Source organism: Oryctolagus cuniculus, chromosome 12, assembly GCF_051225735.1.
Source record: "Oryctolagus cuniculus isolate XC-2025 breed Fujian yellow rabbit chromosome 12, ASM5122573v1, whole genome shotgun sequence".
Lineage (NCBI taxonomy): Eukaryota > Metazoa > Chordata > Mammalia > Lagomorpha > Leporidae > Oryctolagus > Oryctolagus cuniculus.
The window spans coordinates 89,648,915-89,789,246 of record NC_142878.1 but is presented as its reverse complement, the minus strand read 5'-3'; the positions used below and the strand labels follow the sequence as shown (position 1 = coordinate 89,789,246).

Genomic DNA, 140,332 nt, shown 5'->3' with positions numbered 1-140,332 from the left:
CTGCCTCAGCTGGTCTCTCAGGCACTCTTCCGTGACGCCGAGGGCCGGCATGCCTCGCGCCCTGCACGCCGACTGCAGTTCCTTGATGTTCAGGCTCTCCACTCCTTCCTCGGCAATCAGCTTGTCATCAGCCTTTATGGACCTCAGCCTCATGGACAGCTGGAAGCGCAGGAAGCTGTTGGTCCCCATGGCCTGGAGTTCCAGCAGCTTACACAGCGCCACGAGCTGCGGCCGCGTGAGGTTATCCAGAGTCAGCTCGTCTTCAAACAACTTGGAGAAACGCATGATGTCCTCGTTGCTGGGTCCTTCCCCAGTCTCCCGGATCTTCTGCAGAAACGCAGCTAAGTCTCTGACGGCGCTGCCCTGGGCGGCCTTGTTCTTAAAGGCCATCTCCTCCACCGTGTCCTGGAGGAACTTGGCCACCTCCAGCTTGGCCCGCAGCTGCTTCTTCAGCCTCTCCTCCTGGCTCGACCGGGTCTCAAACGTAGACGGCAACATGTTGGGAAAGAGCTTCAGGGCGACAGGCAGCAGGAACTCCATGAAGGGCACCACCACGAAGACGAGGAGCGGCACGAGGCGGAAGAGGTCGGCGCACACCCGGACGAAATGCCTGCGCTCGCGGCGGCTCAGGCCGTGGCCGTTGAGAACCCTCCAGAGCGTGCGCGCGGCGATCCTGGTGTCCACGGCGAGCAGGCGGAAGCCGTGGTAGAAGCGCTTCAGCTCGGACAGGACCCTCTGCCCCAGCGGCCGCTTCGCCGCCGCCTTGGCGGGGCCGCTGCACGCGGCGCCGCCTTCCTCCAGCTTCCTGTCCTTGTCCTCCACGGGCTTGGGGGTCTTCACCACCGAGTCGTGGCCGAGGGGGGACGACGCGAGCCAGCGGCGCAGCTGCAGGCCCTGAGGTCCCGTGGCAACCGCGCACCGAGCTGTGGCCGCCAAGCGCAAGCGCCCGGGCCTGGGACGCCAGCCGCCGAGGGAAAGGTGCAGCGGGCCGCAGCGGGCACAGCAGGCCAGGGGCGCGTCCGCGCGGCTCGGGGGCCCCACACCGGGCCAGGCACTGCCCCGCAGAGCGCCCGCTGGGGCGGCCGCACAGGGCCGTGGGAGCTGGGCGGGCGCCGGGCCGCAGCGCCTCCGTAAGATGGACGCCATGTGCTTCCTGCGGCGGCTTCCTCGGAGGCGGTCGCTGCTCCTGTTTGACTGACAGTTGGTTGACAGTTGGCGCCTGATGGCGGTTGGCGGTTGGTGGTTGGCGGTTCAGTGACTGGCGGTTGGTGATTGGCCGTCTGAGCATAGCCTTCTGGCCAAGGGGGCGGGGCGAGGAGAAGGGCGGGACCGCACTGCCACTCCCATTGGGCCCTCGGGGGCGCCGGTTGTCAGTTTTCTTTAGATTTTTCTCGGCTGACTTGATCATTTCCTCATGTGCAGGTGTCTTGTATATATTTTGCTAGATTTATACCTAAGTAATCCTTTTATGTGTGTGTGTGACTGGTATTCTATTTAATTTTCAAATTCTAGTTGTTCATTGCTGATTTTTAAGGAGGCAATTGAATTAAAAAAATTTTTTAATTTTATTTTACCTATTTGAAAGGCAGAGAGATGGAGAGGCAGAGGTCTCCTGTTCTCTATACATTCCTCAAATGCTTTCAACAGTCAAGGCCCGGCCAAGTCGAGCCGAACTCAATCTGGATCTTCCACGTGCGTGGCAGAAAGCCAACTACTCCAGCCATCACCTTAGGTCTCCCAGGGTAAGTCTGAGCGGGAAGCTGGATCAGGAGCAGGGCCAGGACTTGAACCCAGGGACTCCAAGGTGGGACGGGGATGTCCCAGGCAGGACCCTAACCACTGTGCCAATGCCTGTCCCGACCGCTGACGTCTGATTGCCTTGCTGTAATCACTTACCTGTTCCAGGAGGTTTGGGTTTGGGTTTGGTTTGGTTCCGGGTTTGGTTTGGTTCCTTAAGGTTCTTTGAGATCTTCTTCATGTCATCTGCGACCGAGCATGACTTAGTTTCTTCCTTCCCAGTCTGCCTACCTTTTCTTTCTTTCTCTTATTGCCTTAGCTGGGACTTCCAGTAAGACACTGAATAGGAGTGTCTTTTTTTTTTTTTTTTAATGTAAAGATTTTATCTATTTGAGAGGCAGAGTTATAGACAGAGGGAAAGACAGAGAAAGGTCCTCCTTTCTGGTTCACTCCCCAAATGCCCAGAGCTGGGCCAATCTGAAGCCAGGAGCCAGGAGCTTCTTCCAGGTCTCCCACGTGGGTGCAGGGGCCCAAGGACTTGGGCCATCTTCTGCTGCTTTCCCAGGCCAGAGCAGAGAGCTGGATCGGAAGAGGAGCAGCCAGGACTTGAACCAGCACCCACATGGGATGCTACAGCCACAGGTGAAGGCTTAGCCCACTACCCCAGAGCACCAGCCCCCGAGAAGGGACACCCTTGCCTTCTTTCTTCCTTCCTTTTCTGGAAAGTATAGCTAGTGTCTCGCTGTAGGTCTGATGTCAGATGCGTTAGGTGAGAAGTTAGAAATCAGCCTTTGTGTGTAAGAGGAATGCAGCAGCCTCTGCAGGAGCTCACCTTGGAAGCAGCCCGGCAGGTTACACTGCGAAGTCCTGCCCAGACCCCGACAACCTCACAGGCGGCCTCAGCCTTCCCCCAGCGAGAGCTCCCCAGGAGAACCCTCTGCTCAGCACCAGTGGTCACCCAGCCTCATCACTGGGCAGCACAGCCGTCCTGGCCCACCCACGGAAGGCACCCTGGGGGGAGCTCCTGGGCCCGGTGCCAGGTGGGCTCCCCAGTCTGACAGCACTGAGTAGTGACACCTAGGGAGGAGTTTCACCTGTTCACACTCAGCAAACCTCTGTCCTGGAGGGGGAGGAGGAGGAGGAGGAGGCAAGGAAGGAGAAACAGCAGGAGAACCTGACCCCCTTCCCTTAGAAGCCCCGGCCTGGGCCGGCGCCGCGGCTCACTAGGCTAATTCTCCGCCTAGCGGCGCCGGCACACCGGGTTCTAGTCCCGGTCGGGGCGCCGGAGTCTGTCCCGGTTGCCCCTCTTCCAGGCCAGCTCTCTGCTGTGGCCAGGGAGTGCAGTGGAGGATGGCCCAGGTGCTTGGGCCCTGCACCCCATGGGAGACCAGGAAAAGCACCTGGCTCCTGGCTCCTGCCATCGGATCAGCGCGGTGCGCCGGCAGCAGCGCGCTGGCCGCGGCGGCCATTGGAGGGTGAACCAACGGCAAAGGAAGACCTTTCTCTCTGTCTCTCTCTCTCACTGTCCACTCTGCCTGTCAAAAAAAAAAAAAAAAAAAAAAGTAGGTCTACTTCTTAAGTAGACCTATTTAAAAAAAAAAAAAAAAGAAAAAAAAGAAAAGAAGCCCCGGCCTGAATACAGACTGTGTGCTCAGCTCTCAGCTCTCTGCTGAGCCGCCCGCCTGGCCTGCCAGGTGCATTCTCTCCATTACACCACGCAGCCTTGCTCTCCCCAGTCTGACGGGGCGCTCTCTCCCAGACGCTGTCTAGAGAACGCCCATCCATTCTGATGGGTGCCCCGCTCCATCAAACCTTCCTACCTTGCTTTCCACTCCTGTCTCACGTCTGAATCCTTTCTTGGGTGAAGACAACAACCTACTCCACTCACCTCTGCTAACAAAGTTTTGCGGATATATTTTGTCAAGGAAAATGAGAGAATTCTCTGTCCCACTTTGTTAAGTTTTTATCATGGATGAGTGTAAGCTTTTGCCCCTATACTTATAATATGGTCTTGCATATGATCTACTTTTTCTGTTAGAGCCCTTAAAATATTAACCAAGTAGTGATTTTAAATCCCACACCTGACTATTGCCAAAATCTTTGGGATTTCTCAATCTGGGCCTGATGCTTGGTTTATCCTTCAGATTGTCTTTTTTTTTTAAGATTTATTTATTTATTTGAAAGTCAGAGTTACACAGAGAGAGGAGAGGCAGAGAGAGAGAGAGAGAGAGAGAGAGGTCTTCCATCCACTGGTTCACTCCCCAATTGGTAGAAACGGCTGGAGCTGCACTGATCTGCTGTCAGGAGCCAGGAACTTCTTCCAAGTCTCCCATGTGGGTGCAGGGGCCCAAGGACTTGGGCCATCTTCCACTGCTTTCCCAGGCCACAGCAGAGAGCTGGATCGGAAGTGGAGCAGCTGGCTCTTGAACCAGTGCCCATATGGGATGCCGGCACTGCAGGCAGCAGCTTCATAGGCCATGCCATGGTGCCAGCCCCAGATTCTGTTTTTTCTTGACTTTTAGTATGCTTTAAAATGTTTGTTGAAAGCCAGGCATAATATATTGGGTTATAGGAACTGAAGTAATTGGGCTCCAAGTATGAGATTTTAGGTTGATCTTGCCCTCAGCTGTATAATATTGAAAGGTCTGTGGTCGCTGTAGTGTCAGCGGCTTTAGATTCCTGGAGCTTCTTTGTTGTTTTGTTGTCATTGTTTTCTCCATGATTACCTTTGGGTTTCCCTAAGAGCTCCTTCTTAAAAAGTGTGCCTTATACCTCTCAGCTCTTTTTTTTTTTTTTTTTTTTTGACAGACAGTGAGAGAGAGAGAGAGAGAGAGAGAGAGAGAGAGAGAGAGAAAGGTCTTTCTTTGCCATTGGTTCACCCTCCAGTGGCCGCTGCGGCTGGCGCACCGCGCTGATCCGATGGCAGGAGCCAGGTGCTTCTCCTGGTCTCCCACGGGGTGCAGGGCCCAAGCACCTGGGCCATCCTCCACTGCACTCCCTGGCCACAGCAGAGAGCTGGCCTGGAAGAGGGGCAACCGGGACAGAATCCGGCGCCCTCTCAGCTCTTTAGACCCCACCTGACTATTGAGGGGCTTCTACAGTTCTGCCCCCAGAAGTTGTTAACTTCTGAGCAAGTCCACACTCACCTTCCGGAAGTTTACCAACATGACCACACAGGCGTTCCTAACTGTTGCCGGCTCCGGAAGCTTGAGCTGCAGGTGAGCCTCTCTAGGCCGTGCCTCTCTGAATTCCGCCATCTCTCCAGCTCTCAGAGTGGCCATCTGTCCCGTGAGCTCAACTCTCTGCTCCGGGGGCTCTGGGGAAAGTCGTTGACATTCTTCTTGTTATGGTCCCCCCGGAAGGACGAGGTTGGGCTGCAGTGCGAGGACCACAGGGGACAGGGGCTCAGGTCCTGCTGGCCAGGCACCAGCTCCACCTCCTCACCAACTGTGGGGCCTCAGACTGGACACTGCACCTCCAGGGCCTCAGCCCTCGTCTGTAACCGTAGAGAATGGCAGTGCTCTCCTCGGACAACCACGTGAAGGAAGGAGCTGCCTGGCGCTGGTCTTGTTTCCCTACGGGGGCCCTCCTGCAGGCACCCCCTCCAGCCCAGCAGCCCCGCCTCGACACCGCCTCCCAGCCTTCCCACACGTCACCATGTCACCATCGCCTTGTCCGTGCCTCCATCCCTGCCCCAGCCCAGGGCCCCCAGAGCAGGCAAGAAGGCAGGCTGGGAGCAAGTGGCTAGTGGGAATGCAGTTAGGGGCCACGCACTGCCCGTTAAGCATCTTGCATGGGTGGATTTAATCGGCACAAAACATGTCTGATGAGGACCTACTGTGACTGTGTTACAGGAAAGGGACATTGAGGCACAGAAGTTCAACAGGAAGGATCACAGTAAGTGGCAGAGGCTGCATCAGAGGCCGGCACCCCCACGCTACGAAGTGGCCTAAAGTTGGGGGGGAACCCTCAACCCAGGAAAAGGGGGAGCATCCCACCCACTGTGCCTGTTTGGCTAGCACCATCGCATTCCCGAGCCCCAGGCGAGGGGGCTGAGCCTGGTACAGGTGCTGGAGCTGGTTCTCCTGCAGCAGGGACACCCCCCTGAACTTGAACCTGAATGTACACACGCGTCCCTAGGGAACCTTCCAAAGGGGCGGATTTCCATTCAGTGGGCTCAAGCAGGACTCAGGATTCTGCTTTTCCGACAGGTTCCCCAGTATTATTGATCCTGTGGGTTCGAGGACCACGTTTGGAGAGACAAGACTCGATTGGACCCTGTATCTCTCTGGCCTCACTTCCTTCCCGTCTCTTCCTGCTCCTCTCACTCCGCCAGCCCGATTCCCCCCGCCCTTCCCCGGTTCTGGAGTGAGAGGCCCCCACCCCACCCCCGCCCTGTCCCTCGCCACCTGTCAGTGGTGGGACAGCTCAGGGCACTGTAGAAGCTTCCCCACAGACTGGCTGGCCAGCACGGGGCCAGACCTGTGAGTGGGGCCAGCCTCTCCCACCACCTCCTAGGCCCCCGGATGCTGGGAGCAGCACTCGGTCTCCCGTGAAATGGAGAAATGATCACAAGACCTGACCTCACAGGCTTGACTTGAGGAGAAGATGAGTTTGTGCAGGTGAGGCCGTTGGCTCGCTGCCTGGCACATAGTAAACACTCGTACTGAAGCCTCTGCCCTGTGTTCCTGGGGGCAGCGGCCCTCAAACCTGCGCATACCCCTCATTCCCCTGGAGCATCTGTGTGAACGCAGATGGCTGCCCCCACTTAGGGCTTCCGATTTAGTGGGTCTGTACAGGGGGCGGGGGTGGGGCGGGGGAAGGTTGGCTGGGTTTCTGAAAAGGTGCCAGGCGCTGCTGCTGAGGAGCTGGGAGGCCGGCTCGCACCGCGCGGGTCTGGGGCTTCACCGCGGCCGCCGCAGAGTGGCTGCACTGAGGCCCCGGGCCTCTCCTGCTTGCCGGCTGCCTCCTGCCTGGCCCGGCGCCCCGGCCTTCCGAAGGCCCCCTCCACCCTGCTTTGTTTGCATTCCTGGAGCCTGTGTCAGCCTGGGCAGCAGGCGTGTCTACGCGGGCCGGCCTGGCGTGGCCCCGATGGCCGGCCCTTCGCTCCAGGCCTCCTGGGCCGGGGCCGCAGTGGCCACGCAGGGCTCACTTAGCGGGCCAGTGACTCACTTCCTCCCGGATTCCGGGAAATGCCTCCCCGCTGCTGCTGCTTTCTTGTTTAATGAGAAGTTCTCTGCAAGACTTCCATGGCAACCTTGGGATGGGGAGGCAGGAGGGGGAGGAGGCCAAATCCATTCCCCAGAGGGGCCCCAAGAATTCCTGTCACACACACACACACACACACACACACACGCGCACACACACACACTCACACTCCCAGCCCCTTGCCAGCCCCAGCCTGAGACCCCAAGCCACCATGATGGAGCTTTGGTCCAGGAGGGCCAGTCCCAGAAATGCTTGCTTTTATTAAAAAGGAATGGCCTCACAAAGGCACGACTGTAGGAAAGGTTGTAATTTGCCCAAATAAAACTTAATTTGATCCATGAAATAGCTGTGGTTTATTGTGTAATAGATGTGCTATGTGTTTCAATTTAATAGGAGCCAATATAATAGGGGGCCAGCGGGGGCCTCCCAGGGCCCAGCTCTCCCCTCACGCACAGTAGGGCCACACAGCCCACCGTAACGGCGGGGACCCTGCCCTGGGTCGGGGGGCTCAGAGGGCTGGCCGGAGACCTCTGGCCCAGCCCAAGGAGGCTGCGGGACAGACGGCCCTGGACGGAACAAGTAACAGTGCTTTGAAGGAAAAAGAAAAAAGGAAAGAAATGAAAACCACCCTTTTTCCAAAGCAGGGCTGTGGGGGCGTGAGTCTGAGGAGGGGGCTGTGGCGGCTGAGTCACTCTCCCGCCAACTGCTGCAGTGGGAGTGCCCTGCCAGGGGCTGTGGCAGAAGGGAGGCCCAGGCTGGTGGGGGTGGGCAGGGGGGCGGGGTGTCCCTTTGGAGACGCCTCAGGGACAGTCCCCCGGGGCTGCCACGGCCCCAGAGCTTTTGCTGAGAGTGACGTCCATGTAAAGGGGCAGTCAGAGCGCGCTTGAGTGTGGCAAGGCCCCTGGGAACAGCCCAGGCGGGCATCCCCTGCCCCCTGCCCTCCCTGGCCACCCAGATTGGGGCCCAGGGAGGGTGAGTGCCTTGCACGAAGGTCAGATAGCCGGGAGTGGCTCAACTGGCTCCCTGCAGAACCCCCCCCCGCCATGCTGTGCTGGGACAGCCATGGCTGGCGGGGGGTGGGGGGGTGGCAGGAGCAGGGGGTGGGGGAGGTGATCCCAGGCCGGCTACAGACATTGCTGACAGTGACAGCACGTGCGGCACACACATTATCTCACTGAATCCTCAGGACAACGCTGAACAGCAGGTCTTTGGTGGCCCCATTTTTCGGACGAGAAAACTGAGGCTGGCTAATACTCACCCAAAATCACATCCTTCATCCCTCTGTTGCCTCCACTGAGTGGAGACACTGTCAACCCAGCAGCCCCACCCAGGCCTCCGGGTTCTGGGGCTCTGATCCCTGGCTTGAGGATGTGCCTTACTCTTTCCACTAAGTGCGTTCCTTAAAAAGACTTTTTTTTTTGTTTGTTTTTGGCTCAGTGTGAACCCTGAGCCTCGGTTTTCTCATCGGTAAAATGAGCCTAATCACACACACTTCACAAGGCTGTTCTGAAGATTAAATAAGATCCCACACAAAAACCACATAAACCAGGCCTTGGCGTCTGGAAGGAACTCATTAAATCCAGCCATTTCTTACACTGTCCACCCCAAACACCATGTGCATGGTCAAGCCTGGACATTAGTTCTGGATTTGAATTCCAGCTCTACCATTTGTTCTCTGAGGACCGGGATGGGTACTTTTCTGAGTCTCACTTTCATCACCTGTAAAATGGGTATAACACCACCCATACGGGGATGATGGACAATTAAATGAGATAATAGGTGGCATGTGACAGGTGCTCAGTGAACAATAGCTGTTATTTGTTCTTAGTCTCTGGTTTCCAGCGTGCATGACCAACGTGTCTAGTGTGATGCTAGCCCCATAATCTTGCTTTCCCCCTAATTCTTACTCGGTCTGTGCCGTGGGGTTTCTGCCCTGTGACTCAGAGAACACTCTGCACCCAGCTACCCCAGCCACCGGCACCCACCGACTGAGCCGCTGGACAGAGCTGTCTTGGAAGCACTGATACCACATGGGCTCTTGTATTTCCAAGGACATGCCGTCTCCGTGCAGACCCCACTGTGGGCGAGGGCAGTGAGAGGGGCAGGAGCGCCCTGGTCCCGACGGGGTCTTCCAGGCACAGGCAGCGGGAGGCCTCACACCGAGGGCCGGCGAGGAGGAGGGACCACTCGTCCCCTGCTGCTCTGCTGCCCCCACTCGTGAGCCTATCGGACCATGGGGAGGCCAGGAGGCTCAGTCAGAAACATGTGCTGGGAGGGCAGGCCTTCGCTTGGGGCAGTGGCTAAGGCGCTGCTTGGGATGCCTGCGTCCCGTTTTGGAGTGCTGGGTTCGTGTTCCAGCTCCACTTCCAAGTGGAGTCTATGCTGTGATCTGATCCCCAGGTCTGCCACTCACCCAAGACCTCAGTGGGTTTGTGTGCCGAGTGTGCACGTGTTAGGGTGTGTGCGTGCATGTGTGTGCGTGTGTGTGCGCGCACGTGTGTGTGTGTGTGCGTTTCCCTGCTGTGTCTTGTTGATTTCCTGTCGAGACCTCTCGGGGTGCCATGAGGATGAAGGGACGGGGGGAAGTGTGGCGGGAACATTGCTAAACCATACGGATGTGAGGATTCACTTGTTATCATTTAGCACAGACAGGCACTGCTGCCCCGCGGGTTATGCTGCAGTGCTGGCGTCCCATATGAGCTCCGGTTTGCGTCCTGGCTGCTCCACTTCTATTTCAGTTTCCAGGCAATGCGCCTAGGAAAGCAGCAGCAGAAGGCCCCAGTGATCGGGCCCCTGCACCCGTGTGGGAGACCCAGATGGAGTCCCTGGCTCCTGGCTTCGCCTGGCCCAGCCCCAGCCATTGCAGCCATCTGGGGGGTGAACCAGCGGATGGAAGACCTCTTTCTAACTCTCTGCCTTTCAAATAAGTGAAATAAACCTTTAAAAACATACAGTCAGATTTCAATTAAGCAGTTTAACGTTGAGCATCAAATCCTTTTTGTTCAACATTTATTATGGAGAATATGTTTTTATAATTGCAATTTATAAAGAAGTTTAATGGATTAAAAATATATGGTCAATGAAGAAAATTTGAAAAATAGGAGAAAGTGGAAAAGGAAAAAGTAAAAACAAATCATTTCTAACCCCAGAATGCAGATCAGTTCACTGACTGTAGTTTTCATTCATACATGCAGGCATTAGCATCATGACATCAGGACTTATGCATCCACTCGGCACTTCATCTGTGCCAGGGACCAGCTTCCAGGCTTATGGCAGCCTCTATGTATATCCCGATATACAAAGGATCACATTACGTAGACGTGAATTTATCACCTGCTTTTTCCCCATTCAGCGCTATGGAATAATTTCTCTATGTAATTAAAAACAGTCTAAAACATGATAGCTTTCTTTATAAAAATAACACACGCTCACGGTAAATAGTCCAGAGAAATACAAAGTAGAAAGGTAAAACCCTCAGTCTCCCCTAGCATTTCCGAGGCCCAACTGCCATCAACAATTAAACATGATTTTTTAAAGTTTTATTTATTTATTTAAAAGGCAGAGTGACAGAGAGAGAGAGAGAGAAGGAGAAAGAGATCTTCCATCTACTGATTGGCTCTCCAATGGCTGCAACAGCCAGGCCTGGGTCAGGCCAAAGCCAGGAGCCTGAAGCTCCAACTGGGTTTGCCACATGGTAGCAGGGACACAAGCACTTGGGCCATCATCATTAGCAAGAAGCTGGATCAGCAATGGAGCCAGGGGGCTGGCACTGTTGGCACAGCGGGCAAAGCCAGCACCCATGACACCGGCACCCCATATGGGCGTCGGTTCGAGTCCTGGCTGCTCTACTTCCCATCCAGCTCCCTGCTAATGTGCCTGGGAAAACAATGGAAGATGGCCCGAGTGCTTGGACCCCTGCACCCGTGTGGGAGGTCGGAAGAAGCCCCTGGCTCCCAGCTTCGGATGTGCCCAGCTCCAGCTGTTGTGGCAATTTGGGGAGTGAACAGCAGATGGAAGATCTTGCCCTCTCTGTCTCTGTCTCTTTCTGTAACTCTTCTTTTCAAATAAATAAATGAGTCTTAAAAAAAAAAAAGTGGAGCCAAGACTCAATCCTAGGTACTCTGAATATGGGATGCACTGTACTGCGATGCCCGCCCCATTAAACCTTATTTTTATTTGTTTATTTTTAAGGATTGATTGATTTATTTAAAAGGCAGAGTTACAGAGGGAGGGAGAGCGATGAAGATCAATCTTCCATTCATTGGTTCCCTCCTCAAATGGCCTCAAAGGGCCGGTCCAGATTGAAGCCAGGAGCCTGGAACTCCATCCAGGGCTCCTATGTGGGTGGCAGGGGACCAAGCACTTGGGCCATATTCTGCTGCTTTCTCAGACACATTAGCAGGGAGCTGAAACCCATGTGGAGCAGCCAGGACTCAGACCGGCTGTCACATGGGATGTTGGCAATGCAGGCAATGGCTTAACCTGCTGTACCACAACACCAAACCCCACGTGTTATTTTTAAAAAAGATTTATTAACTTATTATTTGAAATGCAGAGTGACCCAGGAAAGACAGGTAGGGGGATTTTCTATCTACTGGTTCACTCAACCAAATGGCTGCAGGCCAAAGCCAGGAGCCAGGGACCCAAGGACTTCAGCTGCTGCCTTCCAGACGCGTTAGCAGAGAGCTAGATAGAAAGCAGAGTAGTAAGGATTCGAATCAGACACTCTTATACAGGATGTGGACATCCCCAGAGGCAGCTTAGCTCACTGCACCACAATGCCTGCCCCATCAAATAAGATTTTTAAAGACTACATAACGGGCCGGCGCCATGGCTCACTAGGCTAATCCTTCACCTGCGGCACCAGCACCCCAGGTTCTAGTCCCAGTTGGGGCGCTGGATTCTTCCCTGGTTGCTCCTCTTCCAGTGCAGTTCTCTGCTGTGGTCCGGGAAGGCAGTGGAGGATGGCCCAAGTGCTTGGGCCCTGCACCCACATGGGAGACCAGGAGAAAGCGCCTGGCTCCTGGCTTCAGATGGGTGCAGCGCACCGGCCGTAGAGGCCATTTGAGGGGTGAACCAATGAAAGGAAGACCTTTCTCTCTCTCTCTAACTCTGCCTGTCAATAAATAAATAAATAAATAAATAAATAAAAATACTACATAATGCATTGTCACACAGATTATTTTTTAAAAAGATTTAGTTATTTATTTTGAAAGTCAAAGTTACACAGAGAGAAGGAGAGGCAAAGAGAGAGGTCTTCCATCCACCGGTTCACTCCCCAGATGGCTGCAACAGCCGGAGCTGCGCCAATCCAAAGCCAGGAGCCAGGAGATTCTTTCGGATCTCCCATGTGGGTGCAGGGGCCCAAGGACTTGGACCATCTTCTGCTGCTTTCCCAGGCCATAGCAGAGAGCTGGATTGAAAGTGGAGCAGCCAGGACTCGAACTGGTGTCCATATGGGATGCTGGCACTGCAGGCGGTGGCTTTATCTACTACACCACGGCACCAGCCTCTGCACAGATTCTTTATTTAATTCTCTACTGTTGGACATTTAGACTGTTACAGATTTTTTTATACTAAAAAAAAGCCTATCTCTCAGGAAAGATCCTTAGAGGCAGAATTGCTGTAACAAAAGGTATCAACATCTTTAAGGTTTTAAAAAAATGTTTTCATTTGAGTGGCAGAGGCAGAGAGAGAGAGAGTGAGAGAGCACCTGCCTAAGGGTGCACCCCCCCCCCCCCAAGCGTGAGCAAGAGCAGAGACAGGGCGGGGCTAAAGCCAGGAGCCCAGAACTCCATCCAGGACTCCCACGTGGATGGCAGGAACTCAGGGACTGCAGCCATCACCACTGCCTCCCTGGGTCTGCCTTAGCAGGGAGCTGGCGTCAGGAGCCAGAGCCCATAGAGAACCCAGGCACTCCAGTACTGCGTGTCGGTGTCTCAGCCACTCGGCTAAATGCCCACCCCACGTAGCTAAACCTTTGAATCTGTGTGGAGACGCTGACTTCTGGAAATTTGTTCCAGTTCACAGTCCCGCCACTGTGGCAGGACAGCGGGCATTCTGCTCATTCCACTTCATCTTGGCTCTGTTGGCTTTATTTTTTTATTTATTTATTTTTTTTTTTTGACAGGCAGAGTGGACAGTGAGAGAGAGAGACAGAGAGAGAAAGGTCTTCCTTTGCCGTTGGTTCACCCTCCAATGGCCGCCGCTGCAGCCGGCGCACCGTGCTGATCCGATGGCAGGAGCCAGGATCCAGGTGCTTTTCCTGGTCTCCCATGGGGTGCAGGGCCCAAGCACCTGGGCCATCCTCCACTGCACTCCCTGGCCATAGCAGAGAGCTGGCCTGGAAGAGGGGCAACCGGGACAGAATCCGGCGCCCCGACCGGGACTAGAACCCGGTGTGCCGGCGCCGCAAGGTGGAGGATTAGCCTATTGAGCCACGGCACCGGCCCTCTGTTGGCTTTAAAAAAAAAAAAAAAAAAAAAAAAAAAACAGTTTGGCCAAAGAGATAATTGAAAAACAACATCTCCCTGTTTTCCTTGAGTCCTTATAAAAAAAAGTCTTTATTAATTGAATCCTTTTTTTCTTATAAGAGCAAACATTTGTCCACAAATGTTTGACTTTATGTCCACTGCCCACTTCTTTCTATCGAAGTTTTTAGATGTTTTTCTTGATTTGCAAGTGCTCTTTGCATATTTGTTTTTATTTCATGATGGCGTAGTTGGAGGTAGGGAAGTTTCTGGTTGTATGTGTGTACATTTATGCATCTCTTCCAGTACTGCTGTGCTCTGAGAGGCCCTTCCCAGCCGAGGATCAACATCCCCACGATTGTATGCCTGTCGCTTTACAATCTTGCCCATCTAGATTTTACTCTGCTGTCCCGTGTTGGGGGAGACACAGCAGTCCTCGCCCGCCCTGCCCTCCACCAGCTCCTGTCTCCCCAGCACCATTTTTTTTCCATTTCATTTAAAAGCCAGAGAGACAAAGATCTCCCACTCAATGCTTCACTCCCCAAATGCCCCCAACAGCCAGGCCTGGCCTGGCCAAAGCCAGGAGTCAGGAACTCAATCCAGGTCTCCCACGTGGGTGGCAGGGGCACAGGTATTTAGCTAAACATCGCCTGCTGCCTCCCAGAGCATGCATTCGCAGGAAGCTGGAGTCGGAAGGAGAGCCTAGGATGTGGGGTTTGGGATCTGGGATGACAGCCTGCCGAGTATCCCCACCCAGCCACGCTTACTAAGGAAATCTTCCTTCCCAGGGGACTTCTGTGACCTGCAGCAGCCTCAGACGCCGAGCCGGCACGTCTGCAGACACCTCGATCCTCCAGCCACACCTTTAACCTGTATGCACTGAGCCCTCACCCTGTCCCAGGCCCGTGAGCTCCTTGCGGGCACACGGAAAGCAGTGCAACACGATGAGCCTGTAGATGGCTCCCGGGCTTGGGAGCAACCAGGCCTGAGAATGGACAATCAGATCATAGCACGATGTGCCGAAAGCCTGCGCAGGAGGGCTGTGTGGGTACCGTGTGGGCGCTCAGGGGAGCACCTGTCGCTCCCTGTCTTCGTGGAGGAACGACACAGGACCCTGCGCTGTTCTTTCGTCTGCTCGGCCCTCCCCGGGTTTGCTGCTGGTTCTTCCCGGGTTGGCTACCGACCCTTCCACCTCCGTGGAAGGGCGGTTCCCCCTGCCACTTTCCCCACTTCCGCGGGGGAGTGGCACACCGCCGGCCGGCTCTCTCAGGGGCTGCACAGGTGTTCCTTCAGATAGATGTTCCTCTTAGATGTTCCTGGTGCATGTTGTCTCTCTCCTCCTTTATAGTCCTCTTCCACCAATCCCAACTCTGCTACCCACACGCCGAGTACGCTGCTCTCCTCCAATCAGGAGCAGGTCCTACAGTTTATTGGTTGAACTGGAGGCAGCTGTGTAGAAGCTGTTTCTCCCTTCTCAGCGCCATATTGTGGGAGAGCAGATGCATAGAATAAGTCTTAATTCCAGTAACTTAGTCTAGTCCGAGTTGCTCCCCACAAGCACGCAGCCGGTTTACCTGTGCCAGGTGTGGGGAAAGCCCGAGTCCCAGCAAAAGATACAGGTGAAGGGGGCAGGGCACAGAGAAGCCAACCTATGGAAAGAAGCAGGCACACAGCAAACAGGTGAGCCCCAGGGCTGAGGGTGGCAGGGCCCCAGATGGGGCAGCTTGGTCTCCCTCCATGCCCTTCTGTCCCTGTGCCTGGATGGCCTGCTGACTGCCTTAACTATTCACGGGAGGCATGGCTCTCAGTGAGCAGAGAGGCTGAAGCCATGGAGAGCGTGAAGGGCACTGCAGGAAGAGGGGACGCGTGAGCTGGGGGCGGCAGCCCCAGACTGGGGAGGGACTGAGCTGGCCCAGCTACTGAGAGAGAGAGAGAGAGAGAGAGAGAGAGAGAGAGAGAGAATATGATCTTCTATCCGCTGGTTCACTCCCCAAATGGCCACAACGAATGGAGCTGGGCTGATCCAAAGCCAGGAGCCAGGAACTTCTTCCGGGTCTCCCACGTGTGTGCAGGGGCCCAAGCACTTGAGCCATCCTCCACTGCTTTCCTAGGCCATAGCAGGGAGCTGGACCAGAGGTGGAGCAGCTGGGACTCAAACAAGCACTCATATGGGATGCCGGCACTGCAGCGCCACACCACTGGCCCCATAAAAAGTCTTTTTAAGCTGGCAAGAAATATAATATTTTAAAAATTCAGGGGCAGGCATTTGGCATAACAGTTAAGGCTCTGCTTAGGGTGTCCATGCCCCATATCGGCCTGCCCGGGTTCGAGTCCCATATTGGCTCTGGCTCCTGACTTCATCTTCCTGCTAATGAGAATCCCGAGAAGCAGCAGACAATGACGAAAAAACCTGGGTCCCTGACATCCACACGGGACATCCAGATGGAGCTCCTGGCTCCTGGCGTCAGCCTGGCTGAGCCCTGACTGTTGTAGGCATTTGGGAGAGGCAGCAGATGAGACATCTCTCTCTTTACTCACTTTACAAATAATGAAAAACCTGCCGGCGCCGCGGCTCACTAGGCTAATCCTCCACCTTGCGGCGCCGGCACACCAGGTTCTAGTCCCAGTCGGGGCACCGGATTCTGTCCCGGTTGCCCCTCTTCCAGGCCAGCCCTCTGCTGTGGCCAGGGAGTGCAGTGGAGGATGGCCCAAGTGCTTGGGCCCTGCACCCCATGGGAGACCAGGATAAGTACCTGGCTCCTGCCATTGGATCAGCGTGGTGCGCCGGCCGCAGCGTGCCGGCCACGGCGGCCATTGGAGGGTGAACCAAGGGCAAAGGAAGACCTTCTCTCTGTCTCTCTCTCTCACTGTCCACTCTGCCTGTCAAAAAAAAAAAAGAAAAACCTTAAAAGAATCCAATAAAAGTATCACTTAGTGCAAACAGGCTCTGTTCTAATTGCTTCCCAAATGTGAACTCATTCAAATTCGGATCTCTAATTATCTAAATAGTTGATTAACTATTAACTAAGCTATTAACTTTTTTAAAGATTTATTTGCTTATTTGAAAAGAAGAGTTACAGAGAGAGAGGGAGAGATAGAGAGAAAGAAGTCTTCCACCCACTGGTTCACCTCCCAAATGACTGCAATGGCCGGAGCTGGGCCAGGCTGAAGCCAGGAGCCTGAAACTCCATCTGGCTTTCCTACGGAGACCCAGACACTCGGGCCACCTTCCATTGTCTTCCCAGGTGCATCAGTTGGCAGCTGGATCAAAGTGGAGCAGCCAGGACTTGAACTTGGCTGGCGTTGCACCACGAAGACGGCCCCAGAAGTCAGTATTATTCTTGGGCTCACTTTAACAGATGAGAAAACAAGCTCAGGGACCTCAGGAACTTGCTTAAGGTCACTTAGCCCGAGGCAGGCAGAGCTGGGCCTGGCGCGCCAAGAGTTAGCTCCAAAGCCTGGGATTTTGGCAGCTATGCAAAGTCAAGTTCAGAAGTGCTGCCACGAGCAAGGCGGTAGGGGTAGGAACGGCAGCTCAGGAACCAGACAGACCTGGGTGTGAAGCCCAGCTCCGACACTTCCTAGCTGTGTGACCTCGGACAGCTTGCTTAACTTCTCTGACATTCATCTCCTAATTGGGGATAAGGATTAAATGCGGTGAAATAAAGGGCCTAGGACCTCCCCAGGCCCCTTCCTAAAAGCTAACTGCTGATACCATTACTAAACAAAGAGAGTTTTGCGGCTAGCCATCCCAGGTCCCCTCAGTGGGCTCAACACGGACGCCCACCCTAGCTGCTTCCCTTGGCGCACCCATATGTTTTCCAGGGGTGAGGCAGGGATTCCACAACGGTCTGGGCCTGTGTGCTAAAGATCTGACGCAAAGTTTTATGTGAATGGTAGTAAGAGGGCCAAAGCTTAATCTTTTTTTTAACATTTATTTTATTTATTTGAAAGACAAAATTAGAGAGAGAGAGAGGTCTTCCATCCGCTGGTTTACTCCCCAAATGGCCACAACAACATGGCTGGAGTTGCACTGATCCAAAGCCAGGAGCCAGGAGCTTCTTCTGGGTCTCCCATGCAGGTGCAGGGGCCCAAGGACTTGGGTCATCTTCTGCTGCTTTCCCAGGAACATCAGCAGGGAGCTGGATCAGAAGTGCAGCAGCCAGGTGCCCACACGGGATGCCAGCACCGCAGGTTGTGGCTTTAACCCGCTGTGCCACAGCACTGGCCCCTGAAACTTAGTCTGATGACGCTGTTTGCAGGAGGGGCCCGAGGGAGCTGACTGGATTAGAGCAGGTGGTAGACGGTGGGCCCGTGGTGGATCCTGGTGACTTTATAATCGTAGACACAAATGCTCATATGTGTGCTCCCTGTCTCTTCCCGTGTGACGCCCTGTGCTGCCTCGGGGTTTGGCCAACAAGAGCGCCCGCCTCAGAGGCTGACCCAGTGGCTGTCCGATCCTGATCGCCGACTGTGAACCTCCAAACCTGTGATCCCAAATAAACCACTTTGCTGCAAATAAGCCACTTTCCCACGTATGGAGCGTATTTCATTACAGCCAGGCAAAGGCGACTTCTGCCTCCCCCAGAAGGCACCATCAAACCATCTGGCTTATTTTTAAAAAAATTTTTTTAAAGACTAACTTTACAATAATTGTTTTCTTTTTATCTGAAAGGCAGAGAGAGACAGAGAGAGATCTATTTGGGGGTTCACTCCCCCAGGTACCCACACCAGCCTGGCACTCAGTCCAGGTCTCCCTCATGGGTAGCAGGGGCAGAAGCACTTGAGCCATTGTCTGCTGCCCCCCAGGGTGGATGCTTCTGATAGATCAGGAGCGGAGGAGCTGGGACTCGAACCAAGCGCTCTGATAGGGGCGCCAGTGTCCCGAGCCGTGTCTTAACTCCTGCCCCAAATTCTGGCTTAGCTCGTTCACTTGAAGGAGAAACTGAGCCCTGGAGAGAGAGAAGTCTCCCAACAGCACTCAGCCATGTTTCAAAATTCACGTGGTGCTGAGGGAGTCCAAGCAGGTCGACATGGACACCATCCCTCTCCTCTGTTTGGTCCGTGGGCCCAGTCCGCGGCCCTCATCACTGGCTGGAAGATGGCCCGAGAGGCTGCAAGGCCATCCCGGCCATGTCCTGGTGATGGTCACCCCAGACTGGATGCCCTTCCCCATCAGCCTCCTCTGCCTTCTCAGGGCTGCCGGGAGTCTGCAGCGGCCCAGAACCCATGGGTGAAGGATGAAAAGGGGGCCAGCGCTGTGGTGTAGTGGTTAAGCCGCTGCTTGCGATGCCAGCATTGCATGTGGGCATCAGTTCAAGTCCTGGCTGCTCTGCTTTCCATCTAGCTTCCTGCTGATGCACCTGGGAAGGCAATAGAAGATGGCCCAAGTGTCTGGGCCCCTGCACTCACACAGGAGACCTGGTGGGGTTCTTGGCTGCTGCCTCCAGCCTGGCCCAGCCCTGGCTGTTGCTGCCATTTGGGGAGTGAACCAGTGGATAGAGGATCTCCCTCTCTCTCTGTAATTCTGCCTTTCAAATAAATAAAATAAATATTTTTTAAAAAATGAAAATGCGTTTCCTTTGATTGCCTTTCATTATGTAGCACAGGGGACACAAACAGAAGAATGTGTTTAGTGGATTGAAAAATGGTTAGAAGGGTAACTTTTCTTTCTTTCTTTTTTTAAAGATGTATTTATTTATTTGAAAGGCAGAGTTAGAGAGAGACAGAGGCAGAGAGAGAAAGAGAGAGAGAGAGAGAGAGAGAGGTCTTCCATCTGCTGGTTCACTCCTCAAATGGCTGCAACAGTCAGAGCTGAACTGATCCGAAGCCAGGAGCCTGGAGCTTCTTCTGGGTCTCCCATGCAGGTGCAGGGGCCCAAGGACTTGGCCCATCTTCTGCTTTTCCGTGCCATGGCAGAGAGCTGGATCAGAAGAGTAGCAGCCGGGACTCAAACTGGCCCTGCAACTTTTCTTACGTATATTTTATCACAATCAAATTTTATGTTGTACATATTTTACCACAATTAAACCAAAACACAACACAGGATCTGCACCCCTGCCTTTCTTCCCTCTCACCTGCCTGGCTCAGGCTGACACTGGCATCCCAGAAGCCTTTGCAGCATAACCAAACCAAGTACACGTCTGGCCTCCCTTGGCCACTGCCCTGCTGGATGGCCCTGGTTGGTGCCCTACCCTCTCTGGGTCTCAGCTCCGAGACAGCGAAGGGGCCCTGAGGTTTGCCCCGCTCGGCCATTCCCTGCGTCTCTGCTCTAAGCCATTCAGCGGACCTACTCCCTGGTTCCCTGCTGCAAACCAGGGATTCTGGATCCCACACCACTGGGAGAGTAGGAGAGGCTGCAGGAACTGAGCCCGCACAACCCGAGGGGGCCTGAGGATGGGGAAGGGTGTGTTCTTAGAAGCCTGGAGGGAGCCACCAGCTGGGGGTTGTCATGGAGACACAGGATACTAATAAACACACCCCCTTGGGACTCTGCGTGGTCCTTTCAAGTTTATAAAACACACCCACACCCATCACCTCCTGACCCTTTCATTCCACAAACTTTCAGGGAGTTCATCCCTCTGTGCCCGGCACCAGGCTGGCCCAGGGCCACGGCGGCAGACGGGACAAGCGGCATTGCTGGCTTCCAGGAGATTCCAAGAGCTGGGGGGAGGCAGTGGTGTGGTGTGGTCAGAGCTGGCAGGCTGGGGGATGGCTAAGAGGAGGGGACAGCTTGGGCAAAGACCTGGCAGAAAGAAAAAGTGAGTGAGCGAGCGAGAGCGAGAAGTTGGGTGTGTGAAGGGAGTTGCCCAGGTTGACATGGGGTGGGCCGGACACTCAGGCCCTCCCAGGCCACACAGAGGTAGCTGTCCATCCTGAGGGTCCCTGGAGACCATCACTCTGGTGGAGAACAGGAGAGGTCCTGGTGGCCCAGACCAGGGACATCCCAATAGACAAGGGGCCCCTCTTTCCAGCAGGTTCAAGGACCTGGATTTGAGTCCTTTCCCTTGCTGTGTCCCAAACCAAAGCTTTTCTCAGCTGCCGGAGAAACCTTCCAGGCCCCAGGTACTCAACACGGGCAGCTTCTCAGTACCTCGCAGGCATAGGCTCATGGAACCCTCCAGAAACCCCAAGAGGCATTACTAATATTATCATTCACTCTCACAAACCGGGACACCAAGACAGAGAGGTTAAGGCACTCGCCCAAGGTCACACAGCGGGAAGATGGCAGTGTCGGAATTAGAATAAGGCAGCTCTGGCCAGAGCTTGTAAGCCCCCGCAAGAGCTTGTTAGTCTCCTCTTATTTATATTTGCTCTAATCTTATTTATTTTTGAAAGGCAGGGGAACATAGACAGGACGGCGATTTCCCATGTGTTGGTTCATTCCCACAAATGCTCACGACAGCCAGAGCTGGGCCAGGCCAAACCCAGGAGCCCAAAACTCAATCTAGGTCTTCCAGATGGGTGCCTCCCAGAGTCCGTGCCAGCAGGAAGCCGGCATGGAGAGCGGGGCCCGGCCTCGAACTCAGGCACTCTGATACCCGGTACGGGCGTCCCAAGTGCTGTCTTAACCACCAGTCCCCCCCACTCCTCTCATTTCTAGATCAACCCACCCATCCCTATCCCATCATCCATTATCCCATCCCCCACCCCAACACAGGCAGAGGCAGGTGAAGCTGGGGTGGGGTGTGGAGGGGAGGAGAAGGCACCTCTCTGGCAGCCCGGTCAAGTACACGAATCCCTGGGCACTGCCCAGCTGAGCCGGAGTCTGGGGCCACTCACTCCCCCACCGACCTTGCTTCCCAGGGCCCTCAGCGCCCAGGCCTCCACCCCCACGCTCTCTGGAGCCCAGGGACTTGTTTAGAAAGTGTCTCCACCGGCGTGTGAGTCACCGATTGCTGGGTGGTCCGGGGGAAGCCACAGTTGCTGCCCAGCACCAGGATGGGGGGGAGGGGGGCGCGATGTCCCTGTCTGCACCTTAGGTGGCTGGGGTGGGACCCTCAGCAGCAGGGCCTCTGTGCGACACCCACAGTCACCCGAGGTCTTCAGTTTCGGGACAGGGCAGGTCTGGGGCTCTCTCCAGCAAGGTTGATGTCCCTGGGACCCCAGAATTCGGAGCTTCAGGCTTGCTTGCAGCAAACCAAGCCCCAGGGGACAGGCCCACTGTAGCAAAGCCAATCACAACCACTGCCCAAGGCTGGCCTCTGAGGTCCCTTCCCACAGCGAGCTTGGGCAAAGGGCAGTGCTGACGCAAGCACGCGCTGGTCCCATCCGTGAGGAACCTCATGGCTGGCACCCGCCATTCTGAATCATCACTCCAGGCTCAGGTCGGAGAGAGGAGCTGTGCTCTGCTCAGTGGGCGGGGGCACCGCAGGGGGCGGCAGGGGCACGGGGCTCCCTTGTCTGCTCAGGCAGGAGTGGCAGTGCGAAGGCACCGAGCAGTGTGGGCTGCCACGGGAAGGGACTTGGCCCCCGGAAGGATCCACCCTCTGAGAACGCGGTCATTTTTCTGTCTGTGCAAACGAAGGAGGCAGGGAAACCTGGAGTCCAGGCCTGAAGACAGTACCTGCTCCAGGCCCCGCTCTCCCCATCTCTAACCCGGCGTTACGGATCCCTCTCTGGCTCCTTGCTGATGGGGGGACTGATCCCTGCCACACCCAGGGCCAGGAGTCCCCCTCCCCCCGCAGCCTGGCACTGGTGGGCGCCACGCTCAGGGCTCAGAGGACCAGCTCCTGCCGGCAGCCTCTGGGATGCCCCCTCCAGACCATGAAGGCCCCTGCAGAGGCTTCCTCAGAAACCAGCCCGCCTTCCCCACTGCCCCCTGAACACAGCCCAGCTCCTGTTCACGGCACTCAGCACCCTACTCCCCCGCTTTCCAGGTACTGCAGGGTGTGCTTCCTTCTCCCAGCTCCCACCAGTCCCAGGGACAGCTTTGTTCCCATCTTACAGATGCGAACACTGAGGCGTGTTACAAATTCAAGCAGTCGCTTCCACGACTCTTCGAAATGGCAAAGCTGGGATTTGAACTCAGGCAGCCTGGCTCCAGGACATGGGTCGTCTGAAAGCTCCCCTGGGCTGCCTCCCGGTCTCTGCCACCACTCCCCCCAACCCCAGCCCCGCCTGCCAGCCTGCCTCTCATTTCTCTCTCAAGCACCAAGCCCCCCGCTGAGCCTTCCCCAGGACACTCCCCTGTAATGGGCTCCCTACTCCTTTCCAGCCTGACCCCACACCAAGGACAGAGCCCCCTAACTACCACAGAGCCCGAGTGTGCAGAACCCTGGCACGGCCAGTTGTGGTCAGCCCAGAGGCACCAGAGTGCTTTGCCATGGGGACAGGATTGGGGGGGGGAGGACGCCCAGTTACATGGTATATTTCTAGGAAGATGTGGCGGCCGAGCCCTGTCCCCTGCCTTCCCATCCTCGTGCTGTGTCTCCCACAGGGATGCTTTGTGTGATTGACACAGTATGGCAGGAAGTGAGAGCAGCCGCTTCCAAGGTCCCCAAGGCTTTGGGGAAGTCATGTCACGAGTGGCCCGATGGAGAGATCCAAGTGGTGGGGAGCTGAGGCTTCCGGCCAGCAGCCACGTGAGCAAGCGCACGGGGCAGGTCCCCAGCCCCAGTCAAGCCCTGGCTGACATCTTGACCGCAACCTCCCCCAGAGAGCCCTGGAGCCAGAACCACTGGCGGAGCTGCTGCGGGTCCTGGGCCTGCAGGATAAGGGATGGCAGTTGTGTTCAGCTGCTAAGTCTCCGATCATTTACGACCCAGTGGGAGACACTAGGCAGGACTTCTCAGAGCACTTAACATGCGAATGTAAATCTCCAGGAAAGAAGATATACAATGTAACATTTCCCCCTGGTTACTTGGCCAAGAGGCGCTCTCTCTCTTTTTTTTTTTCCTTGAGCATGTTCTTAAGAAAACTCTGATCTAATGATATGGCTCTGGTCCGACAGTTTGATGTAACTTCTAACCTTGATTTTGTCTCATGAGCTAGGCATGCATCCTTCCAGAACCTCAACATTTAAGATAAACCATCTGCCTTACACAAATCAACAAACCCCAGCCGGGCAGATGCGGAGCTGGTGGTGGTGGGGGGCTAGCCGGCCCACACCCCAGGTAGCTGAGCTGCGTGGGAGACTCCGTGGGAGACCCCGGCAGCTCAGCCTTTCTTCCCAGGCCACTTCCCCAGAGTGAGGAGCAGCAATGTCTTCTTCTAGCTGTGCTCATCTCAGAGATGGAGGCCTGCATCTGAGCCTGTCCAGGGGACGGCGGCTCCTCCAGGCCAGGGCGGGAGCCTCCCCATCAGACTGGGAGCCGGCTCAGGCCTGCTGGCCGCTGCACTCCCCCTGCCTGTGGACACACCACAGCCGCCGACAGGAAGCAGCAAGAGCCCACTCTGGCTTCCCTCTGCTCGAGGTGTCCTTAGTCTCTCTCCTTATCCAGTAAAAAAAGAAAAAAAGAAACTGAAGCCAAGTTTCAGGGTGCCTGATGATGGGACTTCTTTTGCATGCCAAAGATAGTTCCAAAAAAAAAAAAAAAAAACCACTATAATGCAAATACTTTATTATCAACGAGTGACTGGTATTAGCTTTTTGTCTGGGAATTAAGATTTCAAAAACCATAGATCAAACCCAGGCTTTTCCACCCAGCTCTGCTGTTATCATTTTCTTTAAAAAAAAAAAAAGAGGAAGAAGGAGGAAAAGAAAGAAAATATATCTGTATTCAAAGTATTATAAGCCAAAGTGCGTCTTTCTTGTTTTGTCCATATACACACATTGCACCATACATAAATAATTACATTGTAAAAATGACTCCATAATTACAAGTATAATATATATTTCCATATAATATATAAAACTTTATATTAAATCTAGGTAGATGATATGGGGGTGGGGGAGGGGTCCGTGGGGGGGGGCTGCGTCTGCGGGGGCCCGCGGCGGCCGCCGCTATCTCTGGTTGTTGAGCAGGATCTCGAGCCAGCAGGGGCAGGAGGTGATGAACTGCCGCGAGTAGCAGGGCCCCCAGCCCTTGGCGAAGCTGATGCGCACGCTGTTGGGGTCGTAGGGGCCGTCGGCCGCGTCCGCCTCGGGCGCCTGCTGCCGCAGGCCCGAGCGCTCGAAGTCGAATACCTTGATGGAGTAGCCGGGCGGCACCTTGCGTACGACCAGGGCGCGGCCGCCCGGCGCGTCCAGCGTCGGGGAGTTGACGAAGATGGGGTGCTCGCCGCGGTTGTAGGCCCACACGCCGTCGGGCTCCTTGCTGAGCACGATGCCGAAGCCGATCTTGCTGCGCGTGCGCCGCACCGACTCGCTGCGCTGCTCCAGGTTGAGCTGGCCCAGGCAGAAGCCGCTGCCCTGAGGTAGGTCGTAGAAGATGCTCACGGCCTGGTCGTACACGGCGTAGAGGCGGCCCACGCGCGTGCGGTGCTCCCAGTACGCCACGCTGCACCAGTGGCTCGGCTTGGTGGCGTCCGGGGACATGCTGGCGTCTGCGGGACAAGCACAGGGCACGGGCGGGTTACTCGGGCCGGCAGGTGGGCCTGCGGGTGGCGGCAGCAGGGTGGGACCGCGCTCTCACACATACTAGGCCCCAGGCAGAGGTCAGAACAAAGGTTAGGAGTTGGCACCCAGCACAAGCGAGCCAGGGCACCTGTGTGCAGCCTTTGTCCAAGCTCTGCCTCAGCGGAGCAGGTGAGCGTGGTTAGGCACTCCAGCCGAGCAGCCATCACCATTGGAGGGAACTCGGCACAGCACGGGGCTGGGCTGGGGGGTGGGTCTCCGGGGTCCCTGCCAGCCCCGAGCGGTGCCTCCCGGGGGCTGCGAGACTCCTCCCAGCTCAGCCTCCCTCTCCCATAGCCCCCACCCCACCCGCGTAAACCTTCATGGCAGGACGCATAGGTGGGCACCAGCGCTACAGCCCCCTGGGTACCACCGAGGCTTGCCAGCTCTCTCAGCTGCATCCTGCTTTGATCTGGGCCTCAACCCACACCCCCACACCCACTCCAGCAAAGCAGTGGCCTAGATGGGACTGAAACTCCTCCCCATATCCCAGCATCCCAGCTTGGGACACAAGGTTGTTGTATGTTGTCTACCGCATTTAAGGAGGTTCTAAGCCAAAGCATGGGCCTGTCTCGCAGGGCAACCCCTGGCTCCCTGCTCCTGAGAGTGGCCAGCTTCTCACACTCGTAGGCGTCCTGATACCTCATCTCCTTATCTCTGCTTGGGCAGCAGGCAGAGTGCGTGCAGGGGGCAGGGGACCGCATAGGGAGGACAGGGCACTTCCTCTTTCTCAGCTTCTTCTTCTTCTTCTTTTTTTTTTTTTTTTTTTGGACAGGCAGAGTGGACAGTGAGAGAGAGACAGAGAGGAAGGTCTTCCTTTGCCGTTGGTTCACCCTCCCATGGCCGCCGCGGCCGGCGCGCTGCAGCTGGCGCACCGCGATGATCTGATGGCAGGAGCCAGGTGCTTCTCCTGGTCTCCCATGGGGTGCAGGGCCCAAGCACTTGGGCCATCCTCCACTGCACTCCCTGGCCACAGCAGAGAGCTGGCCTGGAAGATGGGCAACCGGGACAGAATCCGGCACCCAGACCGGGATTAGAACCCAGTGTGCTGGCCGGTGCCGCGGCTCACTAGGCTAATCCTCCGCCTTGCGGCGCCGGCACACCGGGTTCTAGTCCCGGTCGGGGCGCCGGATTCTGTCCCGGTTGCCCCTCTTCCAGGCCAGCCCTCTGCTGTGGCCAGGGAGTGCAGTGGAGGATGGCCCAGGTGCTTGGGTCCTGCACCCCATGGGAGACCAGGAAAAGCACCTGGCTCCTGGCTCCTGCCATCGGATCAGCGCGGTGCGCCGGCCGTGGCGGCCATTGGAGGGTGAACCAACGGCAAAGGAAGACCTTTCTCTCTGTCTCTCTCTCTCACTGTCCACTCTGCCTGTCAAAAAAAAAAAAAAAAAGAAAAAAAAAAGAAAAAAAAAGAACCCGGTGTGCCGGCGCAGCAGGTGGAGGATTAGCCTACTGAGCCACAGCGCCAGCCTCAGCTTCTTATAGGCCTTCCAATCAAAGACCAAAGGCGGAACTTCAAGGTCCCCTCCTCCTACCTCCTCTCCCCAGCAGAGCCAAACACCCCCCCAACCTGGCCCCAGAACCCTCCCCAGGGATGATACCCCATGTCTGGGGGTGAATTGCACAGAACCGCCCTAGAGTTTCTTGTGCCCCAGCCACTGGGCTCAGAGACACCACCCCCTGGGTATGTGGCCACGTCTCCCCAGTTCTCTAGGAGAGAGACTGCCGCCACTGGGAAGCCCACTGCCTTCTCTCTCCTGGGGCACCCCAACTGCAGCCCACGCTCCTGCACCGGGCTCCACCAGGAGCAGGATGAGGTGGGTCCTGGGCCTCTCCACCAACTCAAGGCTGCACAGGGGCCTGGGAAGCTCCCTCACAAAGCTCCGGACAGGCCAAAGGGGGAAACGCTGCCCAGCAGCAGGTGGGCAGCTGCTGGCCCACGGGCCCACGGCAGTGCCGGCGGAGCCAGGATCAGAGCCTGGGACCCCAGAGTTCTTCTCGAACCTTGCTGTGTGGTCTGAAAGGTTTCCAAGTGAGAGAGATCCGAGGCTGTCACCGCTGACCAGCTGTGTGGCCGTGGGCAACTGCTGAGTGGTCCCAAGCCCCACCTCCCTGCTGTGAGATGCCATCACCAAGTGGCCTCACTCACGCAAGTCCCTGTCTGGGTTTTTCTGGGAACTCCAGCAACAAATCCCTTGGATGCGGGGAGATCAGCTGTAGCGCCGTGGCCCCAGGGGTCACCGCCGTGGGGAGTGTCACCAGGGTGCTGGAGAGCAGTGCCCTTTGCAAACTCTAAGACCCTTTGCAGATGCTACGGGCCACCTCACCTAGGCCCTGCAGTGGACGAGGCGGGAGGGAAGGGGCGGATGCAAGAACTGAGTGGTGTAGAACTGAAGGTCTAGAACAATGATGAGTGTGTGTGTGTGTGTGTGTGCGCGCGCGCGTACATGCATGTGTGCAACAGCAGCCGCCACGCTCTCTGCAGCCCGGTGAGCAGGAAGGCAGGAGCCCCCAGACCCACAGTCCTCCCCCCCACCTCTCCCAAGCCACACGGCCCCCGCTCTCCCCCTCAGGCCTTGCATCCACAGCCTGGCTGCCACTCAGGACAGTCTTGCAGAGGGATCTTTTTCCCCTTGTGACTCCAAGGCTGTGCCCCGCCATCTCCCACAGCCATCAGCCTAATTAGGATCCAGCTCTTTAATTGCAAATAAATACCGGGGAGTCAGACCCGAGTGAACAACATCAAAGATGACCGAGCTCTGACCGAAACTCCCGCTCACTACCCCCTGCTCGGAGCCTGGCCTGGTTCCCAGCCAGACTCCGGGTCCCGCTGGGAGGGCTGGGGCAGGGGGAGGAGCAGAGGCGCTGGGTCCGCCGGGGTGGATGTGCAGAGCGGCGCTAGCCAGGGAGCCAGGAGTCCTGCCCCTTGGTTCCCATCCAGCAGGTCCTCTCTCCCCTCTGGCCTCAGCCTTCCCATCTGAACAATGAGCTTTAAATCTCTGTGATTTGGCATATAATCTGGGCACATCTAGACACCCCTGTTATACCACCCGATGCCAGAAACTGACTCAGCTGTCCCTCTCCAGGAGGGCGGATAACCAGAGACCGGTGCTGCATCTGATGGAGGACTACTTGCCACAGAACAAGCCGTCGAGCCGTGCAACAGCAGGCATGGACTGCACGTGCGTCCTGCTGAGCGGCAGGAGCCAGGCACGGAAGGCCACGCGTGCCCTGTTTCCATTGCTAGGAAATTCTCGAGGAGGCAAAGTGGCCTGGAGAAACCAGAACAGTGAGGACTCCCCCACCCCCACCCAGGGAGCAGGAAGACTGGGAAGGGGCGCGGGAAAGTTTCTGGGAGCTTGGACCGCTGGTGTGTGACCTCCAAAGTCTCCATCCGAAGTCCCCTTAAGAGCTGCGCATTTCATCATAGATATTTTCAAAAGCACGTGCCAAGTGCCCCAGAGCCAGCCCTCTGCGTGGCCTCAGCTGGGCTGACCCAGGGGAACAGCCCCGGGTTGCCTCCCCGTGGCTCCCACATTCCTGCCACCAGAGGGTGGTGGCTGCCTGCGCTGGGGCAGGAGGCGACCAGCCTGACAATGGGCCTCCCCTGCACAGAAGCCAGGCAGGCCCTCGGATGGCTGGCATTCCTTCCTCTTGCAGCCGTCCCCCTATCCCCCCCCCCACCTCCCCACCACGCCAGGGTGCCTGGAGCCCAACGTGTAATTTTGTGAGGGTGCTGGGGCAGCTAGGGGGGCCCGCTGCAGTCTGGGAGAGGCAGGCAAAGCTGAAATCCCAAGAAAAGCCCTGAGCTTCTTCAAACCAGCAGATTTCCTCCAGAACAAAGAGCAGGGGCAGCCAGGTTCCTGCGTGCTCCCCGCGGGCCGCGTGTGCCCCCAGAGCACCGTGCGCACTCTGCAGCTCCCCTGTCCTTTTGGCCAGGCAGTCCAGGACTCGGCCAGCTTGCAGAAGGGGCCAGAGCTGTCCCCTGATGTGATCTGGACTCGGGAGGTGTTGAGCATTCGCAGGGGGCCCAACCCCTCTGTGTTCCAGGTCTCTGCACGCACCTGGGCTGCAGCTTCCTCCCTGCTTCTGCCGGGCTGGACCGAAAGGACCCGCACAGCCTCGCCATCCGTGGGCCCGAGACCAGGGCAGGCAGGCCCAGGGACAGGAAGGCATCTGCCCTGCAGGCCGGTGGCCGAGCCAGAGCGGAGCCAGAGACCAGGCCCCTCAGCACAGGGCTGCACAGAGGCCTCCGGGGCCTGCTGTCCCCGCTGTCCCACGTCAAGCCTGGCTTCAAGTTCCCGTCCAACCGGCAGCTTTTCATCTGTGGCTCCCAGGCCTGGGAGCAATTACGTGGCCCTGCATCTGGTTAACCTAACACCCCTTTTAAAGTCTTGTTTGCCCATTAGATAAGTAGTTTTTGTTATCAAACTTAGAGGGAAAAAGGGTTTCCACTTAACCCTCCTTTGTCGTCTGAAGCTTCAAAGATGGCCTCGGGTTTTTCAGCAAGAACTGAGATGCCCGTTAATTAGGGCCTTTTTTTTTTTTTTTTTTTTTTTTGCTTCATTAAGGGAGGGGAAGAGCAGCCCTCTATCCACTGGGCTCAGGCAGTAAAAGCAGAGAAAGAATGCACACAGGGCCACGTTAATGGCCAACAGCTTAGAGCGAGCCTCTGCTGAACTCTTTCCAAAAGCTGGGCCCAGCTGACAGGAGTTTCCTCTGATTCGCTCCCACCCACCCCTTCCCACCCCCCACCTCGGCTCCAGCACCTCTGGCTCCTAGAGGAAGCTGGGCTTCCAAGAGGAAGTCCCTAATCGGTCATTACATCACGGCGGTCTGGCCACCACCGCCGCTGCCTGCGCAGGGCCCACCTCAGGGGCTCTTTCTCCGCCGGCCGCTGCTCTCTGGGCTTGGGGCTGTGTGCTGGCCACCACCCTCTCTAAGGACTCGCTCAGCCGGTCTGCGGGGTCCACTCCTAAGACAAAGGAGTGTGACGGGAGCCGCAGGGATGAGGACAGCAAGAAGATGGAGGGAGGCTGGGTGACACGTGGTACACAGGGCCAAGGTGCAAAAGCCGAGGCCCAAAGAGGTGACGCGACCTGCCCAGGTTGCCCTGGAAACGAGCCACACAGCGGGGCCCGGTGAATGGGTGTCTCCTTGCACGGGCTCAGGAACAAAGAAAGCTGCCTGCATGTGAACCCCGGCTCTGCCACTCACCAGCTGTGAAATCTCAGGCAAGTGGTTTCCTTTCGCTGGGCCTCAGTTTCCTGACCTGCAAAATGGGCATGCAACCAGTGGCTCCTTCATCAGGGTGTTCAGATTCATTTCAAGTGCATCAAATAACGCCAAACAGTGCGCAAGATAAGTGCTCCGTAAGCTAACAGCTGTTACTATTCCTCGTATTATTATGACCATGCGGTCTTATCAATCTGTATTATTTGTCTAAATAATAATAGGTTGGCTTAGCCTGTACAGTTCACCAGGCAATAACACCTGCAAAGATAAGTCGTGTCAAGGCAGCTGACAGTCAAAGGAAAATGCTAACAGTCAGAAGGATGCCAGGTGCTACAAAAAGTTCGTGGAAAATGGAATGCGAAGGTAAGTTTATTTTGGTGCAAAGAAACGTTGAACTAGTTTTGCTTTCATGATATGCATCTTCCATGAACTTTGTGAAGTACCTGCTTAAGCCAGCCAACACTAAACAAGCTTCGCCGCACGCCAGGCGGAGGACCATGTTGACATTCCGCTCGTCCTCCCACTCATCCCCATGTTCAGATAAGGGAGCTGAGGCCTGGAGGCCAGGGCCCATGCCCAGTGCCAGCAGCTAGTGGATGCAGAGCTGGGATGCGAGTGCCTGTCTGTCTAGGCCGAGACAGGGGCTCGGCTGCATTGTTCCCAGGATTGCAATCCACGGGCTGGCACAGGGACACTGCTGGGAGAATCCAGCCACGCCCAAGCCAAGCTGCCCTGCTGGGGGCTCTGTAAAGACACTGTGTGGTGAACTGGGTTAGGCTGCCACCTGCCATGCCGGCATCCCATATGGGTGCCAGTTCGAGTCCCGGCTACTCCACTTCTGATCCAGCTTCCTGCTAATGCATCTAGGAAAGCAGCAGAAGATGGCCCAAGTGCCTGGGCCCCTGCCAGCCACGTGGGAGACCCAGATGAAGCTCCTGGCTCCTGGCTTTGGCCTGGCCCAGCGCCTGCTGTTGCAGCCATTTGGGGAGTGAACCAGCGGATGTAAGATCTGTCTTTCCCATTAGCTCTGTAACTATGCATTTCAAATAAATAAATAAATCTTTAAAACGGGGGGACATTAAAAGGGGCCCTCAGATGTGGCAGTGTTGGTGCCGCTGACCCACCATGCGCTGTCCACCCTCCATGGCAGCCAGTGGGTATTTCAAAATATCGCCATCTACGACCCCCTATGCGACCCTGCAAATACATACACTTTTTGGCTTTTACGCAGAGCTTCTCTCAAAATATTCTGCGCAAATATTCCACTCCAACGAATAACAACAACAGAAACACAAAAAATGAGCGTTTTCTAGCAATGCTGCAGGAACAAACGCCCGTCTTAGGAAAGGGCTGCCTCGCTGGAGGCTGGCAGGGGCCTGGTGCCCTGGGCTCTTCATTCATTGTCCCTTTTTTCTCTACAGTCCAGGAGGTATGAGCACCCCAATTCTCAGACCCCAAGTCAGAAAGGCCACACAGCAATGTGGCAGGGCAATGTGTGTGGCCGGCCAGGCCCTGAGCCCACCCTCTCTGAGCCAGGCCCTCCGTGTCTGCCTTCCTCCCCAGAGGCCCCCTCCTCCCAAAGGGCTTGAGGAGCCCTGGGGGTGAGGTGATCTCCGCCAGGGGCTGTCTGACTGGCCGGGCTGTCGCAGCCTGAGCGGCCCTGCAGAAGGGACCCTTCCTCCAGCCTCAGCGCCTGACCCCAGCCCGCCCGGCCACACTGCTGGCTTGGGCCGAAGCGGCAGCCTAGGCTGAGATGGGTGAGGTTTCTGTTCTTTCAAGTCGCATAGGAACTCGTCTTGCAACCCTGATACAAAACAAGCTTTGGCCCAGGCACTGAGACACTGGCCTGCTCAGCAGCCCCTCCACAGCCCTACAGCAGAGGGGCTGATCAGAGCAGGATGTGAGGGTCCTGCTTCTGCCACCTGCAGTCCCCGGCTCCCACCCCTCAAGGCCAGGCTGGGTCCCCGGGCGCAGGTGGCACGGCCTGTTTGCTCCACGGCACGGCTCTGGGGAACAAGCTCCCTTCTTCTTTAGAAGTTATTTATTTTATGTATATATTTCAGAGAGGGAGAGAGAGGTCTTCAATCAGCAGCAGCCAGGGTTGGGCCAGGCAAAAGCCAGCAGCTGGGAACTCAATCTGGGTCTCCCACGTGAGCGGCAGGCACCCAACTACTTGGGCCATTTCCGTGGGTACGCATTAGCAGGAAGCTAGAACCCGAGGTGGAGCTGGGACTCGAAGCCGGGTGCTCTGATACAATGCGAGGTGCAGGCCTTCCGAGCTGTGGCTTAACCACGGTGCCAGACGCCTGGCCCCAAGCCCCCTTACTACTGCGAGAGCCACAGGAAGACGGGCGCCCGAGCTCTCTCCTCCATCCCAGAGCTGGGCACTCGGACTGCAGCCTCCTAAAGGTGACCCGATCGCTGCAGCCCGGAGAGAGAGGGACCGCTGAGGCATCCAGGCTGGGGGAGCTCAGGGAGGAGGAGGGTATGGAGGTGCCTGGGCTCTGGGGAGGGGGAGGGCAGCAAGTTTCATGGTGGGTACACTCAGCCCAGAGCTTCTGCAAGAGGGCTCTGCCCAGCCGGCGCTGCGGCTCACTAGGCTAATCCTCCGCCTTGCAGCGCCGGCACACCGAGTTCTAGTCCCAGTCGGGGCGCCGGATTCTGTCCCAGTTGCCCCTCTTCCAGGCCAGCTCTCTGCTGTGGCCAGGGAGTGCAGTGGAGGATGGCCCAAGTACTTGGGCCCTGCACCCCATGGGAGACCAGGAGAAGTACCTGGCTCCTGCCATCGGATCAGCGCGGTACACAGGCCGCAGTGGCCATTGGAGGGTGAACCAACGGCAAAGGAAGACCTTTCTCTCTGTCTCTCTCTCACTGTCCACTCTGCCTGTCAAAAAAAAAAAAAAAAAAAAAAAAAAAGAGCTCTGCCCTTCACTCCCATTCCAAGTCCTCTTTTGTTTTATCACAAAGTCAGAATCCAAGTATGTTTGTTTGTTTTCTTACTCAGAGACCACCTGGGGTGGGAGAGCCTCGCTTTTATTACTGCCCCCCACCCCAGAAAGAGACTTGTGCAATGACCCTGGGTGCATCGGCTAGGAGAAGGGACCCCTGCACCCCTGCTGGCCCAGGGATCTGCACAGCCTGTTCACATACGAGCCAGGATCCTCACTGGTCTTCAACCCCGTGCCCAGGTGAACTGACTGACCCCAACCCTGACTCCCCTGGTGAATCTGAGACCAAAGAACAAAACCAGTCCTTTGGGGGCCCTGGCACGGACAGCCAGAGCGTGCGGCAGGGGCTCACGAGTGCTGGCTCATGGCAGGGAGCCCAGCTCTGGGCCTGCTGCCCACCCCAGGGCTCCCAGAGCTGGGAGGGTTCAGGGCCCCTCCGTGTCTCCTGTATTTCCCAAATGCCGTTCCAATTTCATGGGTCGACCTCCAGCCTCAGACGTCTACTTGGACCCAGCTTGAAACCTGGAAAGCAAAGGACCTGAAAATCACCCTGGACCGGTCTGAGCTCTCAGGGTCAGGCACTCAGATCCTCGTGGAAACGGGCCAAGGGGACAAGACGAGGCACCCACCCACACCCTGGCCCCTCAAATCTCTGGCCTGGCCATCTGCCATGCTGCCTGGGCATCGTTGCCCAGCCCAGTCCTGACCTTAGCCCATTCTCCCTGACACCACAGCTGGTGGTGCGCATCCTAATACCTGCGTTACCACGGGCAGGTGAGGATACCTGGGTGCCAGGGACGGCTGCACAACCTGGTGACCCAGGGCAAGATGGCAAGGTGGGGCCCCATGTTCACCAAGCGAGAACCTCGGGGCAGGGCGACGAGGACGAGGTGAGAATGACCCCTGGACCAACCAAAGCATCCCCGCGCCCCTCTGCATCCCCGTGCCCGGCGCCCGCCACCACCACTGTGCTCAGGAGAAAGGCTGCAAGGGATGCTGATGGAGATCAGGCCAAGGTGAAGGACAGACCACAGGGACGACGGGCCAGGCTGCCGGCTAAACCAGGGCCTCCAAAGCCAGAACCCAAGGCTGTGCAAAGGGAGAGAGGGCCCCCAAAGGGGAAGAGGAGCGGCTGACGCTGGCGAGGATGGGAGTAACTGCAGACCAAGGAGACGCCCCAACAGACCGGGTGCTGCGGCCGCCAGGTGTGTGTGCTTTTGATAACTGTGTACTTCTGGTGACCGTACAGCTTGAAATACTATTTTTATCAAGTTTTATAAAAACACAGGATCCTGTTTTCATTTGTTTTAAGCTAACCGCCCCCACCCCATTAAGAAGCTGTGATGGTGAAAACAGAGCAGGGGCCCTGAGTGACCGCACCCACAGTGTCCTCCAGAGGAATTTCTGGCTGGAGGGGGTCGGGGGCTTTCTAGAAGGGCCTAGAAACAGTGTCCGGAGCTTGATGACTCAGTTTCCTTACTGTTCCCTACCACTGGTCGGAATCTCGCTTAATCACTCAGACCCCAGTGTCCACCCGGCACCCCCAACCCCCACTCCACCCAGGCCTGAACCGTGCCCCTGCACTCTTGGGAAACCATCTGGTCTCCTCGCCCCATTGAAAAAGGCACAGTGGCAAATGCTGTTCCATTGAACAGGTGACCCCGCCGATGCTCAGAGGCCAGGGCATGAAGGCAGCGGGGAGAAGCACTGTCCTTCCTCGCTGGCCCCTGCGATGTGGGGGCCTGGCAAGGGACTGCTGGCAGGGTCAGGTATATAAAGCAGGTTTTAACGTCTCAAAAAAAAAATCTCAAGCCTGTAGGATGTTGGCAGTGGGGACGGACTGACTCTGGCGTGCTTATAAGCCTGCGAGGCTGTCGGGAAGAGAAGGCTTTGAATGCAGCAGCCCGAGTGGGAGAGCCGGCCTCCGGATTCACGGAGCTCTCCAAATCAGCCTCATCTGACATCAGCCTATTGCTATTGACCAAAGAGACAGCATCCGTGACCTTGGCAAGACAAATACACCTGCCTCCGTTTGCACGAAAGATGCAGCGTGGGACGAACACCCCCAAACACCAGAGGTGGGGCATTCAATTTGAAAATAATCCTTCCATTAAACCCTTCCCTCTAAAATACCCTTTTGTAACACAAAGATACACAATCCGTGCCTCTCTAGCGAATGCAGACTGCTCCGTGCCAGATTTTCTTAAAGTGAAGAGTTGCCTCAACCATTCTTGTATATTTCTAGAACAAACAGCAGTGCCTCATAATAAGCAAAAAGCTAATATTGACCGAAGAGATCATTAATCCACAATTAAATACAATATTTGCTCTACAGGATGTAGTAACATGAGATTCAAGAGTTCCCTACAAAAATGTTGCAAAATGACCCAGGGCTTGGCAGCCGCTGCCCCCGTCTCTGCTACAGTGACCCGTGTACTGTTTGTGGCTGTGCTACTGTGCAGCAGGTTGAAGCTGCATGGGGCCGGGCGTGCCCAAGCCCCCAGGCAGCCTGATGTGGGGTGGGAGCTGTCATGGAGGTAGGGAGTCCCCCCAGGAGGTCCATCCCACTGGAGAATCCCATAGAGACCCCTGGTGCCATGCCTCAACCCCAAGCCCTGACGCCTCACATCACAAAGGGGGTCCTGATGCTCCTGACAGTGGGGTGTTGTTTCCAACCGTGCTGGGTTTTCCATTCTCTAAGCCCATTCATTAGCTGATGATAAAGGCCCACAGTCCACAAGGTCAAGGACGGAGCAGCATGGGACACGGTCGGTAACCTCGATGAACTGCCTTCTGCCACACCGCCCGGGAACCTGGTAACGGACACCCCGGGAGCTGTGGCTTTCTTGGCAGAGGAGCGTTCTCCCCGTGCCTGGATGCGCGCCGTGTGACCAGAGCCCGGGCAGCAGGACTGGGAGGACAGTGGTCCCCAAGGCTGCCCGTGCTTCTCTGGCTCGAGTGCCCAGGCTAACCTTTCAGTAAGAGGGGCATCTGCCTTGCTGTCCACGGCCCAGCTCCTAATCCTTGATTTCTTCTTGAAAAGACAAGAGGCCCAAGGAGATGTCCGGGCTGAACTCCATGAACAGCAATGTCCAAGAACCTTCTAGAACTGTCTCCTCCTCCGTGTGCCAGGAAGGGAGATAGGGGTGCCCTTCCCGAGTCACAGGGAAGCCTACAGGGGCTCCTGGGGACTCTGGTGGGCAGGCAGCACCCAGCAGGCAACTGCAGAGACAGGCTGTTGGCAGTGGGCGTCCTTGGTCTTGGCTGGCTTGTTGCACTCATCCCACAGGAAGCCAGTCACTGCTTGAGCACCTACGTCTGCACAGCCCTTCTCATCCTGGGAGGCCAACTCCCTGCCCGAGGTCACACAGCCAATCAGCCAGCATTTGAACCCAGAGCAGCCACGCCCAGCTGCCACCCCTCCTCACTGAGCGTACCTAGTTGCAGTAGGCGGTCAGCACACTCCTGTCTCGGAGGGCTCCCACGGCTGGGACTCCTCCGTGAGGCTGGCGCCTGCCACCACCACCACCCCCACTCCCTTCCCCGTGGGCACAAGTGGCCCCGGCCGCCAGCGTCTGCATTCCCAGAGCACATGCCCAAGTCAGCCTACGAAGGAGGATCCTGAGTTATTCAGCCTGTAAATCTGGGCCGTTGTGAATTTCCCCTCCAGCCACAGGCAAAGTCAAACTTCTCCTTCCCCCACTGTAGTGAACCACTCTTTGTTCCCTGTATCTCCCCGGCTCCGCCTGGCTAGGGGCCAGCTCTCAATTATTAATTAATCTGGGAGGCGCAGGTTGCATTCCTGGCCACCTAACCACTTCCTCCTCCTGGGCTGGCAGGGAACTGGTAGGCCAGGCCCTTTGCATTACATCAAGCATCTCCCAACATCCCGGCCCTGTCTTGTGGCCACTGCTCCAAACCAAAGTTAAAAATAACAGCAGAAAACCCAAACACCCGTCAGTCCCCGTTCCCCAACTCCAGCCCCCAGTGCCAACCCAACCTGGTGCCACCGTCCACCATACAGGCACCACCAGCCTTGGTTTCTCGACTGTGAAATGGGGAGATGCCCCCCATGCCCTCATGCAAAAGCTGTGTGTCTGTGTGTGGGGAAGGGATAGTTCTCAGGAACCAGAAAGGGACGATACCCAAACTGAAAGCTAAGAAGCTCTCTTGAGGCTGGCTGGGAGAAGGTACTGCTTCTGGCCCCACAGGAAGCCAAGGGCCAGCAGCTGGGGGGGGGGGGGGGCAGCAGAGGCAGGAGCAGCACCCGGGTTTATTGAAGTCATCTGAGCAACTTCCAGGCTTGGATGAAGAGGATGGAAGCGAGGCCCCTCTTTGCACGGATGAATGGCCCAAAGGACTAAGCGACCAGCCTTGGTGTCAAACGCAGCCCCGCGACAGTGAGATCAGAGCCCAGCTCCCTTCCCCCGTAGGATTCCACTGCCTGGCCCTCGTACTCAAGGCCTGTCCCTCCTTCAAGTTCCACACTGGGATGGCACTCCCTGTCCACGGGAACGCTGCGTGGCTGGCGCCAGCTCGACAGACCAGAGAGGGACCAGGATGACAGCACAGCACCACAGCGGGTCGTAAGCAAGGGTAACCACTGGTCAGTGCTGATCACTGCCAACCAGCAATGACCCTGGTCATCTTCCTCCCCGGCACCTCCCCCTCTCCAGACCACGCCCTGAGTCAGTCGATCCATGGGCAGCTCCAGGAAATCAGCACCTTAGCAGACGCTCCAGGAAGGACCCCGGCGTCTCAGGCTCGGGTCCCCTGGCCCCTGGGCTGCCTCTGATCTAAGACAGATGATCTGACCCCAACTCCACAGCGCATGGACACCCTGGGGAGGAAGGGACACTCTGCTCCTGGCTTCCCCCTACTCCCCGCAGCCCTGAGGCTTTGGGCTAAAGCACGCATACTGCCAAGATAAATTATTGTGTGCATACAATAAAGTACCATTAATGAGGACTCATAAATCTAGGGTTTGTAATAATTCCGCAAGCAGCTGGGCTGAAGTTGGGGGGGGGGGTTGATAAACAAATGCAAAATATAAATAAGGCTTAGGAGAACTGTTTATGCTACTCACACTGTATAAACAACGGGCGTACCAATTACAAATCGCTCTTATCTGTCCACTAAAGCAGAGCTCCAAATGACCTCCAACAGGAAACATTATCTGGTCAGCATCACGGCCTATGGTATTTGAAAGAAATCACAAAACCTGGTTCCTTAGACCAGATCCTGTGCAGCCACCCACCACCCAATCAGCCAGCACCACTGAGGAGCCGGTGAGCTGTGCGTGTTCTCTGTGGATCTGGAAAGAAAGCCACATGGACTTCCTGGATGGCCTGCTCTGGTAGCCAAGGGCCACCCTGAAGCAGCATCAGCCCTTGGCCTGGGCACGCTCACATGCCACCCAGCTATCTTTAAGAAGCCGTGTTTCCTAGCGCGTTCAGTCAGAGGCCCTGCCAACGCAGGCGTTCCCACGTGAGGGCGGGCAGGGAGGTGCCTGGCCTGGGCAGGAGCCCCCTGGGGCAGCAAGCCCAGCAGGTGAGCCAGGGGGCGGCCTGTGTGCAGCGGCCTCCTTGGTGGTTTACAAAGGAGTGAGGCCCCAGGTGTCCCCCGTGGGTCAGTCAACAATAATAGACAGGTGAGGGGCCCACAGACGAGGGTGGGCACAGTGGGGTGACGGGAAGTGGGCCGGGTGAGGGCGCGAGGCCATGGGGTTGAAAGGCTGCCTCCGTCCTGGCCGGAGAGGGACAGACTGCGAGGCCCCAGAGAGGCGGGCAGGGGGCCAAGCTGGAAATACCGAGGGCGGCTCCAGCGAGAGGAGCCGGCCCTGCCAAGTCGGGGAGGCGGCACTGACGGGGCCCTGGCAGGTTCCGGCCGGGCGGGTCCCCGAGGGCGCCGAGTCAGAAGCAAGCTGCCTGTGTCTCTGGGCACGTGGGGGCTGGAGCCACGCCAGGGAGACCCAGAGTCGCCAGTCTCCCTGGGGTGCCCTGGCCTGACACTGCCCAGCAGCCTGCCAGCCCAAGGACCCCTGGGGAATGGACAGCCACTGGGGCCAAGGCATTGACCTTGGGCAGGGCCGAGCCTCCAGGCCAGCAAACTGCTCTTCCCCCTCCATCCTCCAACTGCTAGCACTGGGGTGCTTAGCAGCACCCGCTGGGTGCAGGGGCCTCTCTGGGGAAGACTCAACCTTTGAGACAGGAAAGCCACGTGTATCGGCTGCTGCTTTCTTTTTCCCTCTCCCACCAACTTCTCTGTACCTTCTCCTTGGCCTTCACAAACTGCTCTCAGGGAACAGGTGTTTAACACCCATGTAGGAGACCCGACTGGGTTCCCGGTTCCTGGCTCTGGCCCTGGCCCAGCCCCAGTGGTTGTAGGCACTTGGGGACTGAACCAGTACATAGAAGTTCTCGCCAATAAAATAAAAATGAAAATAAATTCATCTGTATCAGGTAAAGCCAACAGTAACACAGGGACTGGGGCCTTGCCACAGCACCAGGAGATGTGCAGAGTGCCTTGGACCCTAGGGGTTCCACAGGCGACCCTTGGCCAACAGCGAGGTATGATGGGAAGTTTCCTCCACCTATCCATTTTTTTAAAAAAAGATTTATTTTCTTATTTGAAAGGCAGAGTTACAGAGAGACAAAGGGAAAGAAAGGGAGTGATCTTCCATCTGCTGCTTCACTCCCTAAACCGCCACAATGGTCTGGGCTGGGCCAGGCTATAGCCAGGAGCCTAGGGTCTCCCATCTGGGTCTCCCATGTGGGTACAGGGGCCCAAAGCACTTGGGCCCTCCTCTGCTGCTTTCCCAGGCGCATTAGCAGGGAGCTGGATCGGAAGTGGAGCAGCTGGGACTCGAACTGACACCCAAATAGGATGCCGGCATAGCAGGTAGAGGCCTAAAACCTGCTGCTTAATGCCAGTACCCATCCATCCAACCGCTGGTAACCTGAGCATACACTTGGCTCAACCCTGTCCCTCCTCAGGGCAGTCACTCTAGAGCAGGCAGCCCCGTCTCACTTTAAAGAACCACTTCTTAGCAGCTCATTCTCCTCGGAGTCCCAGCATTGCCACCTTCCCTACCAACCCCCTCCTGACCACGCCCAGCCAGCCCAGAGCTCTGCCCTGCCCGGGGCCTCGAACTTGTGCAGCTCCACCCAGAAAGCCTGGAAGCCAATTCCCTGAAGGAAAGAGTGGGAAGGGTGTTTTCAAGAACCACTCATTGTGGGTTTGGGGCCCCGCCAACAGAAGGGCCACGGGGACGCGAGACGGCCATTTGCTCAGGTGGCCTGCGGGCCACGAGCTGCCCGGGTGCCTCCTGGGTGCCAGGCTGCGCCAACGCGGGCTCCCTGGAGGGCTTCGTCACTCTGTGGTGAGGGAATTCTGGAGGCTGAAGTGGGGCGGAAATAACAGGTACGTACGTCGCAGGGAAACTGCACGACTCTTATTTTTGCAAACATCATTCGTTCTGGTCACTTCCAAGTTTTGTAGTAAGCTACACACACACACACACACACACACACACGCATCACTTTTTTCCCTCAAACCAAAATAGCCATCCCTCCGACTGGAAGAACAACACATCCTAGCTGTCAGTGTGTAGTAGCCCTGCTGGGGGGGGTGGGTGGCTCCTAGTGCCCTGCTCCCTGTCTTCTGGGGAGTGTGCCCCCCCTCCGGTGGGCCGCACGGGCGTCTCGGGGTGAGGGGCACGCCCCTCTTGCACGGGCAGACAACTGCAGGGGGCCATGGAACGTTCTATCTAATAGCAACCTCATGCGTATTTCAAAACAGAACCGGGAGGCAGTTAGGGGAATGTAAAGGCGTCTTGGGGGCCGGACAGGAGATCATTCAGCCCAACCTCTTCCTGTTACAGAGGAAGAAACTGAGACCCAGGGAGCAGAAAGCTGTCGGCCTGCAGGCTGGGGGCCTCCCAGCCAGGGCTCCTGCTTCTGAGCAAGGACCCTCGGTCCTCAAAGCCACCGAGGCCGAGAAAGCAAGACGCAGAATCCTGGGGAACCCAGCCAACGCGGATTATTTTTGCAAAAACGGCCTGTTTGTTTGTTCTTGTGGGCAGCAGAGAGAGAGGAGTCTCCCCCCTGCAGCACTGTCGGAACAACTCCCCGCCGGAGCCTGAGAAGTGACCTGCCCGGCTGGCCGGCACCGCCAGCGACTCTCAGGCAAAGGATGTGCGTTGCAAAAATGGGGCAAAGTTTCCTATTCTGAAGATAACATTGTAAGACACAGGAAGTCTGCGAGCAGCGGCTGCCTTTGCCAGAAGGCCTCTGCACACCCGCTGGCCAGTGTTTCCATTGTACATTCTGGAGATTCTAGGACTGGGGGGGTCGGGGGGGGGGCGGGGAAGTGGCAGCAGCCGTGGCCCAGGTGAGAGTCCAGGGAGGTGCCCTGCAGGCCCCCGGGCTCCCCAGCGCTGCTCAGAGTCCAGGCCACCTCAGTCAAAACACAAAAGGGTTCTAGAAGCCCCAAGTCGCTCCTACTTTGGGTTTCTGAGTCCAGATTCCCAGGCCCCGCCCCTGGAGATTCTGATTCATGGGTCCTGGGTGGGGCCCGGGAATCTATGTTTTCAACCAGATTTCGGGGGCCCACCCCCTCCCCCGGCTCTGCTACGTCATGATCCTGAGCAGAGGGCTCAACAGCCTGGCACAGGGGTGGGAGGCCGGCTTCCTTGACGGAGACATGACAGGGGCAGGAAAGACACCAAACCAAACCGACTTCCTAGCATTGGACAGACACGGTCGGGTCCCAGCGCCAGGCCTGGGAGCTGGGCCGGGAAGGCGACACTCTGGAGCCATCGCAGACGGCCCTGACTCAGTGCGTCCGGGTGTGTTCGAGGACAGGCCTTTGGGGGGGCAGTGTGCGCCTCCCCGAGGGATTTGAAAGCAAGGACCTCAGTTCAAATCACACGGCCGTGTCCTAGGCTGTGAGCCTGGGATGAACGGCCTTCGTTCCTCTGGGCCTCAGGCTCCCCGTCTGTGAAATGGGACCGAGATCATCGAGGACAGCGGGAAAGGGGACTGCAGTACGAACACAGCTGTGTCCTCCAAGCGCACACATGCCAGGCACACACACTTCTCATGACAAGCACACACAGTGGCTGTTACTCACTGAAGACACTTCACAGGAGGAGGCAACAGGCCTCCTGACCAATCCAAGGGCACCAACTGGGGAAGAGGTGGTGCCAGGGTTCACCACCAGCCAGTCTGAGCCTTTTGCTCTCCCCCTGGCCCGCGTGCAGCACCCAGGGAGGCTCCCCAACATGCTGCCTTCCTGCCCCTTCCCCCAGTCCCATGTGTGCTGTCCAGCACCCCAAGATGTGCGTGACGCTGCAATGCATGGGCACCGCGAGACCGAGGCTCATCTCTGCCCTCAGAGCTCCACAGCCAGCGGGGAGAAAGGACACGGCCACCAAAGGGCATCAGAGAGAGGGGACAGAGGGACGTCAGACCCAGAGAGGGGAAGAGGGCGTGAGAGACCCAGGGACAGGGAAGGAAGAAGTGCATGCTGGGGCGCGGTGGGGGTCACTGTGTCACAGAGGTGAGGTCGCAGCCTGCAGCACCAGCATCCTGTATGGGTGTCAGTTCCGAGTCCTGGCTGCTCCACTTCCAATCCAGCTCCCTGCTAATGCACCTGGGATAGCAGTGGAAGATGGCCCGAGGGCTTGGGCCCCTGCACCTACGTGGGAGACTGGCAAGAAGCTTCTGGCTCCTGGCTTTGATCTGGCCCAGCCCCAGCTGTTGCGGTCATTTGGGGAGTGAACCAGCGGAGGGAGGACCTCTCTCTCTCCCCTACCCCCTAGCACTGTGTGTGTGTGTGTGTGTGTTTCTCCTCTCTGTCACTCTGCCTTTCAAATAAATGGATAAATCTTAAAAAAAAAAAAAAAAAGTGCCTGGGCAGAGACACACGGGCAGGACAGACAAAGCCACAACAGTGTCCTGTGACCAGGTCACAGAACTGCATGAGGGTAATACAGTAAAGGCTGGCGGGGGACCGTGAGCCTCTGACCAGCAGGGAGCACCTGTGCCGTGGGCCAGGTGCCGAGCTCGGAGGAAGATGAGGACCTGAGAGGTTTCCCATGGCTTTGTGCCTGCAGACCCCAACAGGCCACCTGCTCAGTAGGGGAGGGGACCCCGCCGCATGCTTCCCCTCGATGCCACCTGCACCAACACCTGGGTGTGATCTGTACCAGAAGTCAGCTGGATTGTGTAGGTGCAAACTCTAGGGCTGTGCAAAGTGCTGAGTGCCAAAGGCGCAGTGTGTGCTTCTCCCTGGTCTTTATTTATCAAGTCTATTTAGATGTTAAGACACACTGCTCTCGTTTTTAAAAATCCCAGGGGTGAATGAAGATCTAGCACAGTACAAAGAGACAAGCACAGATGGAGGGATGGATGGATGGATGGATGGATAGATGGGTGGATGGGTGGGTGGATGGGTGGGTGGATGGACAGGTGGATGGGTGGATGGGTGCGTGGGCAGATGAGGGAATGGATGGTAGATGGGTAGGTGAGCGGATAGACAAATGAAAGGATGGGTGGGTGGAGGAATGGGAAGATAGGCGAGTCGGTGGTTGAATGGATGAGTAGATGGATGGATGGATGGATGGATGGATGGATGGATGGATGAGTGGGTGGGTGGGTGGATGGATGGATGAGTGGGTGGGTGGATGGATGGATGGATGGATGAGTGGGTGGGTGGATGGATGGATGGATGAGTGGGTGGGTGGGTGGATGGATGGATGAGTGGGTAGGTGGATGGATGGATGGATGAGTGGGTGGGTGGATGGATGGATGAGTGGGTGGGTGGGTGGATGGATGGATGAGTGGGTGGATGGATGGATGAGTGGGTGGATGGATGGATGAGTGGGTGGATGGATGGACAGGTAGATAAACAAGTTTACTGTGATATTTATAATTCATCCATCCCCCTCCTCTTTCTTTCTATCTTTTGTGTATTTCTTTGGGAGCTTGTCAAATTCTTTTGTTTCTATCCAACTGTGACTTAAATATTTCACAACTATGTTATCAAGTACACAAAGATTCTTGATTCTTCTTACTGATTTTTTTTAAGGAGAGAGACAGACAGACAGATAATGATCTTCCATCTGCCAGTTCACTCCCCAAATGGCTGCAACAGCAGTTGGGCCATCTTCCGCTGCTTTCCCAGGCACATCAGCAGGGAGCTGGATTGGAAGTAGAGTAGCTGGTACTTGAACCAGCACCCATATGGGATGCCGGTGCTGCAGGCAGAGGCTTAACCTTCTACATTGTGGCATAGAAGTTACTGATTATTTTAACTCCATAAAGGGTCAGCAAAGCCAATTTTGGTCTGTTACTTGTTTATGCAAACAGAGTTTTTGTTTTGTTTTGATTTAAAGTGCTGTGCTCATGCAGTAGTGTACTGTCAGTGGCTGCTCCCAGGCTGCAAGGCAGAGCTGAGTGGCTATGCCGGAAACTCCAGGTCCTGTAAGAACAAGAATGTTGCAACCCGGCCTCTCACAGAAAAGGCTCGCTCCTGATCTATGCACACTACGCCTTCCTTTTCTTTAAAATGCATTTTTCCCTGAAATGTTACCCCTATTAACATTGCTTCACCTCCCTCCTTCCCTCCCGCCCTCCCTTCCTTCTCTCCGCTTAGCACGGCATCCTGGAGCAGGACTCAAGTCTACCCACAAAATTCACTTAGGTCCACATACACCTCACACACAGAGCCTGCTGGCAATTATATGCAAATTTTGAGTGTGCCTGAATTCTGACTGCGACCTTCTACATGAGCCCAGCTGTTGCAATTTCCACTTAGGGCATCCTGTCTGCACTCAGAAGGTTTCAGATTTTGGATTTCTGGATTAGGGATGCTCAACCTGTATGTTTTTCTTTTTCCTGCTCCCCTTAATTTCAACCTTCTGATACAATTTTGTTTAAATGTGTCTCTTCTAGATCACCACTTAGCTAGACTTATACAAGCACAAAGGGAGAGCTTTCCCCTTTTCATAGCTTATTTTAACACATTCACATTTATTGCTACATGTTTGTTCTTGCCCTACTGTCACAAGATTTTTTTTAAATTTGCCATGTTTTTTCATTTCCATCCTGCTGAGTTCTGGACCGTTAACTCTCAGAAGGAACTTGGCGTCAGAAAGGAAGAAAAGGAGACTTCTGTCTTTTCAGTATGTTTTGAACTTCTATAAAGGGAATATAACCGTCACTTATTCAATCACCTACTACAGAGTGGTAGGCATTGTGGTTAAGCCGCCACTTGGGTCGTTCACATCCCACACGGGGGTGCCTGGTTCGAGCCCCTGCTACTTGGTACTTCCAAACCCAGCTTCCTGCTAATGGGCCTGGGAGGCAGAAGATGGCCCAGACACTTGGGTCCCTGTCACCTAGGTGGGAGAGCTGGCTGGAATTCCTGGCTCCTGGCTTCAGCCTGGCCCAGCCCTGGCTGCTGAGGGCAGTGGGGAGTGAATCAGTGGATGGACGTTCTCTCTTTCTGTGACTCTGCCTTGCAAATAAATAAATAAATCTTTCAATAATAATAATAATAAATAATGCAGAGAGTTTTAAAGAAGCATATACAAGGATCTCAATGATGAATATTCACACAACAAGGGTTGCGGTCACACTCTGCTACCCAGTGCCTCCACCTGCAACCACACACCCAAGACGACACCAATTTTATGGAAGTGGAACAAATGTGGAGTTTGCTACATGGAGGCTTCCCACGCCCCTCCCCAGCAGGCTAACAAGGCCCCTGGGGGCCTGGGCCCTGTAAAAGTGCCCCGCCCCTCCCTGGCCCGTCAGGCTGCCACCACCAGGTCTGCAGGGAGCCTGGTCCCCAGTGCCCAGCCAGGGCACCCTGCTGGGCTGCCAGCACTTCCTTTGCAGCGGCGGACATGCTGGCACGCAGGGCGTGTGTGCAGAATGTGGCTCAGGGCAGGCCTGGCCGCCCCTGTGTGCTCTCCCGGCTGGCCCCACCTTCAGAACTTCCTCTGGCCCTCTCCAGAATGCCAGAGCCACTCAGGACTCCCAAGAGACAGAAGGAGCAGGCCTGGCCCCACTCCCTGGGGAGTCAGGGAGAGACCCAGGCCCAGGGGCCGCGTGGAACACCCCTCGGGACCTGCCTGGACATGGCGGCCTACCCAGCAGCGGGAGCCCTGGCTCAGCTCTGCCTTCTGCCCACTCCCCGGAGTCCTCGGGGGCCTCTGTCACACAGCAAAGGGGGCAGTGTCTGCCACAGCCCTCAGCTGCCCTTTAAGCCCACAGCAAGGGCTGCCACGCGCGCCTCGCTGCCTCCGGGGCCCTACCCTAGAGTCTGGGGTTCTCCGGGGATTTTGGAGTTTCCCTGGATACCCCCTGTCTCACAGCAGCCCCGGCCATTAGGGCCTTGACAGTGCTGGGGGCTGGGGCCGACCACTGACACTGTATAGGTGGGGAAACTGAGGCAGAGCACGATTAAAACCAGGCACTCAAGGACACAGAAGCCAGTGAGCAGCTAAGCCCCAGCCTCGAGTCTTATGCACCAAGTCTGGGTTTTCCCACGACACAACTGAAGCAGAACCTCCCTCCAACACGAGGGTCAAGCCCAAGCTCCCTGAGGAGGGGGGCTGGGGCGGGGGAGGACTCTCCTCCCAAGGGGGAGGAGCCACCCGACAGCCACCCTCACCTCTGCATGGGGGACAAGCTTCTCTGCTACTTCACTGTGTGACCCCAGGCAACTTACCGCCCTACTCTGGGCCTTGCTGTCTCTGGCCCAAAGGGGCTGGACAACGGGAAACTCTAGTGTCCTGTCCAGCCCTGGCGGTCCAGCCCCCGGGGTTACTAAACCCGATGGAGGCGCCACTGGAGGGCTGTACCTGGTGTCAGGACCCCTCCCCCCGCCCAGGGGTGGAAGTGGGGGGAGGAGGGGTCTGCAGCCAGGCGATGGAAAAACAAAGATTTGCAAGGGCTGGGAGTAAACACCGCTGTTGGCATGGCAGGGCCGGCAGGGCGGCTGAACGAGAATCCCGAAACCGTTAAAAATAGGAAAAGAAACGGTGCAGTTCACATATTTTGCAAAGCTAAGTTAAACCAACATCTGTAAAAAATATCCCCGTTAAACGGAATAGCAGGATTTCATTAAGTAAATTGCAAGTTGGCAAAAATTCTGAAAGAAAGGGGAAAAGCCACGGGCTGGCCTGTAATTTAAACCTCATTTTAACTGTGACAGCGTGACTGCAAAGGGCTCCGTTTCCAAACGAAAGGGAAAAAATAAAATCAAACCTAAAAACAAAAACAAAACAAAACAAAAACAAAAAAAAGGCAAGGCCTCCTGCATGCCCGGGCACCCCCTCCCGCCAGCTTCCAGGGACCCACAATATTTTCAATAATTACTATGTTCCCTAGTTTTCCCATGGATACAAGCGAGGGACGGGGAAGGGGGGTGTGGGAGGAAAAAGTGAACAGTCAGTCACCATTGTCACCTCTAATTAGGTTCTTATTTATTTATTTATTTTTTTACCAAAATGGCCTGAAGCACAGAACTCTGGGAATCTTTTCCTTCCTCCAAGAGGCCTTTCTGGTTAACCCCACTGTGGGCTCCCCTGGCGTGTGGTCCTGCAGGCGGGGATGGCCTCCCCGCCCCCCCCCCCCGGCCAGTGCAGCCCAGGGTAGGGGGGCTGGCTGGGGGGGGGACCCTGCAGCTGACCTCGCCCCTCCGGGAGCCTCAGTGCCTCACCTCTAAAATGGGGTGATGCCCACCGCCGCCCTGCCCGCCCCCTTGAGTGCGGGGGTGGGTGGGTGGGACAGGGCGACAGGAACCTGGGCAGCAGTGGCGGATGGGAAAGCACCTTGCAAAACACAGCCTGCTGGCAAGCCTCAGGGAGGAGCTGGAACCCGGGCAGGGAGGCGGCGGCTGCAGGGACCACATGAGGGGCCTGCCCTGTACCCCATCCTCTTGCAGCCCTGCAGCAGCCCCTGGGCCGTGGCGGATGGGACGCTGCCAAGAAGGCCCTCAGAGAGCAGACTCCAGCAGGGCAGGTCCTTACAACTCATCCTCTTCCCTAGCAGTGGAATACACACTCCTTGGCGCCTTCCACGAAGAGCCTTCCTGTTAACCCCAGCATCTAAAACACAAGAGCTCAAGCTAAGCCATCTCCCCCACGCGTGCAGCAGTGCCCGGAACACTGCAGAAACCTGGACGCTCCTCTCCCCGGGGAAAACGGAGACACTGAGGCTTAGCACAGACCGCGACCTGGCCCGCGGTTTGTTGTTTGGGGTCTTAGATGGTGCAGAGTCCCCAGGCTCAACTGTAGGCTCTTGGTGAGGCCAGATGCACCCCCACCCAACAGGCTCCCCTCACTCAGGTTCCCACTGCTCCTCACTGCCTCAACCTGACCTGTGCACTGTTGCCTAAAAAACACAGAGCCCTCAAGGACAGGCACTGGGCACAGGACGCCTGTATTTCCCACCGGAGTCCTGGGTTTCAGTCCCAGCTCTGCTCCTGATACCAGTTTCCTGCTAATGTGCACCCTGGGAGGCAGCACTCGAGGGCCCAAGTTGCTGGGTCCCTGCTACACACACATGGAAGACCCGGATGGAGTTCCCGGCTCCAAGCTTCGGCCTGGCCCAGCCCCACTGTTGCAGGCATTTAGGAAGTGAACCAATGGATAGGAAATCCATCTCTCTCTTTCTCTCTCTCTCTCTCTCTGCTTCTCTGCCTTTCAAATAAGTAAGATAAATAACAAGATAAGTAATAATAAAATACATAATAAAAATAAATAAATTTTAATGGATTTGTAGCGCCTATGCTGCTGCCTGAGGTTGACAGGGGCATTTTCCCTGCGCCTCAGTGAATCCACCTGTAAAATGGGGATGAGACTCATCCGTGCCCCTCCCCCCACGACTATAATGACGAAGGGAACCACTCTGTGTGAAGTGCCCAGTCCGAGCTTGACAGTTAGGAGGCGCTCTTTCTGCACGATGCTATGAGGCCCTGCATTGAGGGCGCTCATTGAAACCACCACCCAGGATGAGAAGGAGAACAGGTGGACCGCACCCACCTACCAGATACCACCGACTTCACCCGGGGCCCTGGGTGAACTGTGCACGTCCACGCGCAGGCGGAAGGGGGTCAGGGACTGGACGGCTGCCTGGAAGAGGCCAGGGAGAACCCTGAGAAACAGCCTGCCCCGGCGCCCAGGCAGCGTCACCTGCAGCCCGCTGACGCTGCGACCCTTTGGCAAGAACACGTTTTTGCCTGACCCCCGCCTGTGACCAAGGTCCATCCACTTCGTAAGAGCGGCAGAAGCTGAGGGAGTCCCGAGGACATGGCAGACAGGTGGTCACAGGGGAGGCACGAGAAACGGCTCATCTCTGGGGACCAGACTGCACCCAGCAGGGAGCAGGCCCCCCACGTGCACGGTCAGCTCACCCTCCTGTCCCCCCGGGGGGATGTCCTTCACTGAGGAGGACAAGGGGGCCCGAGCACCCAACCACACGTCACTCAGAACCCACAACAACCTGTGCTCCCAAGCACCCTGCCTGCTGCCCATGGGGGCTGCTATGGTGGGGGCACCAAGAGCAGGAGGCCGGGCAGGATGAGAAGCCCGCGTTACCATCGGGGGGACCCCAAGCCAGCCCCAGGACCGAGGTGTCCTGGGTCCCCAGCTGAGGCTTTCCCCATGATCTCTGAAAGTCACGAGGCCCCCAGGAAGGAGACAATGAGCTGTAGAGCCCTGAGTCCCATGAGGACGCGGGGCTGGGCAAGGCATGGAGCAACTACCGGATCCATTAACCACATTTCCAGGGCTGCTCCCACGAGGCCCACGAGGGCCACTCCCGCCCAGGCTCACCAGGAGCTCTGGCCCATGACAGGGCAAGCTGCATCCCTTCTCGGAGCCTCACTTTCCCCATCTGTAGAATGGGCTTGAGCCGTGTGGTCCCTGATGTCTCAGGCTCATGATGCAAGACCTGGACCAAAGGCCACTCAGGGATTTGGTCCTCAAGACCAGCACAGCCAACTCCTGCTTGCCCCTGTCTAGGGCCACCAAAGGGAGCTGCGAGACAGGAGGGGAGAGAAAGGAGGGGGCCCAGAGCAGCAGTGCCCAGAGTTGGGCGACAAGGAGGAGCCACTGGGGCTCCTTGCAAATGGCCTGCCTCATGCAAAGCCCAAACCTGCCCCTCTCCCCGCAGCCAGAGCCACACAAGGCTGGGGCATGAGAAGCTGCAAGCCCTGCGCACCTGTTCCCCGGGCAGAGCTTCTCCCGGGACCCCCAGCCCCATCACCTTCCCCACATCCTGGATCCTGAAAGTGCCAAGAACTCCACGGGCCTCAAGGGCATTTGTGGGAGGTGCAGAGAAGTGAGCGGCAGACAAGAGGCTTCAGAACCTGACCTGTAACACCCCTACCAGTGATCTCCCCTCGCTGGATGGGGCCCACTGACATCACCTGCAAAATGACAAGAACTAAACCGGGCACGAGAACTCAGCAGAACCACATGCCTGAGGCACACAGCACATGGCAAACACGGCAGTCATCCTCTGCACCCGCTCCTGGGATTCTCCTCCGATTCTCTGTCCAAGCAAAATGCCACCTCCTACAGGAAGCCTTCCCACACTCTCCCAGCCACCTCCCGCTGGGATCGCACAGCAATCCGTCCAGAGCCTTAGGACCGCTTTGGTTTGTATTTTTACTTAGGTGTCTGCTTCCAGGAAGCAGTGGTGGGATGACACAGGGGCATCTGCCCTGGTGGCAGGACCCAAAGCCCTTCCGGGCATCACACTGCAAAGCCAGAGCCAGGGTCACACCTGGCCTCCAATGCAAACTGTCTGAGCCCCCAGGCTGGGGTTGTCCCCAGAGGTCTCCCCCAGCAACGTCTGTGGCCCCCCAGAGAGTGGGCAGGCACGTCACAGCCAAAGCTTCCAGCACCGGCCTAACTGTCGCCAAACAGCAGAGAGAGCCCAGCACAGGGGGCCTGAGACCCAGCCAGGCTTCCTGCTCAAACGCGGATCTCACCCATTTGGCCTCCCACAATGGTGTTCCTGAGAAACAAGCGAAAAACTAGGTTGGAAATTGCTTTAAAAAAAAAAGAGGTATCATTAAACACAAAGAATTTTTATTATGTTGATCAGCACCATAATAAAAAGGACTTTGTGCAGCAGGCTCCTACGAAAGGAGTAGGAGAGGCAAGGTGGCCACGCAGAGCCCAACTCCTGCCCTGGCCCTCGCTAAGTCTCCCTGTGCGACTTGGGGAAGTCACTGGTGTCTCTGGGGCTGTTTCCGCTCTCAGCGAAACAAAGGCTGGCCAAGCGCCAGAGCCCCTCCAGCTCTGACATCCCGTGGGGTGTCCGGCTCCGTGCAGTGCTGGGGACACGCAGCAGACCACTCGGGGGGCCCCAGGGAGTCCAAGCTCCTGACACAATGACCTGGAGAGAGGCTGAGGGACACGGCCCCAGAGCGAGGCTGGGCCACCTCCTCCCCGCTGGCTGGCTTGGACATTTGCTTTGACCTTGACCCTGGCCTGTCACATCAGGAAGGCAGTGAGGTCCAGGGCCACAGGAGGGGGTTGAGCGAGTGGCCCTAAGGGAACAGAAGTGGGGACAGACACCTTGTGGGCATGTGTACGTCCCAGGCACCTGGCACTGTACTGTCACCCACCCCAATCAGCTGTCAGTGGGTTCAGTAGCTTCCCTGGAGTCACATGCTGCAGAGAGGCCGAGCTGGGGCTGGGGGCTCTCTGCTTGTGTTTCTCCAGAAAGAAGTGAAGTGCCTCCAGGTCTGAGCCTCCTCTGCAGAGCTGAGACGGTCGGCACCACCCTCCTCCAGCTGCGGAACGGGGCCCGGTGAGCCGCAAACACGGGGTCGACCCTGTTCTTGTTCTGCAGAGAGCAGAGGTCCTTCCTAGCAGATGTGGGCAGAATGAACGGAACACCCGTCGGGGCTCTGCTCACAGCCCCTCGGCCCTCCCCACTCGACGCCGGGGCAGACACCTGCTGTCACGTGGGGACTCTGCCTGGATGCTGGGTGCGGGCTCTGGAGGGCTGGGTTCACACCCCAGCTGCCCCCCACTAACTGCGCTGGGGGCGCCATTGCTTCCCAAGGCTCCAGCTGCTCACGCAGGTGACAAGCTTCACACTCCCTGTACCGCCCTGCAATCCCTCCTCTCGGCCTGCTGTCTCCTGGGGCAACCCCTCTCCTCCCCACCTCAATAAACAGTGTTTCGCCTCAGGATCTGCTCCTGGGAACACCCAGACTAAGAAAACCTCCCCTTGGCACCAAACGGATCATATCCCAGCCAAGGCCAAGTTCCTCGAGAGACGGGAAGTGTGGGGAGAACAAGGACTGCGTCTTATCTGCTTTGTACCCTGCACTAGGCACAGGGCCGGGCTCCGAGAAGGTGCCCAGGAATGGAGCAAACGCACTTCGAGTGAGTCACTCGCTGAGAACTTGGTGGCCACAGGGAATGTCCCCGTCTTCTGCGAAGACAGAGGGTGCTTGTCTTTGTCCTCAAGGCACCTCTAGTCCAGCTGGGAGATGGGGTGGGGACGAGTTTGTGAAGACACCCACAAAGAACACGCGACTTGGGACCCAGGGTCTGTCCTGGTCCTGGATCTGACACCTGTGCCTACCAAGAAGTGACCGGCCCACAGTCACATGGCTTGTCCCTTTCCAGCTTTCAAGCCCCTACAGAAAGGACTGTGCAAAGGCCCGGGGGTGGCCACCACGCAAGCGATCGATAAGGGGCCAGTGGTAAATATCCAAAGAGAGGATGCGGGTGTGAGTGCCATGTGCACGCCCTGTGCACCCGCACTAACCTCGAAGGGCAGACAGCGGCCAAGGCTGGAAACCGGGCTGCGGACACTGTCTTTCCTGTGCATCTTCCGAGCCAGACCTCATCTGTCAGCAGGCCCTCGCGGCTCCGCTGCCCGGGCCGCTCTGAACAACTGTCCACACACAGGCTGCATGCCAGCTCACGGAAGGGGGCGTCACGTGGGGCTGGCCTCTGCAGACACCGCCCCAGAGGAGCATCTCGGAGTCCCCGGACCCAAGAGGATCTGACCAGGCACCCCTTCCACCAAGCACTGAGCACGTGGGTGGCCCCAGAAAGTGCCCAAGGATCACCATGCCCCTGGCTCCTGGTATCCTGGGACCTACCAGGGCCCTTTTGGATTTTTTCCCCCCAGGACAAGAACTTTTAAGCAAGAAGCATGGTGAGGGTCGGGGGACCTACTGAGTTAGAGGGGGCTCTAATCCAAGCCGCTCATCTAACAGGGGACAGACTGGGTTTCAGAGAGGGTGGGCAGCAGCCCCAGGATTGCACAGCTCTGACCGAGTCCCGGTCTCCTCTAAGCCTCTCTTTGCAGCTTTACAAGGAAGTTTCCGCGAAGTTGCCTTTTCCTGATCATGTCGAGCCGAAGCCAGCGAAGGAGCAAACCCGGGGGGTGGGGGCAGGGGTGGGAGCACAGCCCCTCCCCCGAAGGAGCCCTCACCGTGGAAGGAAGCAGCAAGAGGTTCAGGTGGCAGTTCAAACGCCAGCGTTTCCAAGATGAAAGTATGCGATTCAATTAAATGCTGAAATAGTGTTTTCTCATACTAAATCACTGAACCGTCTGTGCATTCCTTAAATTTCTCAGGGCACTGTTCATTTTTATTTATTGTTGTAACCCAATGCCCTTAGCAGCGTGAATGGTGCTATTTGAAGGAAGCTTGTTTTGCAACGGGGCAAGTTGTCCCGGGTCTCTTAAAAGGCTCCTTATGTGCGTGGTACCTGGGCTCTGCTCACAATCTCGGGCTGTGCAGGCAGGACTAACTTTCCATTTAGCATTAGATTTTCCAGGAGCCTGTAAACAGCTCCTCCACACAACCCCTTTTGATATTCAATTCTTCCTTGATTTTTTTTTCTCCCTAACCACTCTTCTCTCTGAGCCTACTCCTTATTAAAAAAAAAAAAAAAAAAAAAGAAAGAAAGAAAGAAAGAAAGAAATCACCAAGCACACATATTTTTTCAATTAAGCCATTCTTGGTGCCAAAATATATGGATCCCACTAATAGCCATAAGTAATCTTAAGGTCTTTTCCCCAAATATTTTGATTATTTTACAAATCCCCCAAGGAATGTGCTCTTAGGGTGATTTATGGAGCCCAGTGAGGCTCGTGACTGGGGGAGGGGTCTGGCTACCATGGGACAAGTCAGGCAGTGGGAGTGGCTGGGTGTACTCCCCAGCACTGCTGTGGGCCAGGGCACGGGCACAGCGGAGGGTGGGGGAGAGGGGCGTTCCTGGGGAAGCTGTGGGCCAGGGGCAGGGTACTGGCTTGCACTTCCTACCCAGGACCTGGTGGCCACAGCTGAGAAAGTGACCACCACAGATAAAAAAAAAAAATAAAACTCTGGTGCCCACTAAGGCCTAAGCCCCTTGCCCTTGGTTACTGCAAGTCGAGATGGGCTGCCCATCCTCTGTGTCAAATGCATGCAACTCATCTTTCAACTCATTTTTTAATAATGTAGAGATGACTATGGAGAACACCTGGCCTCTGAGGCAAGCTAACCTGGCATTTGAAAACTATCCAGGTGAGCTGCCAATGGCTAGGCAGGCTCTGCAAACAGCCCGTGACCATGGAGCCCCTAACCCCCGCAGAAGACTCCAGAAAGGCGCAGGCCAGGGGCAGGAAGGCTTGGTGTCCCACAGGGGAGCAGAGGCATCTAGCCGGAGCCTCTGGCCGACGGCAGAGCTCTGGCCGCAAAGGGCAGGTGTGGCGCTAACACAAGGCTCTGCAGGGGCAGCCAGAGGTCCACGGCCCATCCTCACCCCGCTGGCCTGGCTGGGGACCTCAGCGAAGCAGGCAGCCTCTGGCTGAGCCTCGCCAAGTGGAGGTAAGAATTTCCGTCCTCCTGGCTCGATCCTCCCAGGAAAGATCAATTGGATCAATTACATTAATTGGATTACTCTTTGTTAAAATGAAAATCAGGCCAGAAGGAATTTGGTGTATTAGTTCTGTTAGACCAATAACTGGCACGCTTAACATCGACGTACAGGATCCCAGAAAGTCGCTTCTGCCTACCCGGGGGCTGACTTTTCCTCCACAATGAGATTAACCCTTCGGAGCCCGTGCCTCTGCATCCCTGGACCGTAGCCTCCCACTGTGGGGGATGCCAGTCTTCACACTCATGTCTGACCTGAGCCATTTGCAAATCCACACACGGAGGGGACAGGGAGGGCTGTTGGACTCACGGTACAGTGACCCACTGCTGGACCCACTGTACAGTGGGTCGCTGTAACCACATCCAACACAACCTCACCCAAGACAGGCGCCTGAGCACTGTAACCATCGCACCCCCCAAGGGCATCGATCAGCCACAGCCGGAAGCAGCCAAGCCTCAGTCCAACAAAGACACGAAAACCCCAGGCAGTCGGCGGCTCAGCCCCATGGATGATGAGGTACTGAAATGGCATCTTCCCCGAACAAGGGAGAAGCTGTCCAGAAGCAGGTCTGCACAGATCCCATCCCCCCAGCCCTGCTCCAGCAGCACCAGGGACCCCCACCCCCACCCCACCCCAGCACAAACCCTGAGCGGAAGCGGAGCTTCCGCGTCAGCTGCGGGAACCGCAGGCTGGAGTCAGGATCCTTATGGATGCGGGACAGAGAGCTGGCTGGCCCGGGAGGGAGACCTTTGACTGCCAGGGACCAGGCACGTCCCCTCCCACGATCTGTCCCCATGCTGGAGCAGTCTGTGGGTCACCGTGACTTCTGAATGCTTAAACAGGACAGGCGTCACCAAAGTCGCACGGCTCCTGCACCCCGTTCTCCCGCCAAGCCTGGCATGCATTTGTCACAAAAATCTTTTCTCACCTGGGAGACCCAGAAGGGGGCAGGCCGAGGCTGGTGAGACCGGTGCCAGCCTCCTCTATCTCCCGCCGGCCCCAGCATCCTCCAGCTGGTTCCCGGGGCGCCTCGGCTTCTTATCAGGGCCCAGGGCCCGCCAGCCAGGCACCAGCACACATCCCACTGGCGCACCTTCCACCCGAGCAGGGCCTTTGTCTGTGGCTCCACTCTGGCTGCGGGAAGTGGGGCGCAAGGGAGGGTGGGGGTGCCATGGGGCTGCAGAGGGCCAGCGAGGGTCCTCTGAACCTGGTGCCACGCGATCCTCACTGGAGGAGGAGAAGCAGAGGTGGAAAGAGCCCAGACAGCACAGAGCACCACCCACTAGGTGGCTGAGCAAGCAAGCTGAGGCCAGAGAGGACATGGGGCTTGCCAAAGGCCACACAGCCCACGGCGGGGTCGCAGAGCCTGGGCTGGGACTGGCTCTCTAGGTGGCTGCTGAGCCAAGCGCCCTGAGCAAGTGGCGTTGCGCTTCTCACACTTGGTGTCACAAAATGGACACAGCACTCAGACGGCTGCAAGTGTTAGTAAAAGGGCACAGCCTTCTACATCCAACACCATCCTAGGCTCTAGCCGCAACCATTGCTGGAAGCCAGGTGACCAGATGGCCCAACCACAGGTGTCAGCTCCACCCCCACCCTAATGGGATCCACCGCTTTCCTACTTCCCTGCCCCCCAGCAAAGGTTTAACAGGACCTGTTTCCAGCACACTTGCTCTCTCTCTCCTGATTCCTCTCTCTTGCTCTCTCGCCCGCCCCCCAGCCCATGGGGCTTCTCCCACTGGACAATAAACCCTTAACTCCGGTGTTTGGTGTGTTTTGTGGCGGCCTTACAGCAAGTCCAGTCCAGCGCAGGGAACAGTGTGCTGCCCAAGGACAGGTGCCCCTCGGGGAGCAGGCCTTTTCCCCCTTGCCTTAAAGTGGGGGAGAGTTTAGGGAGAGGAGCTGAGAACTGTTTTAATGGGGGGGAAGGGATGGGATTGGCATGGGGGTGGGGTATCCAGTGGAGGGCTGCGCTGGAGCTCTGGGTTTTAAAAAAAGCAGGATGTTCGGCTGGGGCCTCTCTCCTCTCAAATAAACAATCTACAACCTCATTCAAAACAGGGGCATGCTGGGGAGCCCTAGTCACCTGATTTTCATACCGGGGAGGGGATGGGGGTGCCACCAGACTCCTTGGAGGGCCCATGGGGCTCTCCCTGCCTCCACCCTGACCAGGGGGCTCCCAGGGCAGCTCAGTGAGGCAGCAAGCAGGCAGGTCCCACCCCAGGCTCCCGTGCAGAGCTTCCCAGAGGGGTGGTCCCCCGTCCCTACCCCCACCCCCGTTTTCTTGCTGGGGTCTGGAAGCACCCCGTTCACAGCTTCCCAGCTTCATTCTCCCACAGGGCCATGTTCCTCAGCGGTGCTGATGGACAAGGGCCCTGGCCTAGGGGGAGGGGGCCAGCCACGACTCAAGCGCTATTCCGAGGCGGCCATGATCGGCATCTATGGCTGGACCAGGCAGCCGGGTCCCTCGGTCCTCCCAGGCTCCCGGACACACTCGCCAGCTGTCCTCACGCTGGTCACCTGCCCAGCCCAGGACGAAGACCCAGTCTGGATCTTCGGTAAGGTTTCCCAGTGGCCAGGCCCTGAGCAGTCACTCAAAACCTGGGAGTGGCCTATTTACCAAATGCCTCCCTTCCTGCGGCAGGAAGTCGCTCCCAGAGCAGTGGTTTTTGTTTTTTGGGTTTTTTTTTTTTTTTTTTTCCAACTCTTTCTGGGCTCGTGGTTTGGAAATAGCGCAGGGCTGCGAGCTACAGGATCCGGGCCCTCTCCTCCACGGCTGCTGGGACAGAAAACGGATACAGCCTTTCCGGAGGGCACTCTGACCTTCAACGTGCGTGGCCTTTGACCCAGCCGGCCCAGATCTAGGAATTTAACCTGAGGAAATAATCAGCAGAGTCCACAAAGACGACGGCTGGAGGATGCACGCCAAGCGGCAGTGTTTACAATTAAAGGAAAAAAAAATCCCAGCCAGGACCTAAACGGCCAGCCCCGGGGATCGGCTAAGTAAATACGGCTTGGGCCACAAACTGAAATACTAAGCAGCCGTCACACACACACACACACACACATCACACAGAGGACTCGATGAATGAGGAAATGTTCTCAACGCTGCTAGGAGGAAAGAAGCTATAGGCACTTTTTGAAATCTGTTTACTTGATTTATTTAATCCTTTTTGAGAGGCAGAAAGAGAGAGCGAGCAAGCGAGCGAGCTATCTGCTGGTTCACTCCCCAAATGCCCACGACAGCCAGAGCCAGGCCAGGCTGGGGCTGGGAGCTGACCACCCAACCCAGGTCTCCCCCGTGGGTGGCACAGAGTCATCTTTGTGAGCCACACCTGCTGCCTCACCAGGTGCGCATTAGCGGGAAGCCGGAGTCAGGAGCGGGGCTGGGACTCGAATCCAGGCACCCAACGGGTGTCGCGAGCGCAACGCGCACTGCCCGCCTCCGTGTGTGCTTGTATGGCTCGCTCCCTTGCACCTGGGCAGAGTCATCTATCTCACATTTCCGTGCACTCGAGGACAAGAAAAACTAATATTCCAAATAGCTAAAGTAATAATAGGATTATTTTATTGCAGGATGGTAGAGTTAAGGACCATCACTCGTCCTTCATGTTTTTCTTGTTTTCTAAACGTTCTGAATGAATCATCTGTCTCTTTTTTTGGAAAGAAAAGAGGAACTATTGGCTGAGCCTTTGGCCTGGCTCCTCTACGGCTGCTGCTCCGTGTCTCTGGGAGCCCCCCTCTCTCATCAGTGATGGTAGCTAGACACACACCCTTCTTACAGACGCCAAAACTGAGGCCGCTGCTACCCGTCCAAGCTCCACCACTCCAAGAGAACACAGCCCGAGTCAGCCTGCTGAGATTGGGGTCAGAAGGGAGACCCTGGGAGAACACGACCCCCACCCCCACCCCAAGCCACCAACCCCACTGCTCTCCCACTGCAAACTGCTGGGACTCTCAGAATCCCCCGGGGAACAAGGCACTGTGGGGTCTCTGGCTGGTGGCCGTGTCTGGTCCCTTCGTGTCTTCCCTGGGGTGACTCGGAGTGCAGAGCCAGGAAGGACCTGTTATTACACAGACATGGGCCCTGAGGCCCACGTGGGGAAGTGTCACGGCAGCCACTCTGGAATGCGGGACTCCAGGCACAGGTTTCAGGGCCAGAACGGTGGCCAGTGTGACCCACCCACCTGGCTTCCTGAGATGAGGCTGGGGGCTGCGGGCAGGCTCAGGCGGGGAGAGCCCGAGAGCCAGCCACTCACCCCTTCCCTAGAAACGGATCAGTGGGCAAGCCTCACCCCAGGAGGAGTGTCCTAACGAAGACCCCCCCTCCACCAGGGGGGAGCCCCCGTGCGGTCTGCAAGGAGCTGAGAGCACAGTGGGGGAAGGAGCCTGCCCCCCATTACGGACAAGTCAGGAACTAAAGCAACTTATCCCCCACCCCAGACTCGGTGACCCCCTCAAAGGCCAGTACGTTAGGAGGTAAGGCTTCCAGGCACCCTAAGTGGCTCCAAGAAAAATCTGCAGAGGCCGTGGCATGGGTGGGGTCACAAGGACCAGCGCCTTGGGCCCTGGTGCCTAGGGCATTGACAGAGCCCCCTGGGACATCTCTGGACCTGTGTCACGGCCAGGAGCTGCTCCAGCTGCCACCCAGGGGCCACTGGGCCTAGGTCAGTGACTGCTCAGCAATCCCAGGTGGGAGGGCAAGCAGGTCAGGGGAGGGAGCAGGGCTGTCATGCCCAGCACAGTCCTAGGCAAACAGCAACCTCTCCCGCAGTCCCGCCTCCTCCTCTCACTTCCTGAAGGCACTGAAAACCTGCTTCCCTCAGCAGGAGACCCCAGCCAGGAGGGCAGCCGCGCCACCAGGCTCCCAAGGCTCTGAGTCGGCATCCCTGGGGCTCCCACCTGCAGCGACCCCAGGGGCACAGGTAGCCTTCGGCACGAGCCCTGGTAGCACCACACTGCGTACACGTCAAGAACTGCTCGAGCGGTGAATCTGATGTTGCATGAATTTAATCTCCACTTTAAAAATTTACCACCCCCACCCCCAGCACACACAACTGCACTCAGGCTCTGGGCCTGAGAACCTGCATTTGACACACGCAGTAGGAGATGATGGTTCCCGTCTGGAGTTGCTAACTCAACCCCAGGACCCTGGTCTTTGCATACTATTAGGTCTGAATGTTACAGACCCTCCCTCATTTTACACAGGGGGAAACTGGGAAGCAGACCGGAAGCTTTCGCAGGATACTAATGAAATATGTAAAAAGCATTTCCCTGAAAGCAGGGTCTTCCACACACCCATGGAGGAGGTCTTTGGCAATCCAGCCCCAACCGGGTGCAGAGGGGTGGGGGGTTGGAGGGGAGAGCTGGTGGGACGGGGCAGGGTGGGGGACCTTTCCTACCTGGGTGCCCCAGCCAACAGCGACAGAGCCGAGAGGTGCAGCCTCTCCCCACCTGGGCCGGCAGGAACCAGAAGGCCAGAGATGGAGTTGTTTCTTTTTTTTATTGTTATTTTTCAAATACGAATGATTTCCAGCCGGAAGGCAGAGGGATGAGGGCCACTGGAGGCCTCCGGCCGCCGGCATCCCGCCAGCCTCATAAATGTCTGGCAGCTGCAGGGAGACGCAGCTCATTGCTATCGAAATGAGCTCGTTACTGCTAATTTCCCTGGCTCACCAACTGATGCATCCAGTGTGTTCCTGGATCTCCAAAGCCGTTCCCGCAGTCACACTGGGGGGCGGGGATCTGAGAGTCCCACAGCGTAGGCGGAACCTCGGGGTAGCCTCAGTTTCCCCCCCACCACAGTGTGGGCAGAAGCAGCGGCAGCAGCAAAGGCAGCCCATTCAAGTGTGGGCGGAGTCGGCTCTGGCACGGGTCAACCATTACCCACGGGGCCGCGGGCTCTTGGCGCCCAGAGCAAGGCTCGCCGCTTAGCAAGCACCCACCGCGGCCGTGGCAAAAGTACTTGGCCCCTGGGAGCTATTCTCTCTTGTGGTTTTCAACACAGCCAGGCAAACAGGTTGTGATGATCACCCTTGTTTTACAGAAGAGAAACCAAGAGTCAGACGGTGTAAGGAACTTGGGAGAGGGCACGCAAGGCTGAGACTCTGCAAGCAAGACACAGAGGCTCAGCACGGCCCGCAGGCAGCAGGCACTGGGGCTCAGAAGTGACCCTGCCAGGAGGGCAAAGAGGACCACAAATGCCCTCTTTCCTCCCCGGCGCGAAAGGGTGTCAGCACCCACACTGGGTGTCGCCTTCCCTGCGGCTGGGCCAGACCTGGTCACAGCACATCGTGGTGAGAAGACCCCTGGGGTGAGCGAGCCCCCGCCTGCCTGTGGCAGATCCCACCTCCAGCCTGGCCTCCTCCTCCTCCCACCTGGGCGGCCAGGTGCCCAGCTGGAGCTCAGAAGCCAGCCCTGAGCTGGATCCAGTGCCGGGAACAGAACGAAGCCATCAAAAAAAAAAAAAAAAAAACAAAAAACAAACAAAAAAACACCTGTGTTTATGAAGAGCACTAATGACATGGGGAGAGTAATGCTGAGGAGAACAGGCGGGGTGCAAACTATTCTTTTTTTTTTTTTGACAGGCAGAGTGGACAGTGAGAGAGAGAGACAGAGAGAAAGGTCTTGCTTTGCCATTGGTTCACCCTCCAACGGCTGCCACGGCCAGCGCGCTGTGGCTGGCGCACCGCGCTGATCCAATGGCAGGAGCCAGGTACTTATCCTGGTCTCCCATGGGGTGCAGGGCCCAAGGGCTTGGGCCATCCTCCACTGCACTCCCGGGCCACAGCAGAGAGCTGGCCTGGAAGAGGGGCAACCGGGACAGAATCCGGCGCCCCGACCGGGACTAGAACCTGGTGTGCCGGCGCCGCAAGGCGGAGGATTAGCCTAGTGAGCCGCGGCGCCGGCCTAAACTATTCTTTTTAACAGAAGAAAAAAATGTAAATGAGGTAAGTAAAAATATTCTACAACGGTGGCTACCTTTGGAGAGTCAGTGAAGGAGTGCCCTGCCTGCGTCTCCTAACATTTTCCATGCTTTCTAGATTTTCCATGAGCCATATGCATCTTCTGAAAACAAAAGCAAATAAGTAGGTTTGAAGCAAACTGGAAGGGTGCCACCAAGGTCCCTTGCCCCTGCCCCTGGCATCGATTAGCCCTGCACACCCGCGTCCCTGAGGGGCTCCTCCCAGAGTGCTGTGCGGGACAAAGGGGGCGTGGGCTGGCTGTTTTAGAAAGCGAGGGTAAGCTCTCTGTCCAGGAGCTCTGGGAAGAGGGATACAGCACCCCAGATGTCTAAAACCACCTCCTGTGTCTGACAGGTGGCCCACAGGATGGAGCAATGCACCCCTGGGCTCCATTTGCAGCTAGTAAGGGCCTTAGCTAACCTGCAGGTGACAGAGGACCACAGAGAAGGATGCCCGGGAACACAATGCAAGCACTCAGTTACAAGAATATTCCCAGCTCCTGTCCAGCACACCATGCTCCAACGTGCCCCACTGTGTGGCCGCCTCGCTCCTCCTCCATTTCAGTTCGCCCGTCTGAACCTGCACTCTGGCCCCCCACGACGGCCACTCCCACCCTGCCCCTGGGAGGGGTCTGAATGGCGGAGTCCCTCCCTGGGCAAAGCAGGAGACACTGGGAAGCTAGGGAGGTCCAACGGGGAAGGGTTTCTAACAGGGAGGGCGCAGGGGAAAATGGAATGAAAAGGCAGGGTGATCTTGGGGTACAGGAATTTGACATGCGTGCAGTCTGACCACATGCTCCTCTTGGGGCGTTAGGCGAGGAGGGCAGGAAGGAACAGGGGAGCCCCTCGGCAGTGCATTGTGACAGGGTGGACATCCGGGCACAAACAAGCAACTGAGGCGCACAGAGGAAACGGGCAAGGCGGGGGGGGCTGTCTGTTGCTGGGCAGGACTCTCCTTTCACGTGCCCCGCCCCCAGTTCCTGACCCCACATCAAGGACAGAGCCCCCTGATTGCCATAGTCAGAGTCTTCAGGCAGAGCCCGAGCGTGCAGAACCTTGGCACAGCCCCAGCTCCGAGGCCACAACCTGCACCTGCAGCCGTGTCCTCAGCACTCTCTCCTGCCCGGCCTTCCTGGTGCCCCCTGACCTGGGACCGCCGGCCACACTGGAGCAGGAGAGCCACAAGTGCAAGGGGCCGCTCTGTCTCTGTCCCTAGTGGTTGATACAAAAATAACTTTGTAGCATGCATTTTCTTTTTTCTTTTCTTTTTTTTTTTTTTTTTTTTTTTTTTTTTTTTTTACAGGCAGAGTGGACAGTGAGAGAGAGAGAGACAGAGAGAAAGGTCTTCCTTTGCCGTTGGTTCACCCTCCAATGAGCGCCGCAGCTGGCGCACCGCGCTGATCCGAAGCCAGGAGCCAGGTACTTATCCTGGTCTCCCATGGGGTGCAGGGCCCAAGGGCTTGGGCCATCCTCCACTGCCTTCCTGGGCCACAGCAGAGAGCTGGCTTGGAAGAAGGGCAACTGGGACAGAATCCAGTGCCCCGACCAGGACTAGAACCCGGTGTGCCGGCGCCCCAAGGCGGAGGATTAGCCTAGTGAGCCGCGGCGCCGGCCATGTAGCATGCATTTTCCACAGGATAAAACACAAGGCTTTAAAAAGCCACTCTCAGGGCCGGCGCCGCGGCTCACTAGGCTAATCCTCCGCCTTGCGGCGCCGGCACACCAGGTTCTAGTCCCGGTCGGGGCGCCAGATTCTGTCCTGGTTGCCCCTCTTCCATGCCAGCTCTCTGCTGTGGCCAGGGAGTGCAGTGGAAGATGACCCAAGCCCTTGGGCCCTGCACCCCATGGGAGACCAGGATAAGTACCTGGCTCCTGCCATCGGATCAGCACGGTGTGCTGGCCACAGTGTGCTGGCTGCGGCGGCCACTGGAAGGTGAACCAACGGCAAAGGAAGACCTTTCTCTCTGTTTCTCTCTCTCACTGTCCACTCTACCTGTCAAAAAAAAAAAAAAAAAAAAAAAAGCCACTCTCAGGGCCAGCGCTGTAGCGTAGTGGGTAAAGCTGCCCCCTGCAGTGCCAGCATCCCATATGGACTCAGTTCAAGTCCCAGCTGCTCCACTTGCAATCCAGCTCTCTGCTATGGCCTGGGAAAACAGTGGAAGATGGCCTTAGTTCTTTAGCCTCCACACCCACATGGGAGACCCAGAGGAAGCTCCTGGCTCCTGGCTGCAGACTGGCGCAGCTCCAGCTGTTGCGGCCATTTGGGGAGTGAACCAGCAGCTAGAAGATTGATCTCTCTCTCTCTCTTTAACTCTGCCTTTCAAATAAATAAATAAATAAATCTTCCTTAAAAATGAAATAAATCTTACAAAAAGAAGGTGGCCAGTGTTTACCACAATGGTTTAAAAAGCTGCCTTGTTAATGCAAAAGAGCAAGTGCCCCAGGAGGCTGCCCCCGGCCTCCCACCCAGCCCCCATGAGAAGCGGGGTGCGCCCCTCACTTCTGTGTTCACCCAGCGCGGAGTTCTGGGAAGCGGAGGCTCAGCTTGGGCTAGCTGGGGCTTGGCTGCAGGGCCTGGGTTTGCCACAGGGGCCTTTTTCCACTCGCCCAGGCCCAGAGCTGGCATCGCACAACTTCCTGGCTCACTTGCTTGCTTTTTTTTCCCCCCTCTTTTTATGCAAGTTTTTATAAATCTGTTTACCTTTTGGCTGCAAAGGACCTAGGCTCCATGCAAACAGGACTTAAGCGCCAGCCAGGAAGAGGAGCAGTGGGAAAGGGGGGACCCTTCTGGCCACAATAGGGTGATGAGGAAAGGGAATCTCGCTCTCCCAGCAAAATCCTTCCTTCTCCCTCCAATTCATGCCCCTGTGCCAAATGCCTGCACCGTGCCAGGCGCTGCCGTCAGCCATGGTCAAGTATCCAAGCGGATCCCTCGTTCACTTCCCCTCAGATGTAGAGCTACTGCCGCCGTCTGTCCCCGAACCAATGAAAGGTGGGGCGACAAGCCCTGCTGGGGGGGTCATGGCAGGCTCCACAGGGAAGGTGACACAGGTAGGAGGCGTGGGAGGATCCAGCTTGGTGGGCAGAAACAGCCTGGAGGGGCTGCCAGATAGAGGGACCCAAGAAGACTGGAGTGGGATGTTTGGGGTGGGCCCCACGCCCCAGACTGAGCCGTGGAAGAAGGCAGAGGGTCGTTCGTGGTCTCTGGTCTCTCCTCCCCACGTCCACGAACCACAGCAGCACTGACTCCAACAACAACAACATCACACTCACCTGTAGGGTGTGAAGGAGGCCTGGGAGGAAAGGAGGGTCTCCTTGGTGTGGGGTGCAGCACACCAGAGGGCTCTACTGGGCGCTACTGGCCAGCAGCGTCCTAGTGGGGCCCTGGCCAGAAGGTTCACAAAACATCTTTCACCTATGATGGCCCAGCCCGGCTGGAAAACCACCCTTGTGTGCAACATCCCATGTAGACACCCAGGGCAGAAAGGACAGTGACAACCGGCCCTTGTAAGCCATGCAGTGGACGCTGCCACATTCCCCACCTCCCCGGCCTGCCTGGGTCCTTGTTTCCTAGCTACTGGGCGTTGGGGGCTACGGGTTCACAGATGTCCCTTTATGTGAAGAACTGCCCTGGATCGGGCTAGTAGGGCCTGCAGCACGAGGGGTGAGAGCGAGCCCACCAGGGTTAAGTGAGACAGGACAGGGTGCTCATCCTCTTCCCTCAAGGTGTGACTGCTCTGGAGGCCCCTTCCTGCTCCAGGGCCCCCACCCCACCCTCCACACCCCCACACCCCCGCCCCGCACAGGCTGAAGCTGGGCTCCAGCCGAGACCACATGCCACATGCCCTGTCCTGCTTCCCTCCCTGCCTGCTCCACAGACCCCTCCCCTCCCCCCACCAGGAAACCCCGAGACCTCCAAATCCCTGTCTCAGGCCCTGCTACTCAGGACCCACGCTGAACCAGCTCTCACCCAGATTCAACAATTATCATGGCTTTTGCCACACTGGCTTCAATTAGCCGCTTTTATTTAGTAATTTGGCTTATTTGCTTTGGCTGGACTACCTCATAGAATTCTCCCGTCCATCCTTCATTCTGTATCTCTAAAAAAAAAAAATCCCTGGTGTCCCCCCCGAAGGGGAAGGCTCCTGCGGGACACAGAGTCATAACTCGCAGCAGTGCCAAGGAACAGAGACCAGAGGCCAACCAGGCGGGCGCCGGGCCAGCCCGCTGGCTCCAGCCCAGCCCTGGACTATGGCATGGCTTTGTGGCCAGCAAGCCATGGTCATCCCGCCTCCCACCTCTCTCATGTGGATCAAGAGCTCTGGACAGAGGTTGGCATCCTTGTGGGGATGCTGCCGGGGACTGTCTCTCTGTCCTGACGGGGGGAATGGCGTGGAAAGAGCAAGCTGCTGGCCAAAGCCCTGCCTACCCTGGCTGGTCACTGCCCCACAGAGCCTGCTATGGCGAGGGGCTGGACAGACAAGCTGATGGTAAAGTAACCCACGTTTACCATCGCACCCATTTTTTTAAAGTGGACTCTTCAGTGGCAGCGAGACCATGTCCAGAGCCGGCACTCGGCACTGTGGCGTAGTGGGCAAAGCCACCGCCTGCAGTGCCGGCGTCCCATATGGAAATCAGTTCGAGTCCCGGCTGCTCTGCTTCTGATCTGGCTCCTGCTAATGGCCTGGGAAAGCAGTGGAAGATGGCCCTGGTGCTTGGGCCCCCTGCACCCACGTGGGAGACCCAGAGGAAGCTCCTGGATCCTGGCTTCAGCCTGGCCCAACCCTAGCTGTTGCAGGGGACTGAATCAGCAGCTAGAAGGTATCTTTCTCTCTCTTTCTGTAATTCTGCCTTTCAAATAAAAAAAAAAAAATCTAAAAAAAAAAAAAAAAAAAAAAAAGAACGGCACATTCCCAATAGTGTACAGCCTCCAGCACTACGTACCAAACTTTCAACTCCCAAGGAAAACCCCAACCCAGAAAGCAGTGGGTTTGAATTTGGAGAAACTTAGAGCCAACAGCTTCTTCCCTGGCTCCCTGGGAGACTGACAGGTGAGCAAAACCGACAGGGGTCGTGGTCTTGTCACCTGTTAGATGGGACAACAGCTGTTGGGTGTGCAGGCTGAGAGCGCCTCCTGGCCTGTCACCCCAAGGCCGAGCAAGGGCCCCTCGGCCCCGTCGCCCTCTCTCCCCCTCCTCTCCTCTTTGCTTCCTGGGCTGCCCGAGGTGACTCAGGCCAGAGAAGGCTGCTGGCCGCTCCCAGACGCAGAGCGACCGGAGCGAGCGCTCGGGTCCAGTGTTTTCCCCAGCCATGCCCAGCAGTGCTTCCAAACCCGAAACTCACAAAAGCCTTTAAACTCCGCAGTCAGTACCTCGGGGTAAGGTCAGCCAAAACCCTCATTTCCAAGCATGGTGCTTTTATGCTTTGAAAACAGCCGAACGTGAACCGGCCACTTCAGAGGGTCACAGCTCCCAGAAGGGCCTTGGGCCTCCTGGCTGCCAGCACCGAGGGCCACCGCTCCAGCCTCTCCCTCCCTCCTGGCTGGGGAGCCGCTGCCCAGTCGCTGTGCCGGGCTGCCCTACCCAGGCCAGACCAGGGGTGCAGGCCCAGGCGTGGGCATAGGACATCCGCCCTCTACTCTGCCACCGTGCAGCCCCAGGCAAGCACCCCGTCCTCTCAGCTGTGACGGACAGAGAGGGGTCCCCTGAGCTGAGGACTCCGCTCTCCTCCCACTCTCCGATCCTGTGTGTGTGTGAAAGTCCAGGTGCCCCAGTCCAACAGCCTCTGTGGCTGTCCACTTGCCAGGTGGACAGCACACGGACACCCAGAGGCTGCGGCGAGTCACCCAAGGCGCCACATCTGTCTCTGATGGCCTAGGGAACATCAAGGGACAGGTGCAAAGTTTCTGCACCTCATCCATCCAAGCATGGTGCTTTTATGCGTGGCACCCAACACCAGCATTCGAGCCAGGAAGTCCCATGTGTAGAGGGCCAATACAGCAAAATCCGTGCATTTCTACACACTCGCAATAGAGAACTGGGAAGTGTTGACAGAGCACTGCTCAGAACAGCACCAGGAGACCGGAATGACGTAGCTATGAATTCAGCAACAACACCCAAGAGACAGTGAAAACCACACCATCGCTGATGACAGCAATCAATACCCAAGCTCGGGGGAGCTTCCAAAAACTTGGGGGGAAATGGAGCAGAAAGAGAGGTGAGGGGGTGGGTACTGTGGTGCAGTGAGGTAAGCGGCTACTTGGGACACCTGCATGCCCCATCAGAGTGCCTGGGACCCGGTCCCGCCTCCACTTCCAACCCAGCTTCCTGCTTACACGCCCGGGAGGAAGCAGACGATGGACCAGGTGCGCAGGCCCCGGTCACCATGTGGGAGGCCCATGAAGTTCCTGAAGTTCCTGGCTCCTGGCTTTGCCCTGGCAGTTGTGGGAATTTGGGGAGTGAACCAGCAGGGGGAAGACTGATGTGTGTGTGTGTGTGTGAGAGAGACAGAGAGAGAGAGAGAAAGAGAGACTGACTTTGACTTTCAAATAATAAATAAAACCTTTTTCAAAAAAAGACAAGTTGGGGCCAGCGCTGTGGCACTGCGGGAAAGGCTGCCACTCATATGAGCGCCAGTTCGAGTCCCAGCTGCTCCATTTCTGATTCAGCTCTCTGCTATGGCCTGGGAAAGCAGTAGAGGATGGCCCAGGTCCTTCTAGGGAGACCTGGAAAAAGCTCCCGGCTCTTGGCTCTGGATAAGCGCAGCTCCAGCCATTGCAGCCAATTGCAGAGTAAGCCAGCGGACGGAAGACCTCTCTCTCTCTGTTTCTCTCTCTGCCTCTCCTCTCTCTGTGTAACTCTTTAAAATAAATAAATAAATCTTTGAAAAAAAAAAGCTAAGTTTATTTGAAATCCATGCCTTGGGCTATGGAGAGCTACACCAAGGTCATTCACTAGAAGATTCAATATTGTCCAAATGATAATTCCATCCAAATTGATCTTCAGACTCAATGCAATCCAAATGGAAATGACAAAAGGTCTTTTGGTAGAAATCAACAGCTGATCCTAAAACGTACATAGTAATGGAAATGCCCAGAACAGCCAAAACAACTGTGAAAAAAAAAAGAGCAAAGCTGGGTAACTTCTCTACTACCTAATTTCAAAACTACAATAAGCTACAGTAATCAGTACAGCATTATGTTGGTAAAAGGACAGACATATAAATAATAGAACAGAATAAAGAAGCCAGAAAGAGAACCACACATATTTACATAAAATCAATAGATTTTTGACAAAAGGACTAACATCATGTGACAACCTTTTCAACAAATGACACTAGGACAACTGGGCCTCCATGTACAATAAAAAAAAAAAAAAAAAAACAACCAGGCCCACAGCCACACCTTATATAAAAACTAGCTCCACATAGCTTACAGATCCGCATGCGCAGCCTAAAACCACTAGTGGGTGTGGCAGTGCTCCGTGACATCAGAAGCATTCAGAGCAGTGACGAACGGAGTTCTCACAAAATTAAAGCCCTCGATTCTTCCAAAGAGTCCACCAAAAAGATAAAAAGACAAGCTACAGAAGGGGAGAAAATACCTGCAAAACACAAACCTTTTCAATGGCTGGTAACTAGAACATATAAAGAACTCTCAAAATTCAATAAGAACAGAAACAACTCAATATTTTTAAAATATGCGAAGATTCAGACATTCACCAAAGAAGATGTACAATTCGGCATGTAAAAAGATGTTCAATATGAGCATTAGTCACTAGGAAAATGTGAATTAAAACCACAATGAGATTCACCTACTAGAGTAACTCAAAAATAAACCGACCATTGAGTGTTGGTAAGGATGTGGCTGCAACTGGAACTCCTGCAGATGCTACTAGGACTGCCACACGGGACAACTACTTTGGAAAACAGCTTGGCAGTTTTCCACAATTAAACACACCTTTAACCAGCATCCCCGCAGCCCTGCTCCTGGGTACTCACCCAAGGGCACTGACAAGCAGGTTCACACAAAAACCCGAACACAAATGTCTACAGCCAAAACACTGGAGACAACCCAAACACCCATCCGTGCAACAGCCTGGCTGACTCTCAAGGCAACACACTGAGTTAAAAAAAAAAAAAAAAAAAAGCACAAAAGGCTACTCGCTGTATAATTACATGGGTAGAATATTCTGGAAAAGGCAGATATAAGGACAGAATTCAGATCAGTGATGCCTAGCAGCTGAGGGCTGGGGAGGGGCTGACCACAAACAAGTACCAAGGAACTTCGCTGGGCAGGGGGTGATGGAAAAGTCCTGTGTTGACTGTGTGACAATTACACAGCACTGTGCACAGATTCACACAACAGGGGTCGGTGCTGTGGTGTAGCAGGTTAAGCCGCTGCCCGCAGTACCGGCATCCCATATGGGTGCTGGTTCGAGTCCCGGCTGCTCCACTTCCAGTCCAGCTCTCTGCTAATGTGTCTGGGAAAGCAAGCAGTGGAAGACGGTCCAGGCGCGTGGGCCCCTGCACCTACATGGGAGACCCAGAAGACGCTTCTGGCTCCTGGCTTCAGCCTGGCCCAGCCCTGGTTGTTGCAGCCATCTGGGAAGTGAACCAGCAGATGAAAGCCCTCTCTCTCTCTCTCTCTCTGAAACTCTGTCTTTCCAAATAAATAATCTTAAAAAAATTCACACAACAGCACATCTTCAAAAAATATTCACGTAGATCGTATCTTAATAAACCAAAACCCACAACAGCCAACCTCACGCACGCTCATTAGGGCTTGTCTTGAACTCAGGACAGGACAGGATGGAGGAACATTCTGGCCCAGGGAGGTGAAGGGACTTACTCACGATGCAAGCTCTGGAGTCAGGCGGACCTGGGTTCAACCCCCTGCTCTGCCACTTGCTAGCTTCCTGCCCCCAGAAGATGAATTCCTTCTCTCCTCTGAGCCCGTTTTCTCAATAGGAAGTGAAGAGGGGCAGAGGTTGTGGTCACTGTCACTTGGGATGTTTGCATGCCATATGGGAACACCTGGCTCAAGTCCCGGCTACTCCGCTTCTGATCCAGCTTCCTGCTAACGAGCACCCCGCGAGGCAGTGGAGGATGGCTCAGATGCTTGGGTCCCTGCCACCCAGGTGAGAGACCCAGAGGGAGTTCCAGGCTCCCAGCTTCCGCACAGCCCAACCCTGGCCGCTAGGGGCACCTGGGGGGAATGAACCAACACAGGAGATCTCTTTCTGTCTTTAAGTGGAGGTAAGGAGCACTGTTTGCAGAACCTGCCTCATTAGGGCGGAATGAGCTTAGGGAGTAAGAAACAGGGCCCCACACGCATGGTGCTCCAATTCAGCCACTGCTATCATACACCTTCTGCCACTACCGTTGTTACTACGAAAGAGTCAGGACCGAGTCCCGGGCAAGGACGCCAAACCATGTCCTCCTGCACGAGCGGGGCCATGCCAGCTGCCAGGGCCACCTGACTGGACGCAGGCAGACCCAGGTCCCGCCCAGAAGTCACCCACAGTCTGCCGGGGGACATCAGATACTCCCAAAGTCAACGAGATGAAAGCCACTAAAACGGGCCAGCCACGAGGGAGGCCACTGTGGGCGGTGCACTCCCCGAAGGTCCTAGAAAAGGACGGCTTGTAGCGACCCTCAAGGACAGATCAGATGCCACGAAACCCAAGGAGAGCAGTTCTAGGAAGGAGGAACCCGACTTCTCCCCAGCCGCCCAGCCCATGCTCCCGTCCAGTCCTGGCAGGAAGACGGCGGGCAGCCCTCAGCCTTGGCCTGTGCTTCCGAGCACGGCCCTGTGCCAAGCGGTGGCGTGGGCACAACAGCAGAGGATCCGGGCACCCCCTGGGCCCCTGCATCTGGGCAGGAGGCTTGGTCCGGGACCACGGGCTCTCACAGCCCCCCTAACACTTTTTTCCGTGAATCTGAATTTGGGTTTGTCTGGGGAGTGTTTTCCTAAGCCCAAGTGTTTTTCCTGCAGGCCAGGCTGCCCCCTCCCTGCCCCCCGCCAGCCTGGCCCTGGTCTGCAGCCTCGGCCGGGCCGCTGAAATGCTGACGGGCTGGGCCCGGGGCCGCCTTTGATGCACGGCCCCTTTAATAAGTTATTTCCGTGGAAAACCCTGGTAACTCGGTCGTGACTCAAGCCCATAAACACCTGCAACCCATCAAAGCACCCAAGAAAGGGAGGGGTGGGCGAGCGAGGCAAAACCCCTTACGGGAACTCGCAACCGCGCCTTCGGAGGGGCTGGGGTCCCGCGCCGGGTACGCAGCCAGCACTGGGGAAAAGGGACCGTGTCAGCCCTCAGCCCCCAGGTCCGAAGCCCTGAAGGACACACTGCCTGTCTGTGTGTCCCGGGGACAATCCTGACCCAAGATTTACAGCCCGCAGAGGCCAGCTCGCCGGCTGCTCCCGGGGTCCGGGAATGTCATGTTTTGGCTACCGGTGAAAGGCCCAGTTTATTGGAAACACACTTCTTTTCCAATGTTTAGTTTCCTTTCACTCTTTTCTCCTTTTTGTTTTTCCCAGAGTGCACTGCCCAGGGCCTCAGAAAGGATACAGAGCTGAAACGCGGTCCTGTCTCGGGGGTGGGGCTGGGGAGCGGGGCCGTGGGGGCCCCCATGTTGTCCCGGTGGCCGCCTCCCTGCAGGCCGAGGTCCTGGGTGTGGAGGGGAGGGCCGGGCCCTGCCTCTCCTCCCTATGTGGGCGGGATGAAGCAGAGTCCCTCCCACCCCCCTCAGGCGCTGTGGTCTTGGAAGGGCCTGGCAGGGTTGACCACACATATAGCGTCGCACCCAGCTATCCACTCCTGGCCGTACACAGAGGGGGAGAGAGAGGGGTGTGGTCTCACCACTTACTGTCATATCATGAGCATCAGTGCCCACGTGGACGCATCACACCAGTAGTCAGGCACCTTCTCACAGAAGGTTCTCTACCAGTAAGAATGAGCCCTCTACCACCAACCCGGGCGGTACAGACAACTCACACGCCTCCTGCCGACAGCTCTACCCGGGACGATCCTATCCTGCTGATAAGTCTACCCGCGACAGTTTCATTCTGCTGAGTTAAAGAAGCAAGCCTTCAGTGGGGTGGGCGAGTGGCCAGGCCGTAGAGATGCACTTGGGATGCCCGTGCCCTCCTGCCTAAGTTCAAGTCCCAGCTCCACTTCGGATTCCAGCTTCCTGCTAATGTGCACCCTGGGAGGCAGCAGGTGGTAGCTCCAGTTCTTGGGTCGCTGCCACCCAGACTGAGCTTTGGGCTCCTAAAGCCCCAGCTGATCCAAGCATCTGGGGAGTGAACCAGTGGAGGACAGACGATCTCTCTCTCTCTCTCTCTCTCTCTCTCTCTCTCTCAAATACATGGAAATAAAATAAATGTTTTTTAAAAGGAAGCTAGATTGTGAAAAGCCCCCAGCATATGCTTCTATTTGCATCAAGTTCAAAACTAGCCAAGTAGGCTACGTGGTTACAGGTCAAGACAGAGCTGTTCCCTGGGGGCAGAGGGGCATGGTTGGAGGGAATGGGCACAGAGGGCCTGGCTTTTGAGGTCATTTCTGCTTGTTCATCTGGGCTGTACAACACAAGAATGCTCACTTTGTGGAAACTGTTCTTTGTGATATACGACACGTTATGCACCCAGGAAAAGCAGGCACTCAACAGGCAAAAACCTCTACGCTCTGCAACCACACAAAGCTATTCTACAGTCCACTCCCTCCATCCATCAGAAGGATTTCTGGGACACCTACCCTGGCTACCCCAGGCAAGAGCCCAGCTCTCTCCGAGAGGGCATTCAAGGCCCTCCTCCCGAGAGCCTTGCCAGGACCAACCCCACGTCCAGCACCAACATCCTCACCTCTCCCTGCCTGTGCCTAGCGGCTGCCCCGGCCTGCAGTGCCCTCTCCCTCTCCCTCACCTCCTTCAAGCCCAGCCCTGAAGCCAGCAGCCCCTGCAGCCTGTCAGGCAGTGGCGTTCTCCCAGCTCACACCACGCACTGGGAACAGCACGGATCCCGCCATTCTAGGGAGGATTCTGGTCCCCGTCTTTGCCACCAGACCCTCGAGGGGAACCTTCCTACAATCCTGGCCGTCACGCTGACGCTGGATTCCCAACTCACTCAGTTACCATTCGCTGTTCCTTAGCCACGTGCTAGGCACTTGGTATTCAGACCCTAGGGAGGCGTCAGGGCAATGAGGGAGGCACCCGGGGGGCCCCAATGCCTGACCCACCTCAACCATTTCTGGAATGAGGTCAGCACTCTCCAATAGCTCTTCAGGGGAGTCCAAAGGTTGAGAACCACTGAGTTAGACCAATGGACCCATCTTACAGATGGAGAAGCCAAGTGGAGGCACTTAGAGATCACTAAGGGATGTGAGACAGAGCCAGCACTAGGATCAGACGGGGGTCCCCTGGCACCCAGCCAGGGTGGATGCAGCCTTTAGGCTCGGAGGGAGTGCCTGGGACTTCCTGTAGCCTTGGCCCTGGGAGGCAGAGGGGCGCCCAGCAAGAACAAGGTGGGGTCTGTCTCCCTTGCAGACCGGGGGTCCTCCCCACGCTCCTCAGCTGCTCTCTCAGGCCAAACAGCAGCAGAGGCCCCTAAGACTGCCAGCCAGTGCCCCCAGCCCAGGTCATAGTGCCCGGGGCCTGAGCCCCACAGGGGGCGCTGAGAGAGTGGGGGGCTGACAGGCCCCGCCCTCAGAGTCAAGCTCCCCCCACCTCCAACATCTGCCCTTGGGAGCCACTTTGGAAAGAGTATCCCCTCTCCTCCAGCAGTCTGGGGACAGCCTGGGAGTGACAGCACAGCCTCCTCATTCTTCAAGGCAGACTCCAGGGCCTAGAATGGACGTGTGGTTTGCACAGGGCCACACACTCGTGCAGTGGCAGGAGTGGCACCTGATTCCTGAGCCAGGGACCTCCCCTTCAGTAAGGCAGTGGGCAGGAGAGCCAAAGAACAAAAATGGAGGGTTGGGGGAGACACAGGCTCGGGACTTCCTGGGCCCACACAGCCGACGGGCTGCCGCTGACAGCTGTCTGCTGAGGCCGGGGCGGCTAAGCCCCACCCCCACTGACCACATCTTCCCAGCAAAGCCCCTCACCCTGGCTGCCCCCAGCCCAGGCCAGCCCCTCCAATCACAGGCTTCTGTAACAAGAGCCCACCACCCTGCCTTCTCCCCACTGTGGCCTCAAAGGCCCAGCTTCCCTCTGCTCAGCCTGGCACCAGCCCTGGCCCTGACAGCTCTCAGGGAGACCCCTATCTCTGGGCTCCCACCTCTGCCTCTAGAGATCAATTAAAGTCTTGGCAAGGTCACCTGCGCAGTCTGGGCCTGGCGGCTTTGATGTCCATTCCAGATGGGAGACCTCGGGTTTTCCAAACCCAGAGATTTCCACCACGTGGTGAGGGTAGGGTCCCTCCCTCGGGCCAGGACCGTCCCTGGTTTGCCTGGCTTTCTCTAGCTAGGGGTGCCAGGCCCTGGCTGGGGAGCGGGGCGGGGGGGCACAAATATCAGAAATTCTTTCCACCAAGGGGAACTGGAAAAGTGATGCGTCTCTGCTTCCCTCGGCGGCCAAGGGCCAGGGAGGGAAAATGTTTAATATAAAAACATCTGACAAAGTACCTTCAGGATATATTTTCTGCATCAAAGAAGTAGCTCTTGGCAACAGCCACCCGCCCCCGACAAGGAAACGCTGGCGCGCGGCTCCCGATGGTTACAGACACCCGGGGAGCGTGTGCCAGGGGGGACAGCGGGAGGGCAGGCCGTGGGGCCAGCACACACATGCTTGTGATCACGCCACTGAGCCCAGGTCCCCTCGCAGAACCTGCCCGTTCACGGGGCGACACAGGCCCCCGAGGTACAGCGAGGGCAGGGTCATCTGCCTCCACTGGACAGGCGCTCGCAGGAGCCCACCCACCTGCCGGCTCCCTCATCACTCTTGTTTCCCCCAGCAGCGAGCTGGACAGCAGAGCCGTGCCGGGGACCTGGTGACAGCTGTTCCCACTGAACCTCGGGTACCAAGGACGCAGAAGGCCTGGCGCTCACGGCCCGTGGTTGAACACTGCATCCTCCGGGGCCAGACGGCCCGGGCTCCGAGTCCAGTCCTCCTGCTTCCCTGCTGGGTGACCTGGGACAAGATGCTCAGACTCTCTGAGTCTCAGCTACTCCTTCCTTTAACTTGGCTAACGAAAGTGGGTGCATACTTATTCTAAGTAGGCACAGCCCGACTCAGAGCTCAGCCTTGCCGGGATTAAGTGTGTGCAGTGGGCTCTGTCTTTATTCTCTGCACTCCCTCCAGACCTCTCTGTCCCAGGCAAAACCCCATGCGTTCGTGCAGTTACTCCACAATCACCCCTGCTTGGGCTGGACGCCAGGCAAGGTCCCTGAGGACCAAGTATATCCCAGGGGTCCCTGGCCCATCTTCCAACCCCTCCCGCCAGCATTCAGGACCACCTGTCTGATGCATCCGTCCCCACTCCATCTTGCACCCATTGGCCCTTCAGCCACAAACTCTTGGGACATCAGGTGCTACTGCACACATCCTGCTTTTGTTCGAGCCGCTCTACAGCCGGCTGTCTTCCTCATGAACTCCTGGTTACCCTACAAAACCCAGCTCAGAATCTCCTTCTCCATGGAGCACTCCCTGAACACCCCATTCCTTCAGGGAACGTCTGCGCCCTTGTCTTGAGGGTAGCACTAAGCACCATCATTCATCACCCTTCGCTTGTTGCCATCTGCAGTTCCCATTTTACACCCTCCCCCCCCACCATGCAGGGGGCACACAGTGGGTTCAAGTATGTTGACTTGTCACTCAAACACCTACAGCCGGGAAGCACGACAGCCCTGGGGTCCTGAGTCTGGGGCCCTGGAGAATCTGAAAAGTCCTGCGACCTCTATGGAGTTGGTTGCCCTGGGGTGCTGTAAGCTCAGTGGCTTGGGAGGGTAGGGGCCGAAGTCTGAGCTGACTTTGATCAGCAGGAAAAATATATGAGCTGGAGCTCGGGGTGAGCAGTGCCCTTACACAATCAGACTCGAACTGAGGTCAGTTCCTACGGGTTTCAGAAGTGGCCCTCGGCTGTGGCCCACACGCCCCGGGCCTGTGCTCCGGGGTCTGGCTCCAGCCTAGAGGCTGCTGGACTGACGCTGAGCTCGTGGCCAGGACCAGCCTGGGCCCCAGACTTTCTGCCTCCTCTCGGAGCAGGACTGGTGAGAAGGAGCATTCATCTCTCATCCCCAACAGACAGCGTCTGCTGCTCACATCAAACCCAACCCCTGCCAGGTGTTTCTTTAGCACTGACCGACCAAAGGTGGAGGTGATGGGGGGAGCCTTCTCTTCTCCACATCTCCCAGGTACCTGACAGAGGGGCCCATTCTTCCTGGGCTGACAGTTTGACACTGGGGTAGAGATGAGGGGGGCAGAGGGCAGGGGCAGCAGAGGTGACCCCAGCAGCCCTGGGAGGACCAGGCAGGTGCGGGGGAGCCCGGCCAGCCTGGGCTGCCAAGCAGCAGCCTGGGTGGTGGGTGGGGCACCAGCACGGGTTCTAGGCTTAGCTCTGCCCTCTCCCTACTGTGTGACCTCAGGCAAGAGCCTCGCTTCTCTGGCCTCAGTGTGCTCAGCTGTGCATTGGGGCCACCTGGGGGCACTGTGTCCCAGGTCGTGGGTGCCAGCTCTTGGGCCCTGGAGGATGGGCAGAGACAGGGGCTTCTGGCCTGCAGCATCTTAGTGTCTCTTCTCACTGTCCCACACCAACGCTGTGGCCTGGGACGAAGACATCTGGAACCGGGAGGAGGAGAGCGCTGTGTCAGCGGACAGCCACATTATCGAGACCCTGCCGGTCACTCCAATGGGACCAGCTTGTGGAAACTCGCAGCTGGACACTTACCCGTGCACTCTGAACGTGCAGCAACATATTTTTAAAGAAGCTTTTCTGGGCCCTGGCCTCGCCCTGCCTCATCTCCCACCAACATCCGCGGTTTTGTTTCTCCATCCTTGGACCTACCATTCCTGCATCTCTGGTCAACTGCCATTCACCTGTGAACCCCAGCTTGGGTACCACCACTTCCACAGTCTTCAGGGGCTGCCAAGAGTCTCTTCCAGCCCCACACCGCCTCCTCTCACTATTTGTGTCTCCACCTGGCTCTGAGCACCTTGAGGGCAGAGACGCTGTAACTCCTGTCTCCGCCCCCAGCCCGGCCACACCCACTGCACGCTGCCTGCCAGGCCTTGGCTGATTTGCAGGCAGCACTCTCATTTGGCCCTCCCCACAAAAGATCCATGTTGCTGCTACCGTACCCATTTTACAGGTGAGAAAACTGAGGGCCAGACGGTGCTTAAGTGGCTGCCCCAAAGTCACACAACTACTGAGTGGCCTTCAGTCCACCACTGATGCAGAGGCCGAGCGTATCCCAGCCTAACTGAGCAGAGCGCCCCAGGGGACACGCAGCCCTGCGGTCTGGGTTCGACGAGAACGTGGTGGGCCCTAAAACCAAGGAAGGGGCAGGAAGGGGCAGTGCACGCACACTCCTCTCCCTGCTCCTGCAGGCTCCGACGACGAACACCAGACAGCGCCCACCCCAAAAGGCTGCTGAAGAACCACTGGGAAGCCAGGACAAAAGGGCAGGCACAGTTCCCATCAGGTAGCAGCAGGCGGGCAAGCTACACACAGCTATCCGGGATACAGCCTGGCTCCACCTGCTTATGCACGCTGTGTGGCCTCTGCCCATCCCTTAACCTCTCTGAGCCTGTCTCCAAACTCTGTCCACAGCGTAAAACCCATTCTAGAATGCTCAGCGCTCTCAGAACTCACATCCAGCTCAGGCCCTGCCTCTCCTTGTAGCCCGGGTGAGAAGAGCCCAGCTCTGAAAGCTGAACCCGCAGGCCCACGCACAGCCCACCCACACCAGGCCTTGCATACAGCAGGTGCTGAATAAAGCAGGTAGGAGAATAAGGCCCCGGCCCACTGCACGGACTCAGGCAGGCTGGTGTGCACAAGTAGCTTTCAATGACGGCCCCGGCACCCAGGCCAGCCTGGCGAGGACTCCAGCTCTCGCCCAGGGCATAGTGTAGGAGAAGCCAAGAGACCCCAGCCTTCCTCAGAAGCCCTGTCCCCTCTCCCTATAATAAGCCTGAATCACGGCATATCCTGCCTTAAAGCTGAAAAACAAAGGAGGCTGCCAGCCAGCCGCTCACACTTTAGTATGAATTCTTTCACTAATCCATCTTCCTTGCCTCCCCACAGTGAAATCAAGAAAATGGGAGAGGAGGGGCCAGCACTGCAGCACAGCCGATTAAGCTACCGCCTGCAACACCCATATCTTATACTGGAGCGCTAGTGTAAGTCCCAGCTGCTCCACTTCCGATCCAGCTTCCTGCTGATGCACCTGGGAAAGCAGCAGAGGATGGCCCTCGTGCTTGGGCCCCTGCCACCCACACGGGAAGCCTGGATGAAGTTTCTGGCTTCCGGCTTCAGCCTGGCCCAGCCCCGGGTGACACGGCCATTCGGGGAGTAAACCAGTGGGCAGAAGACCCCTTTCTCTCTCTCCTACCCCATGTCACTTAGCCTTTCAAACAAAATGCATACATTTTTCCAATAAATTAGGAAAGGAATGGAGACATCACAGAGAAGGGGATGGCCTGGGGCAGGGCGAGGGGTGCTACGCGTTCAGGGGGTAGCGCTGGAGGCCCTGAGTCAGCTGGGAGAACCAGAGTGGGAGCCAGCACCCAAAGGTACCTCCACACCCCACTGAAGACCCCACCTTTGATCAAAGCTCCGTGCTCCGGCCCCCTTGCCCACTGAGGAGCCCTGGTGAGCTCATCTGCCCCTCCCCCACCCCAGCCATCTGCTGCAGGGTTCACACAGGTGCTGTCTCCTCTCCTGCTGCCCCGCCCATCAAGGTGCCTGGCCCTCAGAATTCCCACCACTCCCCACACTGGGGACGTGATGTCCCACATCAGGACGGGGAAGCGAAGCAGAGACTCGGAGCTGGGTACAAACAGGCAGCTCCAGCCCAGGCGTGGGGAGCGTCGTTGTGCAGACCAGCAAGGACAGCCTCCATCCCAGGGCTGCAGGCGCAGGGAGGCAGCCTGGATGGGCACAGAGCCCCTCGTCCCATCCCTGTCCTCAAGTCAGCACAGGCTGCCCCGCCCCCTGCTCATTGTGGATTATTTATTTATTTCCACTTTATCTGGAAGGCAGAGGCCAAGGGGGAGACTAGGGTTCCTTTCAGTCACTCTGCTCTGTGGCCTCATGGCTGCTGGGGTTTGGCCCCAGGGAAGGGAATGGGCCAGTGGCTGTGGAATGCAGGGCGGGGCCCTGAGGGTGGGGGCTGGGCACAGGCTCACACCCCAGACCTGCCCCTCACACTCTGGTCATCCGAGCGCAGATCCCAGGGATGAGCCTGCTTCTCCTGTACAGTGGGGAGATCTGTTGTCCCTAGGCAGGGATAAGGAGCGGATGGCTGGCAGCCATCGAGGTGCGTGTCCATCAGTGCACCAGCTGTCACCAGCGGCACCATCATCACCTGTCCCTGACCACCCTGGCCTGTCCCCTTGCCTCTCTGCCCTGCCCTCCTGCAGGACCCTTTATCCCAGCCCTCAGGGGTGACAGCCTGAGCTCCTGGGGGGTGACGGCAGCTCTCCCCTGTAGGTGTTGGATTCCCACGGCACAGAGCAAGCCAGAAACAGGGAACAGCAGGTGCCCCAGAGGGAGGGGACACGGGTCATCCCTGGAAGGAGTCTGCATGACCACCATCAAAGGGGCCGCTCCACTCACCCTGAGGCCACCTGGAGCTCACGCCAATGCCCACTGAGACCTCATGCAATCTCCTTCCCAAAGGACAGCCCAGATTTCTCCCCAAATCCATCAGCCCCTGAGAATTCCAAGCCACTGGACGCACAGTGTATGCGAGCCACACAGTCCTCACCCACAGTCAAGAGCCGCAGGAGGCTTCTCACCGTCGGTACCAAGGACTGCTCTGGGCTCTCCAAGTGGAAATCTCCAGTGCAGATCCATTGGGCAACAGAGACAGGGAGGGGTGTGGGGGTAACCTCTAGAGACCTCCAGCCTGCAGAGGGCGCTCTCTCCTGGGAACCACACTGTGGGAGGGGCCTTCTGCAGGTGCTCTGGGGTCGGCTCATGGAGCCTGAGCCATGCACCAGGCCCCTCCAGGATGACTGGGACCACGTGAGACTCTGCTATGGCTGGCCCAAGCACGTGTCCACACGCACACACGTGTCCACACGCATACACATACATTTCCCCCATCAACAATAGGGGCAAAGGGGAGGTCAAAAAAAGTACCTATTCATCCAGACAACCAATGCTAATCCACCTAAATTGAATATCTGATGGGTGGCAGGGACACAGAATCATAAATTCAGAAATACTCTTAAGCCTCTTGCTTCAAAATTACACGTGGCTTCTGTACTCAGCCGTCTGGGCCTCTGAGGGAGAGAGATAACCAAATAAGGCCAAAAGACAGAGAAGACAGTGAAGTGGCCACTCAGAGGGGCCACCAGAGACCAGACGGACACGCGGACTGCAGCCCCCGCTGATCCAGGGGCTGCGGAGCGATCGTGGGCCAGTCACAGCCGCACCCGTGTGTGGAACACCGTGGGCAGAACAGGGAGCCGCACGGGGAAGGGCTCTGGGCAAGGCCAGGCACCTCCCGGACCTGGGACCCCGGCCCGAGGTGCTGCAGGTAACGGGGGCCGAGCGCAGGGCCTGATCCGCGGTCAACCCTCAATCAACAGCCACACTCCCATCACGACTGGGGCTCGGCACAGGCGCAGTAATGCTCAGACACAGAGACCAGCCACAGCCGGGGAGCCGTGAGGCCCGCCAGCACAGAGCCAGGCCACACGTCCCACGGGTCCTCCCGAAACACCCCCCCAAGTCCCTCCTGGCCTTCTAGGCCTCGCTTCTCACCAACTCCCATCTCCTCCGGCAAAGCCAGACTCAGGAATCTCTCCGAATGCGGGGGCTCCTGTGGCCAGCTTTGCAGTGCAAGGGGCGAGGGGCTCCAACCCCAGGTTCTCTCTGCTTCTACCCCAGCACCCACTGCTCCAGGAGAGCGACAGAAACCACAGGCCTCTGGCAAACCCTCCCTGGCCAGAGCTCACTGTGCCCACTCTGTTTCCTGGCCTCTTGCGTCCCTTCCCACAGGCGAGACTCTCCCCCCACGGGAGGGGACACGGCTGCTCTGCTGAGCTGAGCCGGGCTTTCTGCATTTCCACGAAAGACCAGGTAGAGACAACCAGTGACAACATGGCCAACAGGCACTTGAAAGACAAGTGACCATGTCCAGGATTCGCCCCGACAGGCTGGTCCTCACCCCAGAACAGCAGCGACTAGGCCGCTGGCCATGTGCCCGTCCAAGGGGCGGGAGGAAAAGGGGGAGGCAGTCACAAAGCCCGCACAAGCCCCGCCCCACCCCGCGCCCGCCAATCAAGTCCAACATGACAGCCAGGCGCAAGGAGGAGCACACGCCCACCTGAGAATTCACCGGGCGCAGTGATGAGGGAGTTGGTGGCCTCGGTTTCAGTGTAAGACAATGTGGAATCAGACAGATCTGCGGGAGCAAAGACAAAAGAGAACTTAGCTGGCCGTGGGACCCTCCCTGCCTCTCCCGTGTGTGCACTGACGTTTTGTGTGCACGTGCACATGCTGAACTCCCCGAGGCCACTCTGTGACACACACACACACACACACACACCACCTCACACCCCCACACCCGCGTCCCAGGACTTCTCCAAGACCAGAGCAGCCAGCCCTAAAACTCTCCTGGCAAACAGAGACAGCTGCCACCCCCGGCACTTGCTCTGACCACAGAAATCAGCCCTGATCCGGGGACCGCCCGAGCAAGTAGCAACTTGGAGCTTCCCTGGGTAAGGTTAAATTAAGCCCCGGAACAATTCATCGTGGCTGGACTTAATTACAACCATTAAAATTCTTGAAGTTGTTCCTTCTTGCTTCCTTCCTTCCTCCCTTCCTTCCTCCCTTCCTCCCGCCGGAGCCGGGGAAACTGTTCTAACAAGTCACCAGCCACCCTCGCTCCGGCCCCGTGGACACCCCTCTAATTAAGGGCTCAACCATTGCTCCCAGATTAGCTCCCCTCCCCCACTCCCTAAGAGCCCAACCTACTCCGAGAGCAGCTTTCTGCGCATCACTTTTTTACGGAGTTGTAAGCACTTCACGTGTTGTGCATTATTTGTTTTCCCCGCGTCAGTAAGATGGGAATAGGAAATTGTTTTGCACATTTTCTCGTGAGCACAGGCAGAGTCAGGACAGTTTTGCTGGGCCTGGGCCTCTGCCACCAGCAATGGGGTGCTGTCCCCAGCCCTGTCCTGGGGCCGGGAGACACCTCCTGGGAGGCCTGCGGTCTCTTCATCATCTTCTCACCCAGCACGACCCAGGTCTGGCTCAGCTGGTCCCATCTGGCTCAGCACGGCCACTCCAAGCAGGGGGATTCCTGGGACAAAACCGTTGGCCTGGGCCCTCGCTAGCTGGAATTCCGTTCGATCCTGCAGGAATTTTTTTTTCCTTTTACCACAAGGCTTGGGGAGCGGGAAGATGAAACATGAACCAGTTTGGCCCTTTTTTCTTTCTTTCTTTTTTTTTTTTTTTTCTCATTTCCCAGTTGCCAGATGCTGACTGGGTGTTCTGCGTTTTTATTTTGCTTTTGGGTCTCCTGTGATCACAGAGGCTTAGAAGTGAACTGCCTCTTTGTTTATGGAAAAGCAACAATGCAAGGAAAAGAAAATAATACCAAAAAATAATGCAGACTATTTATAAGGGCATGAAAAAAAAGTGATCTGCCGGGCAAAAGAAATTAGCAAGAAAACCAGGGCGCATGGAAAGTTTGAAGCACACACGTGAAAAGGCCTCCATGCCGACGTGAGCAGCTCTGAGGGGGCTGCCTGCTCACTCTGAACACCCGCCCCTCCGTGCTCAGTGCCCCAAGCCCTTGGAAGCAGCGGCATTCCCGGCCAGGCCCAGGTCTTCGGAACTCGCTCTGATGCCCACACAGCATCGGGAGGTTATCAGGAGGAGTCGGGACAGCAGGCGGCTTCCAGCTCCACGCCCTGGCCAAACCCTCACACGCAGGGCAGGTGTTGTCCTCACAAACCCACTGTCCCTCAACCTCCCTCACTCCTGCTGCTCTCTGTCAGCGCAGCGAACGAGCAGCCTGGGGCAGCGCGCGCGGACACCCCCCCATCCCGCTGCACATGGACATCTGAGTTTCCTATCCCTTCCTTGTGACCAGGAAACAGTATTCTTTCAACTTTTCAAACCATCCTAAAAGCCACGCTTAGTGGCCACGCCCTTTAAAAACAGGAGGGGGCGGAGCATCACTCTTCCCCGGCCGCCTCCTCCTTGGAGACACCTGTTGGCTTCCTGGCCACTCCACTACAGGGCTGGGTGGCATCCTGGTGTGGGCCACTTTATCACTAAGACCGTTTGAGAGGGGACCTCCTAAAGGAGCAGCGCCTACTGGAATCCCGCTGACGTAGGCACTGCTGACACAGGCCTCGGGAGGGAAGGACAGGACGGGGACCTCCGACCTGCACAGGGGGGCTGCCTTGCGCTGGCTGGGCGGCTCCTCCCCCTCATGCACACCCACTCCTGGGCTCCCACCAGGAGACCCCTCCAAGTCTCCAAAGAACTAAACAAAGCTCCTCCGTCCACAAGACGATCATGCTTCTGGAACAAACAGCGGGGAAGCCACCATCATGGAGCCACTGACTCATAGTGTCTCATGGGACAGCCTTGCCCTCCCTTGCCCCTGGAGGTCAAACCCCCTGCAGGGGCCGGGTGGGCGCCTCGGGCCTCCCAGGGGAGGGCCTGCACGGGAAACTACAGTGCAGAGACGGCGCTGACACATGCTATGGGGAGGCCTACACCAGAAACAAAACAACCCCCCCCCCTTCGTGGTCACGGGGTGGAATGTTTTAGCATCATGCCACGCCATCTGACTTTTACAGCTCCAGGCCCACGGGAACTGCTGCGGGCACAAAGCTGCTCTCCCGGGACAGTGAAGGCCACGGCAACCCAGCCCGCCGCCGGGATGCCACGGATCCCACCGCTGCTCGGGCTCAGAACCTGCGCTCGGAGCCCTGCCTTGGAGACGGCCAGCGAAGGACGAGCCACCTCTACCTAGAGAGGCACAGGCATCCATCCCAGAGCCTGAGCTGACTGAAGGGGACCAGCCCCAGGTGGGGCAGGGAGGGAGAGGGAGGAGAAGAGACCCAGGACAACCCACCCACTCCCAAGGAGCTACTTCAGCCCAAGCCCATTCATCTCCCACAAGCCCGTGTTTAAAGGTCACAGAAAGGTTAATGATGAGCTGCGGAATTTCAAGATGTAAATAGCGTGCTGGGGAAGTTGGGTCTGCTTTGCCCTACCGTGGGAGTGTACGTAAAACCTCACCCCGTTTCAAAGCAACCAGGCCGGCTTCCACCCGCCCCGCCGCCCCTCCAGCCTGCCTTCCAGCTCTGGGCTGCAGGGGGACGCAGGATGGCCACATTGCCATGAGCGTGGTACCGGGGTACACTTACCCAGTGGCTTGTACTCGTCGCGAGGAGACAGCCGAGAGTAGGGGGGTGGTGGAGATTCTGGAAGACAGGAGACAAGATGTCACTGCTGGGGCGGGGGAGTTCACACCTGGGCTTTTAATTAGTGGTTTCTGCAAATCATAACCCCATGCCCTTGCACACCTTCCCTTCCCCACCGCCCCCACCTCTGCTGCCCCAAACCGGATGGATGTACACAAGACCTGGGCTCAAATCCTCCCCTGCCTCCCCTGGCTGTGTGACCCCAAGCAAGTTACAGCACCTCTCTGAGTCTTGTTTCCTCAGCTCTAAAATGGAGATAATGATCAGACAGACCTCCCGGCTTTGCTGCACGGTAACAGAAGATAATGTAGGCAAAAGGCTGAGAACAGCTCGTGGCGTTGTAGAAAGACACCTCTGTGATTATTACGATAACAACAGAAACATAGGCACAGGAAGTCAGAGCTGGGGTTGCCGGAGAAAATAGGGGGTGCCCATCTCAACCTGAATTTTGGGTAAACGTGGCAGGGTCTTATTTTGTTTTAGTGTAAGTCCATCCCTTGCAACATGTAGGACCTACTTATACTGCAATGGGACACGCTGTTTCTCTGAGACTGGAATTTGTCAGGCTTGGTCAGGACCCGGGGTGACTGCAGAGGCCCAGACATGGATGCTGGCTTCCGAACAAGCTGCCTCAGAACTAACACCCTAGGGTGCAGGAGGCTGGCGGGCAGGCGCAGACCAGGGAAGCCCCGCTCAGGGACCTGGACAGGAGGCCTCACCCCAGCTCTTCACTTCCGGCTCTCGGCCTCAGAGTCCAGGCCCCCTCCAGCCTTCCAGCTCAGACTCTCTGATTCCTCGCTGTCTACGGTATTTTTCTTTGGGCTGCCTTTCATCTGCCTAAAATACTCCTGCTTAAAAACATATATTTTGCCTTCAGAAGAATTCCTTAGCCTCTTGCTTTATGGGAAGCAACAATTTGCTAAACTAAGTAACAATTTGCATGAATGAAATGACCCTTCATTTTCCCTAAATGAAACTAAACACCACCAAATCGCAAACTAAAACAAACTCTCCGAGGCAATAAAGTGGTAATAACTATTATTAGGCGAGTATCAGTAACGACACAAGGGGTAATAAGTGTTTTTCGTAATTATAATAAGGCACAATTAGTTGTCGGAGCATTTGTTCTGCTCCACGCGTCCAATGAGGCTTCACCTCTTCCCCACCCCGGCCGTTCCAGCTAGAAGCTACTTCCACATAGTGAAGGCCTGCAGGTCTACACCCAGGCAATCTGCTGTGGACACGGTCAGGGAGAAGAAAAAGTGCCTCACAGAACGGCCCCTGGGAGAGAGGAGCCCCATGCCTGCCCCGGGTCTCACTCCAAGCCAGGCAGCGACTTTCCATTTCGTTCATTGGTGTTTTATTCTTTAGGTCTCAGGGACAGACTGATGGTCCTATTTTTATTTCACCCTTTCTCAAAAGCAAAACAAATGAACAAGATGGCAGAATTAGCCCCACTTCACAGATGGCCCCCTGCCAATCAGAGCACAGCAGGGGTCTGCACCCAGGCCTGACCCTGCTCCACCACCCAATGAGACAGGGAATCAGGACACCCCCTTTCACCCCTGCTGGGTCTTGGCTGTCACTTGGCGAATCCTGCACAGAAAGGACTCACTAGATCCATGTGGCCACAAACAGCAATGGGGATGACGGCCAAGGTGGGTACATTGTGGACAAAGGTACAGGTGAAAAGGCCTGTGGGCGAAAGGGAACCCACAGAAGACCTCAAACAAGACTCAGTAGATGGGGCCACCTGCCTCCCACTTTATGCATGTGACCTTGGGCCGAGGACGGACAGGAGGCATGGCACAGGAAGAGCTGGCCCTCCACAGGGAAAGAGAGCTGAGGCACTCCCACTGCACAGGGAGGCCCAGCTGAGGCCGGGCGAGTGGAAGGGACTCCCTCAGAACTGCTGTGGAGCCAGACTCAGAGCCAAGTTTAACCCCAGCCTCACAGCCTTCGGCCACTCCTCAAACATCAGAATGCCCGCAATTCCTGGATTAGCGTTGCTTTTGCAAAAATCCGTTTGGCAGGGCCAGAGCTGTGGTGCAGCAGGTAAAGCCACTGCCTGTAGGGCTGGCATCCCATGTGGGCACCAGTTCAAGTCCTGGCTGCTCCACTTCCGATCCAGCTCTCTGCTATGGCCTGGGAAAGCAGTAGAAGATGGCCCAACTCCTTGGGCCCCTGCACCCACGTGGGAGACCCAGAAGAAGCTCCTGGCTCCTGGCTTCAGCTCTCTCTCTTTCTCTCTCTCTCTGCCTCTGCCTGTCTGTAACTCTGCCTTTCAAATAAATAAAAAAATAAATCTTTTAAAAAAGCTCTGACTGGCAGGAAGTTCTGGGCATCTGCCCCCTGTTGGTAACACTGAAGGGTGTAGCTAATGTTAAGCCATTGTCGCCAATCCAAGCATCTCTTCTCGGGCCTACTTACTTGGGACCCCACAGATAAAGGGCAGGAATGGCTCAAGAAGTCCTCCCTGCAGGCGTCACACCTGCCACCCACGACCACATCTGAGTGGATGGATTCTGGCTGTTGCAGGTGAGACAGAAAGCAAGTCTACAAACCTGAAACATCAGACAGCCCAATGAGTGAGGGGCTACGAAGCTTTAGCTAATCACTAAATTCCATGCTAGGTGGGTAAAAAAGTGAGCGGGCTTGCTCACCGACTCCACCCCACAACAGAGGGATCCGGGGACTTGTGGTTCAACTCCTCCTTTTAACTAACAGCCAACCTGGCAGGCGCCTCCTTTAACAGCCAGGTGAAGGACCTGCCCAAGGCCACACAGGAAGTAGATGTTACTGTGTTTTAACTAGACCAAGCCCCAGGCCGGTGGGAGACCAGGACTAGGGTAAGCATTTTTTTTAAACACTGAGATATAATCTGCAGACCATAAGACTCACCCTTTTAAGGCACACAATTCAATGGTTTTGAGTTTATTCACAAAGCTATGTGACTGACCATGATCTAATTACAGGTCATTTTCATCACCGCAAAGAGTCCCTATCCCCATTAGCACTCACTTCCTAAACCTCCAACCCTAAACCTTAGGCAACCACTGATCTATTTTGTCTCTTCTGCACTTCTTATTTATTTATTTATTTAGATTTACTTATTTACTTGAAAGGCAGAGAGCAAGCGCGAGAGAGCTTCCACCCATTTGTTCACTCTCTAAAGGGCCACAGTGGCAGGGCTGGGCCAGGCAGGAGCCTGAAACTCCATCTGGGTCTCCCAGGTGGGTGGCAGGGGGAGCCCAAGCACTCGGGCCAACTGCTGCTGCTTCCTCAGCTGTGTGAGAGGGAGCTGGATCAGAAGCAGAGCAGCCGGCGCCCCAGCCGGAGCTCATATGGGATTCTGGTCTTGCAAACCCACTGTGCCACAGTGCTGGCCCCCTGGACATTTCTCACGCATGGAATCGCGACACGTGGCCTCTGTGACAGCCTCTCAGTCCACACACTGCTGTGCTGGAGCGTGGATCAGTCTTCATTCCTTTGAATGGCGGAATGGTATTCTATTGCATGCATGGGCCACATTTTGTTGAGTGGCTCATCAGCTCATGCACATCTGGGCTGTCTCCAAATACCGTGCTATGAACGCGACGGGGTATCTCCTTGCTGCCACTCCCACGTGACCCGCCGGCCCCACGTTCTCAGGGAGAATGATGCCCTATTGCTTCCCGGGGACGGCGGTGGGATGCTTAGTGCGGGAGACAAAAGCTCCCAAGAGAAACAGCTACCTCTGGGCCCCCCAGCGCACTTCCCTTCTCAGAAGTTGGCTTTGTACTTGCAAAAGTGGTGCTGATTTTAACAGTAACTGGCAGGCTCTCAACTTTAAAGGGAGAAGAACTCCTAGCGCCCTTCTAAAAGAAACTGGGACACACACACACACACCAGCAAAGTCAACCCTTCAAACATCCAGACTGAAGCATCAACGTTAGGAATCGCCTCCAATTTCTTTCAGGGGCAGGAGCAGTCAGCCAGGGGCCGGGTGCACCACGAGGCTAGGCCAGCGCTCAGCCCAGGCGTGCCTCTGGTGAGCCCCAGGGGGTATTTAGCCTTTTGGGATCTGGACCTAAACTCTAAAGCCAGGGAGAGTTCACAGACTCTTGAAACGCCTGGCAAGGCTTCAGTGTGGGAGGTACCTTCCTCCCACCACCTCGGCAGCCCACCTCTCTGGACCTCCAAGTACAACACCCCCCACCCCGCCCCGCCCCCGCCCTCGACCCTGCTCCCAGGGAATGGCTGTGGGTGGGGAGGGGGCCTCCCCAGCGCCCATCTCCTCCACCTCCCCTGAACCTGGAGGCTCAACCCCAAACTCGAGGATGGGAGACAGAAATGGAGCTCCTGGCACTTTAAGGCCGGCTGAGCCTAATTGCCCAGATTCCCCCGGCAGCCAGATAAACAGCGCGGCCGGCTGGCGCCAGCAAGAGGCAAACTGCACATTATCACCCCTTCCTCACCTCCAGGAGGAGCGAGGAGCGGCAGACAGGCAGGCCTGGGGGCCGCCGAGCGGGGCGGGGCGGGGCTTGGAAGCCCAACTTGAAATTGATCTCATTTCAAAGGGATAATGCCAGGCCAAATAAAAGGAAAACTTTCTGGCCCATTCTAATTCCTATAGTCCTGGCCTGGGAACCCTGTGTTTTCCTCGGCGGCCTCCTCCAGCCGTTTAGAAGTTCTCTGTCTCACTCTGTCTCTTTCCCGGGCGCAATTTGGATAATAGTAATTTACTGAATATAATTACAGAAAAAAAAAGTGGTGAAGCAAAGAGCAGGAGATTTATTCCAAACTTAATGGATACTTTCAGGAGAAAGGAGCTCTATAAACACAGGTTAGAGTTGTGATTAAAGCATTTCTCCACATCTCCGTCCACACAGGCACCCACCGAGCCTGGTGCGCTGGCTTCTCCCGGGACAGAAAGCCGCACCGGAGGGAGGCAGAGTGAGGGCCCGGACTCCCACGAGGCAGAGAGGCCAGGAGGCTCTGGGCTGTGCACAGACAGGGGGTCCTCACTAGAGGACCCCAGTTGCTGAGCCCTGGGAGCAGAGGGGAACTTGTGAACCCCTCCCTTTACAGAAGGGATAAAGAGGCCCAGGAAGAGGGGAACTGGCCCAAGGCCCCAAGCAAGCTGATGGATGGCACAGGACTGGCTCTGAGCGGCAGGGTCCCCCCTCCCCTGCCCTGCCCAGGAAGGGGCCTCCGGTCCCTGGGCGCCTGCAGGACCGGTGCCGGTGTGCCAGTGTGCTTTCCTCTTTAGCTGGGTGCCTGCTCAGGGTACATGGGTGTGCCAATGTGCTTTCCTCTTTAGCTGGGTGCCTGCTCAGGGTACATGTCTGTCTGTCTGTCTGCCCCATGCCCAGCCCTCTCCCCAGAGCCCTGGAAGGAGCAGTCTCCTTATCAGGACGCGCACGGCTGAGCCCCAGCTATGCGCCCGCCCAGCGACGGGAGCCAGGCTGGCGGCCAGGCGGCGGGGGCGGGGTGGGCAGCAAAGGGCTTCCCCAGAGCTCGGCCCCAGCGGCCAGGGGGTCAAGCAGGAGGGCTCGGAGCAGCAGTCCTCCCAGATGCCCCTAACGTGGCTGCCTGGGGGGTGGGGTGGAGGTGGGGGTCTCCCACAGGCTGGCAGCTAGCAAGGAGGCAGGGGCAAGCTCAGGTGCTGAAGGCTGCAACAGCGCCTCCTTCTGGTGGGGAGAAGGGAGTCAAGCCCAAGGCTTAGTCCTGGAATTAGAGAAGTGGAGAATATTCCCAGAACCACCCACACTGATGGGTTGTCAGTTATTGCCTGGCCAGAGCCTAGGACCTGATCCATCGTTAGGAACCAGCCAAGGCCACCTAAGTCAAACCAACAGCCAGGGAAACTCCTGGTGGAGGAGGCAGAAGTGGGGGTAGGTCCCGTTCACTGTCCTCCGCTTCCTGCCCGTCCACCAAGCTTGCCCTGCGCCCTGACTCTCTCTCTCTGCCCCGTCCTCAGAGCCCAGGCTCCAGGCTGGAGCTACGGCACTCCTGTAGGTGATGCCACTACAGGCACACACCCCCAGCAGCATTTCTCATCATACAGAGGCACAAACCTGACCCTGCCTGCATCCCTTCTGCCCAGGTGCTCCTCATCTTTCCCGCCACTGCCTGGCACAGAGAAAAGTGCTCGACAAACACTCGCGGGCACACTGACACGCCGAGAGAGGAAACACCCACCAATGCCTTCTGTTAGAGCAGAGAGGTTCCTACCAGCCATCTCCCACTCAAAACAAACAAACAAAAAAATGACCGGGGACAGGACAACCACCAACAGGGCCCCGGGCCCCAGAGACAGGGCAGAGAGAAGAAGGCCACTTCCTGGGGAAAACTGTCACAAGAGGCAAAAGGGCAGAGCAAGCCCCGTGTGGGTGACAGGTCAGGCCCCTCCCCCCGCCGCATCAGTGCCCTCTGCTCAGGCATCACCACGGATTGTCTTCCTGGCACAGATGCAGTCTCCCAGGTGCACCTTCCCCTTCCACACCGAGAGCCAGCAGGCCTGTGAGTCACCAGCCTGACCTTCTAGGTGTCCCCAGGCTGGGCGCTGACTCTCTCCAGGGAGGCCACTCTGGACGAATCCTGATCCCTCCCCGGCCCAGCCGCCTGTCACTCTCTGCCAGCCCCACCTCTGCAAGACCCCCCAGTGCCACCTAATGGATACACACACACACACACCCCTGAAGTGCTCCCCTAAAGGCTAAAGTGGTCTGAGCAGGGGGACTGCAAGCTCCTGGCCCAACCAGGGACTCCACCTATCCTCACCTTCGCTCCAGCACCCAGGACCCAGGGAAGCGAGGCTGCAGGTGGGGTGTGCGCAGGACATCCCAGGAGAACAAAGAAGGGCAGGGGGTTGTTCTCAGGGGTAATACAATATCTGGCTTCCTTTCCTACTCACATAAGCCTGCAGGAGCCTTTGCTCTCTGGAAAAGCTCAGCACACAAACTGGAGATGATGATGGAGGGCCCTGGCAATGGACACCCACGGGGTGTCGGCAGTGAGAGGGGGCTCGCCGCGCCAAGAGCCTTGCTCCAGAGACTAAAGGAGGGCGTTGCAACCACACTTCTGACTCCAGCCAGGGTGTCTCACCCAGCTGCACAACTCGCAGGAACATCACGTGGGCTCAGTTTATGCGCCCAAATGCCAAGGCTGAGAAACGGCCTGCCCTCCCCTTTCACTACCTGTGAAGTGGCAGCCTACGCCATGTACCCCTGAGCCTGCACGGAGAACGCCCCCCCCCCCAAAGCGTGCCTTCTAAGTTTGCCCGAGCCTTAAGACTACTATGTTGCCATTGCTTGGAGCGCGCTCGCACACCCACCGCCCGGCCCTCCTCCCCCGGGGCGCCCAACGCCGCAGGGGCGCGCCAGGGGACCCCCAACCGCCCGCCCACGCCCACGGCGCTGGAGACGCGGACAGGGGGCCGCGCGGGTTGCGAGGCGCGCTCACCTGGCCCGCAGAGCCGGCTGAAGTGGTAGGGGTTGCAGCACACGGTGGGGCCGTCGGCGGCAGCGGCGAAGCTGTGGCAGCCGCACAGGGGCTTCAGCTCCACGGCGTGCTGCAGGTCGGGCCAGCGGAAGAGGCGGCCGAGCAGCAGCTGCGGCGGCGCGGGCTGGCCGCCCAGGCGGAGGTCGGCGCGCGGCACCAGCACGCAGCCGCCCGGCACGCCGCCGCGGGACTCCACCGCCTCCAGCAGCGTGTCCAGCGAGCGCTCCTTGAGCCGCTTCAGCAGCGAGTACGTGACCGTCTTCAGTTCCTGCTCGAGCAGCAGCAGCCGCGAGCGCGCTTCGCGGCTCCGCCCGCCGCCCGCCGGCTCCAGCGCCGCCCCGGCCAGGGGGTCCCCGGCGTCCCGCGGCGCGCCGGCGGCGTCCCGCTCCGAGAAGAGACAGCAGGTCACCGTCTCGCAGTCGCTCTCGGGCAGCCAGCCCGGGCCGCCCGGCTCCGCCACGTCCAGCAGGGAGCCCCCAGCGCCGGCCCCCGGCTCCGACACGGGCCTCTGGGGGCCCCCTGCGCGCCGGCGCCTGCCCGCGCTCTGGGCGCCTCGCTGTCCCACCGCGTCCCGGGGCCGCCGCGGGGCTACCGGGCGGACTTCGGGGCGGCCGCAGCCTCCGCCCTCTCGTGCCCGCGGGGCCGGCTCAGCTCGGCTGCCAAAGCCCCCATCCTCGTCGCCGCCGCCGCCGCCGCCGCCGCCGCCTTCCTCCCGGTCGGGGACCACACGACTTCGCCAAAGTCGCCGCACCAGCCCCGAGCGTTTGGACCTGAACATACGATATCCTTTGGCGCCGGGGGTGGAGGGGAGGCGGTCTCCGGTTACCAGGGGTCCGTTCCCTCAGCGAGGCGCGGGCCGCAGCCCCACATGAAGCTCCGCCGCGGAGCGCCGTGCAGACCGCGCACAGCCCGTCGTCGAAGGGGCGCCGCAGGGTTGCAACATGAGGGAGCTCGCCGAGGCGGGCGGGCCGAGAGCACGCGCGGGGCCGGGGGCCGCGCCGCTCGGCCACTCCAGCGCCCGCGCTCCGGGGGGCTGCAGGCGGCGCGCCGCGGCGGCGACGACCCCGCGAGGGGCCGGCGAGCCTTCAGGAGACGCGCGGCTGGTCCATGGGCACAAAGCGCTCGCGCCGGACCCCGAGTGTGTCTGGGAAGCCCTGCTTTTAAAAAAACTCAAGCGCTCCACTACATGGGCTCTTCCTGCCAGGTCCGAAAGGCAGGCTTGTAGATACCCTCAGCTCCCTTCTTAACTCCCTGCAAAATAAAAGGGGAGGGGGGGGCGGGGAGGGGGGAAAAAAAGGAAGGAAGGAGAGGGAGAAGCGATCCCAAAACAAAACCCCCAGTCCCTGGATTTGCGTGCACGGAAGGCCAACTCCGTCTCAGGTCCCCGGCGCTAGATGCACTTGGAGCGAGTCCTCCCGGACGCGGGTGTCAACACATTGAGTGGAAGCTGCAAAAATTCCCAAAGAGCTGCCGGGGATCCTTAATGAAAAGTGCAGTCCGCCGAGGCCGAGGTCGCAGCCCGCCCCGCGCCGCGCTCGGACGCGCCGGGCGCCGCGGCGGCCGAGGTCGCCCGCCTCCCCCCTCCGCCAAAGTGCCTCCCGGTGGCCCCGCGGTCCCCGCGAGGGCTGGCGCGGCAGCGCCCGGCGGCTCGGGCTCTCGGCGCGGCGCCCTCGCTCGCTCCCCCGCTCGGCTCGCTCTCTTTTTTGTTCTCCTCAAACGCACACTGAGGGCCCCCGGAGGAGCGCCGCGGAGTCATTGGCTGCCTCCCATCATATGCCAGTCTAGACACTTTGGCGGCTCCGCGGCGCTGATTGTTGCGCAAACAAGGTTTCAAGTTTCTTAACTCTTAAAGGAGAACACGTCCCATTGCAGGGCCCGAGGCGCGCAGGGGCCGGCTCCCGGGGCGGGCCGAGCCCCGGCCCCCGCCCCGCGCCCGCCCCGGGCCTGACAGCGCCCGAGGCCCGCTCTCGGTGGCTCGCGTCGCGTCGCGCCCCGGGCACGGATGCGAGCGGGCACACGCGCGCTTTCCGCGTACACGCGGTGACGACGGGACGCGGCGCTGGCGAGCCCCCCGCCACTCGGGCGCGCACGGCGCCCCCCGCCTCGAGCACCCACTCGCAGATACGCCTTGCCCTTCAGAGTGGGTCTAAGCCCCCGTTGCCGGGGCGGGCACGGATGTGCTTGAGTGCCTGCCCGCCTCGCGTCTCTGGGGAGCATGGGACCGCTGAGACGGTGGGGAGCAAGGTCTTGCAGGACGGGCCCCCTGTGCAGAGTCGGGGTCTCTCGGCTGAGCCAGCTGAGGGGGAGGGGGCGGGCGGGAGAGACTGCACTGGCGGGGCAGGGGGCTCCGGGACGGCCCGAGCTGGTTAGTTGAAGGAGGTGGGGGTCGAGGCGAGCGGTGCCTCCTCGCCGGCTCCTCTCGGCCCAGCCTAGGAGCGAGGGGAGCCGCCTGTAGTCCCCGGACCCCCTCCAGGCCGGGTGCTTCCACCTCCCCCCTTTTCCTGGCCAATTGGATCTGCCAGGCGTTGAGGGCTGGGGGCCTGGGGTCGTGCTTTCCCCGGCGAGGATGCCCCCACGAGAGTGCGGGGCGGTCCGTGGGCGGGGGCGCGGCGGCCGCCCGGCGCGGGAAGGGTTAAGGCCGCTCCTGCCCCTGGAGCCGGCGCGGCGGGGTACCTCCTCGGGCGCGCTCGCTCGTCCGAGGGTGGCAAAAGTTCAAGCTTGTAAAGTCGGGATTGGTCCCGCGCGGAGGGGAAAAAAGGCCTGGTCCCCCCTCCCCCTCCCGGGCGAGGCGCCGATTGGCCGGGCCGCGGGGCCGGCCCCGCCCCTCCCGGCGCACGGCGGCCCCGCCCCCGGCGCGGCGCCCCGCCCCTTTCCGGGCAGGAGCCGGGCCCCGCGCTGAATGAAAGAAATTCCGCTACTCCCATTGGCCCGGGGCTGGGCGCCCTTCCCCCGCGGGGGCGCGGGTCTCCCCCGGGCGCGCACGCTGGGGGCTGGCGCGGTGCTTGTGCGGCCGAGCTAGCCCCCCAGCCCAGAGTCTGTCTGGGCGCTGGGGGAAGGGCGAGCTTTGCAGGAAGAACCCAGAACCATTTGCAGTACCTGAAGCCAGGTACTGTTGGCGCCGCGCGCCCTGGGGGAGACAGGGGCTCTCCCCTGATGCGATACCGCACCGACAAACGTCCCCACCGTCCCCTGCCTCTCTGGTCGAGTGGAAGCAGCTGTCCTAGCCTCAGTTTCTTTGGAAACGCGGATGCAGAGGCCTGCTCGGAGTGCTTTCACAGAGCCCTGAAGACGCGGGGACATGGTGCTTGTCACGTGCTCACGCCGCAAGTGAGCTGCAGGCTGACTCTGCAAACACACCTACGTCACAGCACCCCCAAGGCTGCGTGACCCGCACCCCCGGAAACCCGTCCCGGGGTCCCTCAGTCACTGCCCGCTACGGGAAATTCATGCATCGTAAAAACCAAGGGGAGGTCAGGATGAAGAATTCCCTTCTAGGAGGGCACTTACTGGTTTGGCTGTGGAGTGCAATAGCAGTGTGTTCCACCGCGTTCCCGAAACTTAATCATTTAATTCTCACGACGACCTTGATATGCAACGTTACCCCTCATCGCAAATGGAGAGCCCGTGCAGGGACCTATGGAGAGTGCTAACCTGCTAAAAACCTCCAGCCAGCGTGTGCATCCCTAACCTCAGGAAGTCGCTGGGGGGGGGGGGGGGTCCCTGTTGCAGGATTTTCAATCCACGTGTTTCGGGCGAGGCCCGGAGAGACTCCACATCACAGCACTTGTCAGGAGGTGTGGTTGTTACCACTCTTTTATAGATAAGGACACTAAGCCACAAAGACTTGCACAGCTTGTAATTAGTGGCCGAGGGGGATTTGATGCAGCCAGTTTGGCTGGGGCAGGTGTGTGCTGGGAAGCAGAGGAAAGGGGATAGTGTGGAGAAGGGGTGTTGCCTGCAGGTCGGCAGGGCTGTGCACACCCCTGGGGCAGATACGTGAGCGGTGGCTCCATTTGGCCCCTCTTGCAGCCCTGCAGCCCTGAGTTCCCGGATGCTTGGCCGGTGCTCCGGCTCCCAGGAGAAATGCCTTCTTCCCTGGGCAGCAACTTGCGTACTTTGGGCCCTGAGCCCTCGCTCCCTGCCTGGGGAGCCCTGAGCCCAGACTCTGCGTAAGCCCACGTTCAGTGCCGACCGTACCCGTGTCGGATCTGGAGGTTTCCGGGCTCTCATCTGTCAGAATTGCCCTGGAAGTGATTGCCAAAATGGAGGACCCACAGTCAGCGTCTAAGGTGGACTGTGGTAGTGACAGGAAGGGGAGGGCGGTGACCGGTCTAGGACCTTGGATTCCTAGGGCTCCTCCAGCCCCAGGCCTGGCGCGCGTGTGGCCACTAGAGGGTGCAGGCGGCGGAGCCGAGAAGGGCCGGGCGGCGGCGGCGGCGGCACCGTGCGGGGACTCCCAGCGTCCTACACTGCCAGACCCGGGAGCCCGCTCCGGCTCCCTGCAGCTGCGAGGCGGGGGGAAGGCGGGTTCCTGCCGCTCACCCTCAGCTCTCTGCAGGGCCCGGGCTGCGGCGATTGAGATCTGCCCCACAAAGCGCTCACTCTGTGCGTCTCCCTCGAGGCGCCTACCCAATTCCTGCCGTTCCTGGGAGCGGAAAGGTTGCGGCGCAGGCCACCCACAGCCGCCTGAGAGCGTGAGGTCAGAAGCAGGCCAGGGGACGCCAGTCCCTCCGTCGCACGGGACAGCGCTGTCCTGTGTCTTCCTCGCAGCCCCTGGCCCCGGGTGGGCACTCAGTAAATGGCTCTGGGGTGGGACGGTTGAGTTCAAGCCCTGAGCTTGCAGCTCGGCCCAGGTGAGGGAGTGCGCTTACCTGCCCTGTCATCACATCTCCAACAATGCGCAAGATAAGCTGTGGTGTTTTATTATTATTTTTTAAGGGAAGAAAACAGAGGTTCAGAGATCTGTCTCGGGTCACATGGCCAGGAGGTAGCAGAGCTGAGACTTGAACCCAGTGTGCAGCTGGGAGGTTTCTATGCTGGCTGGGAAGGCATGAGGCCTGTAACAGCAGAAGTCACACGACACTGAACTTGCTCTTGAGCAGTAGGAAGGGGGCGGGGTCTAGGGGCCACCACCTATAAACAGAGACATCTCAGAGGAAGCTTGGGCCACCTCCTGTTGGTCAAGTGGACTGGCAGGGGGATGACTCATCATAACCCACATCATAGGAGACTGATGGATAAGCCTGGGTCCCCATTCGTGAACTCTTAAGAACTATAGGCTCAGGGTTGGGGTTTTTTTTGTTTGTTTTATGGAAGTTTTATTTAGTTAGTTGAAAGACACAGAGAGAGCTTTCATCCTCTGGTTCACTCCCCAAATGGCCACAACAGCCAGGGCTGGGCCAGGTTAAAACAAAGAGCCAGGAGCTTTTTCCACATTTCCTGTGTAGGTTTCAGGAGCCCAAGCACTTGGACCATCTTCCACTGCTTTCCCAGGTGCATTAGCAGGGAGCTGGATTGGAAGTGGAACAGCCGGGACTCAAACCAATGTTCATGTGGGATGCTGACCCAGCATGCCACAGCCTGGTCCCTAGGCCACAGTTTTTTGTTTTGTTTTGTTTTGTTTTGTCTTGTTTTTTTTTTTTTTTTTTTTTTTTTTTTTTTTTTTTTTTGACAGGCAGAGTGGACAGTGAGAGAGAGAGACAGAGAGAAAGGTCTTCCTTTGCCGCTGGTTCACCCTCCAATGGCCGCCGCTGCAGCCGGCGCACCGCGCTGATCCTGGCAGGAGCCAGGTACTTATCCTGGTCTCCCATGGGGTGCAGGGCCCAAGCACCTGGGCCATCCTCCACTGCACTCCCTGGCCATAGCAGAGAGCTGGCCTGGAAGAGGGGCAACCGGGACAGAATCCGGCGCCCCAACCGGGACTAGAACCCGGTGTGCCGGCGCCGCTAGGCGGAGGATTAGCCTATTGAGCCACGGCGCCGGCTCTTGTTTTTGTTTTTTTAAGATTTTATTTGAGGGGTAGAGTTACAGACAGTGAGAGAGAGGTCTTCCATCCACTGATACACTCCCCAGATGGCTGCAATGGCCAGAGCTGGGCCAATCCGAAGCCAGGCGCCTCTTCCGGGTCTCCCACATAGGTGCAGGGGCCCAAGCACTTGGGCCATCTACTGCTTTCCCAGGCCACAGCAGAGAGCTGGATTGGAAGAGGAGCAGCCGGGACTGGAACCAGCGCCCACGTGGGATGCTGGCACTGCAGGCAGAGAATTAACCTGCTATTCCACAGCGCCGGCCCTAGGCCTCAGTTTTATAAAACACCAATAGGTGGCTGAATGGCATTGTCTGCCTGCCCTTGTTGGAGGACAAACCTGCTTGGGAAACATGGCCCCACATAGGGGACTTGGCTGCCCTTGGGCAGTGGTAGAAAACTCTTCCGAAGCTTCCTCACTTGAGTCTACATGTGAAGGAATGATGCTTGGTGTCTATTTATTGCACACATGTTTATTGATCTCCTACTGTGTGCTGGATCCTTTGGCTCTAGTGGGAAGACAGACCATACCACAGTATATTTGGAGGCACAGGTGCCACGGTCACATACAAAGCAGAGGAGCGAGGAATGCTGGGAGAAGGTGGGTGTGGTTTAGAGAAGCTTCCCTGTGAAGCCAGCAGTGGAGCAAGACCTCGGTGGTGGAGGCACAAGCTCTGGCATTCTCTGGGGGGACAATGTTGCCGGCAGAGAGCAGCAAGTACAAGGGTCCTGCGGTGGCAGTGTGCCCAGCCCATTCTACAGCCATCAGAGAGCTGATGAAGTAGAAGAAATGCTGGGAGGCAGATTGTGCGTCCCTGAGGGCCACCCTTGGATCCCTGGCAGGTCCTTGGAGTGACTTGGGAGCCCCGGAGATTAGAGAAGGGAAGGACCAGGATCTGCCTTCTGTTGTCACAAGCGCCCTCTAGCCGCTGGATAGAGAATAGCAAGTCCGGGCAGGTGCTGCTGTGTGAAAAACAGACACAAGCGCAGGCAGGCAGGAGCCAGAGCCGGGTCAGAGGGTGCAGGGGTCCCGACAGGAGGCCCTGGTGGACCAGGGCCGGAGCATGGAGGTGGGAAGGCAGTGGTCAGATCCTGGGCACGGTGCATCGTGGAGGTGGGAAGGGGGTGGTCAGATCCTGGGCACGGTGCATCGTGGAGGTGGGAAGGGGGTGGTCAGATCCTGGGCACGGCGCATCGTGGAGGTGGGAAGGGGGTGGTCAGATCCTGGGCACGGTGCATCGTGGAGGTGGATGCAGGGTGATTGGCTCTCACGTCTTTGTAGGTGGGAGAGAAGCTCTAAGCATTACACCCAGGTCACAGACATCATCTCCTAAGTCAGTTCAAGGCTTATTTAGCCTTGGGGGCCACCTGCAGTGCCGGCATCCCATGTGGGTGCCGGTTCCAGTCCTCTTCCGATCCAGCTCTCTGTTGTGGCCTGGGAAAGCAGTAGAAGATGGCCCAAGCCCTTGGGCTCCTGTACCTGCATGGGAGACATGGAAGAAGCTCCTGGCTTGTGTTTGTATGACTTTAAAATAAATACATAATGGTGGGCATTTGGTCAGTGTCTCAGATGCCAGGTAGGACGCCGGCATCCCATATCCGAGAGCCAGGGTTTCAGTGCTGGCTCCTGGCTTGGGCAGCCCTAGCCATGGCAAGCCTTACCAGTGGAGGGGCGCTCTCTCTGTCTCTCTCTCTCTGCCTTCTATAAAGTAAATTATACATACAAAATCATTTCACATGAGCCTGTGTATTTAGTAGGTGAACCAACCTGTCTATCCAGCCACCACCTGAAGTGGTGTCCCCTGGGAACACCATTATGAATGTGATAACTGGAACAGCGGTTTAACCAATTCCTGGCGTCCCCCACTTGAGGTTTTTGCTTCATCTTACTGAGAATGATTTTTCCTTGTCCCATCTCTCAATTTGGGGGCACATTACCATAGCCCCTCGAAACAGATGGTTGAGTTTGCTAGCACCACCCCTCAAAGTACAGGCTTGGTTAAGAGCTAGGGCTACAGGGTCCACAGCCCTGGGTTCAAATCCTGTGTGGCCACCTCTTAGCTGTGTGGTCTTGGGCAGTTTCTTTCACCTGCTACAATACCCCCCAGGGGGGTGTGGGTGGAAATGTATTTCCAGGTTGTAGACAACACATGGGGAGCCTGTGGCGTAACTGGTGAGTGATAACAGCATCAGGAGGTTATTTGGAAGATCAAAATGCTTAACACGGTGCCTGGCGCCTAATAAGAGCTCGGTAAACAGCAGCTATCATTAGTGGAATGAGTATGGAGTCACTCATTACCAAGTGCAACCACTAGCCTAATGACAACCCTGCAAGCCACTTATCCAGGGGGATACTCAGTTTCCCCATCTGTAAAATGGGCTGACTTGGCCACAATGGGAGTGCAATGAATGAGGCTCTGACCTTGGACACACTGCAGGACTCAGCAACTTAGTAAGCTGGATAAGCAGGAGTGCCCGCCCCAGAGCGTCCTTGCAGGGCCGGGGTGAGTGGTGGGTGCATGACATAGGGGGACGTGGTGGTGGCCATGGTTCTGCCCTGGTGTGCGCAGGGGAGGGGCACCACCCTGCACGCAGGCAGCTTTCAGAACCAGCGTGTGTGTGGATGATGGAGGCTGTGACAAGCAGAGGCCAGGGCAAGGCTGTGCTTTGTGCATTTGCTCCAGTGAAACTGGGCTGGTGTGGGACCAGAATGTCAGAGAGAGAGAGAGAGAGAGAGAGAGAGAGAGAGAGAGAGAGTGTTCTATCCGCCGCTGGTTCACTCCCCAAATGCCCACAACAGCCAGGGCTGGGCCAGCTGAAGCCAGGAGTCAGGAGCTCCACCTGGCCCATCCTCCACTGCCTCCCCAGGCGTAACACCAGGAAGCTGGATTGGAAGCGGAGGAGCCAGGACTCTGTGATTAGGGACGTGCGTGTCCCAGGCAGTGGCTTGACTGCTGTATCGCAGTGCCAGCCCCAGCATATTTTTTCTAATATTAAAGCTATGCCACTGCGTCTTTGAGCAGAGGCGGGAGACTCCTAGCGAACGCCCTGTCAGTGACACCAGACAGCAGGCCTGACCCCACGCCCTCCTGGAGGAGGCTCACACCTGCAACCTGCAAGGGACATACTCGTCGGTGCCCCCCGGCACTCACCGGGAGCCAAAGGCAAGGAGCGGGAGCCCTGCAGGGAACAGGAGTTTACTTTGAAGAAACGTCTGCCCTGAGTCACTGTTTCACACTATGGCCAGGGAGAACTTTCTAGCATTCCCTTGTGATGGGTCCCTGTGCTAACAGATGGAGGGAAGCCTCCGAGCCCTGTCAGGTACAGGCTGCCCCGCCCCGCCCCCTCCCATGGACACGGGTGCTGGACCAGAGAGCGCGTGCCCCCTCAAACGCCCCGCTGTCTGACAGCCCAGACCTGGCACAGCCTCCCCCCTCCTCCTCCTCTGAGCCCTGGTGTCCGTCTCTCCCTGGTGACCTGCCCCAGGCCGTCTTCCTGGCCCTGCCCTGGTATTTATAATCCCTTCTCCCTGGGGCCTGCAGGGATTGGTCCGCAGCCAGAGAGGCCCTCTGGAGCCACGCACGAGCCCCCAAGCCCCCAGCCCTGCACCCAGAAAGTGCTCCCGCACCGGGGAGGGGGGGAGATAGGGCAGGTTTTTGGTTTTAATGGAGCTGGCCATGGTGGCCTCCCCCCTAGAAGTCCGCAACCACCTCTCCCCACAGCAGTGCCCACACCTGCCACTCCAGATTCTACATAGACCATACACAAGTGCTCACATGTGCATAGCATGATACAGGTATGTGGCCAGGTGCTGCTAAGTGGGGAGTTACGCTCCATGAGGTTACTCTACAGATAACGTAAGTTGGAAGCAACCTTAGCTTTTTCAAGAGGATCTGGTTTAAAAAAATATGATCTATCATCAGTTGTTGGAAAAAGAAAGAAGCAGCCCTCTTTATAAAAAGATCAGGTGGGGCGGCGCTGTGACGTGGCAAGTAAAGCCACCGCCTGCAGTGCCAGCATCCCATATGGATGCAGGTTCGAGTCCCGGCTGCTCCACTTTCGATCCAGCTCTCTGCTGTGGCCTGGGAAAGCAGCAAAAGATAGCCAAATGCTTGGGCCCCTGCACCCACATGGGAGACCCAGATGAAGCTCCTGCATTCTGGTTTTGCTGCCATATGTGGAGTAAGCCAGTGAATGGGAAATCTCTCTGTCTCTCCACCTCTCCCTCTCTATAACTCTGACTTTCAAATAAATAAGTCTTAAAAAAATAGATCAGGCCATTAAGTGGCTAACAGCAGTGTGGACAGTATGCTACAATGTGCATACTTTGGTTTTTAAGATTTATTTATTCAAAAGGCAGAATGACAAAGAAGGAGATACAGAGAGAGATCTTCCAACCAATGGTTCACTCCCCAAATGGCTACAACAGCCAGATCTGGGCCAGGCTGACATCAAGAGCCAGGAACTCCACCTGGGGCTCCACGCAGGTGCAGGGGCCCAAGCACTTGAGCTGTCTTCCAACGGCTTCCCAGGCACATCAGCAGGGAGCTGGGTCAAAGCAAAGCAGCTGGGGTGGGGCAGAGGGGGGAGGGGAGGGGAGGGGGACGGCCCTGTGGCGCAGGTTAATCTTCCACCTGCAGCAACTCACATGAGTGACAGTTCAAGTCCCAGCTGCTCCTCTTCAGATCCAGCTCTCTGCTATGGCCTGGGAAAGCAGTAGAAGATGGCCCGGCACTTGGGACCCTGCATCCGCATGGGAAGCCCCAGAGGAAGCTCCTGGCTCCTGGCTTCAGAGCGGCACAGTTCCACCATTGTGGCCATTTGGGGAGTGAACCAGCAGATGGAATATCTCTCTCTCTTCCTCTCACTGTAACTCTACCTCTCAAATAAATAAAATATTAAAAAAAAAGAAAAGAAAAGCAGCTGGGACTCGAACTTGTGCTCCTGTATGGGATGCTATACCATAAGTGGCACAACACTGGGCCCTGTAATTTTTTTTTAAGTCTATGTGTTTGTATATGCAGAGAACGTCTTTGGAAAGACACATGAGAAACAGGCAAAGATGTCTCTGGGGAGGGGACAGGGAGGCTGAAAGCCCCCGTGGGTGTGGGTTCTAACCCACGGGCAAGGCCCCGGCCCCGAGTGGGACGCTGACCCAGCATTACACTCCATCCTTATCTGCCCCGACTCTCGCTGCGAGGCGGCAGCCAGGTGCCGGCACTTCCCACCGCTCCCTCCAAAGGGGCCTGTTTGCTTTTTTCTTTGCTTGCCTTAATTTATTCCATTACGTAGGCAATACGTGGCCCCCGCACAAAAATCTAAACAGTGCCACAGGTTCAGTTTAAAAGAAGCCTTCCAGGGGCTGGCACTGTGGCACAGCAGGCTAGGTTGCCACCAGCAATGCCAGCGTCCCTTGTGGGGTGCCCATTTGAGTCCTGGCTACTTGGCTTCCAACCCAGCTCCTTGCTAATGCACTTGGGAATGCAGCAGGTGATGGCCCAAGCACTTGGGCCCTTGTTACCCGCGTTGGAGACACAGATGAAGTCACAGGCTTTGGACTGGCCCAGCTCCAGCTGGTGCGACCATTTGGGGAGGGAACCAGTGGATGGAAGATTCTCTCTCTCTTTCATACTCTCCCTGAAAAATAAATATAAAATATTTAAATATTTTTATAAATATAAATAAATCTTTTTTATAAATATAAATATAAATCTTTAAATTAAAAAAGACAAAAGCATTCCCCCTCTCTCCTGCCCTCCGATTCCTGGGTATGCACCCATGGCACCTTCTGGATTTTTGTACCTTGGCTGAATCGCCGCCCCGCCCCCTCAAAAGCAATGAAATCAGGTATTTAAAAGCAATAGCTACATGATTAAAAGAGTAAACCTTTGTTGAGGAAGGACAAAGTCAACAACAGAAGTGTTGATTGCAGAGTTAAACCCATGAGTAAGCTTCAGAGCAGGGCGAGACTGAGGGACCGATGAAGTGACACCAAGAAGAGCTGGAAGTGACAGCCGGTGGCGGTGAGAGGGGGCGGCCCGTCCCATCCTGCTCTTGCCGGGCCCCTGTGTGGACATCTTCTCTCCCTCGCCACACCAGGGCAGGTTGTGCCCTCATTGTCTTCCCAGAGCGGGGCGTGCGGGGCGTGCTAGCCCTACGGCTTCTGACATGAGCCCGAGATGGGTCACCAGTGCCATCCAGCACCCGGGGCCTGGCCTCTTCTATCTTCACAGCCCCTTCTTCCTTTAAAAAGCAGTTCAGAGACCGGCTTGACGACCTAGGGGGTTAGGCCACCACCTGCGACACCGGCATCCCATGTGGCCGCCGGTTTGATTCCCGGCTGCTCCACTTCCGATCCCGCTCCCTGCTAATGCGCCTGGGAAAGCAGCCGGCCCATTGTCACCCAGGCTGCAATTCTGAGTCAGCGCCCCCAAGGGAGCTTTTGAACCCACTACAACCCAGTCCCCGCCCCCTGAGTGCTGCAGGCCAGCTGGTCTGGGGCCCAGGGTTGCAGTATGGGGCAGGGCTCCGCACCCGTGGCTGCACCTGTGAATGCCAAGCAGGCTGGGAAGTGAGCAGCCTTCGCCCTTCGGCACTGTCTAGGACCCTGTGGCTGCCACAGGCCCCCTGGAGGCCATGCAAGCGGCATTTGGAGAAGGCTGTAGAAGAATGAGGACCTTTATCTTAAAGATGGCCTCCGCAGCTGCTTCTGGCCTGGGTCCACTCCTGCGTGAGCTGCTGCGAGGCCAGCATTCCTGCCTGCGACAGGAGGGGACCAGAGCCCGCCCCCACCTCGCAGGGGACCGGCCAGCGGGCGTGCCGTAGGTTTCCCCTGCACCTGCCCCTCTGCAGCCACCAGGTCAGCCTCTCTGGGTTGGGCCCCAGCTGCGCTTTCTTTCCAAGTGCTCTGAAGGAATTGTCCGCACAGAAACCACTTTGAGTGAAGAGCGGACCTGTGTTCTACGCCTTGGACTGGGAGGCAGGACAAAGCGTGTACAAAAGGTGAAAGAACATCACGTGTGTTCTTGATGCGCTGGGCTCAAAAGACAGGCAAGAGAAGTGAGTGTGTGTGTGTGTGTGTGTGTGTGTGTGTGCATGTGTGGAGTTTCAGGAGGGAGAAGCAAAGGAGGCTGCCTGGAGGAGGCAAGAGGACAGCAAGGGACAGGGCAGAGAAGGTGGGGATGAGCGCGGAGCAGGGTGACCACTGCGGCCAGCATAGGTAGCCCCTGAGAGCGCCCCACTGGGGTCCGAGTGCATCCAGGTCACCCCGCCCAGCAAGGTGGTGTTGTGTGAGGCCCCGGCACAGAGCGAGAGGAACAGAGCCCGATTGTCCCTGTCCTAACGGGGAGATCACTGATGCTCACAGCAGCTACTAAGGGATTTTTAGTCGCCAGCAGACAGTGGTGAGCCTGTCATAATGATCCTGAACTTTGCAAGGCAGCTTTGAACTTGCTCAGAATAGGCCCTGAATACCAAGAAGGGCAAGACCATTCCAAATGAGGGTGGGCGCGACGGGACAGGAAAAGGGGTGTGCTGGCCGCGGCAGGGGAGGTGAGTGGAGCCGCTCGGCTGTGTCACTGTGGTGAGTTTTGTTACAGTGTTGCGACGTGCTTGGTTTGCATACTGCACTATTTCTCTCTTCGCCCAAGAATATGCTTCCTGATTTTTCTTGAAACACTCTCTTGGTATATTTTGATTTTTAAAATAAAGACACAGGAATAAGAACTGCTTCTTTCTCCTCTTAGTTGCACTAAGAATTTAAAAAGCCAACCCAAGCCCAATGATAAAAATAAATAAATAAATAAATAAAATAAAAGTAGTTGACAGTGTGTGTGGGAAGGGCATTAGGGAGTGGTGGGGTCTGGGGCTAATTGTTGTGCTCGGACCCATGGCAGGCAAGACACTTGCTTCTTAGCTCCAATCAGGCCTGCAGACCCCTGGGAGAAACTAGGAGGTGGCTGTGACAACCTCTGTTTCCCCCTTTCCCTTTAATAGTAGCATGGTGGCTTGTTTTTAGCTGGGCATATTTTATGGGGAAAAAGTACCTTGGCCTGATTGTAGTTACATGACTGTCCCTACCCTCCCGTGCACTTTGAATGGCCATGGCACTCTAGTGTGAGGCTTCTGGGGTGGCTGCACAAAAGGAACAGTTTCGTCTGGGCAACACCCATTTTTATACCCAGCTTTTCCTTCTCTGGCCTAGAGTATGGATGTGATGACTGGAGCCCTGGAGGCCCTCATGGACCATGAAGCAACCTGGGCAGACGGAAGCCACACACTGATGATAGCGGAGCAGAGTGAGGAGCCCAAGTTCTTGGTGGCTTCTGGCGGCCCCCACGCCAGGCCTGGGCTGCGTGGGCCCGGGCAGGGTCTCTCTCCTGCCTCTTACGCATGAGAGACTCCTGTCTCAGCCAAGCTCCTGTCATGTTGAGTTTTTCTTACTTCATCTGCCCAATTTCATCCTTACTAAAATAAGCGGGCTCACTGCAGTAACCCCAGTGTGCCGAGGGCGGGGCCCCTGGGGATGGGATTAGAGCCCCTGGGAAGCCCCAGAGCACCCGCCCCCGTGCCATCAGTGAAGTGGCCCCCACGAGACAGCAGGGCTGCGTGAACGTCTGGGGAGTGTCTGTTACCTCTCACTCTCTTTCTCCGCCTCAGAAAGATGGACAGAAACAGAGTCACCAAATCTGTTAAATAAGGTCTTTCTTTTTAAACAAGGACTTATTTTATTTGAAAGAGTTACAGAGAGGGAGAGGCAGAGACAGAGACAGAGAAAGCAGCTGCCTCCCGCTGGGTCACTCCTCAGATGGCCACAACGGCCAGGGCTGGGCCAGGCTGAAGCCAGCAGCTTCATCCAGGTCTCCCATGTGGGTGCAGGGGCTCAAGCGCTTGGGCCATCCTCCACTGCTTTCCCAGGTGCATTAGCAGGGAGCTGGATCAGAAGCAGAGCAGCCACAACTCGAACTGGCCCCTGCAGTTGGGCTGTGGGCGCCGGCACCACAGGCCAGGGCTTTAACCCACTGTGCCACAGTGCACATCTTTGCTTTCGGAGTCCACGCTGGACTCGGGCACTGGGGGACACCAGCATGTGCTCACAGCAGGGGCAGGGGTCCTGCTAGGTGGCCCTGGGCCCTGCGTATCTTCTCCCAAAAGTCACAGCTCCTAGCAGCAGGCGTCTCCATCCCCCACCCTCCTCTGTCCTCTCGGGAGACCCAGACGATCCCGCGGAGCCTTTACCGGGGCTGGATGCAGTTCTCCAGCCCCACCCCCACCCCCGCCTGGCAGAGTCTCTTATCCAACTCTCAGTTACCCAGTCCCGGCCCACACACTGGGCGGCGGAGAAAGCGCCCACTTTGCGGACGGCAGGTGCTCCTGGCACTTCACCCTCGGCCTGAGCCCAGTGGTATGTGCCTCCCCAGCCCCCTCCCACCCTCCCCAGCTCCGTCAGCAGCACCAGCAGCCGTCTACTCTCCCGGGATCACAACCTGGACGTGCACTTGCACTCTGCGGCTGCCCTGCCCTGGGCCCACGCAGAACAGGATTCAGTACTTCCACCTCTGCTCTCACTCCCACGCCGCCACCTGCTCAACCTCTGTGCACCTGCCGCCCTCGGCAGCCGCCTAGGCAGACTCCCTGCCCCCACAGGGGACCCCGGGGACCACAGCTCTGATCCTGACCTGCTCAAACACCTGCTCCCATGGGTGGGGGTCTGGTCTAGCAGTTCACACTCCCACAACCCATGTCTGAGTGCCTGGGTTCGAGTCCTGGCTGTGGCTCCTGACTGCAGCTTCCTATTTATGCAGATCCAGGAAGGCAACAAAGGATGGCCCCGGTGCTTGGGTCCCTGCCTCCCAGGGGGAGACCTGGATGGAGCTCGCAGCTCCTGGCTTCAGATCGACCCAGCTCCGGCCATTGCAGCCATCTGGGAGTGAACCAGAGGGTGGAGACCTCTCTCTCTCTCTCTCTGCCTCTGCCTCTGCCTCTCTGTAACTCTGGCTCTCGAATAAATAAATAAATAAATCTTTAAAAAAAAATCACCCAACAACTTAGAAGCTACAAGCACCCACGTGTGCTGGAGCAGCCGCCCGCTGTGCTGGTCTGGGCCAGGCCTGGCCGGCGGGCGGCTGAGTGACTGGGTGAGAGGAGGTGTGGCCACCAGTCCCTCGCCTGCAGCTGTATCGGTCATCTGTTGCTGCCTAACACATTTCAGAGTTCAAGACAACCAGCACTTCCTTTTCCTGGGCTCTGTGGGCCAGGCATCGACTCCGGCCCGGGCCTTCCTGCACGACATCCCTCACCGTCACTGCTAAGGCAGGGCCTGGCTCCACTTGGCAGATGGGGAAATTGAGTGGACAGTGAGAGAGAGAGACAGAGAGAAAGGTCTTCCTTTGCCGTTGGTTCACCCTCCAATGGCCGCCGCGGCCGGCGCACCGCGCTGATCCAAAGCCAGGAGCCAGGTACTTATCCTGGTCTCCCATGGCGTGCAGGGCCTAAGGACTTGGGCCATCCTCCACTGCACTCCCTGGCCACAGCAGAGAGCTGGCCTGGAAGAGGGGCAACTGGGACAGAATCCGGCGCCCCGACCAGGACTAGAACCCGGTGTGCCGGCGCTGTAAGGCAGAGGATTAGCCTAGTGAGCCGCGGCGCTGGCCATCTTTCTTTCTTTTTTTAATGTGAGCCTAATGCCTATATATTTTGTTTTGATAAACCTGGGTGTGGTTTTTTTTTTTTTTTTTTTTTTAGATATTTATCTATTTGAGAGGTAGAGTTACAGAGAGATGGAGAGACAGACAGAGGTCTTGCATCCTCTGGTTCACTCCTCAAATGGCCGCAATGGCTGGAGCTGTACCGATCTGAAACCAGGAGCCAGGAGCTTCTTCTGGGTCTCCCACACAAGTGCAGGGGCCCAAGGACTTGGGCCATCTTCTACTGCTTTCCCAGGCCACAGCAGAGAGCTGGATCGGAAGAGGAGCAGCAGGAACTCTGAACCGGCGCCCACATGGGACGCCGGCACTGCAGGCGGATGCTTAACCCGCTACGCCACAGCGCCGGCCCCTCAGTCAAGTTTCTTAACCCATATTTGACTCAGTTTCCTCCTCTGTCAGATGTGACGACAGCACACACCTCCCAGGGCTGCGGTGCAGATGAAATGAGTCACTGGGCCGCAGTCACTGCCACGCAACCTCTAAGCATTTGCCATGACCCTGAGCGGGGCCACCGGGGGCCGCTGGGCTCCGCCCCGCTGTGGGACTTCATTACTCGCTGAGTGGCCACCTGGAGGAACAGCAGAGAGAAACGTTGAGAAAAGCCCTTGTAAACTGTGGAGTGCGGTACCTCCTAGGAAGCGCATGACCATCAGGCTAGGAAAGCAGAATCCCACCCCACCCCCACCCCCGCCAGCGCGGGCACCCAGGGTCTCCGGGACGGAGCACAGCAGCCCTGCGGCTCCTCCTCTCCCCATCCCCGCACTCCCGCCCCCAGCCAGCCAGCCATCCTGGGGCAGCTGCAGGAATGCAATGCTATCTCAGCAGACAAGCTGTTCCCAGAGGAGCCAGAGCCGCCCCTGGGAGGCCCCGCTCTCCGCACACTGCACACCGGGTCTGTCCTCCTTATCAACTCCGCTGGCCGGGCAGCGGAGACAGTCTGCCTGCTGGGAAGTCACTGCCCAGCCGATAAGCTGACCCCTCGGTGGCCGCTGCACCCCCCCAGCCTCCTCCCCCCTGCCCCCGCCCGGGGCTGCAGCACAGCTGCCTGGGAGTAGGAATCTTGGGGCTGCCTTGGCTTGGCCACCCCCCCTACACCTTGTCCAGGGGCTGGGGGCTGAAGGTGTCAGCCGCTTAGAGGCAGGAAAGGAATGCCTGGAGTCGTGCCAAGGGGGCGGTGTGCAGAGCGCGCCCTCGCTGGTGGAGACGGGTGGCCGTGTTAATGACGTTGCTGGGTGAGATGTCTGACACATCCGTGACGCTCTGCCCTGCGGCATCCTCGCACCCACGCTCCACGAAGTCAATCAGCACACGCTAGGCCCACGAGGGTTCCGTGGGAGTCAGCTTCACAACACAGCAGTGACCTGGTCAGCGTTCTGCAGGCTCCTTGCAAATCCTGCTAGCTAACTTGTATGTCCTCGGTTTCTTGGTTTTCTGGAGGTGGGGAATAATGGGCGTGAACCGTGTCCCCATCTGACAGGGAGAGGTAGCGGGAGGGCCCAGAGAGGTGGAGAGCGTGGCCCCAGGCTGCACAGCCCATCTCGGAAGAGCTCAGAGTCTGAGACATCCTCCTCCTTCCTAGGCTAGCCTGCTCTTGGCCAAGCAGCAAGGGCTGCGGTGGGCCCCTGGCCCGCGTCCTGGACCCTCTCTGGGGTTACGGAGGTCAAGATCCTGGGGGTTGGGGGTCAGCTGGGAGCTCGCCCACCACCCCCTGAAAAGCCGCAGTGAATGGAGCTTGGAAATAACCTGTGGTTTCTGGGAACACACAGGGGGAGCACTTGGCCAGGAGTCCGCCAGCTCCTGGTTCCGATCCCGACTTCGTTGCTTTCTGGATGGTGCTCGGGGCTGGACACTCACTCTGGGCTTGGTTCCTAATCTATAAAATAAGTCACCTCCTCGGCCACGGGCCACGGTTACCTGCAGGAATTGGTGGGTAAATCGAGAGAAACAGCACACATTAAAATCCCCTGGCGTAGAGCTCCACGCTACAGCGCCCTCTCTTCCTATAAGCTGACTGTCAAGTTCTTGGCCTTCGCTCAGGTGCCTTCTCTTCCAAGAAGCCCTCCCTGGTCTCCCAGCTGGACACAACCCAGCCCCTTGGAGCTGGCACACCCCTCCCTCTTCCTCACATGGAATGGTAGTTCAGGGCCGACTCCCAGCGGCGTCCCCAGATCCCAGAGTAGAAGCCAGCCCACATTCTGTGTTCCATAAAGTGAGGGGGTGGGGGAGGTACGGACGACCGAGCGCAGTCGCCTCTCAGCCTCCTTCTCGGCTTCCAAGGAGGCTTCCGCAGGGTCCCCCCTCCCTGTGGGCAGTGGCAAGGCCCCGAGGGACCTTTCTTCCTGGACACAATGCCCAGCCTGTGCCGCCTGCTGCTGTCCGCTCCTCCTTGTCCCGTGCTCCTATGCGCCCCTTCTCTCCAGCTCCTGCTCCTGCGGGTCCAGGCCTTGCCCTCTGGCCCGCAGCGCTCAGAGCGACGTGCCTGCCATCCTGGACTCTGAATCCACCGCCACTGTGGGGACTTGGGGTGCCGCTTCCGCTGCTGGTGCTGTTCCCCAGCCGAGGCACCTGCAGGCGCCCTTCGCTTCTCGGGGATGGGCTCCCGGTCACCCAGCTCCCACGTCCAGATGTGCCCCAGGGGTGCTGGTCCTTCAGCATGGCTCTGAATCTTCCCGTCCCCTCATCCGCAGGCTCTGGATCTCAGGCAGCTGAGAGAGTGGCTGAGCTCTGAGCTGGGATGGGCGGCTTACAGCCAGGCCCCCAAAATGTCTCAAGTGTGCTCGGGCCGCATCTCCCTCCCTGTGCCTGCTGGCTTCTTCCCTCTCCCCACCCACATCCTCCTCACAGGAGCCCCTCAGGCCCCTGCTGCAGCCTCGGGCCTCCAGCTACCCCTCTGGCTGTGGCCACCTGCCCTATGTGTCCCGTCTTGCCACTATAGCCACAGGCACTGACCGAGGCCCTGGGACACAGCGGTGCAGACATGGCCCCTTCCTCCCCCTGCTCCCGGGGCCTTCCTTCTGATGCAGGACGTAAGGGAAGGAGACAGACAGAATCATCGAGCAAGACCGTTAACATTTTAAATTAGCTTTACTATCGGTAACATTGCCGTCATTGAGAGCCAATGCTTCGGGGGAACCAGTGCTATGGCGTAGTGGGTAAAGCCACCACCTCCAGTGCCGGCATCCCATATGGGCAGTGGTTTGAGTCCCTGCTGCTCCACTTCTGATCCAGCTCTCTGCTGTGGCCTGGGAGAACAGCAGAAGATGGCCCAAGTGCTTGGGCCCCTGCACCCACGTGGGAGACACAGAAGAAGCTCCTGGCTCCTGGCTTCAGATTGGCTCAGTTCCAGCCGTTACAGCCCTTTGGGGAATGAGCCAGTGCATGCAAGACCTTTCCATCTCTCTGCCTCTGTGTCTGTAACTCTGCCTCTAAAATAAATAATTAAATCTTAGGGGAAAAAAGTCAGTGCTTTGGCTAAAAGTAGAGCAAGGATGGGGGCGGGGAGGCTGAAATGGCTACTTAAGTAGTGCGCTCTAAGAGACTGAGAAGCGGCACCTGCTCAGTGGTATGGGTGGGCTTCGAGGAACCTGGGGAGGAGCGCTCTGGAGAACAGCTGGGGGAATGGCGCGTGCCAAGGCCCTCGTTTGAGTCCGTGCTCCCTCCTCTGTGGCCCCACATCGTTCCTGTCTTTATTCGGCCCCTCTCAGTGTTCAGGAGTGGTAGAGGAAGGCGTTCACCTGGCCACCTGTGCAGCAGTACCAGGAGCTTCCTGGCGTGGAGATCCTACGACTGTCCACCTCCCGGTCCCCACGGTCCCCGCCCTGTGCGTCTAGACGCACCCGGGCTCATGCAGGCAGCCCCGTGCCCTGCAGCCGACAGAGCGGGCTCAGCCATTGTCTGCCGAGACGAACTCCACGGAGAGTAAATGGTGATTACGGGCGCCCCGCCCGAGGAGTGGACAAAGGCCTCCCTGTGCCTGCTCTTGGGGCCTGAGCCCTGGGTGGTCATTAGCGTGAGGCTCAAACGCACCGACCTGTGCAGGCTGGGAACGGGCGTTCGCCACGGGGCAGCCCAGCCAGGACAGCTCACATGTGAGCACGGGCACGGAACTCAAGTGCGTGCCGAGGCCGCCCCAGCCAGCTCCCCGCCAGGAGCCGGAGCACACTCCCCGCCTTGTTCCTGCTTGCTCAGAGACGTGAGGGTGTTTTGCAACTATGGCTGACGGAAGGAGAGCAGGCCGGGGCCGCTGCTCCGGACGCCCGCCTCTCTGGGACCCTCCTGGGCATCCACTTGCTTTCCTCAAAACCACAAGCCCAGGGGATCATGGGAAAGGCAGGGTCCTCAGAGGGAGGAGACAGGGACTGAGACAGAGAGGGAAGGGGCAGGAGGGGGCACCGATGTGACAGCAGGAACCACACTTGGCCAGAGTTTCTTTAAAATGGGCGACCCATTGAATGACCTCTATATAGCCGAAACATTGCAAGTGCCCATGGAAAGGACGGGGAGTAGACACTTGGAGCAGCTGCTCGGGACACCTGCAGCCCATATCAGAGTGGCTCGAGACCTGGCTGCTCCACTTCTGAGCCAGCTTCCTGCTGGGGCGCACCATGGAAGGCGGCAGCTGACGGCTCACGTGGCAGGTCCAGACTGAGGCCTGGGCTCTTGTGTCCACCTAGCCCAGCCCTGGCTGCTCAGGCATTTGGAGAGGGAGCCAGCAGATGGGGAAAGCTCTGTCTCCATCTCTCTGTCTTTCAGATACATATTTTTTTAAAAAAGAAACGGCGGGAGTTTGAGTCGCACATAACAGCACAGAACCCCAGATACCCTCAGCTACAACCAGGGAGTGTGGCACATGCCTTCCCTTTACCAGGAGCTGAGTCAGCCACCGGCCTGCTGCCAGGTAGCCACCATCTCAGAAAGACTCACACAATGAAATCCCAGGGCCTCGGGGCCCAGGGAGCCTCCTAGAGTGAATGAAGGAGAGAGAAGGGACCCACGGGTCCCCGAGGGCTGCCATGTGTGGAGAGCAGCAGGTGCTTAAGAAACACAAAGGGAAACTCTGGTCTTGGGGGGCAGAGACCACACAGGGAGAGCAGGTGCAGCGCAGGCGTGAAGGGAGGCGTGGACGTTAATGCATGGGGGAGGTTTCCAAGCAGAGTTAGGACAGGACCCCAGTTGTGTTGTCTGCATCTCTCACATCCTACGAGCAGGGGTTGGGATGGGCTGGAGGCAGGAGTGCCCAGAAGCTTCCGGGGAATCGGGTACGAGGCCTGACTAAAGTCCAGAGCAGAGAATGCTGAGTTTCTTGAATTGGGTGCTGGGTACACTGTGTTTATGTTCTTCTTTGTACACAGATGATTTAAAATGCTAGCAAAAGCTTCGAGAGAGTGAAGATCACAGTGCTAGCAAGGACAAATACCGTGGGTGGTGCTTGGTACAGGGGGGAAGACGGCAGTTAGGATGGCCACATTCCATGCCGGAGGGCTGGGGTTCGTGTCCCAGCTCCGCTCTTTGTTCCAGCTTCCTGCTAATGCACACTTTGGGAGGCTCAGTGGCTGAGAGACCTGGATGGAATCCCAGGCTCCATTCTTTGACCTGGCACAGCACTAGCTATTGTGAGCATTTGGAGAGTGAACCAAAAGATGGGAACGTGCTTGCTCTCTCTCTCTCTCGAGCCACCTTCTGCTGCTTTCCAAAGCACATTAGCAGGGAGCTGGATCGGAAGTGGAGCCGCCAGGACTGAACAGGCGCTTATATGGAATGCCGGCGCTGCGGGTACCTGCTGTACCACAACGCTGGCCCCCTGTCTCTCAAATAAAAAAATACTCATAGCCAATAACGAAGCTCACCATGCACCTAACAGGCACCTAACTTTACTTAGTATGCATTCATTAAATCCTCATGACAGCATTTTGCTCTGAATTTGCAGAAGAGGATACTAAAGCACAGAGAAGCTGAGCATCCTGCCTCACGAGACCCAGCAAGGATTTGGGACTAAAAGCTTAAGCAAGGAGGCTGGCGGGCTGTGAGGGCCGTGCTAGATTGGGTGGGGCCCTGGAAGGGGTGGGGCCAGAGTGGGTGTGGCTAGCGAGCTCCACCCCCCCCCACGGTTGCACCCTTTGCTTTTTTTTTTTTTAAAGATTTATTTATTTATTTATAGATAGAGTTACAGACAGTGAGAGGGAGAGACAGAGAGAAATGTCTTCTGTCCATTGGTTCACTCCCCAAATGGCCACAATGGCCAGAGCTGCACCGATCTGAAGTCAGGAACCAGGTGCTTCCTCCTGGTTTCCCACATGGGTGCAGAGGCCCAAGGACTTGGACCATCTTCCAATGCACTCCTGGGCCACAGCAGAGAGCTGGATTGGAAGAGGGGCAGCTGGGACTAGAACCGGCACCCAAATGGGATGCTGGCACCACAGGCGGAGGATTAACCCACTGCGCCACGATGCCAGCCGCATTTGTTGTTGGACCCATGCATGCCCTGGGAGACCCAGCTATTTGGGGCCTGCTTTTCAACAAAAACCTAGCAAGTGCCCTCGAAAGGCCCTGGGTCAAGAGGAGCAGAGGCGGTAACCCAGGAGCCTTCCTGTAAGAAGTGTCAGATGCCATGACACCTGGAGCCCAGATTCTAGCCCACCAACCACAGCCACGGCCTCTGGGGCATCAGCTGCCTCTTCCGCAGACTGTGGGAGCCGGCAGTCCTCCCACTGCTGCAGCCACGCCACTGCTCTCCCCTCCTCACCCTCGCCTTCTAGCAAAGTTTCCAGTGGTTTCCGAGAGACACACACCAGCAGCTGCGCTGAGAACTCGTCAGACACGAGCAGTCTCAGGCCCCTCCCAGCCCCACTGAGTGAGGAGCCCTGGACAGGGTCCTGCCACCTGGTTTAACCCGCCCTGCAGGTGCACATCCCATATGCAGAACCATGGTTCGTATCTAATTTCCCTGCTTCTGACCTAAAGCACACACCCCTCTGTCTTGCACACAAACACCACCCGTGGCTCCCTCCTGCCCAGGAAGCACACCTTCTCCTGGCGTCCAAGGCCTTTCTCAAGCCAACTGCAGCCTCCAGAGGCACGCGTGGCCCCGGTGACTCTCTTAGAGAACCACAGAGCGCTTCTTCCCCAACACAGCCCGCCCGTGTCCCCGGACCCTGGTTCCGGCTGTTCCTTGTGCTTGGAAGGTCTGTCCTTCTCACTCCCTTCGACCAACAGTTCAAATTCCTCTTCCAGGAGATCTTCCCAGAATGCCTCCAGCCTTCCAGGCGCTGCCCTCCTGGGACCCCTGTGTCGGGGGACAGGCACTGATCTGTGCTTGACTTTGTTATGGCAGGACTGTGTCCCTCCCACCCAAAATTCCTATGCTGAAGATCCCCCAGTGCCTCCAAATGTCACTGCATTTGGAGACAGAGCAGGCTCTAATCCGATCAGACCAGTGTCCCTGTAAAAAGAAATTTGGGGCTGGCGCCGCGGCTCACTAGGCTAATCCTCTGCCTTGTGGCGCCGGCACACCAGGTTCTAGTCCTGGTCGGGGCACCGGATTCTGTCCCGGTTGCCCCTCTTCCAGGCCAGCTCTCTGCTATGGCCAGTGGAGGACGGCCCAAGTGCTTGGGCCCTGCACCCCATGGGAGACCAGGAGAAGCACCTGGCTCCTGCCTTCCGGCTGCAGTGTGCCAGCCGCGGCGGCCATTGGAGGGTGAACCAACGGCAAAAGGAAGACCTTTCTCTCTGTCTCTCTCTCTCTCACTGTCCACTCTGCCTGTCAAAAAATTTTTTAAAAAAAGAAAGAAATTTGGGGGGCCAGCTTCCTAGCACACCAGGCTAAGCCGCCACCTGTGACACAGCTTCCCATATTGGAGCATCTGTTCAAGTCCTGGCTGCTCTGCTTCAGATCCAGATCCCTGATGACGCCTCTGGGAAGGCAACAGAAGGTGGCCCAAGTGCTCGGGCCCCTGCCACACCCATGGGGGACCCAGATGGAGTTCCTGGCTCCTGGCTTTGGCCTGGCCAATCCTGGCCTCTGTGGTCATCTGGGGAGTGAACTAGTGAATGGAAGGTCTCTTTCCTCTCTCTCTCTGTAACTCTGACTTTCAAATAAATAAATAAATCTTTCCCAGGCCATTAGCAGAGAGCCGGATCGGAAGTGGAGTAGCCAAGACTAGAACCAGCACCCATATGGGATGCTGGCGCCGCAGGTGGAGGGTTAACCTACTACACCACGGTGCTGGCCTAACTTTTTTAAACAAAATTTCAGAAGATAGTGGAATACAGCTGTAGATTTCTCACAGATACCTTTATCAGATTGAGAAGTTCCTTCTACTGGGGCCAGCATTGTGGCATAGCAGGTAAAGCTGCCGCTTGTAGTGCCAGCATCCCATATGGGCGCCGGTTCAAGTCCTGGCTGCTCCACTTCTGATCCAGCTCTCTGCTATGGCCTAGGCAAGCAGTGGAAGATGGCCCAAGTGCTTGGGTCCCTGCTCCCACTTGGGAGACCTGGAAGAAGCTCCTGGCTCCTGGCTTCAGATTGGCACAGCTCCGGCCATTGTGGCCAATTGGGGAGTGAACCAGCGGATGGAAGACCTCTCTCTCCCTTTCTCTCTCTGCCTCTCCTTCTCTCTCTGTATAACTTTGACTTTCAAATAAATAAATAAATAAATAGAAACGGAGAGAGAGGTCTTCCTTTGCCGTTGGTTCAACCCCCAATGGCTGCTGCGGCCAGTGCGCTGCGGCCGGCGCACCGCACCGATCTGAAGCCAGGAGCCAGGTGCTTCTCCTGGTCTCCCATGGGGTGCAGGGCCCAAGCACTTGGGCCATCCTCCACTGCACTCCTGGGCCACAGCAGACAGCTGACCTGGAAGAGGAGCAACCGGGACGGAATCCGGTGTCCCGACCGGGACTAGAACCCGGTGTGTCAGCGATGCAGGTGGAGGATTAGCCTATTGAGCCGTGCAAAATAAATAAATCTTAAAAAAAAATTCTTTGTATTGCTAATTTATTGAAAGCTTTTATCAGGAATGAAAGTTGAATGTTGGCAGTCTTTTTCCGTAGTTTTGAAACGATTAAATGGATTTTCACTTGTAATCCATTGATGCTAGGAATATCACACCAACCTTCGTTATGGCTGGGATGAACCCTGCTTGATGGAATGTATTAGCCTTCTCCTACATTGCTGGATTCAATTTGCTAAATGTTATTATGAATTTCTCTATCTACTTTTGTGGGTTATATTGGTCTACTGCTTGCTCTTTGTGTAACATCTTTTTTTTTTTTTTTTTTTTTTTTGCATGAGAGTAATGTTGGCATAAGAGAGTATCCCCTCCTCTTCAGTTTTCCAGACGATCGGGTATATGTGTGCTTTCTTAGATGCCTGGTACAGGTCGCTGGAGCTGGCTGAGCTAGAATTTTCTCCTTGGGAAAGCGTCTCCCTGCAGATCCAGTGTCGTGCGGAGCTATTAGCTCTGGGATTATCTCCGACTTGAGTGCATTTTCTAAGTTTGTTTTTCTCATGACACGTGTCCACCTCATCCCAGTTGTCAAACATACTGGCGCACTTTGCATACAACCTTCTCTCCATTATGGTCCTGTTGACGCACGTAGAATGTAGAGCAGCGTCTGTCACGCCCACCATTAGCCCCCTGGGTTCTAGTCCATGGACTTCTGCTCTGACCTCACCATCTTCCTTCTTCTGCTGCCATTGTGTTTCCTTCTCACTTCTCTTCTAGTGCCTTAAATAGACAGTGAAGTAATAGATCGAAGGCATTTTCCTTCTACTATAACCTTTTTAACTATCATTTTTCCTCTAAGTTCTGCTTTAGCTGCATCCTAGAAATTTGAACAGGTTATGTTTTCATTTACATTCACTTTAAAGTACTTTTTATCTTTAAAAGTAAAGCTGCATGTGTTTATTTGAAGGGCAGAGTGAGAAAGAGAGAGAGAGAGAGAGAGAGAGAGAGAGATCTTCCATCCCCTGGTTTACTTCCCAGATGGCCACAACAGCCAGGCAGCCAGGAGCCTAGAACTTCATCCCAGCCTCCCTCGCAGGTGGCAGGGCTCAAGCACGTGGGCCGTCTCCTGCTGCTTTCCCAGGCGCAGTAGCGGCGAGCTGCACTGGTCCAGAGCAGCCAGGACTCGACCCCGTGCTCCTCTATGTGATGCCAGCATCCCAAACAGCAGGAGCCTGCTGCACCACGGCACAGCCCCTCTAATTTACCTTTGATTTTTTTCTTTGTTCCATGTTATTTAGTTTCCAAATATTTGGGGATTTTCTAGAGATTTTTTTTCTGCCATTTGTTTCTAATTACTTCCATTGTGATTAGAAAATACACTTGGTTTGACTTTATCATTTTATATTCATTGAGACTTACTTAATGCCTTGGAGTTGTGGCCTGTCTTGATAAATGTCCTGTGTGACTATTCTGTAGTTGCTAGATAGAATGTTCTAGAAATGACAGTTGGGTCAAGTTGGTAGTGCTGCTGCAATCTTCTATGTCATTACTGATTTTCTATTTGTTCTAAGAGTGTTGCCATCTCTCTGTAATTGTCGAGGGTGTATTTATCCTTGCAATTCCACTGGTTTTTGTTTCCTGTATTTTAAAATGTGGTTATCGAGTGCATAAACGTTTAGGATTATTCTCTTACCTTGATGAGTCGACTTTTTCTTTAACCAGTCTATAATAACTTTCTTTATATCTGATCTCTACTTTGATGCTAACATAGCCCCTCCATGTGGGGAGCAACTCGGACTAGACTGTTACTGGAATTAAGACTTATTCTATGCATCTGCTCTCCCACAATATGGCGCTGGGAGAGGAGTAAACAGCTTCTACCCAGCTGCCTCTCACCAACTTGACAAGCTGCAGGAGCTGCTCCTGATTGGAGGAGAGCGGCGTGCTCGGCGTGTGGGTAGCCGAGTTGGGATTGGCGGAGGAGGACTATATAGGAGGAGAGAGACGGCATGGTGGTGTGGGTTGGTTGGAGAGTGCGTTGGAGAGTTTGTGGGGGAAGTTCGTTACTTCGTTCTTTCTCATTTCTCTCTACTCATTCTTGCTTTGGGAGTTTGCTGTTTACTTATTCTTACTTTACTATAGAAAGGACTTGTAAAAAAGGGAACAACAAGCGCCCGGTCCGGTGCGGCTCCTCCGCGTGTGGAGGAGCAGCACTCCAACTGTCTTTGATTAGTGTTACTATAGTGTATATTTTTCTGTATTAAATATAAAGAACCCACTTTAAATAAGTAGGTTCTTTTGGGAGGATGTGATTGGTTCTTGCTCTTTGTTTTTTTATTTATTTATTTTTATTTATTTGAAAGGCGGTATTACAGAGAGAGGTAGAGACAAAGAGAGAGAGTCTTCCATCTGCTGGTTCACTCCCAAATTGGCTGCAATGGCCGGAGCTGTGCCGATCCAAAGCCAGGACCTTCCTCCAGGTCTCCCATGTGGGTGCAGGGACCCAAGGACTTAGGCCATCTTCTACTGCTTTCCCAGGCCATAGCAGAGAGCTGGATCGGAAGAGGAGCAGCTGGGACTTGAACCAGCGTCCATATGGGATACTGGTGCTTCAGGCCAGGGTTTTAACCCGCTGCACCACAGCGCTGGCCCCTGTGGGGAGCAACTCGGACTAGACTGTTACTGGAATTAAGACTTATTTTATGCATCTGCTCTCCCACAATATGGCGCTGGGAGAGGAGGAAACAGCTTCTACACAGCTGCCTCCAGTTCAACCAATAAACAGCAGGACCTGCTCCTGATTGGAGGAGAGCAGCGTGCTCAGCATGTGGGTAGCAGAGTTGGGATTGGCGGAAGAGGACTATAAAGGAGGAGAGAGACAACATGCACCGGGAACATCTATCTGAAGGAACACCTGAGCAGCCCCCGAGAGAGCCGGCCGGCGGTGTGCCGCTCCCCCGCGGAAGTGGGGAAAGTGGCAGGGGGCCCGCCCCTCCACGGAGGTGGAGGGACGGTAGCCAACCCGGGAAGAACCAGCAGCAAACCCGGGGAGGGCCGAGCAGACGAAAGAACAGCGCAAGGTCCTGTGTCGTTCCTCCACGAAGAGGGGGAGCGACATAATGGTGCCGTGACTCGGATATGAAGCCTAGGAGCAACAAGCCCCTCTTGCTCTTTGACTTGAATTTTTTTACTTCTTATTAGAGTGCTCACACTTAATCAGATTTAATGTGATGATTAATATGCCTGGGTTTACATTTATCGTTTTGCTATTTGCCTTCTATTTGTCCTACCTGTTATTTGTCTCCTTTTCTTCTGCTGCTGCCTTTTTGTTATTAACTGCACAGTTTTTTGTGATTCTGGTTGTTTTTTTTTTTTTTTCAAGAATGCTTTATCTTTTCTTTTTTGCTTTAGGTCTCTGTTTTTTTAAAGATTTATTTATTTATTTATTTATTTGAAATTCAGAGTTACATAGAGAGAGAAGGAGAGGCAGAGAGAGAGAGAGGTCTTCCATCTGCTGGTTCACTCCCCAGTTGGCTGCAACAGCCGGAGCTGCGCCGATCCAAAGCCTTGAGCCAGGAGCTTCTTCCGGGTCTCCCATGCGGGTGCAGGGGTCCAAGGACTTGGGCCATCTTCCACTACTTTCCCAGGCCATAGTAGAGAGCTGGATTGGAAGTGGAGCAGCCAGGACTAGAAGCGGCGCCCATATGGGATGCTGGCACGGCAGGCAGCGGCTTTACCAATATGCCACAGCGCCAGCCCTGTGATTCTGTTTTGTCTCTTTTGCTCTTTCATGGGCAAAATAATTAAACACAAAGCCTGCTTTACATGTCATATGGTTTAACTTCATCAGTGCCCGTGTCCCCACAACTCCGGCAGCACGGTACACTGTAGAGGTCGGTCACTTACCATCACGAAGGTGTGGCTGACTGGGCGCTGCAACTGTGACCCCCGCCAGTGTCACATATCTCAAGCCTGGGGAAAAATCAGAACTCACGTTTTGAACTCCTTACCAGATGCATACTGAGTGAGCGCCATCCAAAAGCAGAAAAACTTAAGCCACAGCCCATCTGTACGGACACCTGCCTACCCCCAGCCTCCGTGGTTTTGCTGTCAAACATTTCACACTTAAATGTATTGCAAGTTTAACACCACACTACTATTCTTTGCATCCTAACAATTATGTTTTGAAGATATTATCTAATAAAATATCATCTTAAGGCCGGCGCCGCGGCTCACTAGACCAATCCTCCACCTAGCGGCGCCGGCACACCAGGTTCTAGTCCCAGTCGGGGCGCCGGATTCTGTCCTGGTTGCCCCTCTTCCAGGCCAGCTCTCTGCTGTGGCCAGGGAGTGCAGTGGAGGATGGCCCAAGTGCTTGGGCCCTGCACCCCATGGGAGACCAGGAGAAGCACCTGGCTCCTGCCATTGGATCAGCGCGGTGCACCAGCCGCAGCGCGCCAGCCGCGGCGGCCATTGGAGGGTGAACCAATGGCAAAAGGAAGGCCTTTCTCTCTGTCTCTCTCTCACTATCCACTCTGCCTGTCCAAAAAAAAAAAAAAAAATCATCTTACTAGGCACCATTTGCACGCTAAATGACTTTCCATTCCCGGGGTTTTTATCCTTGGTGTGGATCTATGTTTCTGCCAGGCATCTATTCCTTTCGCTTGAAAAAAGTCCACCAACAATTCCTGCAGGGCAGATCTCCCCACGTCTGTATGTCAGGAAAAGGTCTCATCTCATCTTTATGTTTGAAGACAACATCTCCGGGAAGAGATTGCTGGTATTTTTTTTTTCCTTTTAGTGTTTTGAAGAAGTTGTTCCACTGTCTTCTATCTTGCATTGTTTGCGATGAGAAATTTGCTGTTATCCTTAGCTGCATGTCTCAGCATGTAATTTGTGCTTCCTCCCCACTGGGGCTTCTAAATTTTTTATTTTTGACAGGCAGAGTGGACAGTGAGAGAGAGACACAGAGAGAAAGGTCTTCCTTTGGTTCACCCTCCAATGGCCGCTGTGGCCGGGGCACCGCGCTGATCCTATGGCAGGAGCCAGGTGCTTCTCCTGGTCTCCCATGGGGTGCAGGGCCCAAGCAATTGGGCCATCCTCCACTGCACTCCCTGGCCACAGCAGAGAGCTGGCCTGGAAGAGGGGCAACCGGGACAGAATCCGGTGCCCCGACCGGGACTAGAACCCGGTGTGCCGGGGCCACCAGGTGGAGGATTAGCCTAGTGAGCTGCGGCACTGGCCTGTGATGTTTCTTTTGCTGGAATTTTTTGAACTTCTTGGATCTGTGGCTTTATAGTCTTCATCCAGTTTTGAAAATTCCCAATTATTATTTATTTCTCTAATAAAATTTTTATTTATTTGAGAGGTAGAGTTATAGACAGTGAGAGGGAGAGACAGAGAAAGAGGTCTTCTATCCACTGGTTCACTCCCCAGATGGCCACAACAGCCGGAGCTGGGCTGATCTGAAACCAGGAGCCAGGACCTTCTTTCAGGTCTCCCAGGAGAGTGCAGAGGCCCAAGGACTTGGACCATTTTCCACTGCTTTCCCAGGCGCGTTAGCAGGGAGCTGGATCAGAAGTGGAGCAGGCAGGACTCAAATGGGCGCCCAAATGAGATTCTGGCACTGCAGACAGCAGCTTAACCCACTACACCACGGCCCCAAGTCATTATTTCTTTAAATATTTTATTGGCCCTGCCCTTTCTCTCCTTTCATTTCATATGTTTGCCCTTAAGAAATTGTCCCATGATTCATTGATTCTCTGTCCATTCTTTTTAATTGTGTTTCATGCTGTGTTGTCTTTTGGATTTTTTTACAATGTCTTCAGGTTCACTATCCCGTGTTGTCCAGTCTGCCGTTGAGTCTGTCAAGTAGGTTCCCATCTCAGACACGGCGGTCTTCCTCTCCAGGAGTTGGATTTGGATTTTTCATGGTTTACTATGTCTCCACTCACCATGTTTAGTCGTATGGCTCCTGTGGCTTCCAGAACGTGGAGGAACCATCAAAACACTTGCTTTGCTGCCTTCTCTTCATGGCCCGTCAATGACTCAGTTTTCAGGCGTGTTGTGTTTGCCTTCTTTGGACGCCTAGTCATTGGATTAGATTCCAGGCACTGGGGGTAAAAACTCTTTTGCATTCTGAAGTTATTCCCGAGACTAACTCTGGGGTGTGGTCAGCTTGCTGGGAAAGGCCTCGGTCCCTCAGGCCTTGACGCCAGGCACCCGGTCGAGGGTTGTCTCCCTACCCCTGCAGTGAGGGGCTCCTGGTGCTCTAAGGACCCGTGCGCTCTGATGTTTTCTAGCATGGCTGACGTTTGCAGGTGGAGCTCTGTGGGTGCTCTTCCGGGGATCCCCCCAGCCTCGGGAAATTCTCTCAAGGACGTGTGCTCACCGCTGAGTACCAGCTGAGGACCGCGACTTCCCCGGCTCTGTAGCCCTGCGCTCTCCACTACCCCTCCCTGGGAGTCCCTGAGTGCCCAGCTCAGTCTCCTTAACAGAGCTGCAACTGAGCTCCGCCCGGGTTCCTTCCCTTTGCTGTGGCCCGGAAACGCTCTCCGGGCGGTAAGGCGAAGCTCATCTCACTCGTATTCTCCCATTCAGGAATCGTGGCCTGAGAGCCAGTGTTTTAGAGCCATTGTTTCTTGCATTTTGTCTGTTTTTTCTTTTTTTTTTTAGTTGTTTCAGGTGGCATGGTAAATCAAGTTGCTGTTATTTGAAAATGTAAAATAAAAAAATCCAAAATTCTAATTTCAAACAAAACAATATATTTGCAAAAGCATTTAAAAATCTCAAGCACTTACAGGGAAGGCATCTCACCTGGCAGTCAAAGCACCAGTTCCGAGGCTGGAGTCCTGCGCAGAGTGCCTGGGTTCAGTCCCAGCCCCTGATGCCAGCTGGTGGGGTCCTGGGAGGCAGTGGTGACGGCTCAGGTGGTTAGGTTCCTGCCGCCCACATGGTAGACCTGGATTGAGTTCCTGGTTCCCCACACTTGCAGAGTGGACCAGTGGATGGGAGATGCTCCCTCTCTCTCTCCCTTTCTCTCTTGCTGTCCTTTAACAAATAAGTAAAAACTTTAAAATATATATTAGGGGCTGGCGCTATGGTGCAGTGGGTAAAGCCGCCACCTGCAGTACCACATCTCATGTGGGCGCTGGTTGGAGTCTCAGCTGCTCCACTTCCAATCTAGCTCTCTGCTATGGCCTGGAAAAACAGTAGAAGATGGCCCAAGTCCTTGGGCCCCTGCACCCACATAGGTGACCTGGAAGAAGCTCCTGGTGCCTGGGGTTTTGGATTGGCACAGCTCCAGCCATCGAGGCCAATTGAGGAGTGAACCATCAGATGGAAGACCTTTCTCTCTCTCTCTCTTTCTGCCTCTGCCTCTCTGTAACTCTGCCTTCCAGATAGATAAATAAATCTTAAAAAAATAAAAATTTAAACACAGATAAATATACTGGACAGTAAGACCTGCATATTGAAAATAAAAAAAATTAAAGCATACATAAATAAAGGAAGATACACACACACACACACACACACACACACCATCTTTACATCTCAGAAGAATCCATGTTGTTAAGATGTCAGTTCTGTCTAAATTGACAGAGTCAAGGCAATCTCAATCAAAGCCCAGCAGGCATGTTTTTGTTGAAGTTGACAAGCTGATTCTGAAACCCACATGGCAATATAAAGGACCTGATATAGTCAAAACTCATTGCAAAGCTACAGTCCTCAAAACAGTGTGGCACTGTCCTCAACACAGAAAAAAGCAGATCAAGGGAACTGAACAGAAACCCGAAATACGCCAACACATAAATGGCCGGTTGATTTTTGACAAAGATCCTATGATAAATGGGGGAAAGGATAGTCTTTTTGACAAATGGTGCCAGGCTTTTGAATATCCATATGCAAAAGAGAGTGAGAGTAAGGAAAGAAGGTGGGGGGGGGAGGCAGGGAGGGATGGAGGATGGGATGGATTGCGGGCTCTGCACCTTATGTAAATGTTAACTCAAAACAGATCATGGCCCTGAAAGTAAAACCTAATGCTGCCGGCGCCGCAGCTCAATAGGCTAATCCTCCGCCTTTCGGCACCGGCACACCGGGTTCTAGTCCCGGTCGGGGAGCCAGATTCTGTCCTGGTTGCCCCTCTTCCGATCCAGCTCTCTGCTATGGCCTGGGAAAGCAGTAAAAGATGGCCAAGTCCCTGGGCCCTGCACCCTTGTGGGAGACCCCGAATAAGCTCCTGGCTCCTGGCTTCAGATCAGTGCAGCTCTGGCCGTTGCAGCCAATTGGGGAGTGAACCAGCAGATGGAAGACCTCTCTCTCTCTGCCTCTCCTTCTCTCTCTGTGTAACTCTGTCTTATAAATAAATAAATCTTTTTAAAAAAAACTCTCCAAATACCCATCAGCAGGTGAGGTATCTCCATTTAATGAACTACACTCGGCAATGAAGGCATGAACTATCAACTGATGCGTGTATAACATGGTTGAACCTCAGAATAATTGTGTTGGGTGAAACAAGCTATATACACAAGAAAGCTACGTGAAATACTTAAAAATGCAAATGCTTGCATAGTGACATAGAGCAGATCGGTGGTTACCTGGAGACAGGTGGGGGTGGGGTGAGTTTGCGGAGGGGGGAAGACCACAAAGCAGAGGAAACATTGGCCGCGATGGGCATGTCCATTTTCTTGATTATGGTGATGGTTTACAAGTGTAAATATGTCGAAACGTGTCACTTTACATACATGCAGTTCGAGGGATGTTAACCACACCTCCATACAATTGTTTTTTAAAAAAATTAGAGAAGAGGCAGCCATTTTGGATTAGTGGGTTACGCTCCCTGCTGCAATGCCAGTAGCTCATACAGATGCCGGTTCAAGACCCGGCTGCTCCACTTCCAATCCAGCCCCCTGCTAATGCTCCTGGGAAAGCAGCAGAGAATGGTCCGAGTGCTTGGGCCCCTGCCACCCACGTGGGAGTCCCGATGGAGCTCCCTTCTCCTGGCTGCAGTCCGGGCCAGCCCTGGCCATTTTGGCCATTTGGGGAGTGAACCAGCTGATGGAAGACCTCTTTCTCTCTCTGCTGCCCCCTGTAACTCTACCTTTCAAATAAATAAAAAAAATAAATCTAAGAAGAAAAGAAAAAAATGAAAGACAAAACACAGCTCAGTCTGGCCGGGAGTCTGCTCCCAGTGCTGGGGTGGGGGTGGGGGTGCGGGTGGGAGGGCTGTGCACTGCCGCCCACGGGAAGCCCACAGCAAGCCCACAGCTGACGGGCGGAGTCTCAGAGCAAGGCGGGGACAGTCCCTAAGGTTCCTGAAGTCGCCCTCCCACAGAGATGCTGGCTCTGCCTTGTCGCCCATGGCCTGCTCTCTGCAACATTTTTTCATCGGAAAGGTTTCCAGCCACCGCAGACTTCCGGAAATTGGGCAGGGCAGCCTGAGGAGGCAAGAACAATAGCCGAGCCCTAACTCAGGGGCCGGGCTCTGGTTACCCACTCACATGTAACCCTCCCGGCCAGCCAGCGTCACACGGCTCTCATGGTCCCATTTCACTGACAGGGAAACCGAGGCCCATGGGGAGCCGCGGATGGAGGGAGCCTCAGCCACCGCGTGCCGCCGTGAGTGTCCACACACGAGTCACTGCGCACTGCGGGGAGGTTCTCCTCGCCCTGGACTCTCCTATCTGGGGGATCCCACTCCCCTCCGTAGCAATATCAACCCCCAGATCCTAGAGTGAGTGTGATTTGCACTGCCACCATCGATTTGGCTGCGGCTTGCTTACTCTCCTTTGCAGCCACGACATGGTCTTACACTCCAAGTTCCAACGGCTAAGTGGCCCTATCTGCCAGACGTCCTGGGTGGGGAGGGCCCTGGCTTCGTGGGCCGCGCTGGGGAAGAGCGAATCAGAGACGCGGGGGCTGCTCCGGGAGTCAGGCACGTTCCTGTGTGACCCGAGGCACATCGCTGGCCTCTCTGAGCCTCCTGCCTCTGTTCTGTGAAGCCCAGGTCATCACTCGTCCCGGGCAGGGCCAACGACAACACCAACACCGAGTGTGGTTCGATGACACTGAGAGCCCCTGGCTGCAGGGGAGGAGGAGAGACCGGACTCGGGAGCTCACGTCTGCAGGGGTGCTGGGAAGGCCGTCCTGTTGGCGCCTCCCCGGGCTCCGGCTGTTTTCCTTCGGAGTCATCTTACCTTATCAAGTCACAAGTCCCTGAGTCACCCCCAGCCCCGCGGCCAGCTCCCCGGCTGTCCCTGCTGCTTCCTGTGACCTCCTCCGCCCGCCCCATATTGTTCCCTGCCCCATCGCATTTGGGGACGTGCTGTCTCCCTGGGCCTGGCGACTGTGAGCCGCTGGGAACAGGAAGTGCTCGCAGACCCTGGCCATTCCCAGGAAGTCCTCGCGAACGGACAGGACGTGTGGAGCGGCAGGCCTGTCTGCCCGGCCTGGAGACCGGCTTCCAGCCGCCGCCCCCGCCCCCACCCTCTTGCCAGAAGCAAAGGCCACCAGCCCAGCTCGGGGGCCCCTCTCCATGCGACAGCCACAGCACCCACCCATCTCCGTGCCCTGCTCATGCCTTGCTGATTTCTGGATGTGGAGCAGGCACTGGCAGGTGCATGAGGGCATCTGGGTTTTTAACCACAGGTTTGGTCACGCCCATGCATGCCAGCGGAAGGACCTGCTCCGTCAGCCCCTCTGCCTTACTCAGGGAGCCTTCCCGGTGGCTGTGCATGGCCTGTCACGGCACTCGTCACCTCACCATCCCCAGTGCCATCCACCGGGGACAGGGGCCCAAACTGTCTTTTCCACGACTCACTCCGCAGGAGGGGCTGCACCTGTTAGCTAAGTGAGTAGAAGACACAGAATAGACTCCAATCCCTGCCTCCTCGCTCACAGCTCCTTGGTAAATTTCTATGCCTCCTGTGCCTCAGTTTTCTCCCCTGGTAAATGGGGGTGATGGTGGCTGCCCCCAGCATCAGCCGGAAGCTCATGGGTCCAAAGTCTTTTTGTCCCTTTCCGCTTAGCCCTTGCACTAAGCTTGAGCCAGCACCTGCCACAGACCCAGATGAGGGGCAGCTCCAGCTTCCTGGGGGCAGGGCAGGGTCTCCCGAGAGGGACCCCTCCCCTGAACTTGGCCGCTGCCTGATCCCTCCTGGCTGTCGTCCGTGCAAGACCCGTTCCCCATGGGAACTCTTGGGCCTGCACTCGAGCCACTGATGCGTGTGCCGCATGTGAGCGGTCACTGTCACGGTCGGCAGTGGGCTTCGGGAGCCACGAACCTGACCTCAACTTGACCTCCACAACCATCTTTAAGCACCAGGATCGGGAACCTCCCATAGTACAGACGAGAAGGAGGAAGCGCTGTGAGTCCCTGAGCGCCAGCCCCGTGTGACTGACTGAGGGTGTGCTTAGGGACCCTGCCCGCACACGTCCACATTTTGACCTGGTACAGCCCAAGGTATGGATGACTCATGGACGGACAGTGGCCGGGGGGACGGAGGGTGGCCAGGCCTAACTCGGGCTTTGGGAACCTGGCCCCACAGGCAATCACCACCCCTCTGCCCGGACTCAGACCCTGGCTGCCCGGCTCCGTCCCCAGCTGACTCTCCACCCCTTCGCTTCTGTAAATTCAGGCAGGAAGGAGAGGCCAGGAGAGAAATCTGCTACTAATGAGGAAATCAGTGAGTTGGTGTGGGTGTCCTGAAATACTTCAGCAAAGATCTGCTTTGGGGGGCTTTTCCCCAGAGACCTGGCCCGGGCCTGAGCATGTCTGCAGCGCCCTCCCAGGCTCCCTGTCAGAGAGAGGCCACGCGGCAGTGTCTGGAGCCGAGGCCCGGGGGGCCGGGCTGCGCGGTGCCGCACACGTCCTGGGCGCCCGCTGGGTCCACAGCCTGACCGCTGCCACACGGACGAGGCAGAGGGGTCATGCCCCTTCCAGGTCCCAAATGACCCCGGCCACACACAATGACCTCCGGAGCGAAACCATCACACCATTCTCACAGTCACACACACTCACGCCGTGTCCCAGGCACACTACAATCCCACCACCGACACACTGCAGACAGCCTGAACTGCACACACAGCTCCTACAACAATCACTGCTCACGCACACACCCGCTCCCAACGTGTGCATGCAGAGGTCCACCTGCCCTCTTCCCCACATACATAAATGATCCAACACACACACACACACAAACTCACACACACACACACACACACGCACTCACACACCCCAGTCGCCTACCATGCAGGTCAATCACACACGCACATTCACACAGCCACACCTGCAAACGATGTGAGAATGCAAGAACATCTGAGCGAGAGGAATCTTTGAAGCCGTTTATTTCAACCCCCTCACATGGGGGGGGGGGGCACCGCCCTCTCCTTTCCCTCCTGCAGACACCTTGGGGTGGGGCAGGGAGCAGGTGAGACAGGAATTCATCTGCAGCCCAGCCCCAAGAGCTTCAGGCAAAATCTTTTCATGAAGAAACATAAAACGATCATCAGAGGCCAGCGTTGTGGCGCAGTGGGTTGAGCTGCTGCCTGCAACACCGGGACCCCATATCGGAGTGCCAGTTCAAGTGCTCTGTTTCGGATTCAGCTCCCCGCTAGTGCTGTCTGGGAAGGCAGTGGAGCAGCAAGTGGTGCTCTCCCTCTTCCCCCCTCCCTCTCCCCCTCCCTCTCTCCCCCTCTCTCCCCCTCCCTCTCCCCCTCCCTCTCTCCCCCTTCTTCTCTCCCCCTCCCTCTCTCCCCCTCCCTCTCTCCCTCTCTCTCTTCCTCTCTCCCTCTCTCTCCCCCCTCCCTCTCTCTCCCTCTCTCCCCACCTCTCTCTCCCCCTCTCTCCCCCTCCCTCTCTCTTTCCCTCTCTCCCCACCTCTCTCTCTCCTTCTCTCCCCCCTCCCTCTCCCCCTCCCTCTCCCCCTCTCTCCCCCCTCCCCTCCCTCTCTCCCCCCCTCTCTCCCCCTCCCTCTCTCCCCCTCCCTCTCTCCCCCTCTCTCCCCCTCCCTCTCTCTTTCCCTCTCTCCCCACCTCTCTCCCCACCTCTCTCTCCCCCCTCCCTCTCCCCTCCCTCTCCCCCTCTCTCCCCCTCCCTCCCTCTCTCCCCCTCCCTCTCTCCCCCCTCCCTCTCTCTCCCTCTCTCCCCACCTCTCTCTCTCCCTCTCTCTTTCCCTCTCTCCCCACCTCTCTCTCTCCCTCTCTCCCCCCTCCCTCTCCCCTCCCTCTCCCCTCTCTCCTCCTCCCCTCCCTCTCTCCCCCTCCTCTCTCCCCCTCCCTCTCTCCCCCTCCCTCCCTCTCTCACTTTCTCTCCCCCTCTCTCTCCCCCCTCCATCTCTCTCCCCCTCCCTCTCTCCCTCTCTCCCCCCTCTCCCCTTCTCTCTCTCCCCCTCCCTCTCCCTCTCTTCCCCCACTCCCTCTCTCCCTCCCTCTCCCTCTCTCTCTCCCCTTTTCTCTCTCCCCCTCCCTCTCTCCCCTTCTTTCTCTCTCCCTCCCTCTCTCTCTCTCCCTCCCTCTCTCTCTCCCTCTCCCTCTCTCTCTCATAAATAAATATATTTGGAAAAAGTCATCAGGAAGGACTCCTCGGAGCCTCAGAATTCCTTCCTGCCCCTGCCTCTGCACAGGCTTGAGAGCAGCAGTGGAAGGTGGCGCCTAGTGGGGAGACAGACGTGGAGGCCTGGCTTCCTGAACGGTTCTGCCACGCCTTTGCTGGGTGCCCTAGGGCCTTATTTTCTCACCTTTAATATGTGGTTAAGATGACACTTGGGATGCCAGAATACCATATCAGGGTGCCTGGGTTCTGCTCCTAGAAGCAGCAGGTGCTTGGGTCCCTGCTACCCACACGGGAGAACGGCATGGAGCTACTGGCCCCTGGTTCCAGCCTGGTTCAGCCCTAGTCATTGTGGGCATTTGGGGAGGTGAACCAGCAGATGGGACACCTCTGTCTGTCTCGGTCTTTCTGCTTTTCATTCTTAAAAAAAAAAAAAGATTTATTTTATTTATTTGAAAGACAGAGTTACAGAGAGAGGTAGAGAGAGAGAGAGAGAGAGAGTCTTCCATCTGCTGATTCACTCCCCAGTTGGCCCCAACAGCCAGAGCTGCACCGATCTGCAGCCAGCCAGGAGCTCCTCCGGGTCTCCCACGCGGATGCAGGGCCCAAGGACTTGGGCCATCTTCCACTGTTTTCCCAGGCCATAGCAGAGAGCTGGACCAGAAGCGGATCAGCTGGGACTAGAACCGGAGTCCATATGGGATGCTGGCGCTTCAGGCCATGGCTTTAACCCACTGTGGCGCAGGGCCGGCCCCATCTCTCTCTGCTTTTCAAATAAAAATATATTAATGACAGTGGGACAACGAGCTGTTCTCCCAGACTTGTGGGGGGGCCAGCAAGCCCCGTTTCCAGAGCACCCCGCAAGGTGCCCGGCAGACCTGTGTCAGCCCAGTTTTGTGGGGTGACCTGGGGTGGGCGCTTTCCCCTCCCTGGACTCTGAACACATCTCTAAGCCCCAACAGCAAAGAGCGGCCCCTGGAGAGCTGATGAGCAGGGGCCTGTGTGGTAACCACGGCAACGGCGTGGCACTTGCCCCGGGGATGCCCAGCCTCCAGGCAGCAGGGGAGCAGGGCTGTGCCCCTGGCAGAGGGCCTGGTGAGGCTGGTATTTGAAATATCCTCTGAAGGGAGGAGAACGCTGGGAGGTCCTGGGCAGGCTGGGAGGAGGGATGTGGTTGCCTAGGAAACCATGTGTTTTCACTTTTCTGCCAGAGCAAAGAGAGGAGCCTGCAGAGGAAGGGCCTGGGGTGCACAAGCCCAGGGGCTGGGGGTGGGATGCGAGCCCTGGGATGGGAGGGGGGGCTGAGAGGAAAGGAGGAGCCCCTGGGGGAGAAGTGAAAGCCTTGAGAAAACAGTTTCTGGGCCCCAAACGCCCGAGGGCAAGCCACAAACCAGAACCGCTGAGATGCTTGCCAAAAATCCAGATTCTCAGGCCCTACCCTGGACCCACTGAGGGAGGCGGGGGCGGCTGGAGGGAGGAGGGAGGAAATCTGTTATGAGTCAGCTCCTGGCCTGGGAACCCCAGGAGGAGACCAGGGGTGCACCCTCAGGAAGGAAAGTGGGGCCAAGCCTGGCACCTCTTGGGACAGAAAAATAGGGGCCAGGAGGTTGGAGCAAATGAACCCCGTGGCACCCCCACAGCCCCACTTCCTGCAGGCTGAGGGCAGTCGGGAGCCCTGTCTGCTGTGGCAGGCCGATCGTTAAATTCCAGCTGCCTCCCCGCCCCCCGCCACCACCCTGGGGTCCTGGCACAGCCTGGACCAGGTCACCCCCCAGCCCCCACTCCCCGCACACCCCGGCTGCAGGTGGCACTATGAGACAGGTGGAACTTCTACTTCTACAGTTACGGCTTAGCAGGCCATCAGTGAGGTGAAGTCACAGCCAGGTAACTACAGCCCCTTATCAGCGGGGCGCTGACCCTGGTGCCCCACGCCCCCAGCCCCCCAGTTCCCCACTGGCTGTCCCCCAAATCCTTTACCTGTACTGGCTGCTCAGCCATCTCCCGGTCAACTTCTTTTTAGCCTCCTCCTAGTGTGCCTGGTCCCTCTCCTCTCCAGGATCCCATGGTGCCTGTTCCATCTCCACCCTCCCAGCTCAGCACCTGCTACCCCTGGCTGCAGGGGAGGGGTTGTTGATTGGCATCAGGGAGCCCAGGGAGCAGCTCCCAGCACCTCCCCCCACCCCAGCACACCTGCAACCTCCCAGGACGCCTGAGCCATCCCCACCTCTGCACCCCACGGTGGGCTCAGTGGCCTGGTTGGGTGTTGTGCGGTGGGAGTGTGTGCTGTCTGTGTGCCTGGGACGGTATGAGGCCCCACCTAGGGGCACTGCAACAGGCTGCCATGCTGAGACCCCCAGCAGGACCTCAGGCCCCAGCGTCAGCAGCAGCCGGGAACAGAGACCCTGGGACAAGCCAGTGAGGCTTTGGCTGTCCCACCCCCAGCTACTGCAGGGACCTGCGCCCCCACAGGTCCCACTGGAGGGCTCCGCTGGCGCTGTCTCTTTGCCACCCACGCCCAGCCCCGGCTTTGGAAAAGGCCAGCCGTGCTAGGCCCAGGCTGCAGGGGACGCTGGGGTGTGGCAGCGGCTCTTCCCACACAAGCTGCCAAGGGGCCCCTCCACTGCCACCCACCCTCGGGGCGCCCCGCTGGCCGGTCGGGAGGAGGCAGTAGCCGCCAGCGCGGAGCCGCGGGGAGCGCGGGAGAGAGGCAGGGAGACGGCGTGGAGACAGACCCGATAAGCCCGGCGGGTCCTCCCAGCCGGCTCACCGCCTGGCGAAAGCAAACTCAAACATCCGGTGGCGGTGGTTGCAGCGCTGAGCGGGGAGGGGTGGGCAGGGCGCCCCCCGGGCTCAGCCTGGCAGGACACTTGCTGGGGGGGCGGGGAGTATGTGGACTCAGAAGGGGGTGGGGATGGGGGGGTACGGGCTCACCCACCTGGGTGTTTCAGGGCCGGGCTGCTGTGGGGTCTTAAGAACTTAGGGACAGAGAGCGCAGCCTGAAGCCAGCAGGCCAGACGGCCGTCCCTGGGGCTGCAGGAGACTGCCCTGGCCTGGGTGGGGGGCGGGGGTTCACCAGCCCAGGACTTGACCCTCAACCCGACAGGGGCTGCGCTCTGAGACGCTCGGTGGGGGTGGGGGTGCAGGACTGATTACCTGCACACGAGGCTTCTCGGTGACTTCTTCATGTAGTCAGGAAGAGAGAGAGCCCTGCCCTGGCGCCCTGCCCCCTGCAAGGGGCTCACTGTCTTCTCCACCCTCCCACGCCCACTGCCCAGGACGACCCTGCTCTGTACCCCTGCGGGACTCCTTTTCCAGCCGTATTTTTGCTCCCGGACTGGCACTCCTCCGCACTCCGGGCAGCACCGCTCGGGAGGAGGTCTCAGAGCTGGCCTGTGGCCCCCAGGCTGCTCACTCTCATGACGAAGACGCACAGGGAGCAGGGCCTGGATTTACTGAGGGCTGCGAGGGTGTTTTGAGTCGGAGTCTTTGGCAGCACTGGCTCAGAGATCTGAGGTCCCGGTGAAGGGGTGAGGGTGTGGTCATGGGGGTCTCCCTGTGGAGCCCCCCCAACAGGTTGGTGAGGGTGGAAGGGACCCTTTGTGCAGAGCAGGGGCCCCAAGGGGCGGGGGACACAGCTGAGCCATAATGGGCTGTGGTCAGGATGTTGGGGGTGGGGGCGGGGCGGGACAGAGAGGGTTAGAGGCCCCAGAGGTGCAGTGACCTGGCTGTTGGTAAGAGGCCTGTGGTCACCAGGTGGGGAATAGACAGGGCAGGGGGCGCCCAGGAAAGCCAGGCTGGGGGCGGCCTTGGTTTCTACCTCGTCTCTCCGCTGCCCTGCTTCTCACAGGCTGCCCAGGGGTCACCATCCAGTGTGCCCCCTGCCCCCCACCCTCTGATGCCCTCATATGAGGATGCTTCGGAAAAGTTCTTGGAAAAATGGAGTTATACGTTTAGTTTGGGGGCAAAAGAATTTGAAATGCATGAATATTTTTTCATAAAACCATTTTTCCTCGAAGCGGCCTCTTATATGGCCATCCTGGAGCCTGCAATCCCGGGCTCCCCCGACCCGCAGTCGCCTCTGCTGAGGCCCCTGGAGAAGGTCCTGACCCCCACACACCATGCCCCTAACATGGGGTCCCCCCCGGCTCCAGGCTCCTCTCCCCACTCTCGCAAGTCAACCTCACCCCAGCTCAGACCCCCGGCCAGCTGGACATAAATGCCTTTGTCGGCTGTAAGTGGCCACCCCATCTGGCCATCCTTGGCCTCCCTGACAGCTGCCTGCCCCCAAAGGGCAAGGGCAGCCTCCCCGCCCCCGCCCCAGGCAGAAGCATGGGGGTCTTCCTCAACTCCTCCCTCCTCTCTCAGATACCCCCGCCCCAGCGAGTCCCCTTGGCATCTTCGCCCTCCCAGGAGCCACTGCCTTTCTAAGCACACGCCTGGCCTGGGCTGCTATCCATGCTGATTCCCAGCGCCCCCACCAGCCTCGGAACCAAGCCTCAGGGGCGGGGGTCTGGCCCACTCTGCCTCCTGCTAACACTACTGGGAGGCTGAAGACCTGAGTCGCTTTCACCTACATGGGAGACCAGGACGGAGCTCCTGGCGCCTGGCATTGGCCAGGCCCAGCCCTGGCTGTTACCAGTCTGGAGAGGGAACCAGCAGCAGATGGAAGGTTGATTCTCTCTCTCTTTCTCTCTCTCTCTCTCTCTCTCTTTCAAATAAAGAAGAAAATAAATAATAAATGTTAAAATAAATACTTCCCTTCAAAGTACTTACACAAAAATGAAAAAGAAGAACCAAGTCGCCGGCGCCGCGGCTCACTAGGCTAATCCTCCGCCTAGCGGCGCCGGCACACCGGGTTCTAGTCCCGGTTGGGGCGCCGGATTCTGTCCCGGTTGCCCCTCTTCCAGGCCAGCTCTCTGCTGTGGCCAGGGAGTGCAGTGGAGGATGGCCCAGGTGCTTGGGCCCTGCACCCCATGGGAGACCAGGAGAAGCACCTGGCTCCTGCCACCGGATCAGCGTGGTGCGCCGGCCGCATTGTGCCAGCCGCGGCGGCCATTGGAGGGTGAACCAACAGCAAAGGAAGACCTTTCTGTCTGTCTGTCTCTCTCACTGTCCACTCTGCCTGTCCAAAAAAAAAAAAAAAAAAAAAAAAAAACCAAGTCCCAGTTTCCTGTTTCTTTTTCCCAGATCAGACTTCACTCAGAGACCCCTCCTCCAGGAAGCCACCTCTGACTTCCAGCTCCTTTTGCTCCCCTGTCTTTCCCCGACTCTGTGTTGGTGGTGGGTGGGTTGGGGAGCCAGAATTTTGCCTTTCCTGTGTGGTCAGGGCCACCATGGGGGAGAGGCCGGGCCTAACAGATCTGGCTCCAGGGAGTCAGTGGGCACCAGGGAGAGACTCAGAGGGTAGCACAGGCCCTGGCCAGGGCAGCAGGGGGACAGTAGGGGGAGCCTGTTTTAAAGATGGGACTGTCCCCACAGGTCCAGAGCCCTTCGTGCAGTGATCTGGGAGGCCTGGGCCCTCTTGTGTCCCGGAAGTCCCCCTGGAGCTCCACGGCTGTGTGAGGAGCACCGCCCACCGCCCCAGTCTTCCCAGATTTCCTGCAAGTGCTCCAACAAGGAGACACACCTGGAACCGCAGCCTCTTGCCACAGCCCCCTGGGAGAGCAGCCCCGACCCTGGATCCCAATGGGCGGTCCAGGCTGCAGGGTGGGAGGGCGTGGGTGCTCCCTGCTCTGTTCACACAGAGCAGGACCCTGGGGACCGGGCCACTGAGCTCCCCCACACGTGCGGAAGGGGCAGCCTGGAGGGCGGGACCCAGGGCCATGGCCTGCCCTGACCTGGTGAGGAGCTCACTGAGATGTGTACCTTCATGGAGATGGGGGATCACCCACTGTGCGTCTGTGGTGAGGGGCACAGAACACTCCACAAACAGAGCCAGCCAGACACAGGGGGTCCTCGGGTCTCTCCCAGAGCAGCCTCGCACTGACAGATGGAGAAACGCAGGCCCGAGAGGCGCCGTGGCCAGACCTCAGGACCCCGGCTCCCCGGGCAGTGAGTGCTCCGTGGCCTGGACACGCAGGCCTGGGTGCATTCTGAATAGGTGGAGTCGGCGGGGACTTCGGGGTCAGCTGAGTCGTGGAGAAAGAAGGCTGAGGGGCCTCTCTGATCATTTCTAGGGGAGAACAAGGCTGCATAGCTGGCGTGGGCTGGGGGCACAGAGACCCAACAACACTTTACACTGCATCAACCCCCCCATTAGTTTATTGTTTATTTATTTTGGGGCCGGTGCCGTGTGTAATTGGTAAAGCTGCTACCTGCAGTGCCAGTATCCCATATGGGCGCTGATTGGAGTCGCGGCTGCTCCACTTCCCATCCAGCTCCCTGCTATGGCCTGGGAAAGCAGTAGAAGATGGCCCAAGTCCTTGGACCCCTGCACCTGCATGGGAGACCTGGAAGAAGCTCCCAACTCCTGGCTTCAGATCGGCACAGCTCCAGCCATTGCGGCCAGTTGGGGAATAAACCATCAGATGGAAGACCCTTCTCTCTCTTTCACTATAACTCTGCCTTTCAAATAAATTTATTTTATTTTATTTGAAAGGCAGAGTGACACAGACAAAGGGAGCTTCCACCTGCCTGCTGGTTCACTCCCCAGATGGCCACAACAGCCAAGGCTGGACCAGGCTGAAGCCAGGAGCTCCACGTGGGTCTCCATGTGGGTGGCAGGCCTAAAACAGCAAAGAGGCCCCCACGGCACCCTGCTCTCCCCTGCTCTGCCTCTCTCACCTGTGCCACAGTGGGGCCCCCCAGTGAACTTGTGTCTGCATCGCCCACGGGGTGGGGGTGGGGGAGACTGTGAGCTCAGAGGGCTCTTCTGAGGCCAACAGAGTTCTGACTCGGGACAGGGACCCAGCTGCAAGTCCACCCCATCAGAGTTCTCCTGTCCCAGAGGGCCCCAAGGCCCCTTGTGGGGCGCGGGGCGGGGGACTCAGAATGCACCACAGGCCTGAAGCCAAGTGCAAATCCCAGCACGCACCGGCTGTATGGCCTCGAGCCGCTTGGCCAGACTGGGCCTCGGTTTCCCTCCTGGGGACAGGAGGGAAACAGTATCTCCCCGACAAGGTGCAACAGGGACGGAGTGCGGCAGGGAAGGCAGCCGGCCCAGCACAGGGCACAGGAGCGGAAAGACGGAAGCCCTGCAAAGTGGAAGGTAGGGCTTGTGTTTGCTTCTCGCGGCTTTCTACCGAGAGCACAGCCGAGTCGCTTACGAAAAGGGTGTGACAGGGCTGCCAGGCAAGGCTCACTGGCCATGTGGTGGTCCCGCCCCCACCTCTTCACCTCGGCTCCACCCACTCACAGCTCTTGGATCTTTGCTCAGGTTGGCATCTCTACCTGGCACTTCCTGCTGCCAGGCATCAAAGCTCACCTCACCTGTGCCTCTTCTCTGTGCAACAGCTGGGACCGGGGTTGGCAGTGCCCACCTTGCTCCCTGCTCCAAGAGGTGGCTTTTTTTTTTAAAGATTTATTTATTTATTTATTTGAAAGAGTTACACAGAGAGAGAGAGAGAGAGAGAGAGAGAGGTCTTCCAGCTGATGGTTCACTCCCCAATTGGCCGCATCGGCTGGAGCTGTGCCAATCCGAAGCCAGGAGCCAGGAGCTTCCTCCAGGTCTCCAACGTGGGTGCAGGGGCCCAAGCACTTAGGCCATCTTCTTACTGCTTTCCCAGGCCACAGCAGAGAGCTGGATTGGAAGAGGAGCAGCCAGGACTTGAACTGGTGCCCACATGGGATGTCGACGCTTCAGGCCAGGGCGTTAACCTGCTGCCACAGCGCCGGCCCGAGGCGGCCTTTGTGACCTGGAATAAATGTCAGTGAATGAATGATGCATGCATGAATGAGCGACTCGAGTGATCCCATCACTCATTCTGGGAGGTTTGGAGATGGGCGTAGCCTGACTGCCCATCTCACTGCACAGCCTATGCT

The 140,332-nt window shown here is 57.1% G+C and overlaps 2 protein-coding genes across 4 annotated transcripts in view; both read right to left on the bottom strand.

Annotated features, from left to right (window-relative positions):
- The window catches only part of LOC100346816 (mitochondrial proton/calcium exchanger protein), a 3,478-nt gene extending 2,070 nt beyond the window's left edge, over nt 1-1,408 (bottom strand). Inside the window, exon 1 of the mRNA XM_002718178.5 lies at nt 1-1,408. This exon is cut by the window's left edge and continues 2,070 nt beyond it. Within this exon, the coding sequence (XP_002718224.5) occupies nt 1-1,146 (1,146 nt within the window). The 5' untranslated portion in view covers nt 1,147-1,408.
- A 22,552-nt stretch (nt 1,409-23,960) lies between these two features.
- SMAD6 (SMAD family member 6) lies at nt 23,961-95,841 on the bottom strand. Of its 3 annotated transcripts, XM_089310608.1 has the most exons (5): nt 93,092-95,841; nt 85,589-85,645; nt 82,525-82,602; nt 30,187-30,241; nt 24,766-24,902 (listed from the first exon to the last, which is right to left on the bottom strand). In XM_089310608.1, coding segments are annotated over exons 1-5 (1,008 nt in total). In that variant the 5' UTR covers nt 93,909-95,841; the 3' UTR covers nt 24,766-24,901. The 3 variants fall into 3 exon arrangements, with proteins under 3 accessions (XP_051678287.2, XP_051678288.2, XP_089166734.1); XM_051822327.3 differs by lacking the exon at nt 30,187-30,241 and having other exon boundaries at nt 23,961-24,902; XM_051822328.3 differs by lacking the exons at nt 30,187-30,241; nt 82,525-82,602 and having other exon boundaries at nt 23,961-24,902.
- Between the last annotated feature and the right edge of the window lie 44,491 nt (nt 95,842-140,332).

Bases quoted from the DNA above. Each gene is read 5' to 3' on its own strand.
- SMAD6 (XM_051822327.3), bottom strand. From the start codon at position 93,908: ATGTTCAGGTCCAAACGCTCGGGGCTGGTGCGGCGACTTTGGCGAAGT. The intron at 85,646-93,091 runs GTGAGCGCGCCT...CCTGTCTTCCAG, and splicing joins CAGCCGGCTCTGCGGGCCAG to AATCTCCACCACCCCCCTAC. The intron at 24,903-82,524 runs GTGGGCGTGTGC...CTTGTCCCGCAG, and splicing joins TGCGCCCGGTGAATTCTCAG to ACGCCAGCATGTCCCCGGAC.